The 117,531-nt window shown below is 42.1% G+C and overlaps 5 protein-coding genes and 1 pseudogene across 7 annotated transcripts; 3 read left to right on the top strand and 3 right to left on the bottom strand.

The window, feature by feature from the left end:
• Positions 1-8,447: 8,447 nt before the first annotated feature.
• On the bottom strand, positions 8,448-12,059 carry LOC139448787 (myosin-9-like). The gene is made up of 3 exons (XM_071230321.1): positions 12,047-12,059; positions 11,316-11,352; positions 8,448-9,872 (listed from the first exon to the last, which is right to left on the bottom strand). The coding sequence occupies exons 1-3, from the start codon at positions 12,057-12,059 to the stop codon at positions 8,522-8,524; spliced, it is 1,401 nt and encodes a 466-aa protein (XP_071086422.1). The 3' UTR covers positions 8,448-8,521.
• A 643-nt stretch (positions 12,060-12,702) lies between these two features.
• LOC139447292 (uncharacterized) lies at positions 12,703-24,455 on the top strand. Its single transcript, XM_071228582.1, has 8 exons — positions 12,703-12,763; positions 16,101-16,219; positions 17,559-17,613; positions 18,279-18,343; positions 19,402-19,507; positions 20,175-20,293; positions 21,193-21,332; positions 21,870-24,455. The coding sequence occupies exons 1-8, from the start codon at positions 12,703-12,705 to the stop codon at positions 21,970-21,972; spliced, it is 768 nt and encodes a 255-aa protein (XP_071084683.1). The 3' UTR covers positions 21,973-24,455.
• Positions 24,456-28,877: 4,422 nt separating this feature from the next.
• On the bottom strand, positions 28,878-61,432 carry LOC139447677 (elongation factor G, mitochondrial-like). Its single transcript, XM_071229106.1, has 20 exons — positions 61,326-61,432; positions 58,824-58,859; positions 58,303-58,425; positions 57,592-57,724; positions 55,922-56,126; positions 53,916-54,032; positions 53,264-53,337; positions 50,298-50,374; positions 48,140-48,297; positions 45,176-45,257; positions 43,651-43,788; positions 43,073-43,174; positions 40,554-40,748; positions 38,298-38,380; positions 37,820-37,889; positions 36,443-36,535; positions 35,874-35,949; positions 33,845-33,913; positions 32,447-32,607; positions 28,878-31,639 (listed from the first exon to the last, which is right to left on the bottom strand). Exons 1-20 carry the CDS (start codon positions 61,383-61,385, stop codon positions 31,457-31,459), a joined length of 2,235 nt encoding a protein of 744 aa, XP_071085207.1. The 5' UTR covers positions 61,386-61,432; the 3' UTR covers positions 28,878-31,456.
• Positions 61,433-61,481: 49 nt separating this feature from the next.
• On the top strand, positions 61,482-73,563 carry LOC139447477 (serine/threonine-protein phosphatase 6 regulatory ankyrin repeat subunit A-like). Of its 3 annotated transcripts, XM_071228871.1 has the most exons (4): positions 61,482-61,529; positions 62,647-62,899; positions 63,635-63,686; positions 71,518-73,563. In XM_071228871.1, exon 4 carries the CDS (start codon positions 71,524-71,526, stop codon positions 72,682-72,684), a length of 1,161 nt encoding a protein of 386 aa, XP_071084972.1. In that variant the 5' UTR covers positions 61,482-61,529; positions 62,647-62,899; positions 63,635-63,686; positions 71,518-71,523; the 3' UTR covers positions 72,685-73,563. The 3 variants fall into 3 exon arrangements, with proteins under 3 accessions (XP_071084972.1, XP_071084971.1, XP_071084970.1); XM_071228870.1 differs by lacking the exons at positions 61,482-61,529; positions 62,647-62,899 and adding an exon at positions 61,658-61,673; XM_071228869.1 differs by lacking the exon at positions 61,482-61,529 and having other exon boundaries at positions 62,446-62,899.
• Positions 73,564-76,860: 3,297 nt separating this feature from the next.
• LOC139448786 (cysteinyl leukotriene receptor 1-like) lies at positions 76,861-89,460 on the top strand. The gene is made up of 5 exons (XM_071230320.1): positions 76,861-77,174; positions 85,854-86,139; positions 87,081-87,194; positions 87,750-88,016; positions 89,275-89,460. The coding sequence occupies exons 1-5, from the start codon at positions 76,861-76,863 to the stop codon at positions 89,458-89,460; spliced, it is 1,167 nt and encodes a 388-aa protein (XP_071086421.1).
• Positions 89,461-93,708: 4,248 nt separating this feature from the next.
• LOC139448785 (uncharacterized) lies at positions 93,709-95,563 on the bottom strand (annotated as a pseudogene).
• Between the last annotated feature and the right edge of the window lie 21,968 nt (positions 95,564-117,531).

The raw sequence follows: 117,531 nt of genomic DNA, 5'->3' as shown, positions 1-117,531 counted from the left end.
GTTTGAGTCCTGCATCACTTTGGGCTTTCCTCCCACATTAAGCTGACAAGCTGCGATATAACTGGAATACTGTTAAAAGCGGGGTTAAACCCAACTCCCTCACTCCATGTGACCCCGGGAGGACAGACTACCCGGGTGGTTTAAGTGATCTATGTCAATTCTGTACCTGTTGTAAAAACCTTCTCCTCGTAGTTGATGAGTAGCAATAAGATGTGGTGCTAATAGATCTGTTTCTGTGAAACTGGTTACCTGTATCATGTGTATAGCTTTGGCATCATGCCGAAAACAATATATAACAAGATATATATATTACCGTATTCGTCGTAATAAGCGCCTTGTTCACCTAGAAAAATGGCTTATTAGAACCATTCACAACAAGTTAAATCTGTTTTTAGTTATCAAATGAGCAGTCGGGTAGCCTAGTGGTTAAAGCGTTTGCTCATCACGCCGAAGACCCGGGTTTGATTCCCGACTTGGGTACAATGTGTGAAGCCCATTTCTGGTGTCCCCTGCCGTGTTATTGCTGGAATATTGCTGGAATATTGCTAAAAGCGGCGTAAAACCATACTCACTCACTAGTGGCTAAAGCCTTTGCTTGTCACACCAAAGTCAACAAGAAAATACAGATTATCATGTAAATTTTCAGTCTCTGTAATAATACTGACTGATTGGGTGCTTATTGGAGCAGGTGCTTAATACAGCGAATACGGTACTACAATTTATGACTTATTATACACTATCTGCTTATCAAGGGTGGATCTGAATGGGATTCCTGGACATCTTATCAAATGAATGGTATCAATATTGCCATGGGAACAGCTTCCCACAATACCATGAGTAGCATCCCAGTTTGGCAACTATATTACCTGTCTCAGGTTCCCTAGCAACAGTAGATGCCTGGGTGGGTTCTTCTCTGGTGCTGTTTTGCAGTTACTGATGCTGTTTTTCAGTGACTGATGCTGTGAGATTTGTACCATACTGTATCCATAAGCGCTCTGCTGTAAACAGCGCCTGCCACATTTTGAAACCAAAATTTCATGTGTTCTTTGGTGAGATAATGTTCTCCAATAATGCTGCTGCATTTAGGGACTCCCTGTCAGAACACTTAAAAGGGTTTGACTGGAGTCATTCAACTGATTGTAGCGCAAAGAGCATGCCATCTTCCCCAGGAAAGAGAGTTAACTGACTGTAAAACTCCAGTTTCCACCCTTGCCGAACTAGGTTGGAATTTCTGGGCTCGATCGTAGCGCCACCAATGGCTATTACGAGTTATGTCCCTTCTCTGTCCCTGCTATTGACCAATCAGATTCCACCTTACAATATCACTTGTATTTGCTTCCAACAAAATGGCGGGACCCGGTCAAAACGATCTTATAGATAATCAAAATCGTCTTATTTCACGAAGTGCATCCAATCACGTGAGCACCTTGATTAAAAACTTGAAAAGATTTAGAAAATATCTGTTGACGTCAAGTTGGAGGTACACATGCTTTGCAAATCCTGCAGTCGACCAAAATCTGCACGGCATTTTACGAACCGGATGTCGATTTCATTACACGATTTGATTGGACTATGCATAGACTCATTAGTCCAGCCCAAACTCAATAATTGCAGCCTAGTTCGTCAAGGGTAGAAACTGGACTTTCATAGTCAGTTAATTCCCTTGCCTCGGGAAGATGAGAGCATACTGGCTGGCATGGAATTTGGCGCAGTAGAAATGTACATTATGATTAAGATTATTTTCATTATTACACCTACTCATGTATTTTATCATCATTATGTGGTTATAAAGTGTAGAGATCAACTTTGTTAAAAGTAAAATAGGTAGCCATTATTGATCTCCCTAAAGTGGCAGTTTTTATGCACCGTTCCTGTTTGTTATACCGAAACAGGTAATACACATGTTGACCTGCTACTCCAACAAGTTATAAGTTCCTTTCATTTCCAGTTTCTGATCTGTTTACAAACATTGTCATAATGATTATTATATTTACTTTATATCCAGTGAGGACTGATTTCCTTTTGTTTATGCACAAATTGGGTGTCATCATAGAAAATCATACATGTTTTGCAACTATTAACTTTATGAAGCTATGACTAGCTAATGTGTAATATGTGAAATAACACTCACTATTTGGGTAATAATTTGAGGAAGGTTGGTAAACTTTTTTTGGTGTCAATTGAAGCTATGACTAGCTAATGTGTAATATGTGAAATAACACTCACTATTTGGGTAATGATTTGAGGAAGGTTGGTAAACATTTTTTTGTGTCAAAATGTCTTTTGAAAATGGACCTGACAATGATCTCTCCATGGTAATGTAAACTTACATGTCCTGATTAATGTGCTTGATGAACATAGGATGTGTTTTTTGTGAGAGAATTATGCAACAGAATTAAATAAATGTAGATACAAATAGATGCTAACTGGAGGGATGACAGTCCAAGCTGTTTAGATGTACAGATTTAACAGAGGACCAGGACCACCTACTTATACCATGTTTTATGAAGGTGGAATTTATTCTGTTTAAAACAGTGTTAATGTTCCTACAACTGTCAGAATACCAGTTCTTCAATTAAACGCCACCCTCAATTAAACGCTGTGGTAAGTGCTACATGAAAATAATGAGGACCAGGTTCTTTTTACATAGCGTGAGTTTCATTACATGTATCATAGTATTTCCACTTTTGTAGGCATACAAATCATTGCCCCCACTAAACAGAAACATTTTATAGACCTTTTAAACAATGCTACCGTAGATGGGTCTGAGCTAACCCTTAGTCATTGAAATTATGAATGCTTGGCTCAAATGCCGAAGGTAAAGAGTGTCTGAAAGAAATATTCATCCAGGCGTTTGGATGAAATACGGTACTCATTTGAGTCACTTAACAATCTTCTGTCTTTGTATCAGTTTATGGATACTCTGTTGCATAATTTGTGTTTAATCATGTTTCTTCCTTACTTATAAAACTGTTCTTAAATTATATTAATAAGATGTTTAGTATCTTAAAAGTCATTGTGCTCATTCAACTGATTGTCCTGACAGTGATTCTGTTGATTATTATGGATAATAGACTAGAATAACACACAGCATAAATAAAATCAGAAGAGCATATCTGAATATAGTTTATTTATTGTGCACTTTGTACATGCATTGTATAATATATATTGTCTGTGTATATGCTCTGTAATTATTGTACAGTGTACAGACATTGTAAATAAATGACATTCTTGAACCATGTAGTGTATTGTCATGTAGTGTATTGTCATGCAGTGTATTGTCATGTAGTGTATTGTCATGTAGTGTATTGTCATGCAGTGTATTGTCATGCAGTGTATTGTCATGCAGTGTATTGTCATGCAGTGTATTGTCATGCAGTGTATTGTCATGCAGTGTATTGTCATGCAGTGTATTGTCATGCAGCGTATTGTCATGCAGTGTATTGTCATGTAGTGTATTGTCATGCAGTGTATTGTCATGTAGTGTATTGTCATGCAGTGTATTGTCATGCAGTGTATTGTCATGTAGTGTATTGTCATGCAGTGTATTGTCATGTAGTGTATTGTCATGCAGTGTATTGTCATGCAGTGTATTGTCATGTAGTGTATTGTCATGCAGTGTATTGTCATGTAGTGTATTGTCATGCAGTGTATTGTCATGCAGTGTATTGTCATGCAGCGTATTGTCATGCAGTGTATTGTCATGCAGTGTATTGTCATGCAGTGTATTGTCCTCTGGGAGGCTGAGGGGGGCACGGGTGGCCCAGTCGTCTAAGGCGCCGCGATTCGCTGTGCAGAGTTGCGTCCCTTGGGCACGCCAGAAACCTATGATTGTGGGTTCGAATTTCGGTTCGCCCCGATTATGTTTCTAGGTTTGTCAGCACCATACCCGTGCTCGTGGGTTTCACCGAAATTGGTAAACGTCTGAGACCTGCATCACCTTGGGCTTTCCTCTCACATAAAACTGATACGCCGTGATATAACTGGAATACTGTTAAAAGCGGTGTTAAACCCCACTCACTCACTCACTCACTCTGGGAGGCTGAGATACTCCCATCTGTCAGTGGCCATCAATCATAAAACACTTTTGTTGAATTCAGTTTGCAGGGATTATTTGAATGTGTTGTATCTGATATAACAGAGGGCATAACTCCAATAGAAAACAGGTTGAAACCAAATAATATAACATTGCATTACATTTGGTCATTCGTCAGATCAATGTTTTATTATAGCAAATTCATTGAAAAAAAGACTTGGTCTTGTGGTAGAGCATCTGCCCAGGGAGCGGGAGGTCCGGGATTCAATCCCTGGCCGTGTCATACCAAAAGATGTTAAAAGATGGTACTTGTTGTTACCCTGTCTGGCGCTCAGAATTAACGAGCTAAACAAGGACTGGTCGGCTCAGAGTCAGTATACTGTGTCTGAGTGGGGTATTCATGTTAAAGTGCGGCATGGTATCTCAGTGGACAGGCACTATAAATCGGCATGAGTCGGGACTAGTACAAGCAGACACACACACACACATACACACACATGCATGCACATCGCTTTATGAGTGCAATAATATGGGACACGACATTAAGCACCAGTTAATCTCAACTCATTGGAAAAAAAACATACCTGGTTACAGGAGATAGAATGACACGCCCAGAAAGAGGGTGGTGTAACAACTCAAGATGTCAATATCGGGTGTCACCACCATTTGCCTTGGTACAGCCAAGGACGCGGTGGCGCATTGAGGACACCAGATGATTGAAAACAGCCTGGGGAATGTTCCAAATGTCAATAAAAGATTGGCCCAATAGAGCAAGCATTACTGGCTGGTTCTGGTCCTGTCGTAGAGGTCGTTTGATCTCATTCTAGTCTATGTTCTATGAGGTTGGTTGGTTTGTTGTTTTACGCCGATCACAGCAATATTCCAGCTATATGACGGCGGTCTGTAAATAATCGAGTCTGGACCAGACAATCCAGTGAATAATATCATGAGCATCGATCAACGCAATTGGGATACGATGACATGCATCAACAAAGTCAGAGAGCCTGACAACCCGATCCCTTTAGTGGCCTTTTACAAGCATAGTCGCCTTTTACGGCAAGCATGGGTTGCTGAAGACCTATTCTAGCCCGGATCTTCACGGGCTTGTTTTATGAGGGAGAGGTTTTCTCTAGACCTGTTCTATGAGGGAGAGGTCTAGAGAAACAGCCGGCCATAACAGTACGGCAATATTACTCTGCCAAATACATGTAAAATCTGTTATAACACGTGCAATATGTGGGCTGCATTATCCTGCTGCAATGCAACGCTATGCCCCTGCATTTTTACAAAGGGAAGAACATGTTCTAGAAAGATGTCGTCCCGATAGCGTTCGCCATTCAAACTGCCATTAACAATGATACGTTGTTCTCCCATGAGTTGTGATGCCACTCCAGACCATTACACTTCCACCCCCAAACTGATGACGTTGTGTCTCCTGGACGCCTCAAGACAGTTACACGGCCATCAGAGCTGTCCAGCTAAAACCTGGACCCATCTGTGAACAGTATACTGCCCCAGTCTTGTCTTCTGAACCTCAGATGCTGTCAACACCAAGCTGTGACGTGGAAGCAAAATTGGGCGTATCGCCCGGTTTCGGAGCCGGATGTTGTGCTTCTTCAAATTGTTGCGTACGGTTCTGAATTGTCCGAGGTGTTAATGTGGCAGTTTGGTATCGATTCCGCGGATGCACCAACCGAGTGTGGTTGTCTTGTTGACGCGACGTCGCACGTGGACGACCGGTCCATGGCGTCATGGGTGTTGCCCTGCAGTAGATACTGTCTCCAAACACATGATGTTGTAATTTGATGAAGATTGAAATATATGGCAACTTCGTTTTGCCCTATTCCTGTTTGCAGCATTATCCACAGCGGGTTGACGTTGACTTTCAGCAATCCACAGCGGGTTGACGTTGACTTTCAGCAATCCACAGCGGGTTGACGTTGACTTTCAGCAATCCACAGCGGGTTGACGTTGACTTTCAGCAATCCACAGCGGGTTGACGTTGACTTTCAGCAATCCACAGCGGGTTGACGTTGACTTTCAGCAATCCACAGCGGGTTGACGTTGACTTTCAGCAATCCACAGCGGGTTGACGTTGACTTTCAGCAATCCTAGGCACTGCGCGTTATTTACGGTTAAACAAAAGTGTTTTTTTATGAGCACCTGATAAACAATTTCAGAATAAATGTATTTTTGTTGAACTTTAGAACTTATTTCAGTTAGTATACATGTCAGCTAGTGAGTGATTGAGTCATGTTTCAGTTATATCACACTGTAAGTTTCATGTCGGAGGAAAGGTCGAAGTAATGTAGGTCTTAGAAGACGTTTAATACTTAGGTGAAAACCAGGAGTATTGAGGTATAGTGCTGACAAACCTAGATTTGAAGTTCAGAGGTGAGGTGAGGTGAAATGGGGTTTAAGGTCACGTCCAAGATTATTGCACATATATAGCGACGTGCATGTGCGTGCGTGCGTGCGGCCGGCTCGTACTAGTCAGGACTGATGCCGATTTATAGTGCTAGCTGTCACTGACATACCGTGCCGCAGTTTAACATGAATACCCCACTCAGACACAGTATACTGACTCAAGGTTGCACTGTCCCAACTGGTTCTGATTTGTTGTGTCCAAAAATGATTATTGCACTTATATAGTGACGTGCATGCACGTGTGTGTGTGTGTGTGTGTGGCTGCTTGTACTAGTCCCGGTCGTCCGGACTGATGCCGATTTATAGTGCTAGCACACTGAGATACCATGCCGCAGTTTAACATGAATACCCCACTCAGACACAGTATACTGACTCCGAGCCGACCAGTCCTTGTTTTAGCCCCTTAATGCCGAGCGCCAGACAGGGTAACAATAAGTACCATCTTATGACGCGGCTGGGGTCAAACCCCGGACCTTCCGCTGTCCGGGCGGACGCTCTACCATTAGACCACGGAGGCGGTCGCAATTATTAATAAAGCTCGAGTCAGTTATAGCGGTCAGACAATGCCCTGTCACAATGCATGATGACTCGTATGACAATCTTGAGGTACCTCGGATGTGGGGGGCACGGGTACCCCAGTCGTCTAAAGCGCTGCGATTCGCTGGCACCCCAGAAACCTATGATTGTGGGTTCGAATCCCGGTTCGCCCCGATGGTTTGTCAGACCTGCATCGCTTCGGGCTTTCCTCACACATTAAGCTTACACGCCGCGATATAACTGGAATACTGTTTGAAGTGGCGTTAAACCCAACTCACTTACCCACTCACCAAGGATGTATTCTATCTCCACGAACACCGACAGAAAGTTGCCTTGGTGATGCAACTCAATGACATAGTATTCTCCCACTCACTTAAATTTCAAGCAATCACAGGATGTTTACAGTTTACCTATTCCATCTTCAAAGAAAGTACACCTACGATGTTGCAGCAAGTTTCATTTACTTCAACTGTTATTCTTACCTTTGGTTAATTTCTGCCACTAGAATTAGGAATAACTGTGCGTGACTTTTGTTTTATATTTTATGTGACCACTCGATTCTTGAAAATCAGGGGGCACAGGTGGCCCAGTCGTCTAAGGCGCCGCAGTTCGCTGTGCAGAGATGCGTGTTTAGGCACGTCAAAAACCTATGATTGTGGGTTCGAATGCCAGTTCACCATAATTATGTTTCTGGGTTTGTCAGCACCGTACCAGTGCCCGTGGGTTTTACCAAAATAGTAAACGGCTCAGACCTATACATCACTCCAGACTTTCCTCCTGCATAAAGCGGCGTTAAACCTAGCCCACTCTTGCGCAGACAAAACATAGCGCGTCCCAAGTCCTAGATTCAGCATATGGCTTGGGAGGTTGAGAAGTGGTTGAGGGGGTTGAGGGAGTTGTAAGTTGTATTATATTTAAATGAATGAAAAATTAAACCATCATAAATACTACGATAGTTTAGCGTGGGATCGATGTCAACTATGTCATGGACTATTACGATGTATCATTTTTGGATTAGTCTTTACCTCTTTCTCATTGTCCAGCTCGAAAGGAGGAATGTCAATAAAAGAGTGATCTAAGGAAGTGAGTTAGTGAGTATGGTTTAACGCCGCTTTTAGCAATATTCCAGCAAATTCACGACGAGGGAATTGAACCCGGGTCTTCGGCGTGACGACTGAACGCTTTAACCACTAGGCTACTCGACCGGCTCGATATAAGGAAGACGCGGACTTGGTGAACGTAATAAACATTTATTTAACACAGAAGTAATGCATCACGAGCGTTGAAGAGTTGTGTGTGATTAAGGACTAAATAAAATCACAAATTAAATGTTCTTGAATTCAGATGGTAATTTGCTTAAACAATAATAGGTTTGTGTAGTTAGATAAGAGCTATGGTCACAATGTTTAAGAATCAGGACAAATGAATGGCGTTAACAAAAGTGTCTAGCATGAAAGTCCAATAAAGAACAAGGTTCTGATTTTACAACAAGGGCTTCGCTGAGAATTAACATGGGATGCTTTAAGAGAAATCACCATAGCCGCTCACAACACAAGATGGACGACGCGCTTTCATTCTGGTAACTTTCAACTTCTCATTATGGTTGTTCTCGAGCTCTTCCAGGTCCACCATCTCTTCCTCGTCCTTGCGCGCAATAGACAGGTTGATCCAGTGGCCAGCAAACTTCTGGAGGATCATCTGCCTCTGAACCCTTGCCACGACTTTCAGCATGTAGTCCCGCTGTGGGTCTTTCTGGCGTAAGAGGCTGTCCTCCTCTTGGATCCGCCGCGCCTTCTCCTTGGCCGACATCTTCTCCGCCCAACGAGCCGCATAGCGGCGTCTCAGTTCCTGAAGAACAGACTCCTTCCTGTCCGACATGAGGCTCTGGAGGTGCGAGCTCTCTGTTATCTCCTGTTGTTTCAGTATATCGAATGCATGGTGGAGATCGCCCATGACGCTATCAAAATGGCTCTTCTGCGCACGTAAGTTTGGATCTTTGCTTTGTTTCTTCAAGTCCGCTAATCTCCGCCTTCGTTCATCCTCTTCCAGTCTCTTGGTGTTATTCTTATTAAACATCTGCTGTAGAGTAATCAAGGATTCATCCATCAACTCCATCATGGCGCCTTTATATTCGCTATCTGCCTCGAGCTCCTCCTCGGTATAACGAGCAAAGGCCTCCATAAGATCTTGCTGGACGATGCTCCTACGGTGATTGGAATCAGCAATTCCACCCAACATGTTCTCTACGCTGCGAGACATGTGAGGGGACTTCATGCAGCCATTAAAAATCTCAACCATGGCGACTTGTCTCTCCCGCTCTATTTCTATTTCCTCATCGAAATGCTTAATGTTTTGTTTCCTCATCAGCTCACAGAGAGTATCGTCCTTTACAACGGCAAGATCGTTCTTCATCTTTTCCAGAATCTCCTGTTCTAATGCCAGGCTCCGAGTAATCCTATCCTGGAATTCGGCGTTTAGTCCATGCAGGACACCGGACGCTGCGTTTTGTCGAGCCTCTTCTGATTTGACTTGCTGAAGTTGTTCTCGAGCGATCTCCCGCTCAATGGCATAAGCAGTTAAGCGGGACGTGGCCCTATGAAGTTTGTTTGAGACAGTGATATCCCAGTGCTTGCCTCCGTAAGCAACAACCTTTGGTGTGATCACAGCATGCTTGCGATCCTTCAGATGGTAGTGTCCGGTCTGACGTTTGATGCCCAGCTTGACATCACTGCATGCCTTAGCCTGCTGGAGGCCCTGCAGAAGGCCTTGGTTGAGGTAGCGGGTTATTTGAACCTCTTCTACGCTGTCGGTGTCCGAATCCTCCAAAGGATCCGGATCTTGCATTTGCTTTGACCAGATCATTGCAAGAGTCCTGGAACAAGAAAGCCATCGATGATAACTAACACGGTTCAATTACTAGTGACTGCAGTCGCTGATTTTTATCAGCCGAAGGTCATTTGCAACTGTTCATAAATTTGCATATGCTGTTTTGTTTGTTGGTTAATATGCTTAAACAATAATAGGTTTGGGTAGTCAATCCAGTGATTGGTATCATGAGTATCGATCTACGCAGTTGGGATGCGATGACATGCATCAACCAAGTCAGCGAGCCTGACCACCCGATCCCGTTAGTCACCTCGCATGGGTGCTGAAGACCAATTTTAACCCGGATCTTCATGGGTATTCACATGTGTAGTTCGTTGACAAATACAGTCAACGTGCGTCAACATAAGTTGTTGGATCTAGTCAAGATGTGTTGTATTAAGTTTAAAATTGCTTCTTGATAATAAGAAGCGAGGAAGAATTCAAGAGACTGGTAGACACTATACTTGACATTCACGAACTAAAAGAGTAGTACTCCAAATAAAATAATTCCAGAAATGACAGTGTATCACGGAAGCCTTTTAGAGACATTTGCTTTTTGTTTTTGTTTTATTCTTGAAATTTCAAGGTACTAAGTTGAAATTTCAAGATACATACTAAGTTGAAATTTCAAGATACATACGAAGTTGAAATTTCAAGATAATCATCTTGAAATTTCAAGATAATAACTTCAAATTTCAACTAAGTATCTTAAAATTTCAAGAAACAAATACATAAACAAATGGCTCTAAAAGGCCTCCGTGGTGTATCCATATTCCACTGAGGTAAGGCTGTTCACCATCCTATCAGACATATAGGCAAGTGGACACGCTTGCTGCGAGAAGATGGTCATCTTCCCGAGGCAAGAGAGTTAACTGACGTTGAAAGTCCAGTTTCCACTGGACTTATATAGTCAGTTAACTCACTTGCCTCGGGAAGATGGAAGATGGTGAACATCGAGCAACACTTTTTGTTGTGTTGTGGTGAGATTATCCCGTGTATGATTGTTATTATTTAGTTGGTTAAAAATATTTGTCTGAAGACGTTTGAGAAGAATTATTGAAGTCAAAACTAGACCTTGATATGGTTTGAGGCCACCCTTGCCTCGTGAAAATGTATTACAAATTGCTTTAAAATATGTATAAAACCCGTTACATGGTTAATTGTTTAGAAACACACACGTCTAGGAAAGTTGTTTACTTTTAACAAATGATATTCTACTGTGATTAGGGAAATTCTTCGAATTCACCGACATTCTGGAATAAACTTCCATTTCATAACTTTGCCTCAACGGAACTAACGTTCATTTCTAAAATGTCAAACTACGTGTTTTTTAAAATAATAATCAATACATTTCATTTTCACTTTCATGCAACTTGTTTTGATTTTTTAGTTGACTATATTTTTTTATTGATTCATCAATCTGAATCGGGATAAAGCACATCATGCTTACATATCATCATCATCATCATCATCATCATCATCATCATCTAAAATAGACAATGCATTTACAAATGTAGCATAAATAAGGAGTAACTATATGAAGAATAAAGTAATTATATCAACAAACTAATGTAATCTTTTGCTTGGACTTTTATTTATGGACTGTTCCAAAAAGAACTTTATTTACCCTTTCTGAAACAAAATTCGATCAATTTTAAAGCATATGCCACTTTTGAGACTTCAGAAATTATTTTAGAACGGAATTTAGTATACCTTGGGCATTCAAGAAAATAATCTAAAAACAGATTTTCTCTTTCTGAACCACAATCGTCTGATTGGGTCACTTAGATCTACACGAAACAGATCCGATTTCAGAAGCTTCATGAATGTCGAAACTAATGTGAAGAATATCTACTTTTCTGTCACCCCGCAAGTAGAATTGCTGCACCTTGACAGGAACTTGGTTTATCATATTTGCACAGAATTTGTAATGAAGTCGTGTCGTTTATTTCAGTAGGAAGAGTGTACTCAAATAACTGCTGTCATAGACGAAAAAGTTCTGGAGGGTATTAGATCCAGCTTTAGAAGTTATTGAATACTATATTAGTTTTATCTCTCAAAATACAAATCATTGTTCATTCCCATAGGGGAATTGAAATAAATACATAAATGTACGTAATCTCACGCTTTCGGCCTCCCGTACTTCATTAGGTACACTCTTTTGGTTTATAACTACATTACTAGAGTTGGTCATCTTCAGATTCAGATAACGTTCTATTTGTAGGAGTAAGTAATGCGATTCAAATGTGCTGGTGAAGCCCAACTTCTGCTTATTAATCATTACATCAACTATGACGATTATATATGTGATCAACCATCAGATGATAACAAATTTCATCGAGATTTCGTGTTTTTATAAATAAATAAAAAGGTTTTAGAAGGCATGAAATACTCACGTTGCTCATGAGGCCCACCCAGGGTACTATGACGTCACAAGCGTAAGTCATTATGACGTCACAACTCTCGTGCGTCAGCTTCAACTTGTTTCAGTGTTGCTTCGCGCAGCAGCCTCGGAGTTTTTTTTCCTCGTCAATGTCAATCGTCACGTCAGTTAATAATTTTACAAATGATAATTTGAAACAAAAAACAGCGGAATGAAACCCACAGACTTTCTCAAATACAACGAACGAAACGAATAAAGTTTTGATATCCTGAAGGACAAAAAATGTTATCATAAAGTGCATTCGATGCAACGCCAACCACGGAATGATATTTTAGATTTCGCTTGTCAGATGTGTGATTGTAGATTATTTTGCTTCAACGAATCGTCATATTTACCACGAGCAGACGACGCGTTGTCGTGAACCGGAAGTGACGTTTCGCATAGGCAGCAAAACATGGCGGCATCCTGTAGTCAACCTCTTGTCACGCCGGTACATTATGACCCGGCTTTTAAAGGTAATGCTATCGAGACACGAAATAACTATTACATGTCAGTCCAGTTTATAGCTGATTGAAACCTTTAGAGCGTACTTGTGCATTTGACAGTAGACGCCGACAAAGGCAGCATGATGCGAACAGACACCACAAACAATAACATGTACAGTCACGGAAATAATAGCTAGGCCTAATTCATTAAAATAAATCTATCATGTTCATAGATAAATTTTGCTTGGATGTAGTATGTATGATTGATAGAAGATTTGAATGTTTGAAAAAAGATTGTCTGACTTTGTTATTATCACTAGGCTCTCAGATGAAGATCAAGATGAGATTTGCCTTTGTTTTCTGATGTTTGTTGGGTTCTTTGGGTCTAGATTTACACTGGATGCTTAAGGGGAACAACACTCTAACTTTGAAAGTATTGACATATGGATCGGTGTTTTCTTCGCGGATTCAAAATTTGCTTATTATGGACTACAATACCGTCAATATCCACATGAAGGACCATCATCCTACTTGTCTTTGTATCAATGTAATATTTTAAAATATAGCCTGCAACCTCGGGGTATCGCGGTACTTGTCATGTACGCTAAACGGAACAAAATGCACTCACTAACCTTTATGTTTATTCGTGTTCTCTGTATCAGATATCATTCATGTTATCAAACAATGCATATTTTACCGATAAAAGTTCATTATTTACATTAGTAGCTCCGAGTAAAAGCCGGGCCTCGCGCTCTGTTTGACAAGGGAGAGAACTCCATCGTATCGCGGTACAGGGAAAAGTTGTGTATGGAGGTCCGAACTGGACAAAAAGAGGACATAATTCTACCAACCACTTGGTATGATCATGCCAGACATCAGTGATTTGTCCAGACAAGTGCAAAGACAGCACAAGTAAAATTCTAAATGTGTTATCAGCAATAGGTATTCAATGCATATTTACCGAAAAGTAAGAGAAAAATATTTTTATAAGTCAACATCAAAATAACAGAAATGATATTTTAAGATTGTTTAAAAAAAATGGATGACAATAATTTGTCATAAAATGGAAAAATTTTAAAAGTCAACAATAAATATATAAAAACTACTCCTAGTATGCCCAAAGTATGTATTTATCTTTTGGATACTAGTGAAGAACGTATTTCTAAGTTTGGCATTATGGCCCTTATGATCTCCCAATAAATTCTGGGCACAGAGCGGGAAAAAATGTTCGGACTACGTAACTTCCGTTACCTTATTAGTCGCCATGAATATGCAGATGATCTGGTTCGGGTCGATAGAGAAAGTTTACTTTTGGAACTACGGGTTATATCGTTGGCCATTGAGAGATGGGGGTGAGGCAATATTACAAAAGATGCCAGAAATATGTATCAACGCATTAATAACTCCTAACTTACAGCAGACGGAACATTCCGAGGAAATTGAAATTGTTTACGAAGTGTGCACTTCCTGGTTACTCATTAGCATTAATAGACAGCTGCCAAGAGGCGTTTCCCGCGTGAACTATCGGAAATCACAAATGCCGCGATACGATGAATGCCGCGGTACCATGGAGTCCGAGTATATATGGCGTTTTGAGACATTATGATCTGTCTTCGTCTCTCAAATGATCATGTAAGTTTGTTTCCCCAGGTCTAGTCTGTCATACAGACCCAGGGGGCACGGGTGGCCCAGTCGTCTTAAGGCGCCGTGATTCGCTGTGCAGAGTTGCGTTCCTTGGGCACGCCAGAAACCTATGATTGTGGGTTTGAATCCCGGTTCGCCCCGATTATGTTTCTAGGTTTGTCAGCATCATACCGTGCTGGTGGGTTTTACCGAAGTGGTAAACGTCTGAGACCTGCATCACTTCAGGCTTTCCTCCCACATTAAGCTGACACGCCGTGATATAACTGGAATACTGTTAAAAGCGGCGTTAAACCCAACTCACTCACTCATACAGACCCTGAATCAAATATATCCAATACCAGGTCTATACAGCAGTAAACATTCCTGTCACGCACATTTTCAGTGGCCTATCAGTGATGGGTGATAGGAATCTGTACATGTTAGGGCTGCAACGAATACACTATGAGGCGAAAACGATTCGTATCACAAATATAGGGTAATGAAAACGAATAATAATTCACAAATACAATAACAAGTCAGCAGTTGATGTATTATTTGTTATATTCAGCGAAACAAAAGCAACATACATTTTTTTACATGGTTTGTTAATTATTATTATATTATACATTCATATACTGCACTTATCCAGGTACTAGTATCTGCTCAAATGCAACAATGACCAGTGACCACATTACTGTCAAATTAAATATAAGACTAATAAGAGTGTTGTCTTTGAAGAAATCTATGCATATGATATGTTCTTATCGATATTCTTGGGTACAAGGTATGTTTACAAATGCACATGATTGCATATTTATAAATATTTGACTCTAGTGGCCACGAATAACGAATATAATTCATGAATGGATATGGTTCAATTCACCGTGTAACTTAGCGAATCGTAACAGTCCAAGTTTATGTGTTGGGAAATTCCAAGTAATTCTATTAACATGATTAACTGCAGATTGGTTTAGTTTCGGTAAATGAGGAAAGTCTCCTGGCTCCTTTTTTTAATATTTTATGACTTTAATTTAACAACTGTTTTTGTCTGTAAAATATGTTCATTCCAGAGGACTAGTTGTTAGACTACCCCAGGTCTTGAGAGTGGACTAAAAATGGGATCACATATTTGCTATGTACTATCTAATGTGTCACCAGTGCTGACTGTGTACATCACTGGTCATGCTATCAACCACAGGTTTGTTGATTTTAGATGTGATTACATACAGGCTTTCATGATAAATGCAGCAGTCGAAACTAACATTTTTACTCCACTAGACCTTACAATGATAACATATAGCAAAACCCTTAAAATGGCAAATTGATGATACAGGACCAGTGCCAATTTTTAATGCTGTAAATCTAACACTCATCTTGCTGATCCTGAATAAACCTCAGTCCGACCTCATGGAGAGAGAGTGAGTGAGTTGGGTTTAAGGCCGCTTTTAACAGTATTCAAGTTATATTCCAGCGTGTCAGCTTAATGTGGGAGGAAAGCCCAAGTGATGCAGGTCTCACTCTCAGACGTTTACCACTTCGGTGAAACCCACGAGCACGGGTATGGTGCTGACAAACCTAGAAACATAATCAGGGTGAACCGGGATTCGAACCCACAATCATAGGTTTCTGGCGTGCCCAAGGGACGCAAGGGAATTGCGGCACCTTAGACGACTGAGACCCATTAGGTGAAGCCGGTTCTTGGTTACAGTAAACAACACGGTGAACTAGCATCTATATGTTCCAGTGACAGTTCGGTTGCATGAGTCCCTGTTGTCTGGGACGGACACACCCACCGACATTGAGATAGAAATGATGTCACTGTGTGGTCAGCTGGATTTACTCTGCAGGAAGGAACTCACCCAGGTAGGAGCACAACTCAGTGAGTGAGACTGTCTGAGTGAGTTAGGTTTATCACCGCTTTGAACAGTTTGTTTGTCTGTCTGTTGTTTAATGCTGCACTCAGCGATTTTCAAGCTATATGACGGCGGTCTGTAAATAATCGAATCTGAACCTAGACAATCCAGTGATTGACATCATGAGCATTAATGCATGCAATTGGATTACGAGGACATGCATCAATCAAGTCAGCGAGCCTGACCTCCTGGTCCTGTTAGTCGTTTCTTATGACAAAACATAGTTGCCTTTTGCGGCAACAATTGGTTGCTGAAGTCCTCTTCTACCCCAGGTCTTGATGGGTCTCTTTGAACAGTATTCTAGTCGGGGTGTTCAACATGACTGGTATTTTCAATGTTGCCATTCTCTAAGCTAGAAGTCCTTCCAGTGGTATGTTAACACAATTTATTTTTGATAATGTTTGAAGAGCCTAGTTTTGGTAGATTGTTGGAAAACACTCTGGGTCCTTTTGATGGCTTTGCATAGAATCTTCTAATCACTGAAATCTATTTGTATTATTTCCTTTATTTTTGTATATTTAAAGGGGGTAGTGCTTATTTCTGGAGCAGATCTAGCAAACCATATAATATTTCTTCACCAAACTTGGCACATAGATTGGTCTAGTGGTCAACTGGTGCCTTTTGATAGTTATTTTTTTAAAAGAAATTGTTTTCGTGTTTCCATGGCAACAACTTTGATTTAGGCTGGAATTGGGGTAGTGTTAGTTTCCAATGCAGAACTTGCAAACCGTGGGTTATTTCTTCATGAAACCTTGTACATGGAAAGGTCTGATGGTGAACTGGCGCCTTTTGATGGTTTGGAATTCTTTACAAAAATGTTTTTCGAGTTTCCATGGCAACAACTTTGACATTGACTGTAAATGGGGGTAGTGGTCATTTCCGTAGCAGATCTTGAAATCATACAATATTTCTTCACCAAAGTTGGAACAGGTATAGGTCAAGCTGTGAACTGGTGCATTTTGATAGTTTGGGATTTTTGACAAAAAGAACTTTTTTGAGTTTCCATGGCAACAGCTTTGTCTTGCACTGAAAATGGGGGTAGTGGTCATTTCCATAGCAGATCTTGAAAATCATGCAATATTTCTTCAGCAAATTGGCACATAGATGGGTTTAGTGGTGTACTGGTTCCTTTCGATAGTTGAGGATTTTAAAAAATAAATAAATATGTGTATTAATTACTAGTTGACATATTCAAGTATTTACAATTGCGGGGTATATCAGTGATTTTGTCCTCTTGTTATCCATGTTATATAACTTTCCATAAAATACAACTTTCTGCTTTGTTTCAGCAACCATCTCACAGAATTGATAATGGGAAGACAAGCAACTCCTTTGTGAACAGAGGTCTGTGATATTCTCTAGAAACCAGCAATTCTGCTGAGTAGTTATTATTGAGGATGCTTATTCTTATGATAATTGCTGATATTATTTAATACAGAGCATACAGTGAGTCACATTTAACAGCTTTAAGAGCTTTGAAACAGAATACAGGTTATCTAAGTCAATTTCAAAGAATAAACCTATATCAGGATGACAGAGTTGATTTAGTATTTAACGTGCAATTAACATGGGAGACTCTTTCTTTTCACAGTTTAATTTTCTCAAGAAATGAAATAAATATTAACATAAGTACTTATACAAAAGGTGGCATGGGTGGCCCAGTCATCTAAGGCGCCGCGATTCGCTGTACAGAGTTGCTTCCTTAAAGTGCGCCAAAAACCTATGATTGTTGGTTCGAATCCCAGTTCTCTCTGATTATGTTTCTTGGTTTGTCATTACCATACCCGTGCTCATGAGTTTCACCAACGTGGTAAACGTCTGAGACCTGCATCACTTCAGGCTTACCTCCCTTGGCGTTAAACCTCACTCACTCACTCACTCACTTAAGTTATACAAAAATGACTAGGCCCATCAGGCAAGCATGCCATTCCCTACTTTATGTGTGGTGCGGGCATGGTGGCACTAGTAACTTCGAGCCCTGTACTATATTGTTGCCATGTGTGTTGCAGCCCGAGTTGTGTATGACCAGATGCATCAGCTGCTGGCGAGATGCAATAGTCCGCTGGACGTCCAGGTAAATACACCACTACCTAAACTGGCATTTGATTATACCCCCGAATATGCAGTTCCTATCTCAGCCCTTCCAATATTGTAAGTATTTCTATTTCAGAAAAAGAACAGTAATTTGCATGTTAGTAAAAGTCTAACTTCGAATGACCGTGCTTGTCACCATATTGAAGATAATCACTGGTTATCCCCCCTGCATATGATGCCTGCTCTGCCTACCAGATATATTCTGTACCATGTTTATTATTCAGCCTTGCTTGACAACAGTATAAGGATCTGTACAGAAATGTCGTCTTAACAGTAAAGGGGCGGTCGGGTAGCCTAGTGGTTAAAGCGTTCGCTCGTCTCGCCGAAGACCCGGGTTCGATTCCGGATATGGGTACAATGTGTGAAGCCCATTTCTGATGTCCCCCGCCATGATATTGCTGGAATATTGTTAAAAGCAGCATAAAATCATACTCACTCACTTTACAGTGCCGCCTCCGTGGTCTTGTGGTAGAGCGTCCGCCCGGAGAGCGGAAGGACCGGGGTTTGATCCCCGGCCGCGTCATACCAATAGACGTTCAAAGATGGTACTTGTTGTTACCCTGTCTGGCACTCGACATTAAGGGGCTGAAACAAGGACTGGTCGGCTCAGAGTCAGTATACTGTGTCTGAGTGGGGTATTCATGTTAAACTGCGGCATGGTATCTCAGTGTGCTAGCACTATAAATCGGCATCAGTCCGGCCTAGTACAAGCAGCCACACAAACACACACGTACATGCACGTCGCTATATAAGTGCAATAATCTTGGACGCGACGTTAAACCCAATTTCACCTCACCTCACCTCACCTCACCTCACTTTACAGTAAAATAAAGAAGTTGCTATCCATAAATTGTGTCTACTTAGTTTCGCATTGCTATTGACGATACTTTGCATTCATTGTTGAACCATTGTGTCTGTGGTTAGTTGCTCCTGTTATCGACCACTGGTTTGTCGTGTCCAGATTTGTTGATCGACATGTGGTCTTGTGGCTGTAACAACGTTCACTCACCAATTGCATGGGGACATATTTCTTTCCAGGCATACCTAGAAAGCAAGTGGCTTGATCGTCTGTTTCCACGTGCGGCAGCTTATGTTGTGAGGCCGGAAGCTTTGTCTATTGCTTTGAAGAAAACAACACTTGATAGTAAGGCAGACTTTTTATGATGAAGAGATATCAATATATGTATTGGAAATATCAAGATATACATCATATATGTATTGAAAATATCAAGACATATGGACTGAAAATATCAAGACATATGGACTGAAAATATCAAGATATATGGACTGAAAATATCAAGATATATGGACTGGAAATATAAAAAATATCAAGATATATGGACTGAAAATATCAAGACATATGTACTGAAAATATCAAGATATATGGACTGAAAATATCAAGATATATGGACAGGAATGTACAAGATATATGGATTGGAATTATCAAGATATGGACTAAAAAAATATCAAGACACGTGGACTAAAAAGTATCGAGATATGTGGACTAAAAAAAATCAAGATTTATGGACAGAAATGATCAAGATATGTTTACTTCGAAATATCAAGATATATGGACTGAAAATATCAGTTATTTGATACGAATATTCTTATGCTGCAATGAGACTGGTAATTGTATGAGATGGAATGTTATGTAAATGTTGCTAGGTATTTTTAGGTAGATTGTTGAGCAGTTAGAGAATGTGGTGAATTTCTTTTGAATTTCTACTAAACCAGACAGATTTCATACTTCTATGTTTGTTCGTTCCTTCATCATAGTACTTACTGTAACATTCCCCCCACATGTCTTCCAGACTACTACACTCAGTTGGCTGGGCTGCATCATCTCGCTACACTGGCTCGCCAGATGAACAACGACCTGTCAACACAACCCAAACCAAAATATATAGCTCATCAGCTGGCCTTGTTGTATGTAAGTATTGTCTCCCCAGTTGCCACTCAGCTTTGTTGTATGTGAGTTTTGTCAACACTCTCCTTACCAAAGTAGATTGTTCATCAATATTGTAGATGGTGAGTGATGTAGGAATAGTAGGGGTCAGTTATTTGCAGGATGAGACCTGTGAAGATCCGGGTAAGAATTGGTCTTCAGCAACCCATGCTTGTTGTAAAAGGCGACTAATCTTGTTGTAAGAGGCGACTAACGGGATCGGGTGGTCAGGCTCGCTGGCTTGTTTGATCCATGTCATCGTATCCTAACTGTGTGGATTGATGCTCATGATGTCAATCACTCAACTGTCTGGTCCAGACTCGATTATTTACAGACCGTCGTCATACAGCTGTAATATTGCTGAGTGCGGCATTAAACAAACAAACAAACAAAAGAAGTTGCAGAATGATGAGGGCAAAGTTCTGAATGCTGATAATAATTTACTACCTATTTCAAAACATTTAATCTCATGGGACTGAGTTCCAGCTTTCTTTCAAGACAGCATATTGCGTGTTGTTGTGGGGTGGTGGAACAGTCTAGTGATTCAAGTGTTCGCTGGTCACGCCAAGGACCAGGTTCGATTCCCCACATAGGTACAATGTGTGAAACCCATTTCTTGTGTCCCCTGCTGTGATATTGATCAGGTTGACAGGCTTGGTTGATTGCTTGTCATCGTCCCCCGAAAGGTGTTGATCGGTGCTCACAATATCAATCACTTGATTGTCTGGTCTTGACTCAATTGTTTACACACCATTGTCAAAATAGCTGGAATATTGCTGAGTGCTGCATTAAACAAAAAACAAACAAATAAATAAATCATGCAAAGGGCAACATTCCCACTGGAGAAAAAATTGAACACATTGAGCATTGTTTTATATTTGTAGCAAAGCATCACGAACCTGGAGGGCAGCTCGTCCGCTCTGGCTGTTCAGAAGAAGAATATAGAGGACAACTTTAAGACGGTGAAAGCTGCATTTGCTGCGGATCAGGGTGAAACATACCTCGCTCCGGAGATCAGAGAATGGTAGGTTGACTGACTGACATACCAGCTCATTGCTGAAGCTCCCCGCATGAATATCCGGGATAGCATTGTTCTTGACCAACCATTGCTTGTCTCCCCCAGATCTGGGTTAGAATTGGTCTTCGTCGACTCATGCTTGTCTCCCCCTGTGAAGATCCGGGTTGGAATTTAGCTATAGCAACCCATGCTTCTTCTAAGAGGCGACTAACAGGTTGATTAGGGTCCATGACTTGGTTGATGGATGTAATCGTATCCCAATTGCACAGATTGATGCTTGTGATGTCAATCACAGGATCGTTTGGTCCAGACTTGATTATTCGCAGGTGATCATATAGCTTGAATTTTGCTGGACGATTAAAGTTGCCTTTTGGCATGTGAATGAAGTGCTTACAAATAGAAATTATATTTTCTTTCGCAGAGATGCAGTCTTTAACAAGAGTATAGTCAAACATAGAATTGATACTGCTGGCGGACCTGTCAGAATGCATGATTTTAAAATGTCACTGTAGAACGATATTTTCTCATCTTGATATGTTCCAGGCTCCTGACACTGACCAACAACCTGGCGACTGTCATGACGTCACTACCTGCCGCACTCACTGAAGACATGCAGCAACCAGCCGCCATACTGGCTCGCGCATGATCAAACACACATCCCAGCCATGCATCACAGCAACCTTGTTTGGATACACTGTAAATCAATCTGGGCATGATCTATGACACTCAACTCTCAAGTGGGTGTATGGTAATTGTGAAGAGGATCTGTGACATGTCTGACATTATGTCATTCAAGGCATACAGTTAATACTAGGACAGACTTTCAACTCTCAATGGATGTATGAGAGTGTGAAAGAGGTTTGCAGTAGGGCTGGGACGGGTAACTTGGGTCCTCGGGTCGGATGGGTCCTGAGTAGGGCCCGGGTACCCACATGACTACCCGGCCCCGTGGTTAGTCAGGTGACATACTGTTTAATGACATAACAATAAAACTCAATTATTACACTACAAGTATAGCTAATGTTCACATTTCTTTCTCACTATGCAAGCATTCGTTCTGACTTTTATATGTTCGAGTAAGGATAAAGCGTCTATCAAGTGCAGATTATACATGATCAGATTGCTTTATACATGTATCTAAATAGTTTTTGCCAGGGCTGCGGTAAAACAATTCCCATTCTGACATTTTGTACCCAACACTTGAGACCTACAGCGGGTATCCGGGTAGGGCCGGGTAATAGGCTGGCGGGTATCCGGGTAGTAAATTTGGACTCGTCCCAGCCCTAGTTTGCAGAGTTGTTTAAACTAGTGTCAGAAATAACTGCCTGCCAGCTGCCCATGGCTGGTAACATTTCTGTCGGGCTGCATAAAACTTTCCTCCACCTGTTTGACTGTCCAGATAATGTTAAGACTACTCACGAATTTAGTTTTATTATAACTCCTTGTAGATTGTCATGTAATTGTTTGCATTATTACAGCTGAATCAAGACAGGATTTGTCTCTTGTTTTATGGTTATGAAACACTTGTGGGTCACGGTCTCCTGCCCAACTGTCTCTTTGGGTTTTGAATTTATTTCTAAACACTGGTTTAGACTGCTGTATATCACTGAGCAGAATTGAATGCCGATCTGATCTTTGTCCTTCTTCACATTCATCTTTAGTTCCCCATTTAAACTCACAAGCTGTGATATTCCATTAAGTATTATACTGTTCAAAACCAACTCACTCACTAGAATCACAATGGAATATTTGTTGAAAAATGTTTTTATTGCATGCAATAGAAATGAAACAACTGGCGTTCTGATGTTTGCAGATACTGATATCCTTGTCATCCCAGGGTTAGTTGCTATAATGCTGATGCGACGTTAAATTTTAACTCACTCACTCATCCCAGGGTAAACAACTTGTTTTCATTGTCAGTATTGCATTGTTGTTGCTCAAAACAAAGGTTGTATTTTTCATGTCATAGTTCATTCACGGATGTATCTATATGACCATAACTGTCTGAACCCTCATTTCACTGATGTATCTATATGACCATAACGGTCTGAACCCTCGTTCACTGTTGTATGTATATGACTGTAATGGTCTGAACCCTCATTCACTGATGTATCTATATGACTATAACGGTCTGAACCCTCATTCTGATGTATCTATATGACTATAACGGTCTGAACCCTCGTTCTGATGTATCTATATGACCATAACGGTCTGAACCCTCATTCACTAATGGGTCTATAGGCCATAACAGTCTGAACCCTCGTTCACTGATGTATCTATAGGCCATAACAGTCTGAACCCTCATTCACTGATGTATCTATAGGCCATAACAGTCTGAACCCTCATTCACTGATGTATCTATAGGCCATAACAGTCTGAACCCTCATTCACTGATGTATCTATAGGCCATAACAGTCTGAACCCTGTACTTACCACAACTTGCTTGTAATGTTTGTGATCGTCATCCATCTTTGAGACTGCTAACAAATCAAGTTCCTGTCAGATGTTTTTTCAATCTCATAGGAGAGTGACCTTAATATGGAAAACACCTTAAATGTGTTCCAGGTTTGAGAAAACATGATAATCTGTGCCAAGTGATGAGTAACATGAAAAAACGAATGACAAATCGTATGTCCAGGCTCGCGTACAAACAAAGGGACAAAGTTCTGGCAGTTCAAACATAACTTTGTCTGCAGACTCATTTGGTATAATGTAACTACTACTGATCCTAATGACAATGTCTCAGTTGAAACAAGGACAAGACTGTGTGCCACAGCCCCTATTAGATTGATGTCTAGTCATTCCCTTGATGGCCGAGACCTGTAATATCGAGATAACATGCATCTCAACAAAGTGTATCATCCCATTCCAATATACAAACCATCATCCCATTCCATATACCTCGTACAAACCATATCATGAAGATGTCTATTTTATTCGAAGAGTGCTTGCTGATTGATGACAATATGGATTGATAATAATGCTGTTTGCTGACAATATTGATACCAATGCTGTTTGCTGACAATATAGATTGATAACAACACAGATTGATGACAATATTATTGATAACAACATTGATGACAATATAGACTGATAACAACATTGATGACAATATAGATTGATAACAATGCTGTTGACAATATAGATTGATAACAATGCTGTTTGATGACAATATTGTTAACAACATTGATGACAATATAGATTGATAACATTGATGACAATATAGATTGATAACAACACTGTTTGATGACAATATTATTGATAACAACATTGATGACAATATATATTGATAACAATGCTGTTTGTTGACAATATGGATTGATAACAAAGCTTTTTGATGACAATATTGATAACAACACTGTCACACTGTCGTCAGACTGTGTGTTATCAATTTTTAATGATGCTGTATTTCATGTTGCCTTGTTGGGATGTACACATATTTTTGTAAACATGGTAACCTATGTTTTGTTTATTGCTGTATTTTGCTTTTGCAGTATTATTTTGGTGCTGTTATTTTTCTTCGATTGAATCTCTTTATTTTGTCGCAAATTGTTTTTTATACATGAGAATATATGTGGAATGGAATATGAGTTTGATTTTCTGAAAATAAATGAATCCTGTGCACTTGAACTTGATCTTAGTGTAGCCTCCAAGGTCCCCAGTACCCATGATTGCCTCTCTGGGGATTCCAGTACAGAATAGGTCCCAAGTACCCTTGATTGTCTCTCTGTGGATTCCATTACAGAATAGGTCCCAAGTACCCCTTGATTGTCTCTCTGGGGATTCCAGTACAGAATAGGTCCCAAGTACCCCTTGATTGTCTCTCTGGGGATTCCAGTACAGAATAGGTCCCAAGTACCCTTGATTGTCTCTCTGGGGATTCCAGTACAGAATAGGTCCCAAGTACCCTTGATTGTCTCTCTGGGGATTCCAGTACAGAATAGGTCCCAAGTACCCTTGATTGTCTCTCTGGGGATTCCAGTACAGAATAGGTCCCAAGTACCCTTGATTGTCTCTCTGGGGATTCCAGTACAGAATAGGTCCCAAGTACCCTTGATTGTCTCTCTGGGGATTCCAGTACAGAATAGGTCCCAAGTACCCTTAATTGCCTGTCTGGGAATTCCAGTGCAGAAAAGACCCTGAGTACCCTTGATTTTCTCTCTGGGGAATACAGTACAGAATAGGTCCCCAGTACCTCTTGATTGCCTGTCTGGGGAATACAGTACAGAATAGGTCCCCAGTACCCTTGATTGCCTGTCTGGGGAATACAGTACAGAATAGGTCCCCAGTACCCTTGATTGCCTGTCTGTGGATTCCAGTACAGAATAGGTCCCCAGTACCCTTGATTGCCTGTCTGTGGATTCCAGTACAGAATAGGTCCCCAGTACCCTTGATTGCCTGTCTGTGGATTCCAGTACAGAATAGGTCCCAAGTACCCTTGATTGCCTGTCTGGGGAATACAAAACAGAATAGGTCCCAAGTACCCTTGATTGTCTCTCTGGGGATTCCATTACAGAATAGGTCCCAAGTACCCTTGATTGCCTGTCTGTGGATTCCAGTACAGAATAGGTCCCCTGGACCCTTGATTGCCTGTCTGTGGATTCCAGTACAGAATAGGTCCCCAGTACCCTTGATTGCCTGTCTGGGGAATACAGTACAGAATAGGTCCCCAGTACCCTTGATTGCCTGTCTGTGGATTCCAGTACAGAATAGGTCCCCAGTACCCTTGATTGCCTGTCTGTGGATTCCAGTACAGAATAGGTCCCCAGTACCCTTGATTGCCTGTCTGTGGATTCCAGTACAGAATAGGTCCCAAGTACCCTTGATTGCCTGTCTGGGGAATACAGTACAGAATAGGTCCCAAGTACCCTTGATTGTCTCTCTGGGGATTCCATTACAGAATAGGTCCCAAGTACCCTTGATTGCCTGTCTGTGGATTCCAGTACAGAATAGGTCCCCAGTACCCTTGATTGCCTGTCTGGGGATTCCAGTACAGAATAGGTCCCAAGTACCCTTGATTGCCTGTCTGTGGATTCCAGTACAGAATAGGTCCCAAGTACCCTTGATTGTCTGTCTGTGGATTCCAGTACAGAATAGGTCCCCAGTACCAATGATTGCCTCTCTGGGGATTCCAGTACAGAATAGGTCCCAAGTACCCTTGATTGCCTCTTTGCCAGTGCAGAATAGGTCCCCAGTACTTCTTGATTGTCTCTCTTTGGATTCCAGTGCAAAACAGGTCCCCAGGTATCCCTGATAGTCTCTTGGGGATTCAGTGCAGAATACATCTTTTAGTGAAACATCTTAGAAGTTGTCAAGCTCACCCTTCGTTATAGGTGGTGGGCCGGTGAGATTGACAGGTCTATTTTTCAAAATAAAAAATTATGAATGATGTCCCTAGTTTGGGAAGTTGCTCATTACAACAATTACTGATGTCTGATCGACTGATATACCGTATTTGTTGTATTAAGCAGCCTGCTCCAACAAGCACCCTCTGACCAACTTGTAAGTAGTCTTTTAAAGTGCCCCTACAAAGACCGAAAATTTACATGACAGATCTTTTGCCTGTCATAAATGTACTTCAAATGTTCAAGTACTAACCTCTTTCAACAGAAGGCTATAGCTGTGCTTAAACATCTGGTAGATGTTTGTCACAGGTAGTGTGTGTCACATTTATTATGTGAAAGACCTAGTAGTGTCAATTATTTTTGTACCACACGAGGCGATTGGTGATGTTCCTTCCTTCTTTGTTAATGTGGATGTACTTAAGTTACCATTTGGTATTGTTTCATTATAACAGAACATTTGTAGCTCACCAACATTTCACTGTATGGAGTACCTACAGGATTACAATGTGTGAAGCCAAGTTATGGTGTACCATGCTTTGACCTAGCTGGGATATTGCGAAGAGTGGCTTCACTCCCCTCTGACTCAACATGATGCATCAGATCCAGGGGCATCGCTGGCCCAGTCTAAATGCACCACAATTCGCTGTGCCAGAATCCGATGATTCTGAATCCCATATTCACTCTCCATGATCCTTGATTTGTCAGCACGATACTCGTGCTTGTGGCTCCATCCTCCCTGTCCACATGGCCTGCATCGTATCAGGCTTTCATCCCAGGGCACTTATGTCTAGTGAATTGTGTGACAGAAATCTCATGTTTTAGTTTGCCTTACGACCTATTTGAATGTATACTTGATTGGTTGTCCTAAAGGACTGGTCATTTATTACAGGGGGGTGGGTCAGAGGGAATCAGAATCGTGGTGTCACCTAAAAATATGGACATTTTATCATAATATACAAAGCATCTTTCCTGGGAGGGTCATTGCAAAAATGTACAAGGACATGGGGAGGGGCATAAAAAAATATGACAAGCATGATTTTAAGTACATCAGTGCATCTAAAACATCTGACCCCCACCCCTGTTATAAATGACCGGTCCCTAATTACCAGAAGATGACTTCATGTCCCACAGTGCCCTAATTACAAGACAATCATCTCATTCCACAGAGTTCACTCATTAACGGGAAATACCTGCTTGTGTCCCACAGGGAACTATTGACATGCCTGTGTCCCACAGGGAACTATTGACATGCTTGTGTACCACAGGGAACAATTGACATGCCTGTGTCCCATAGGGAACTACTGACATGACTGTGTTCCACAGGGAACTACTGACATGGCTGTGTCCCACAGGGAACTATTGACATGCCTGTGTCCCACAGGGAACTGTTGACATGCCTGTGTCCCTCAGGGAACTATTGACATGCCTGTGTCCCACGGGGAACTATTGACATGGTTGTGACAATGTGATACTGTCAGTAAGTCGGTTATCGTCATGGTGCTGTTCTCTGTGAAACCTGTTAAATCCTGGGTACGTGGTTATTGTTAAACAACTGAACTCGCTGCTGTATTTCTATTTGTATTCTGATGGGATATAGTTAGGCGTTGTTCTGCACTGTCAAAAATAAATGATTAAATTCTTTGAGTTTGTTTATTGTTTAGCATTTATATATATGGATATATATGTGAGAGAGAGAGCGAGCTGTAAACATCTGCTTCAACCCATGCTTGTTGTGAAAGGCGACTCTGCTTGTCGTAAGTTGCAACTAACGGGATCGGGTGGTCAGCCTCGCTGACTTGGTTGATGCATGTCATTGTATCCCAATTGCGTGGATTGATGATCATGATACATGTATTAATCACTGGATTGTCTGGTCCAGACTTGATTATTTACAGACCGCCGTCTTATAGCTGGAATATTGCTGAGTGCGGCATCAAACAACAAACCAACCAATCGTTTGTATATGTTTATATTCTCTTAAAACATAAAGCAAAATGTTATTGACACTTATCACAGTGCAGTGACTTGCTAGATTGCGTATCATGATACCACAACGGCATGGATTGTTGCTCACAACATCAATCATTGGATTGTCTGCTCCAGACTCGATTATTTACAGACTACTCTCATACAGCTGGAATACTGCTGAGGGCTGTAAAGGAAAATCACTCAATATTAACAATTTCATGATATTTACATTTCTTTTATTACAGTAAAATTCTGTTGACAGTTAATAAATATTTTATCATAGAACATTTGTAATATTTACAAATATCAACTCATGAAATTGTGATAACACGATGGCAGCGCAATGATGGGCATGGTCTGTCATGAAGACATGGAACATTGTATGGACAACTTTATTGTCTGTCAGTAAGAAGATTCCGGTCCTCACGTTCAACTTGTAAATGAAAAACAAAGACTTGTTTCCATGAATGTCCAGGAGTACTCTATAGTTCTATGATTGCTGTTTTTCAAGAGAGAAAATAATTCTGACGTTTACATACATAAACCATCTTAAACCACAACTGGATTACTGTGCCATGTGTCAAGAGCACGATGGCTGATCCTTTGCAAATGTCTTGTATACGGGGTGATTATTATAAGGGTAATGCTATTTTTCAGGGCATTATCATTTGCAGAAGCCCGAGGTCTTCCATAAGCTGCCTGAAGAAGGAGGGCAGTTTAAGAGACCGAGGGCTTCTGCAAATGATAATGCCCTGAAAAATAGCATTACCGTTATTATAGCTAAAATGGATGGAAACATTTACTGCAATCAACACAAATGTCACTGACCCACTTTTACAAATATGGAAACGTCATACAACAAACCAGATGACGTCACTAGTTAACGTGACGTCACCTATGCCTACCCTATGACGTCACCTAACAACGAGCGTGATAATGGCCCGTCGTCAAGCCATATGAGGGCATTATCAAGTTACAGTGGCCCGCTGATTCTTGATAACATGCGGGTGGTTTAATGACAATTCTATCCATTTTAGCTATAATGCTCCTTTGAACTTGCAATGTAAGCATGTACTACTCTACACCCTACTCGCTTCCATCCTTAATCCATGCAGGTCCAAATTAAATTAACCCTTTTTGTATCATCACATAGACAGGCAGCTATGTAATTTGTTCAGCCCAAATTCAGTTCTGACCCTGAAAAAATATTAGGATTAAATACAGAAAATTGCAATGAAAATGTTCCGACCCTGAAGTGAAAAATTCGGGTTTCATAGGAACAAATGTTTGCGTGTGTTTATGAGCGATGTTAATATGAAACATGAAAAACAAGGAAACAAAGACATACAATCACAATACAAATAAACATAACCTAAAAGAAACAAATCTTGAATTGCAGATAGCATCTTCCCGAGGCAAGTGAGTTAACTGACTAAAAATCCAGTTGCCACTCTTGCTGAACTAGGCTGGTATTATTGAGTTACAATTTGGCTGGACTAACGAGTCTATGCATAGTCCAATCACAATCCCGCAACAAAATCAAAATCTGGTTTGTAAACTGTCATGTAGATTTCGGTCGATTGCAAGATTTGCAAAGCATGTGCCCAGCCAACTTGTTGTCAACAGATATTTTCCAAATCTTTTCATGTTTTAAATCAAAGTGCTCACGTGATTTGATACATTTCACGATGTAAGACCCTTTTTATCACAATATAGATCTTGATTATCAATCAGATCGTCTTGACTGGGCGCTGCCATTTTGTTTGAAGCAAATGCATGTGATACGAGAGGTGGAATCTGATTGGTCCATAGGAGAGGCATAGAAAGGACATAACTCACAATAGCCACTGGATGCACTACGATCGAGCCCAGGAATACCAGCCTAGTTCGGCAAGGGTGGAAACTGGACTTTTAAAGTCAGTTAACCCCCTTGCCTCAGGAAGATGCGCAGCTAGATGAGCTTCTCTAGTATCTGAGAACTAAGCATTAGGGCTGGACTGGGTAAGTCAGCCTTAGTTGAAATTAACCTGGAAAGTTAAAGGGTCCTTGTCCAAGCTGAATTCAAAGAGTGAGTGAGTTGGGTTTAACGCCTCTTTTAACAGTATTCCAGTTTTATCACGGCGTGTCATCTTAATGTGGGAGGAATGCCCGAAGTGATGCAGGTCTCAGACGTTTACCACTTCGACGAAACCCAGGAGCACGGGTATGGTGCTGACAAACCTAGAAACATAATTGGGGCGAACCTGGATTCGAACCCACAATCATAGGTTTCTGGTGGCCCAAGGGACGCAACTCTGCACAGCAAATCGCGGCGCCTTAGATGACTGGGCCACCCATGCCCCCCTAATTCAAAGAATTCGAACGACCAGTTTAGACCAACATGAAGACAAGACCCCGGACAGACTCTTGTCCCAGTGTTCCCATCCGAAGTCATTGTCCATGTACTTCATTCACATCATGCCATGAACATAAATCACTTTACACCAGATGTATTGATCACAAGTGATCTGGGTTGATTCTGGAAGGAAGAAATGATCTCCGAATGCCTGACATGGCATCATCTGTTCTCTATATCCAGGATTCTCCACACAGAACAGCATAGATGTGTAACAGGTGAACTTCTGTCTGTCACCAGTACAGCTGTCTCAGTGAGCTCTTCACACACAACACTTTCAACAATACTGTGAACCATCGCCAACACACATCTGGTCTGGCCAACCATTGTGTAAAGTCTGTGATCTCAGTCTCTGCACTATCATACCACTCACACACTCACATATATATATATGTATATACACATTTCCTACGGCCACGTCCTCAGTTCCGTTTCTTCTTCTTGTCCCCGTGACCCCCCTGGGCTTGCTCGTACTCCATCAGAAGCTCCTCCTGGGTCTCGGGGAGGGCGGGGCAGTAGCGGCTGTACTCCATGGTGAACTCCCCCTTGCCCTGGGTCAACGACCTCAGCTCCGTCGCATAGCCGAACATTTCATTCAGAGGAACCTGAAAGATGAAACTGATTGTCTACAGAACAGAAACAGCAGGAAATTTGACAAGTATAGGCAGTGCTGAGTGAGTGAGTTAGCTTAAAAAAGTTGGTTCTCAGGCAATGACTTTTGACAATATATTGTGGGTGGGTATTGCTTTTTTTTGTTGGCTTGTTCAAACTAGTATGTAACCAAACAAACAGTTGTGTACCATCAACCTGGGAAAGGGCCACCCTACATAAAGAAGCATACAAACTCCTATTGCTGCCATGACCATAACACAAGATGCATAGTAAAGCAGTGCGCATGTGAAGGGAAGTGACTGCACGTTGTATTGGATGGCATTGTGTTTAGCATTAGTATTTTTTAATTTATTTATCAGCAGACCTTCTGATGATGTGTGCTGTGCCTGAGAACCAAGGCTAGTATTTTTTAATAATGCTTGAAGTGATGCAGGTCTTGGATGAAACCTAAGGATGGTGCTGGCAAACCTAAAAATGAGGGCGTTTGATGGATTTAACCCCATGGTCTTCAACTACACGTGCTTGTCGAAAGAGGTGACTTGATGGGTCGGGTGGTCAGACCTGGTTTATACATGGCATCACATCCCAATTACATAGAACTATTCTCATGTCAATCACTGGATTGTCTGGTCCATACTGGACTATTGCTAACAAAGAAAACAAACAAGGTCATAGGATTATGATTACACAAACCAATACAATCAGTAGCTCCTGGCTCCACTGAGGGAAGCAACTCTGAACAGCAATTAATGAGCCACCATATTGTCCATGTCCAAGATGACCAATAATTTCCCCCTTACCTCACAATACAGCGTAAAGTACCCCTCTATAGCATCAGTCCCTGTGATGAGGGCGTGGCGCTTGCTGAGGGATGCCATGACTGACCCTTGGAACTCCCCGGGGGCGTTGACCTCCACCATCATGACCGGCTCCAGAATAATCCAGTTCCCGTCCGCAAACACTAGAAGTGGCATCATACAAGAGTGAGTGAGTGAGTTGGGTTTAACGCCGCTTTTATCGCTGTGTGTCAGTTTAATGTGGAAGAAAAGCCGGAAGTGATGCATGTCTCAGATGTTTACCACTTCGGTGAAACTCACGAGGACAGGTATGGTGCTGAAAAACCTAGAAACATAATCCGAGCGAACCGGGATTCGAACCCAGAATCATAGGTTTCTGGCGTGCCCAAGGGACACAACTCTGCACAGCGAATTGCGGCGCCTTAGATGACCGATGACTGGGCGCCCCCATGCCCCCAATCACACAAGAAGTAACTTCATCTGGCTTAATTTAGACAAACTTGCACATGCATATGTTGCTTCACCTAATGTGAGTTAGGAAGGACAAAATCTCTTGGTTCACCTATTTTATCAAGTGTGGATCTTTTTACAACATGTTCAACCTCATAAAAAAAATATCGCTGGCAAACACAAAGTCATGAAATTGTCCAAAATCATCAAATCATCAAATTTCAATTTGTTTTATCAACTACAGTCCCGGGACACTTTCAACTCCTACAAAATCAGGACTACAATGTCCAACCTAAATTGAATTATCACACCTCCATGTCAGAATGATGAGTGAGTGAGTATGGTTTTACGCCGCTTTTAGCAATATTCCAGCAATATCACGGCGGGGGGACACCAGAAATGGGCTTCACACATTGTACCCATGTCGGGAATCGAACCCGGGTCTTCGGCGTGACGAGCGAACGCTTTAACCACTAGGCTACCCGACCGCCCCGTCAGAATGATGAGATCTGATTGGTCAACGGGATCTTGATAAAATATCCCGGCTTAAAGCAGTCTGGTTACCTGGGTATGCTGTGCTGGCAAACCTAAGGAACCAGACTGGCCATGTAAGGGACATTTTTTTTTTCTGAGCGGGGTAGTAAATCTCTTGTACCCCGCCATGAGCAAGTCAGGCTGCACGTGGATTTATGAGAGGGTGGACAAATCAATGGTATAAAACATAACACCAGGACGCATAAAATCCCATGTACCCCTCCTGATCCTGCTAATACTACTCAGCGACTTGGATGATCACGTAATCAACATCACCCGACAACATAGATCGATGCTCAGAGTATCAATCACAAGATTGTTTGGTCAAAACTCATTTATAAACTGGATGCCATCAAATTGCTGTAATATTGGTTTAATAATATTCTGCTATGATATTTTACTCATACTTATACTCACTCTGTTTCACGGCCATTTCCGCTGCCGTCGTGAAGGCAAGTTCACTGGAATCTACTGCATGGTGGGCACCTGTAGCAAACAGTGAGTGAGTGAGTTGGGATTAACGCCGCTTCTAACAGTTTACCAGTTATATCATGGCGTGTCAGCTTAATGTGGGAGGAAAGCCGGAAGTGATGCAGGTCTCAGATGTTTACCACTTCGGTGAAACCCATGAGTACGGGTATGGTGTTGACAAACCTAGAACCATAATCGGGGCGAACCGGGATTCAAACCCACTATCATAGGTTTCTGGCGTGCCCAAGAGACGCAACTCTGCACAGTGAATCACGGCACCTTAGACGACTGGGACAGCCTTGCCCCCTGTAGAAAACAGTGATCTATTGAACAGTGGGCTTAAACAACTTTTTGCAGAAATTCAGATATGTTATTTACAGATGGTGGAATATTGTCCGGTGTGAATGTCACCTTGCAATAGTGATTATGTTTTAACACATCTTCCTGAGGCAAGGGCATTAACTGACTATAAAAATCCAGTTTCCACCCTTGCTGGAATTCCAGAGTTACATTTTGGCTGGACTAACAAGTTTATGCATAGTCCAATCAAAATCGTGTAACGAACTAGACATCCAGTTCGTAATTAAACAACATGGATTCAATGCAAATTTCGGTCGACTGAAGGATTTGCATAGCATGTGTACAGAGCCAGCTGGCCTTCGACAGATATTTTGCAAACCTTTTCATGTTTTTAATCAAGGTATTCAAGTGATCTCATGCACTTCATGAGGTAAGGCCTGTTATATCACAATATAGATCTTCATTATCGATCAGATCGTCTTGACTGTGCGCCACCATTTTGTATGCAGCAATTGCAAGTGATATGAGAGGTGGAATCGAATTGGTCAATAGGAGGGACAAAAAAGGGACATAACTTGTAATAGCCGCTGGTGGCGCTACGATTGAGCCTGGAAATTTCCACCTTGTTTGACAAAGGTGGAAAATAGCGCCCTTGCCTCAGTAAGATGGTTCTAACACTGCTTTAAACAGTATTTCAGTGACATCACTGTGAGAGGAAAGGAGGACCCAAAGTAATGCAGGACTTATCACTTATGTGACACCCACATTCACAAGTATGGTGCTGACAAACCTAGAAATTTAAAGGGGCAGTGGGGTAGCCTAGTGGTTAAAGTGTTCACTCGTCATGCCAAAGACCAAGGTTTGATTCCTCACATGGGTTCCATGTATGAAGCTCATTTCTGGTTTCCCCCGCCATGATATTGCTGGAATATTGCTAAAAGCGGCATAAAACCAAACTCAGTCACTAGAAACTTAAAATCATTTTGATGACTGACATGCTACAATTGTTGCAGTTGACACTGAGCCAGGAATTCACTGAGCAAATTTCTGAGTCAAACTGACGCAATTATAGGACATTATGCACAATTATAGAGACATTGTGCACAATTATAGAGATGTTACATATGAACCATAACATGGTTTAGGGCAGGAAAATCACTCGAATCTGCTGATTTCGGAAGAATCAACTCACCGCTCAAGGACTCAAAGTTCTTCGGGAATCTCAGATTCTCAGTATTTCTACATGATCAGGGTGTCATCTAGCAAGGCAACAGCAGAGAGTCGGAGAATGACATGTATATACAGCTGCATTACTCAGATCAACCCTGGGTCTCAGTCCATGAAGCAATCGCAGCGTTTGACTTTTGTAACTCCTACAATCTAACATTTAGAGAGTCATGGCAGTATGGCTGCTTTGTGTAACTCCCACTATCTTGTGAGTGAGAAAAGTCTTACACCGCTCTTATCAATATTCCAGCAATATCACAGCAGGGGACACAAGAAATGGGCTTTAAACATTGTACCCATGGTGGGAACCGAACCCGGGTCTTCAGTGTGACAAGGGAACGTTTTTAACCACAAGGTTACCCAGTCGCCCCCACACAATCTAACATTTAGAAAGTCATGGCGCTATAGTTGTTTGGGGCATAAGGTTTCGGACAATTTCAACATTTACCATCTTTAAGTCTGAAGACGACACCAGCAACTTTATGTCCAGTTAGTCCACCCTTTTCACACGCCTTCCGGAAACCCTGCAACAACCAATCAGCTCCCAGCATACTTTCAACCTTCTACTATGATACTAACGGACTAAAACTGGCATATTGGCGCGACAATGTTTCAGTAATAAAATATTTAACTTAAATAATATTTTTGTGGAAAAATTATTTTGGCCAGCTTGACTAGGAAAATCATAGAAATATGTGAGGTCATGCCTGAAAATGGTTCTCTTCAAATACTACCCGTGAAGATCCGGGGTAGAATAGGACTTTAGCAACCCATGCTTGCTGTAAAAGTCGATTATGCTTGTCGTTAGAAGCGTCTAACGGGATTGGGTGGTCAGGCTCGCTGACTTGGTTGATGCATGTCATAGTATCCCAATTGTGTGGATTGATGTTCATGATGTCAATCACTGGATTGTCTGATCCAGACTTGATTATTTACAGACCGCTGTTATATAGCTTCAATACTGCTGAGTGCGGCATTAAACAACAAACAAACAAAACATACACGGGATATGCTTACCTTTTCAATGGCAGGAATATATTGCTTGGGTATATTGGTCCCTGTCGTCTCATCTTCAAACTCTAACTTGGTGTTTTCCTCTGGGGGTAGAGGCTGTAGTACAAAGGTCACATGTTGGAATGTCTCAAATTGTTCCGAGTCAATGAGTGAGTAGCTTGTATTCAGTGGACTGACCCAGGACTGATCCAGGACTAACCCAGGGCTGACCCAGGGCTGACCCAGGACTGACCCAGGACTGACCCAGGACTGATCCAGGACTGACCCAGGACTGATCCAGGACTGATCCAGGACTGACCCAGGACCGATCCAGGACTGACCCAGGACCGATCCAGGACTGACCCAGGACCGATCCAGGGCTGACCCAGGACTGACGCAGGGCTGATCCAGGGCAGACCCAGGACTGACCCAGGACTGACCCAGGACTGATCCAGGACTGACCCAACAGCTGGCAAGCGAGTCAGTATCTAAGGTGCTGATGAATAAAGAATCATAACCAAGGTAATGCAATCCAAAATACACTGGATCCTTTCATAGTAAAGGGAAGCAACTCTGCATATGGCACTGTGATGCCTTAAACCGAAATGGGGTTTAACGTCGCGTTCAAGATTATTGCACTTGTATAGTGATGTACATGCATGTGTGAGTGTGTGAGGCTGCTTGTACTATTCCGGACTGATGCTGGTTGTGTAATGCTAGCCCGCTGAAATACCATGCCGCAGTTTAACAGGAATACCAGACTTTAACACTGTATACCGACTCTGAACCGACCTGTCCTTGCTTTATCCCCTTAATGCTGAGCGTCAGGCAGGGTAGCATCAAGAACCTACTTTTTAACATCGTCTGATATGACGTGGCTGGTGCACGAACGTCCCTCTCTCTATCCGCAAGACCACAGAGGTGAGGTGAGGTGAGGTGAGGTGAGGTGAGGTGAGGTGAGGTGAGGTGAGGTGAGGTGAAATTGGGTTTAACATCGCGTCCAAGATTATTGCACTTATATAGCAACGTGCATGCACGTTTGTGTGTGTGTGGCTGCTTGTACTAGTCCGGACTGATGCCGATTTATAGTGCTAGCTCACTGAGATACCATGCTGCAGTTTAACATGAATACCCTACTCAGACACAGTATACTGACTCCGAGCCGACCAGTCCTTGTTTTATCCCCTTAATGCCGAGCGCCAGACAGGGTAACAACAAGTACCATCTTTTAACGTCTTTTGGTATGACACGGACAGGGATCGAACCTCGGACCTTCCGCTCTCCGGGCGAACGCTCTACCACAAGACCACAGAGGCGGTCTAGACCACGGAGGCAGTCCTTAGACCATAAAGCCATGTAATGGCACAATCTGAGACTTGCTGAAACTTAAAATCCACTCACCTCCATGACCCCTATGACCCGACCATATTGACCTTGACCTCCACTTTGCTTTCGATGAAAATAGTCAAAACTGAAAAACGTACATCGGAACCATTGTCAAATGGCAGCAAGAGTATCACGCTGTTCAACAACTGGGGAAAACACACACAAACAGGGATCCATGCAACCTATTATTGTAAAATGACACCTAATATTTATGTCCATATGCTCCAAGTGCAGGAGAAAATCTGAAAATTTGTGTCTGGCTAACCCTTATGATGCATGTCATCGATCCCAATTGCATGGATTGATGCTCGAAATAACGATCATTGGATTGTCTGGTTCCAGACATGATTATTTATAGGTCTCTGTCTGAGTTAAGCAACAAACAAATAAATAAGTCAATGACACATGCAAAAGGCTAACTTCCCATTGGATAAAAAAAAAAGAGACATAAAATAACAAAAACAAAACTTCCACAGGTGATTTGAGTACTCACTCCGCTTGACCCAGCAATGATTCCCTGAAGGCAACTTTAGGCTTCCCAAGCTGACACTTTGCATTGTATTCTCTCTCCAGCCTCTGAAGTGAAACAAACAGTTGATAGAACTGGGTTCAAGGTTTGGTCTCCTTTTACGGCAAGCATGGGTTGCTGAAGACCTATTCTACCCTGGATCTTCATGGGTTTAGGGAAAACAAAAGCAGAACTTTCAAACAAACAGAAAGTGCTCAGTCCAGACAGACATGGCTGCTGACAAGCATTAACACATTGGCATCTGAACAAACTTACCTCAACTGAGAATAGACTTAAACAGAGCCACTTTGAGGCAACATCGCCTGAGCATACACATCTGAGCATACTCCCTTCACCTGAGCATACACATCTGAGCATACTCCCTTCACCTGAGCATACACATCTGAGCATACTCCCTTCACCTGAGCATACACATCTGAGCATACTCCCTTCACCCGAGCATACACATCTGAGCATACTCCCTTCACCCGAGCATACACATCTGAGCATACTCCCTTCACCTGAGCATACACATCTGAGCATACTCCCTTCACCTGAGCATACACATCTGAGCATACTCCCTTCACCCGAGCATACACATCTGAGCATACTCCCTTCACCTGAGCATACACATCTGAGCATACACCCTTCACCCGAGCATACACATCTGAGCATACTCCCTTCACCCGAGCATACACATCTGAGCATACACCCTTCACCTGAGCATACACATCTGAGCATACTCCCTTCACCCGAGCATACACATCTGAGCATACACCTTTCACCCGAGCATACACATCTGAGCATACTCCCTTCACCCGAGCATACACATCTGAGCATACTCCCTTCACCTGAGCATACACATCTGGAATACATACCTAAAATGAGCATACACATTGTCACAAGTATATTTCATATTGGGAAAAGCATGTTATAATTAATTTTTAGTGGTTTGAAATGAAAAGATGTTTAGAATTATCTGCCCTTGGTGGAGGTTGGAGAAATACAATGGTGGTAAGGAAGCAACGGCTGTGCTTGTGTATGGTTTCAAGAACAATTATAGAAGACAGGTCCCAAAATGCAACAGTTGCCTTACCTGAGCACAGACACCTGGACATAGTTGCCTTACCTGAGCACAGACACCTGGACATAGCTGCCTTACCTGAGCACAGACACCTGGACATAGTTGCCTTACCTGAGAAGACACCTGGACATAGTTGCCTCACCTGAGCACAGACACCTGGACATAGCTGCCTTACCTGAGCACAGACACCTGGACATAGTTGCCTTACCTGAGCACAGACACCTGGACATAGTTCCCTTACCTGAGCACAGACACCTGGACATAGTTGCCTTACCTGAGCACAGACACCTGGACATAGTTGCCTCACCTGAGCACAGACAGATGGAGACAGTTGCCTTATCTGAGCACAGACACCTGGACATAGCAGCCTTACCTGAGCACAGACACCTGGACATAGTTCCCTTACCTGAGCACAGACCCCTGGACATAGTTGCTTTACCTGAGCACAGACACCTGGACATAGCTGCCTTACCTGAGCACAGACACCTGGACATAGTTGCCTTACCTGAGCAGACACCTGGACATCGTTGCCTCACCTGAGCACAGACACCTGGACACCGTTGCCTTACCTGAGCACAGACACCTGGACATAGTTGCCTTACCTGAGCACAGACACCTGGACATCGTTGCCTCACCTGAGCACAGACACCTGGACATCGTTGCCTTACTTGAGCACAGACACCTGGACATAGTTGCCTTACTTGAGCACAGACACCTGGACATAGTTGCCTTACCTGAGCACAGACACCTGGACATAGCTGCCTTACCTGAGCACAGACACCTAGACATAGTTGCCTTACCTGAGCAGACACCTGGACATCGTTGCCTCACCTGAGCACAGACACCTGGACACCGTTGCCTTACCTGAGCACAGACACCTGGACATCGTTGCCTTACCTGAGCAGACACCTGGACAAAGTTGCCTTACCTGAGCACAGACACCTGGACATCGTTGCCTCACCTGAGCACAGACACCTGGACACCGTTGCCTTACCTGAGCACAGACACCTGGACATCGTTGCCTTACCTGAGCAGACACCTGGACAAAGTTGCCTTACCTGAGCACAGACACCTGGACATAGTTGCCTCATCTGAGCACAGACACCTGGACATAGTTGCCTTACCTGGGCATACACACCTGGACATAGTTGCCTTACCTGAGCATAGACATCGAGGTGTAGTTCTCCCATGCCCGAGGCGATGGTCTCCTTGACGTCATTGTCCCACTGTACACGGAAGGTGGGGTCCTCCTTCGTGAAGCGTGCAATGCCCTTGGAGAAGTTGTCCACATCCTGCTGCTTGAGGGGTTTGATGGACATGGAGATGACCGGTTCCGCCACAAACATGGACTCCTGCAGTCAAACAACAGGCAGTGAATACCAGACCACATACATGGATTCCTACAGTCAAACAACAGGCAGTGAATACTGCACCACATGCATGGATTCCTACAGTCAAACAACAGGCAGTGAATACTGGACCACATACATGGACTCCTGCAGTCAAACAACAGGCAGTGAATACTGCACCACATGCATGGACTCCTGCTGTCAAACAACAGGCAGTGAATACTGGACCACATGCATGGACTCCTGCAGTCAAACAACAGGCAGTGAATACTGGACCAAATACATGGACTCCTGCAGTCAAACAACAGGCAGTGAATACTGGGCCTCATACATGGACTCCTGCAGTCAAACAACAGGCAGTGAATACTGGACCAAATACATGGACTCCTGCAGTCAAACAACAGGCAGTGAATACTGCACCACATGCATGGACTCCTGCAGTCATACAACAGGCAGTGAATACTGGGCCTCATACATGGACTCCTGCAGTCAAACAACAGGCAGTGAATACTGGATCACATACATGGAATCCTGCAGTCAAACAACAGGCAGTGAATACTGGGCTACATACATGGACTCCTGCAGTCAAACAACAGGCAGTGAATACTGGATCACATACATGGAATCCTGCAGTCAAACAACAGGCAGTGAATACTGGGCTACGTACATGGACTCCTGCAGTCAAACAACAGGCAGTGAATACTGGATCACATACATGGACTCCTGCAGTCAAACAACAGGCAGTGAATACTGGACTAAATACATGGACTCCTGCAGTCAAACAACATGCAGTGAATACTGCACCACATGCATGGACTCCTGCAGTCATACAACAGGCAGTGAATACTGGGCCTCATACATGGACTCCTGCAGTCAAACAACAGGCAGTGAATACTGGATCACATACATGGAATCCTGCAGTCAAACAACAGGCAGTGAATACTGGGCTACATACATGGACTCCTGCAGTCAAACAACAGGCAGTGAATACTGGATCACATACATGGAATCCTGCAGTCAAACAACAGGCAGTGAATACTGGGCTACATACATGGACTCCTGCAGTCAAACAACAGGCAGTGAATACTGGATCACATACATGGAATCCTGCAGTCAAACAACAGGCAGTGAATACTGGGCCACAAACATGGACTCCTGCAGTCATACAACAGGCAGTGAATACTGGGCCTCATACATGGACTCCTGCAGTCAAACAACAGGCAGTGAATACTGGACCACATGCATGGACTCCTGCAGTCAAACAACAGGCAGTGAATACTGGACCACATGCATAGCCGAAATAATATTTTGATACATCGACTCCAAACTTTCAAGATATATATATAAAATGATAATAAAATTAATTATTCTAAATATGTATGGACAAAACCTCTGACCTGCAATTAATCAACTAAATGCTAAATATGAACTAGTCTTATCCATTAAATGCCTAAAACTGAATTTTCCGCCTTCATTGTCAGTCTTTACAAGTGTAATAATTAAAATGGAAACACTGAATGGCAGTGAATTATTAAATTAGTATAAATATTTATAAATTTGTATGAACACACAGTATATATAACGATGCATCAATACCATCGGTACAACACCACTCCAAGAGATTTTGTCAGGACTTTATAAATGAGGGTGAGATTCCCCTTTCAGTTCCAGAAAGGGGGATTTCCATTCAACCAGTCGGGGAGTGTATGAAAGACGTATTGAGGTAAAATCATAGACATATATTTTCATATGGTTTGTCTGCATGAAATCTCAAACTAAGAGACGTCAATTCTTGTCATGTGCAGACTGATCCTTCTGAACATATCATACAGATTTACAGGAATTACTTCCCTTTCATCTATGTTTCAAATTTTGTTTGTTTGTTTGTTGTTAAATGCCGCACTCAGCAATATTCCAGCTATATGACGGCGGTCTGTAAATACTCGTGTCTGGGCCAGACAATCTAGTGATTGACATCATGAACATCTATCCACACAATTGGGATCAATAACATGCATCAACCTAGTCAGCAAGTCTGACCACCTGATCATGTTATTCGCCTCTTACGACAAGCCAAGTCGCCTTTTACGGCAAGCATGGGTTGCTGAAGATCTATTCTACCCCGGATCTTCAGGGTTCATACTTTGCTTTGCTCACATCAAGCTAGACTTCACAATTTCTAATGACAGACTATTTTGTGATATATCTGTAAGTTATTATAGTTAAAAAAATAGAAATATTGTGCACTGTGAAATTTCAAATGCAGGAGTGATTATTCTGCGAGATGATAAAATGCATGATTATTATAGCAAATCTCTGCTACTCACCATAGAGAGATGTGTGTTGCCCTTGGTTACGAAGGTATCACCACTGGCACAGTCAATACCAAACAAGGCACAGATGTCTCCGGCATAAGCTTCTGATATATCCTGAAGGAAAGTGAAGTCAACAATGTTTATTTGTCTGTTTGTTTGTTTGTTGTTTAACGCCGAACCCAGCAATATTCAAGCTATATGACGGCGGTCTTTAGAAAATCGCATCTGGACCAGACAATCAAGTAACTGATATCATGAGCATCAATCTATGCAATTGGGACACGATGACATGCGTCAACCAAGTCAGCGAGCCTGACCATCCGATCCTGTTAGTCACCTCTTACGACAAGCATAGTCGCCTTTTACAGGAAGCATGGGTTGCTGAAGACCTATTCTACCCCGGATCTTCATGGGTCCAACGCAATTGGGATCGATGACATGCATCAACCTAGTCAGCGAGCAGTACCACCCGATCCCATAAGTCGCCTCTTACGACAAGCATGGGTATGGGAGCTCTGGATCCAATTGCATAAAGTTATCTTAGCACTATGGTGATCGGAAATTCATTACTTTAACATAGACTGACTTACCTCCATCTCATCGGCATTCATGCGGACAAGCCGCGATACTTTGGTCTTCTTCTGTGTCCGTGTGTTGACAATGGTGTCCCCCTTCTTAATGCCGCCCTGGTAGACTCGGACGTACGTCAACTGACCGAATCGGCCGGCCTAGAAATAAAAGATCGTTGAAATTTGATAACTGATGTAATAATACACTATAATCTATTATAAATAGAAGAAATGCCATCGTGTATAAAGGACTGGTCATTGATTATAGCTGGGAGGGGGCAGGTTGGATTGCTCTTAGGATTGTATCATAGTTTACGGTCCCTCACCCCATCTCTAAAATATCTGAAAATCTTTTACAGGGCTCCCACGTTCGCCATAATAAATGACCTTCCCCTAAATTATGTTCAAATTTATCGTTTTTATTTTTAATTTTTTATATCCCCCCCCCCCTACCCTCCCTATATAGCAGTGAATAATTTTGGCGACCTCCCCTCCTCTTTCACTGTACTTTTCCATGACCCCCCTCCCACAAAGTCCCTGCGTGTTTCCTAAGAAATCTCATCTTTGAGGTACTGAATCCCAACTGTGAGGTACTGAATCCCAACTGTGACATACTGAATCCCATCTGTGAGGTACTGAATCCCATCTGTGACATACTGAATCCCATCTGTGAGGTACTGAATCCCATCTGTGACATACTGAATCCCATCTGTGAGGTACTGAATCCCAACTGTGACATACTGAATCCCATCTGTGACATACTGAATCCCATCTGTGAGGTACTGAATCCCATCTGTGAGGTACTGAATCCCATCTGTGACATACTGAATCCCATCTGTGAGGTACTGAATCCCATCTGTGAGGTACTGAATCCCATCTGTGAGGTACTGAATCCCATCTGTGAGGTACTGAATCCCATCTGTGACATACTGAATCCCATCTGTGAGGTACTGAATCCCAACTGTGAGGTACTGAATCCCAACTGTGACATACTGAATCCCATCTGTGACATACTGAATCCCATCTGTGAGGTACTGAATCCCATCTGTGAGGTACTGAATCCCATCTGTGACATACTGAATCCCATCTGTGAGGTACTGAATCCCATCTGTGAGGTACTGAATCCCATCTGTGAGGTACTGAATCCCATCTGTGACATACTGAATCCCATCTGTGACATACTGAATCCCAATTGTGAGGTACTGAATCCCAACTGTGACATACTGAATCCCATCTGTGACATACTGAATCCCATCTGTGAGGTACTGAATCCCATCTGTGAGGTACTGAATCCCATCTGTGACATACTGAATCCCATCTGTGAGGTACTGAATCCCATCTGTGAGGTACTGAATCCCATCTGTGACATACTGAATCCCATCTGTGAGGTACTGAATCCCATCTGTGAGGTACTGAATCCCATCTGTGAGGTACTGAATCCCATCTGTGACATACTGAATCCCATCTGTGTACTGAATCCCTTTCTTTTCGGGAGGAGTACACAATTTCTGGAGACAAAATCTAAGATTGGGAAAGGTGACAATACCTCCAGTTTAAATGCCAGTCCAATGAAGGGATTGTTGTGAGTTCTGTCCGAGTCCATCAGCAGCTTCTGGGCTTTCTCTATCCTGTCAAAACAGAAACAGGGGATGTTAGAATGAAAGACAACACTGAATATAGATCAAAAGGTGTGATAGTGAGTGAGTGAGTGAGCATGTTTTTACGCTGCTTTTAGCAATATTCCAGCAATATCACGGTGGGGGACACCAGAAATGGGCTTCACACATTGTACTTATGTCGTGAATCGAACCCGGGACTTTGGCTTGACGAGTGAACAATTTAAGCACTAGCCTACCCAACCGCCCCAAAAAGTGCGATAGAAAACAGAGTGACAGAACATGCTGAAGGACAAAAACAAAACAAAACAGGGAATGAAAGAAAGCATGGAATGTAAGCAAATTTGTCTCATTTGATAACATTCTAATATTTCAATTATGGAAAATCCTATTTATGATATACTTTTCATGCATGTTTTCCCCAAAATAAATGATTTAATTACAAATGTAAATCCTTGAAACATAAATTCACTCTATCTAACACACAGAAATGGTTCACCACCCCTTGTATTTGTGGTAGTTTTGTGTTTGCAAAATCTTAAAAAATGTAAACAAAAGTATCAAAAAAGATTTAGGGTCAAGAAAATTCTTTCGATATGATTTTATAGAAAATCAACTTTAACTAAATATATTCTTGAAAACTAGAAGCAATTCTTGAACTTGGAAGCAAAAGAATACACGCTGGTCAAGTAACAAAAATGATGCTTTGCGAAACGAACAATCTCGAGCTAAATGAGAAATTAACAGTTCATAACAAAGCATTTTCGAGAGAATGTCAAACGGCAAACGGGGATATTAACTCCATAAATGATCATCCGTCATTATTTTGCCTTGTGAATGTGGAACTAACGTAAAAAGGATGTCAACAGTTTGTGTACAGCTTGACACTCACGATAAAGGGAGACAATTTAAGGGGAGTGCGTGAGTGAGTTTGATTTTAAGACGGTTTTAGCAGTATTCCAGCAATATCACGGCGAGGAACACCAGAAATATGATTCACACATTTGTACCCATGTCGGAAACCGAACCTGGGTCTTCAGCTCGACGGGGCTACCCGACCGCCCCCCAATTGAAGAGGAGGTAACTCATGTATGACAATAGTTCCGTCAAAGTGTTATGTTCATTGAGTGAAATATCAAGTGTTATGTTCATTGAGTGAGATATCAAGTGTTATATTCATTGAGTGAGATATCAAGTGTTATGTTCATTGAGTGAAATATCAAGTGTTATGTTCATTGAGTGAAATATCAAGTGTTATGTTCATTGAGTGAGATATCAAGTGTTATGTTCACTGCAGTGAGATATCAGGTGTTATGTTCACTGCATTGAGATATCAGGTGTTATGTTCACTGCAGTGAGATATCAAGTGTTATGTTCACTGCATTGAGATATCAGGTGTTATGTTCACTGCAGTGAGATATCAAGTGTTATGTTCATTGAGTGAAATATCAAGTGTTATGTTCATTGAGTGAAATATCAAGTGTTATGTTCATTGAGTGAAATATCAAGTGTTATGTTCATTGAGTGAGATATCAAGTGTTATGTTCATTGAGTGAAATATCAAGTGTTATGTTCATTGAGTGAAATATCAAGTGTTATGTTCATTGAGTGAAATATCAAGTGTTATGTTCATTGAGTGAGATATCAAGTGTTATGTTCACTGCAGTGAGATATCAGGTGTTATGTTCACTGCATTGAGATATCAGGTGTTATGTTCACTGCAGTGAGATATCAAGTGTTATGTTCATTGAGTGAAATATCAAGTGTTATGTTCATTGAGTGAAATATCAAGTGTTATGTTCATTGAGTGAGATATCAAGTGTTATGTTCATTGAGTGAAATATCAAGTGTTATGTTCATTGAGTGAAATATCAAGTGTTATGTTCATTGAGTGAAATATCAAGTGTTATGTTCATTGAGTGAGATATCAAGTGTTATGTTCACTGCAGTGAGATATCAGGTGTTATGTTCACTGCAGTGAGATATCAGGTGTTATGTTCACTGCAGTGAGATATCAAGTGTTATGTTCACTGCAGTGAGATATCAAGTGTTATGTTCACTGCAGTGAGATATCAAGTGTTATGTTCACAGCAGTGAGATTTCAAGGTGAGGTGAGGTGTAATGGGGTTTAACGTCTCATCCAAGATTATTGCACTTATATAGCGACGTGCATGTACGTGTGTGTGTTTGTGTGGCTGTTTGTACTAGTTCGGACTGATGCCGATTTATAGTGCTAGCTCACTGAGATACCATGCCGCAGTTTAACATGAATACCCCACTCAGACACAGTATACTGACTCCGAGCCGACCAGGCCTTGTTTTAGCCCCTAAATGCCGAGCGCCAGACAGGGTAACAACAAGTACCATCTTTTAACGTCTTTTGGTATGACGCATTCAGGGATCGAACCACGGAGCTTCTGCTCTCTGGGCGGATGCTCTACCAATAGACCACGGAGGCGGTCGAGATTTCAAGTGTCACGTTCAATGCAGTGAAAATATCACTTTTCATAACTTCTTTCACACTGAAGTATAAAATAAAGTTTCTCTATCTTAAAGAGTGCAACAGGATTCTGATTCATGAGTGAGTGAGTATCGTTTTACTCTGCTTTTAGCAATATTCCAGCAACATCACAGCAGGGGTCATCATAAAATGGGCTTCACATGTGGGGAATCGAAACCCAGGTCTTCGGCTTGACGAGCAAATGCTTTAACCACTAGGCTACCCGACCGCCCAGATTCTGAATCAAGATGTCTACGTCATTTTGAGTTGTATATTGTGCAAGTTGTTACCATAAAAAACACACAAGGGGAACGAGGGGGCTCTCTTTGGTCTTATCATACCTTGAAGCAGATACATTCATAAACAATAAACAAGAGCCTGGTGTGTGCCTTACCCCTGGGAGTTGTCGAGGCAATGGTTGTTGACCTGGGAGGGGTTGGGGAGGTACTGCAGGACAGCATCCAGCAAGGGCTGCACCCCCTTGTTCTTCAGGGCTGTCCCCACAAGCACCGGCGTGAAAGTCCGCGCAATGCAGGTCCGTCTGATAGCTGCCTGAAATACACACATTACAAGTGGGGATCTGGGTTAGAATAGGTCCCCAGCACTCCGTTGCTTATTCCACTATTGAGACCGGGTTACAATAGGTCCCCAGCACCCAAGGGCTTATTCCACTATTGAGACTGGGTACAATAGGTCCCCAGGACCCCAGGGCTTATTCCACTATTGAGACTGGGTTACAATAGGTCCCCAGCACCCCATGACTTATTCCACTATTGTGACCGGGTTACAATATGTCCCCAGCACTCCATGGCTTATTCCACTATTGAGACCGGGTTACAATAGGTCCCCAGCACCCAAGGGCTTATTCCACTATTGAGACTGGGTACAATAGGTCCCCAGGACCCCAGGGCTTATTCCACTATTGAGACTGGGTTACAATAGGTCCCCAGCACCCCATGGCTTATTCCACTATTGTGACCGGGTTACAATATGTCCCCAGCACCCCATGGCTTATTCCACTATTGAGACCGGGTTACAATAGGTCCCCAGCACCCAAGGGCTTATTCCACTATTGTGACTAGGTTACAATAGGTCCCTAACACCCCATGGCTTATTCCACTATTGAGACCGGGTTACAATAGGTCCCGAGGACCCCAGGGCTTATTCCACTATTGAGACTGGGTTACAATAGGTCCCCATGACCCCACTATTATTCCACTAATGAGATCAGGTTACAATAGGTCCCCAGCACCCAAGGGCTTATTTCACTATCGAGACTGGGTTACAATAGGTCCCCAGCACCCAAGGGCTTATTTCACTATCGAGACAGGGTTACAATAGGTCCCCAGCACTCCATGGCTTTTTCCAATATTGAGACTGGGTTACAATAGGTCCCCAGCACCCCGTGGCTTATTCCACTATCGAGACTGGGTTACAATAGATTCCCAGCACCCAAGGGCTTATTCCACTATCGAGACTGGGTTACAATAGGTCCCCAGCACTCCATGGCTTATTCCACTATTGAGACTGGGTTACAATAGGTCCCCAGCACCCCATGGCTTATTCCACTATCGAGACTGGGTTACAATAGGTCCCCAGCACTCCATGGCTTATTCCACTATTGAGACTGGGTTACAATATGTCCCCAGCACCCCATGGCTTATTCCACTATTGAGACCGGGTTACAATAGGTCCCCAGCACCCAAGGGCTTATTCCACTATTGAGACTGGGTTTCAATAGGTCCCCAGCACTCCATGGCTTATTCCACTATTGGGACCGGGTTACAATAGGTCCCCAGGATCCCACTATTATTCCACTAATGAGATCGGGTTACAATAGGTCCCCAGCACCCCGTGGCTTATTCCACTATCGAGACTGGGTTACAATAGATTCCCAGCACCCAAGGGCTTATTCCACTATCGAGACTGGGTTACAATAGGTCCCCAGCACCCAAGGGCTTATTCCACTATTGAGACCGGGTTACAATAGATCCCCAGCACCGCATGACTTATTCCACTATTGAGACTGGGTTACAATAGGTCCCCAGCACCCCATGGCTTATTCCACTATCGAGACCGGGTTACAATAGGTCCCCAGCACCCCATGGCTTATTCCACTATTGAGACCGGGTTACAATAGCTTATTCCACTATTGAGTGAGTGAGTGAGTTGGGTTTAACTCCGCTTTTAACAGTATTCCAGTCATACCGCGGCGTGTCAGCTTAATGTGAGAGGTAAGCCTGAAGTGATGCAGGGTAACAACAAGTACCATCTTTGAGCGCCTTTAGGTAGGGCATGTGCATGGATCAAACCATTCCCCCGAGTCGACACTCTATCCATCAGACCTTGGAGCCGGTCTCCCCCTCTATGGGGTATTATGATACAAAATCTGTCACACACTGCAACTGCCTAATCCTCATTGGCTCCTGTGAAAAGCTCTGGGACATGGGGACGTATTCTACCCCGGCATAGGTCAACACAGGAGTGTCTACTGGTGGTATTTAAACAGTGTGAGAGAAGAAATGGTTTAAATCCTAGAAACATGCTCTCACCTGTATCTCAACTTCCGTAGGTGTCTTCTCCTGCAGAAACATCTCACCCAGATTCTCGTCCACGTTAGCTATGTGTTCTGCAGTAGGCAAGAGAGTGAGTGAGTTGGTGTTGACACTACTTACACCAAGGATCCTAACTGAGTCAAATCTACACCTTTTCACCATAAATTTTGAAATTAATGCGTCTCCAAATTAAAACGACTTCTGACCCCAAGCCAAAAATGTCACTCAATGTTAATGCGACCCCTTCCACCCCATCCCCAGTGGAATGATACATTACCGTAATCCAATCAAACAGTAAATACACGGCTAATTAGCGCTGAGTAGAGCACCTCTGTTAAAACAATAAACAGTGTTTTCCTAAAAACAACACACAGTTTATATATTTACTCTGTTGACTGGCATTAAGGAAGTTCAAAGGCAATAAAATAATTGAACCTATAACAGTTCACTGATTGGTATGGGGAGTATGTATCAACAAGCTTGACACAAGTGGGTAAAATTCTTGACCCCAGCATTGATGACTCCTATTCTTTGAATGACATTGTTATGGACTTGTTACAACTGCTGCTCAATAAACCGTGTTTGCGTTTATAATCATGTTCGTATTTCTGCTATCCAAAGTGTGCAGTGAGGTCGTCTTATTGTTGATAGTCATTTGGAAACAAAAAGTTCATTAATGAGAGCAAAGACCACTTGCATTTTTCGCATTTAACTCATGCTCGCGTCAATTTCAAGATTTACAGTATTTGAGTGAGTGAGTTTGATTAAATGCTGTTTTGAACAGTATTTCGGTCATATCACCGTGGGTCAGTTTTGGGAATGTCCGAAGTGATGCAGGTCTTTTACCATTTTGGAGTGTGGTCCCCTAGAAAACATGGTCATCTTATTCATATTTGACATGGTCACATGTAGGATCATTATGCCAAAATGCCAGTTGCATAAGCCATCTTCAGAAGAGATGTCACAGTGTTCTACACAGGCATACATGAAAGTCAAGGTCATAACAAGGTCAAACAAGAATTTCAGACACAACTTTCACCTATGTGTTTGCACAAAATACATGTATACTATTTTGTAAATTATTTGCATTTCCAATGTGCCATAATTGGCATCACTTAAAATTAGGAGTTGATTTCAATGTGAAACTTTTCATTGGCACTGTATAAGTTTGTGCTTCATAAGTTCTACAGTTTCAGAAGAGAGAAATGTCTGATGTGTGGAAATTACAAGAGCTCCAGATAACTTTTTGAGCAATTGAGTTTTACTCTGGGGTTTCTATTTAAATTGGGTTATTACATTTTACATTTGGTAGCCAATATTTTTTCACTCATCCATTCATCACTCTATTGATTATTTCCCAAAATTAGTGAACATTTTAAAATTAAAAAAAAAAGGAAATAATGTTTTAGATCTATATAACTATTCTAAATATTTAGGCTTGACTCAGAAAGTAAATTAGCTCGTAATTGTGTTTTGGAAATAAGCTCCTTTGAACGCATGCTGAACAATCTTCATTGGGGTATTTACTTGTGCTGTTTTTAAACATTTGATTTTTTCATTTCAGTGTTTACCTAAATACATTGCTTATCTGTAGCCAGGTTTGGTCCAAGTGAGCTAACATGGTACTTCAAAGTGTGATGTGGTTCAGGTGAGCTAACATGGTACTTGACAGTGTGATGTGGTCCAGGTGAGCTAACATTGTACTTCAAAGTGTGATGTGGTCCAGGTGAGCTAACATTGTACTTCAAAGTGTGATGTGGTCCAGGTTAGCTAACATGGGACTTCAAAGTGTGATGTAGTCCAGGTTAGCTAACATGGAACTTCAAAGTGTGATGTAGTCCAGGTGACCTTACATTGTTCTTCAAAGTGTGAAGTGGTCCAAGGTGCTATTGTGGCAAACAATCTTAGCACTATTGTCGTCAGTCTATGTTAAGGTGTGAGAGTTACGATGACTTAACATGGTACTTCAAAGTGTGATGTGGTTCAGGTGAGCTAACATGGTACTTGACAGTGTGATGTGGTCCAGGTGAGCTAACATTGTACTTCAAAGTGTGATGTGGTCCAGGTGAGCTAACATGGTACTTCAAAGTGTGATGTGGTCCAGGTGAGCTAACATGGTACTTGACAGTGTGATGTGGTCCAGGTGAGCTAACATTGTACTTCAAAGTGTGATGTGGTCCAGGTGAGCTAACATTGTACTTCAATGTGTGATGTGGTCCAGGTGAGCTAACATTGTACTTCAAAGTGTGATGTGGTCCAGGTTAGCTAACATGGGACTTCAAAGTGTGATGTAGTCCAGGTTAGCTAACATGGAACTTCAAAGTGTGATGAGATCCAGGTGACCTTACATTGTTCTTCAAAGTGTGAAGTGGTCCAAGGTGCTATTGTGGCAAACAATCTTAGCACTATTGTCGTCAGTCTATGTTAATGTGTGAGAGTTACGATGACTTAAGCGCTAAGATCACTTTGTACAACAGCACCCAGGTGAGCTAACATGGTACTTCAAAGCTTTATGTGGTCCAGGTGAGTTAATATGGTCCTACCAGGTGAGTTAATATGGTACTTCAAAGTGTGATGAGGTCCAGGTGAGGTAACGTACTTCAACACGTGATGAGATTCAGGTGAGCTAACATGGTACTTCAACGTGTAATGTAGTCCAGATGAGCTAAAGTTGTACTTCAAAGTGTGATGTGGTCCAGGTGAGCTAATATTGTACTTCAATGTGTGATGTGGTCCAAAGTGCCATTGTACAAAACAACCTTAGCTCAACAACTGTTGTAAGTCCATGTGAAGGTATGGGAGTTTACGATCACCTTAGCGCTAACATCACTTTGTTCAACGGCACCCAGGAGAGCTAACATGTTACTTTAAAGCATGATGTGGTGCAGGTGAGCTAACACAGCATTTGAAAGTGTGATTTGAGACAATACAAGTTATGCATTGGAAATCCATGTACAACTGACCGATCATCTCCTGTCTGCGGTCTGCTGATTCCGACCTCATCTCCGCTGGAATCTCATCTTCATAGACATTGATTCTGAAACACAGCATATACGAGTGAGTGAGTGAGTGAGGTTTAACGCTGCTTGTAACAGTATTCCAGTTATATCACAGTGTGTCAGCTTAATGTGAGAGGAAAGGCCGAAGTCATGCTGGTCTCAGTTGTTACCACTTTGGTGAAACCCACAAGCCCAGGTATCCTAGATGAGAATCCTAGAAACATAATCGGGGCGAACCGAGCCTCGAACCAAATCATAGGTTTTTGGCGTGCCCAAGGGACGCAACTCTTAGACGACTTGGCGACCCCCAAACACCTTTTGAGCTATTCTTAACTAGAAACTATATTTCAAAACATAATTAACAAGAAACAAAAATCATTTATCATGGTTAAAACATTACAACATTTAATACGTACATATTGTGTGGAAATACCAAAGTTCTAGAAAATATCATTACTTTGAAAAATAATTCAAACAGCATTAATGAGCAAATCAGTATCTTTTGAAACTGTCTTGTTTAATTTCATTTAGGGATGAATTTGAGAAGTAGATGGATGGATGGATGGATGGATGGATGGAGTCCTTTCTAATCTGAATGTTTACATAATTCACCTACCCATGAGGATCCCCAAAGTATATAGCTTTCTGGTGTATGAGATCAACGACTCCCTTCTGGTTGGCCTCGAGTCCGATTGGCAGCTGGATGAATGCTGCATTGTGGTTCAACTTTGACCTGTAACCATGGTAACAATGACAATCATCCATTCTGATCGGTGCTTCAATGAAGTTGATTTGTATTTAATTTAAAATATTTTGAGGAGTGAATGAATATTTATCCTGCAGTCCGGAATATTTCAACAACTTATCATTAACTGACGTCAACTGACAACCATGATTTATGGGAGATTATTGTTACTCTATCCAGATCTCGTACCCAGGAGGAGCCGATTGTTGCAAGTGGTGTTCAGAAGGTCTAAACATCGTTCGATGGATTTGTTTGTATGTTTGTTGTTTAACGCCACACTCAGCAATATTCCAGCTATATGACGGCCATCTGTAAATAATCGAGTATGGACAATCCAGTGATTGACATCATGAGCATCGATCCACGCAATTGGGACACGATGACATACATCAACCAGGTCAGCGAGACTGACCACCTGATTCTGTTAGTCGCCTCTTACGACAAGCACAGTCACCTTTTACGGCAAGCATGGGTTGCTGAAGACCTTTTCTTCCCCTGGTTTTCACAGGTCCTTTGCAATGGTATGCAATTTTCCATAATCAAACAAAAACGATTTTGACCCTTTACTCAATTTCTCAAAAGTTCTATTCTTTCATTTTTTGTTGTAAAACTCCACACACCCCATCACAAGAGAATTGCATAGCAGATGAACAAAAAGGTGTCCCGAGTTCCGAAGCGATAATGGTGTACGAGCTGCCAGTTCCCTGTAGAATGCGTGACATGACAGGTGCAATATGTGATGCATGTAAATAAGTCCGAAATGACAAAATCGTCAAATCTCTGTTGATCGCACTAGTAAAAATGCAGTGCACGATCTAGTCTATCTTCAGTCCCTTGATAATGTCTTTCTTTATAAGGGTAAAATAACCAATCTTGATCGTTAATAATTTGACAATCTTCTTGAGCATCGATTGAATTAAGTCAGTTGATTCCGTGCAGTAGGAAAGGGAGGGCCAATCTAGACTGTCATAATGTCTCCAAACCGAAAGTTAATCCGATCAAGGCAAAGCGTAGGTGAATGAGTGAGAGAGTGAACCAGTGTGATCATATATCCCTTGTAGCAATAGTCCAAGGTCATGTTGAATCTTAAATAAACCATACAGTATGGTGGGTGTTCAAAGTGGGATGACTGTAGAACGTGAATGTGTATCCTCGCGCAAACAGGCCATGGTCGCTGTAAAGGTGGGAAATTTCAGCTCTGGAAATAAGAGAATGAAATGCATCTTCCGTTGATAGTTTAGTGATGGTCACTATTGTCGTCTTGAAAAAAGACAAGGGAGGTAAGGCAACAATGGAGTACCTGTTAATCTAGGATTCTTGGCTGATAACAGTACAGAATTCTTGAACAAAGCCTTGAAATGCTGATCCACAGAATGTTTGACAAAGATCATGCCATGGCATGATTGTTACTGCGGTATGTTCCGAATCGGGAAAATATTAGAAAAACAGCCTATAGCTCTGTCTGGTGAGGTGAGGTGAAATGGGGTTTAACGTCGCGTCCAAGATTATTGCACTTATATATAGCGGCGTGCATGTACGTGTATGTGTTTGTGTGGCTGCTTGTACTAGTTCGGACTGATGCCGATTTATAGTGCTAGCTCACTGAGATACCCCACTCAGACACAGTATACTGGCTCCGAGCTGACCAGGCCTTGTTTTAACCCCTTAATGCCGAGCGCCAGACAGGGTAAGAACAAGTACCATCTTTTAACGTCTTTTTGTATGATGTGGTTGGGGATTGAACCCCGGACCATCCGCTCTCTGGGTGGACGCTCTACCACTAGACCACGGAGGCGGTCAGCTCTGTCTGCCAACAAGTAAAAACAATAATATATTTACAGAGAGCAGCACAGTTGCTGCAGCTGTTTCACACTGACCTCAACTGTGTGAGGACTCGGTGTGGGTTGGCCCCCATCCTGTCCAGCTTGTTGATAAATGCCAGACAGGGAACATTGTAGCGCTTCATCTGCCTATTGACGGTGTACGTCTGACTCTGGACCCCCCCGACACCACACAACACCAGCACAGCGCCATCCAGGACACGCAGTGCTCGCTCCACCTCTACTGTGAAGTCCACATGACCTGCAACACAATCACGTCTATAAGAGTCTGCGAGTCTGTAAATATAGAAAGTATTATATGAGCATGTGTGCCATACTGATTTTACGAAACAAGTGTCAGAATTCTTGTATTACATGAATTCTTACATGAGTAAAATCAGTATGACACACACGCTCGTATAATAATTTCTATATTGTAATACTTTCTTTATTACTCATTACTTCTTAATCTTTTTGAGCTCCCCTTTAGAAAAATGGACTGAAAACCACAACAGGTCAAATTCCGTCAACAATTTTCAGCCATGATGGCGTGACTAGTGTGGAGTAATTCCATCCATACGTCACAATGAAATCCGGATGACAGACACAATGCACTGGTGCACATAAGATGTTAAGATCTGGGTAATAAATAGAGATTACTACATGAGTTCCTGTCAAATACCATATTGAGTTATAAGATAAATGGTATATGACAGGCATCAGTGCAGTAATCTACTTCTTACAGTTACACACCCAAATATTGTAACATTTCTGTATTGAATCGATGAATACTTTGTCTATTCTCAGGATCGCAGTGGCTCAATCATGTCAGTAACACATAAGACCCGTGAAGATCGGGGGTAGAATAGGTCTTCAGCATCCCAGGCTTGCTGTTAAAAGCGACTCTACTTGTCGTAAGAGGCGACTAACGGGATGAATCCTTTTACCCATCGTCTATCCGATTGTGGAACTCTATTCCGTTATCAGATCGAAATTCTACGATTTCTTGTTTTAAAAATTCGCTACAAAAGCACCACCCCACGTCACCTGCGTACTTCGCTTATGGAAAAAGAAAATATAATATCTTACACACAAAACTGAGATACATGTGCAGTCAATTGAATTATGATTTATATAGAATTGGTATAAAAGATCACCCGAACTGTACATGTTCGAATACATGTGAAAATGCATATCATTATCTCATGGAATGTCCATTCTTTAGTCATCAGCGTGAAATTATGTTAAACAGCCTTAAACATATTGTTCATAACATACCTATTGATGTACACTTACTGTTACACGGCAATGCAGATCACGTTGTTACAGAAAATGAAGCTATATTTAAGGCAGTACAACATTATATATGTACAACTAAAAGATTTGTGTAAAGAACTGTTCATTCAACAATGTCTGTCTGTCTGTCTGTCTGTCTGTCTGTCTGTCTCTCTCTCTCTCTCTCTCTCTCTCTCTCTCTCTCTCTCTCTCATCTATAGTGTTTTATGTTTTATGCATATATATTGAATTTGAAATTGTGAATATTTTGTAAATACCAGGGAGAGGGCATTCTAAGTTGGAAGAACTTGTCCCCCAATCCCGTTCACTCCTTGTGAATAAATATGTTTAAATCAAAATCAACGGGATCGGGAGGTCAGGCTCGTTGACTTGGCTGATGCATGTCATCGATCCCGATCCCTAAATCCAGGAAGAACAAGTTGCTGTATCACCTGGAGTGTCAATGATGTTGACGTTGTGGTCTCTCCACATGATGTAAGTGGCCGCGGACTGGATTGTGATGCCTCTCTGACGCTCAAGCTCCATGAAGTCCATCTTGGCGCCCACCTCATCCTTCCCCCTCACCTGAAAAGGTCAAGGTCAACAAAAGGTTATGGCGTTAAACCTAGAAGGGGCATGGCACAACTCATCAACTACAGTCATAACGAACTCAAAGTGGGAACTAATTTTAGTTCGGTAAAACAGTTGTTCATTATAAGGATATATACTTCAAATACACAGCGAAAGGCCGGGACAAAAATCAGTTCGTATATCTGTCAGTTCATTTGAAGCGTGTTTGTTATAAACGTAGTTTACTATATGTTGAATGAGACAATTATCTTGAATGAGGCAAACATGTTGAATGAGATATTTATGTTGAATGAGGCAAACATATTGAATGAGACATTTATGTTGAATGAGGCAAACATGTTGAATGAGGCAAACATATTGAAGGAGATAATTATGTTGAATGAGACAAACATGTTGAATGAGGCAAACACGTAGAATGAGACAATTATGTTGACTGAGATGATTATGTTGAATGAGGCAAACGTGTTAAATGAGACATTCATGTTGAATGAGACAAACACTTTGAATGAGACAAACACGTTGAATGAGACAATTATGTTGAATGAGACAAACATGTTGAACGTGACAATTACCTCATGCATTTCTGCTAGTCTGCCTGTGTAAAACAGAAGGCGTTCTGTGAGAGTTGTCTTTCCCGAATCGATGTGAGCCGAGATTCCAATGTTTCTGATCATCCTCACATCTTCTTGCACTTCCTACATTTACACAAACAATGTAACCATGGTAACAAATACAGCCATCGGAATCATTAGAAACATCATTTTCAGTATCCTTTCTATTCGACAACCAACAATGTGACAAATAACGACACATAGCACATAAATTATAGTTGTCAAAATAAGACCTTTCTTGCAAGGTCAGGACAAAATTAAACTGTTTAAAAGCAAAGCTCAATGACAAAATTTCGAGTTCTGTTTCTTCACATTAATAAAGTACCTTATTCACTGTTTCTGTGTTAAACATCAACCTTAAACTGTTTACATATAACAGAAACAATAATTTTTATATGTAACTGTGAATGTACTTCACTTGCTTATCACTTGGATTTATTCCCCTTTTATCAGGATTTAATTAAATTAAAGGCGTCACTTACTCCAAGTTTTCTTGTGGAGTAGGATACTGCTTGGAACTGAAAAAGCAAACAAAAAATGTAACCAACTGTCTATCTCATCCCAACTGAACATGTAACCAATTGTTCATCTCATCCCAACTGAACATGTAACCAACTGTTCATCTCATCCCAACTGAACATGCAACCAATTGTCCATCTCATCCCAACTGAACATGCAACCAATTGTCCATCTCATCCCAACTGAACATGCAACCAATTGTCCATCTCATCCCAACTGAACATGCAACCAATTGTCCATCTCATCCAAACTGAACATGCAACCAATTGTCCATCTCATCCCAACTGAACATGCAACCAATTGTCCATCTCATCCCAACTGAACATGCAACCAATTGTCCATCTCATCCCAACTGAACATGCAACCAATTGTCCATCTCATCCAAACTGAACATGGCAGGGTCATATAATTATTATCATGATCAACAAATTGTTGAGAAAACCAATGTGCATGAATTGACGACAGATAAGTGTTTAACATGCTTAAGAAAAAAGTAAATTCACTTTCTTGAAAAATGCACAAATATTAACATGGTTAAGTTGCTGTTGATATATATGTACACTGGAGAAAATCACAGCTGAAAATAATTAACTTTCATACCTTTTTATCCAGATTTGACAAATATATCACAAATATTTTAGTGTTATTTTGTAAATTGTGTAATCATCAATACCTATGCTTAATGGTGTTACCGGTACATACAGAGCTCCAGATAACCCGTTTCACATTCATGTGTTTGTCGGTTCTGCCAAAGGGACAGTACGTCGACGGTACTGTGTGTTTTAAATTTCCGAGTGTGATGTTACATGTCCAATTCAATTCTCAAACCAAACCAATAGAACTCTACACTGTGAAGTCGACAACACAAGTTCTGAGCAGAGTAAGTTGGCTTAAGTCTTGCTTTTCAAAAAGAATTGAAGAGAAAGTTTGTGTTTTTCTTACGGCTGAATTACAAAATACTTATTGCCAGCTTGATTAGATTAGAAGCCAGTGTTTGTCAAAGCCTAAACTACAACATAAATATGCCTAAGTATGAAGTCAATCACTTTCCTACCAGAGATCCTTGCGGCCAGCCGAGTCACCTCTGTCACATCTTAATCAGTCCATTCATGTTTATTTATCTGCTTCATTTTGGACGAGTGTGTTTAACTTTCATTGAGAAAATATCCTAAAATGTGAAAAACTATTACCATTTGCATATTTATCCTCCAGGTTGTTGGTTGGTTGGTTTGTTTGTTGTTTAACGCCGCACTCAGCAATATTCCAGCTATATGACGGCGATCTGTAAATAATCGAGTCTGGACCAGACAATCCAGTGATTAATATCAATTGGGATCGATGACAAGCATCAACCAAGTCAGCGAGCCTGACCACCTGATCCCGTTAGTCGCCTTTTACGACAAGCATAGTCGCCTTTTACGGCAAGCATGGGCAAAGCTCTATGGAGAGCTCAAGACATATATGTTCACTTTGAGGTGTAAAGCACCTGCCATGCACCTCACTGTCGCAATTGTGGTGGATGTATATCTACAGAATTATGCAAAACAATATGTAAAGCACACTGAAAGGCTCCCATTAGGCCCGCCTGTTCATATTTCAGAAATGGTATGTTTGTTTACAAACAAGTGAAAATTCCGGTCACATGATAAATCAACAACGGCGGTGGTCACTGGAGCAGAAATGGAGCCGAGCAAGCTCAGGGGCTACTTGCTACTGTTTAAAAACAATGCTTCAGGACTGTCGATGTTTTGTCCCCTAACAATGAAATGAGCACATATATTTGCTTCACTTGAAAGAAAACCAACTTGGGATCCAGTCAGAACTATAAAAATATACAGGGAAGTGGAAAATCCGAACCCATGGAGAAACGAAACTTGCACATTGTTGGACTCGTACACAAAGTTTGACAACCCCTATCCAATCAGGTGAGGTGAAATTGGTTTTAACGTAGCGTCCCAGATTATTGCACTTATATAGCGACGTGTATGCACGTGTATGTAAGTGTGTGGCTGCTTGTACTAGTCCGGACTGTTGCCAATTTATAGTGCTAGCTCACTGAGATACCATGCCGCAGTTTAACATGGATACCCCACTCAGACAAAGTATACTGACTCCGAGCGCCAGACAGGGTTACAACAAGTACCATCTTTTAACGTCTTTTTGTATCATGTTGTATGACTAGGCCGGGGATCGAACCCCGGATCTTCCGCTCTCCGGGCGGACGCTCAACCACGGAGGCGGTCGCATGCACGTGTGTGTGTATGTGTGCGCCTGCTTGTACTAGTCCGGACCGATGCCGATTTATAGTGCTATCTCAGTAAGATACCATTCCGCAGTTTAACATGAATACCCCACTCACCAGCTGATGAAGCACCTGTATAAGAGCCGGGGTCAAACCCATAAGATTTTACGCTGTTAACCCACAGATTACGTGTCTTTCTTATATTTTTATATTCTTCTTTTACCTGTTTCAGTTGCTTTACACATCCTTGGCGCAGGACGGAGCTTAATTTAAGCAAACGCATCTTATCGAATGGCGAGCCAATGTCAAAGTTACAAAACACTCATTCGCCCTCCATGCACATGTACCGGAAGTAAACAACACGCTTGCGCAATGTTTTCACTTATGGATGTCGTTAAAGTTCTTGTCGCTCCAACGATTCTTATATGTGATGATTTCTCATACTTTCTGCATCTAGTTTCATAGATATATAACTGGTTGATTATCATAACACGATACGTTCTTTCAGTGTCACATTTGCAACATGCCATAAAAGGCACCATTAATCCTTTTCTTGTGGTAGACCGAGCAGGTTTGTTTGTCGAGTCCATTTAATATGTTCTTTTTGTGCTCATTATCATCATAGAATAGCACCAGGCAGGTTCTGTGGATTGATGTTTAGGTGTAAGCGCAGTTGTCAGTTTCCTGATGTGTCTCCCAGTGGACCTATGTAGACTGCTGAACTTGGAATCACTCATTCAGTCATTGACATTTGGAATGTCACTTATTGGGCAGTACTGAATTCGACGTAATAAGCGCCCAGGGCGCTCTAAAAATTAGAAATAGGGTGCTCTTGTTAGAATATAATTTGGGTGAAAGAGTTTCAAAGATCGTAAATTTCGTGGTTTATGCTGACAGCCTGAAATGATAAAAAGAAAAGTCTGTGCATATTATACACGACAGATATATTATTCCAGAATTTAATTGCTTGTAATTAAGGGTGCATATGACACATGAGTGCGTATTATACACGAATAAATAAGTCTTGTGTGCATTGATCAATTGGAAGGCTGCTTATTGGGATTGTTTACTAGCCAATATATTAGCAAATATCGCCGTGGGCGCTTATTAGAGTGGGGCGCTTATTACGTCGAATAAAGTAATTAAAATATGTATACCTCTTTTACAGGGTTAGAAATTGGCGCTAGTCCTATAGTCCTTGCCAAACTGCCCAATGGTAAAGGTATCATAAGGACTAGTAGAAAATTGCCATTATTAAGGGTTTTGCTATATGTTATCATTATGAGGACTAGGGGACGAAAACTGTTAGTTTCTAACGCTGTAATATAGTGTGTATATATGTAACTATATGTCATTGTCAACATGTTAACACTTCTTATTCATTTGCATAAAGACAGACCTAGTAAATGTTATTTCCGCCACATAAGACCAATTTTCATGTGAATCACAGGACCATGTAACTAATAATAATAATGTACAAATTCAAAACAAATCCGCAAAAGATCGTACAGGAGGCTTGCAAGTTTGTTTGTTATTATTGTTAGGTCAAAAGAGGCTACATATGTGATCGGTTGGTCAGACTTGGTGACTTGGATTTTTGTGTGCCATCGTACCCTGATGCTGTGGATTCTTGCTCATGCTATCAAGGGTGCCACCATGGACATAAAGGTGGAATATTGCTGAGTGTGCCCCAGCAGCAACAACCCCAAAAGCCTTACTGTACATTCAAAGTCACAAACGGCCCATGAAGATTCTGGGGTAGAATAGGTCTCCAGCAACCCATGCTTGACGTAAAAGGTGACTATGCTTGTCGTAAAAGGCAACTAACGGGATCAGGTGGTCTGGCCCGCTGACTTGGTTGATGCATGTCATCGATCCCAATTGCGTGGATCAATGCTCATGATATCAATCACTGGATTGTCTTGTCCAGACTCGATTAATGACAGACCGCCGTCATATAGCTGGAATATTACTGAGTGCGGCGTTAAACAACAAACAAACCAACCAACCAAAGTCACAAACACATGAATACTTAAATATACATGAAATGTATGTAAATAATCTGTCCACAAAATTGACCAGATCAGACACCCATCATTTTTTTATTCCTAAATAATCCTTAATTTTAATTTGCAAACAATATACAATGTACATTCATACTTGTTAGCATGCAAGAATCAATCCGGTAGTGGTTCCTCTAACTCCTAAGTCGGTTTCGACCTGAAAAACGGGTTGTTTTGACCATATAGGCTGGTCTGTTTTGGAACTGGTCGGTTTTGACTGGCACTCATTATATAGCACTATGCATCCCATGAATCATTTAGTAAAAGTAAATATTTCTCAAGTCTCTCACTCACCTATTCAGGGTTAGAAACTAACAGTTTTTGTCTACTAGTCCTTACAATGATAACATATAGCAAAACCCTTAAAATTGGCCAATTTCTACTAGTCCTTAGGATACCTTTACCATTGGGCAGTTTGGTAAGGAGTACATGACTAGTGCCAATTTCTAACTCTGCATTACCATTTCAGATACCATGACGTTAGCTAAATCAGAGATTTGGGGCGGCATAATTCTGATCAGGTCAGTAACCCTTTCACACCAATTACAATAGCAACTTCAGATGTGGGGTAGCCTGGTGGTTAAAGCGATTCCCCAGATGGGTACAATGTGTGAAGCCCATTTCTGGGGTCCCATGATATTACTGTGATATTGCTAAAAGCGGCGTAAAACTATACTCACTCACTCACTCAGACATCAAGCTACTTCAGGTCACTTATAGGCCCAGTCATCTAAGGTGCTGCAATACTCTGTGCAGAGTTACCTCCCTTGGGCGCAACAAAAACCTATGTGCAAATACCAGTTTACCCCAGTTATGTTTCTAGGTTTTTTTTGCATCATACCGCAGCTTGTGGTTTTTATCAAAGTGGTAAACGTGTGAGACCTGCATCACTTAAGGCTTTGCTCCCAGATCAAGCTGACACACCTGTGATATGACTGAAATACTGTTCAAAGCAGTATGACCCTATAGATCACTATACCTTTGTTCAGGTCCATTTTTGGAAATTCTGTTATTAAATTTAGCTAATTCTGCACACAATTCTGCAAACTTTTATGCTTAGTTTTCCTGAATTTTGTAGTTTTCCACCTGTTTTGACATGTTAATGATAAGCTTATCCATGCCTAGAGGAGCTTATTGAAGTCAATCTGGAGATGACTAGTGTAAAACATAGAGACCTGGGCCCCGTTCCACAAAGCGATCTTAGCACTAAGGTGATCGTAAGTCCCATACTCTAACATAGGTTTACGATCATCGCTTTGAGGAACGGGGCCCTGCACTTTTAGTAAGCAATAATACAAAAGTCAACATCACTTCAAAATGAAATATATGTCCGTTTACATATTTGTTGACCCCTGAAGATTCCGGGGTAGAATAGGTCTTCAGCAACCCATACTTGCCATAAAAGGTGACTATGCTTGTCCAAAAAAGGTGACTAACGGGATCGGGTGGTCACGCTCGCTGACTTTTTGATGCATGTCATCGATCCCAATTACGTTGATCAATGCTCATGATATAAATCAATGGATTATCTTGTCAAGACTCGATTCTTTACAGACCGTCGTCATATAGCTGGAATATTGCTGAATGCGGCGTTATATAACCAACCAACCAACCAACATATTTGTTACCAGCTTTTGACTCACCTGTTAAAGATTTGCAGTGTATTTGATGAATTCTGCAGCAGATAAATGCCAAATTCTGCACAAGGTCTGCACAAAATGTGATTTTTCTGCAAGAAGATACATTTCTGCACCGCGTGGGCATTTCTGCAAAATATTTGCAGAATACAGCAGGAACTGCTTGGTATGAGAGACTGTTGTCAGTCAAAGTCTGATTTAAGTTGAAAGCTATGCATCATTTTTAAGTGCATGTTGTCTGTACTGTCTTCTAAAATGTGGTTTAGGTTCTAGCAGTCATCAGTTTGCGGGGAGGTCGGGTAGCCTAGTGGTTAAAGTGTTCGCTCGTCACGCCGAAGATCTGGGTTCGATTCCCGACATGGGTACAATGTGTGAAGCCCATTTCTGGTGTCCCCCGCCGTGATATTGCTGGAATATTGCTTAAAGTGGAGTAAAATCAAACTCACTCACTCACTCATCAGTTTACCGATCCAACACAGTAAGGCCCAGTCCTGTAAAATATTAGACAAAATTGAAATTCCAGATTCCAAGTTTATTACTCCTGTGCATATGTCTACGTCAGTGAGCCTGTACACGCCAGTGTGCAGGGATGTATACTCACTGCCAAAAGAAACGCAAACCATAGAAACATATAGAGAAATAAGTACATTAAGAAGAGATGTTGCCAATGTGTACCACTTAATGACAAAACTAACAATCAGTCACGTGTTACCACAGAGTGTCTTATTCTTAAAGATATGCTGCACCTGATTTCCAAACGTTACTTGCTAATCCTTCACGAGGCAAATGGTGCATCTCGAGTCATGGATCTATGACATCACATGTGTAAATACCCAATGAAGCTTTTTTAGCATGCATATAACGGAGCTAATTTCCGAAACATAATTGTGAGCTAATTCACTTTCTGAGCCTATGTATTTAGAACAGTTATAAGAACAATATTTCATTTTTTTTAAATCTTAAAATGTTCACTAATTTTGGGAAAAAAACAATAGAGTAATGAATAGATGAGTGAAATAATATTGGTTACCCAATGAAAAATGTTATAACCCAATTAAAATAGAACCCTAGAATAAAAACTCAATTGCTCAAAAAGTTATCTGGAGCTCTGGTCGAACAATGTTTTAAAGTAGCACTTCCGGTGGATGCACATGATTGCAAACCACTAAATAAAATATTACTGTTCGTAATGCTTGTAACATTGTCATTATCTTTCATTAACATCTTATTCAACTTATTAATAGTTAGTGTCTGTTTGACTTCTATTAAACAATTATTACAATAAAATGTGTGTATTTGTATTGTTCTAAACTCGTCACACAAGGTACATGCTCAAAGCGCTAACATTATTACCATTATTATCAATGGATTCTCAGCTCCCTGGGGAGTGGACAACCCGAGCTGCCTGTGAGTCACTAGAAGCTTAACAGCCACATTACGATCTTTTTCATGTGTAAACCAGAGAACATTTTTAGATTATCATAAAATACCATAGTTATCATCAAGGTATGGTTGAATTAAACTTGACTTTTGGAAATGTTGCCACTTGAAATAAAAATGATACACAACAACCTTGAGAAACAAATATACCTGGACTGTGGTCTTTCAATAACATCTCGTCATGGATGTTCTGTGGCTTAAAGTGTTTGCTCAATTTTGAGCTTGGTTTTCTAAACTAACATTTAACTTATGGTCCACAAGAGGAGACTAAATACATCTCCAGCAACCAATTCTGGTCGCAAGATGCCATTACATATCTGTTTGTTTGTTGTTTAACGCTGCACTCAGCAATATTACAGCTATATTGCGGAGGTCTGTAAATAATCGAGTCCGGCCGAGACAATCCAGTTATTGACATCATGCGCATCGAGCCACGTAATCGGGATTTAATGACATGCATCAACCAAGTCAGCGGGCCTGACCACCTGATCCTGTTAGTCACCTCTTACCACAAGCATAGTTGCCTTTTACGGCACCGTGCGTTGCTGAAGACCTATTCTAACCCGGATCTTAATGAGTTACATGTCCGTAAAATCCTGTTAGTCACCTCTTACAAATGGTCGTTAGAGGCCACTAAATACTTTCCAGCAACCTATGCTGGCAATAGGAGATGTCTAAATGTTCATAAGAGGCGACTAAATACGTCCCTAGCAGCCAATCTCTCCGCCATAGTCTCCCCCCATAACCAGTCCCTAAGTTTACCATAACTGGCAACTTGCATGGGCGTGAGATTACATCACAACGTAAATAACACCATCAGAGGGAGAGCGCCAGTTGTGGAAGCACGTTCTGTTTGCGTGACAACTACCGCATGTGGATGTGTGTATGTCATCACGTGCCACGGCGACAGTGAACATGACCCACAGGTGCACCTAAAACAGGCCACTGATCTTCTCACTGTGACGTCACATTGTAGCTAGGTCACGCCACCGCTGTTAGATAACTGGTACACTGTCCCCAAACACATGGACAATTCTGTTGGCGGATGCTGCGCTACAATGCAGGTCAGTCATACATTGTCCGCTACTAGAATATATGTATACACTCACACACTTACCTGTACAGAATCTCGCCTGGCGATTTGTTCATGTGGGTTGAAGTGGTCTTATTGACCCTTTCCTGATAAACGAACATGAAACCCATTTGTCATTCGCTCATTTATCCTACCTCCTCTTGTTATGCGAACACTGTACTAACCAATCTAAATGTCGTTCTACTAGACCCGTGAAGATCCGGGGTAGAATAAGTCTTCAGGAACCCATGCTTGTTGTAAAAGGCGACTATGCTTGTCGTAAGAGGCGAGTAACGGGATCGGTGGTCATGCTCGCTGATTTGGTTAGTATGTCATCGTATCCCAATTGCGTGGATCGATGTTCATGATGTCAATCACTGGATTGTCTGGTTCAGACTCGATTATTATTTACAGACCGCCGTTTTGCTGAGTGCGGGGTTAAACAACAAACAAACAAACAGAAAATGTCGTTCTTAACTTTTTTCAGTTTAAAAAAAATAGAAAACATGCCCATGTAATATATCTTGTTTTATACTTCATCGAGTTGTCTCTCCAGTGTTGTCCTATATCACGAAGATGAACCATGGGTTGATACAATGTTCGTTGGTTTAACTAAACTGGTTAAAACCAACTGTCTCCCGTGACGATCCGGTTAGAATTGGTCTTCAGCAACCCATGCTTATCGTAAGAGGCGACTAACGGGATCGGGCGGTCAGACTCGCTGACTTGGTTGATGCATGTCATCGTATGTTCCGAGTGAGATGTTAAACAACAGACTAAAGTACTGTCGGAAATGCTAGAAAACTGCTTTTTGTCTGTTAAAAAGGGATATAAATTTTCACAGACTGTTGTTATTGAAATCTCGAATAACTGCCAATCGTCCTACCTGTGGTTTGAAGTATTTCGGTCACGAGGAGTCCTATCGAAAAGTTTACAGGAGACAAATTCGAACGAAAACATGGAAGTTCACATTTATTTTAAGTCCAATGATGGCAGTCTGAAACGGACTATAGAAATATTCGCACGTGACTCCGTTACAATGATAATAATGTAGTCTTCATAAAACATCTTCTCCACACACAAAAATCCTTTTGAGAAAATTCTAGATGTGCATCTTCTAAAATGACAAAATGACGCTGCGTTTTATTTCTTAACATTGCTCACATGATGCATGTTACATTACACTTGCATGGTAAATGATATGGAGTCTGTACTGGGAAATGCATACAAGTTCTTTACACTTAAGAGAGATAGAGGGAAACCATTTATTAATTGAGATAGGGTGAATTACCGAACTGCCCAAGCTATGGTGTTTTCAATTCATACCTTCAAGTCTTCGGTATGATAAGAAAACAAAACAGGTATAGGGGTGGTCTCAAAAACAAAACTGGGGCGTAAAAGGATTTAGACAGCTTTGATACAGGGTGATTAGGCGTATAGTGTACAAGCTTTATGAGCAGAAGGTAACCTGACTTGTAGTAGAATTTGGGAGGATTTAAAGATGCAATTAATGTTTCCTGGACTGCACTATTGCTCTCCAAGAGATAGGATTTCGATACACTGCGCGTGGCGATGACTGAGCACTTTTCAGGGGAAAATATTCCATCCTGTCTATGAGGTCACATTATCTCCGAACCATTCATAACTATCACAGTAAGGGTGTCCAGATAATTTACCTTGATGAATCCTTCCACTGACTACATGTGGCTATCGGCAGATGGACAAAAAACACCCATAGACCATCAGGTAAAGGTAATCGTGTCATTGTTTTGCACGCTGCAACCCATGATATGGGGCTTATTGATGGATGTTTTCGAGGCGAAAAAGAAAACTGGTGATTTTCATAAGGAAAGTATAGGAGGTGATGTGTTCATAGACTGGTTGGAACTTCAGCTGTTGCCCATAGAACAACGCCAGTGTCATTGTCATAGATAACGCCAGTTAATATAACGTCCGGGAATCAGATACTGTCGCCCAAACCATGAGTATTCTGAAGGCGACCATACAGGAATATATGACATTGGTCGACTTCAGACCATATGAAACGAAAGTTCAACTCATGGAGAAAATTCGGCTGAATAAGAAACAAGTAAAGTACAAGACATATGTGCTGGCGGCACAACAAGGTTTTGTCTTACGTACGCCAGTCAGACATTGTGAGCTCAACCCTGTTGTGTCCATCATGGCTAAATGTACAGGGCTCGTGGCAAGACATTACACAAGATTCAAAAGAACAGATTCATATACGTCATCAGCGGAGATAAATGCTACCTCAAGAAACAATCTGTAGAACAACATTTTTGGATTCCAACCCGCAACCTTCTAATACTCATCCCGTTTCATAGCTCTTAACTAGTCCATCATGTTTCCAAGCAAATATAATGCAGTACATATCCTAATTGCTACCTTATCAACGCATGTCAATTAAGTACAATAACAGCAATATTTTGAGACCGCCCCCAACTCGGTGACATTTGCACCTGGGAGAATGCACGGGGCTCTGAGGTCATCACCTCAGGTTATAGGCCATTTCATACATGCATGATCATGACAACACACGAATATTCTCTAAGTATACCATCATTTTACCTGTAAAGGTACATTTTAAGGGTAATCACATTGTCAGTTAGGACAGGCTAGATTAGGGCAATTCGCGTTATTTTGATGTATGCACTTTTTATAGTCCTATGACTCGTATTTATTAAATGACGCCAGAAAAGCAGTTTTTTAGCATTTCCGACTACTTTAACAGAGGTCAACATATAGGGTGCATCTAGTTATTGCCTTGCCACGTTAACTCCAACAATTTAAAAGATAAGAGGCGACTAAGTTTTCTTTTGGAGTGAAGCGATATATATGTAGTGTCAAAAACTAGACCTTTACAGGATGCTTAGACACAACATGACAACTTTATCATGGCGTGATGGCTCTTGTAGATTCTTATAAATACAGCTCTTCTCAAGTCAGTCAGTAGCTAAATATGACAGTGTGTCCAATCACTCCAAAAGATTCACAACAAAATGTTTCGATGAAAGCCGGCTATTAAACAGAACAAGCTCTGTGACCGACTGACTCTATTGCTAATTAAATATATCAACTTAATCAAGAATTGTCTTCCGCAACCCATGCTTGTCGAAGGAGGCGACTAACGGGATTGGGTGATCAGGCTCGCTGACTTGGTTGATACATGTCATCGTGTCCCACTGGCCAACGGTGGCAATCACTGGATTGTCTGGTCCGGACTCGAATATTCACAGACGCTGTCATATTGCTGAATATGCGGCGTTTATCAACACGCAAACACCTATTCTAACGCGGAGTCCGTACGTTTATCCAGCTTCATATACGATTAAACGCTCATGACAACAATGTCTGAACTGTCAGATTTTGTAATTGTACCCGACGACGTGCATAGTTGCTCATGCTGTCAACCACTGGCTTGCCTGCTACAGATTCGATGTTTGTTTGTTTGTCTGATGTTTAACGCCGTACTCAACAATATTCAAGCTATATGACAGCGGTCTGTAAAATAATCGAGTCTGGACCAGACAATCCAGTGATTGACATCATGAGCATCGACCCACGCAATTGGGATCGATGACATGTATCGACCAAGTCAGCGAGCCTGACCATCCGGTCCCGTTAGTCGCCTTTTACGACAAGCACAGTCGCCTTTTACGGCAAGTATGGGTTGCTGAAGACCTATTCTACCCCGGAATCTTCACGGGTCTCTACAGATTCGAATGTTTAGAGTGAGCGAATATTGTTTTACGCCGCTTTTTTTTCTTTCAACATTCCACCAATTTCACAGGGGTGCGTGTTTAGAGACCGCTGTCATATTGCCGAGTGCGACATTAAACAACTCACAAAACAAAATATTGCCATATTGCTGGAATATATGCTGAGATCGGGCTTAAACAAAATGCACTTGATAGGGATCAGGAACTGCGTAAGATTCTAGTATAGAGATAAATGTTAGCATTCTTCCAAATTCCGTTGTCTAACTACAGTAAACTACGGTTATAACGAACTCAAAGGGACTACTAGTTTTAGTTCGTTATAACCGCAGTTCGTTATAAGTACATATACAGCATGACTACAGCAAGTAGTCGGGACCAAAAGGTAAGTTCGTTATATCCGTCAGTTCGTTATAAGCGTGTTCGTTATAACCGTAGTTTACTGTACACCTATTGTCTGTTTCAGGCGTACATGTGGCACTCCCCCCGCCCCCATCTCTCTATGATGGGCAACGTGCAGGATACGAGCCACACCTACACCCAAAGGAGATTCTGGTGGGGAGGCCGAGTTAAAGTTCCAAGCCAACCCCACCCCGCTTTCGTGCGGGAGGCGCTTAAGGCCGCCGAAACGGGCGACATCGGCAAACTCCGGAAAATTTACTCATGCGTTCGAGGGGGTATAACCAAATTACGCTGCGAGACCACCCTGACCACGCCCCTACACGCAGCTGCCACCAACTCGCACGGCTACATTGTTAAATATCTCCTCGGCAATGGAGCTGATCCCAATCTTCAAGACAGCTCCGCCGAAACTCCACTGCACACGGCGGCAAAAGCAGGGGCTACCGAGTGTCTTCTGCTGTTGTTGCAAGCCAAGGCTTTAGTTGAAATAGAGGACGCGTGGGGTAGAACCCCCTTGTTGAAGGCCGTGGTCTACAATCGACCGAAGTGTGTGTATTGGTTGTTGGACGCTGGCGCTAAGACTAACGTCCTGGACCACGATGGCCTATCCCCCGTTCATGTTGCGGCCAGCTATGGGCAAGTGTCGCTTCTGAGAAAGCTGGTCAAACATGGCGCGAGGTTGGACGTTGTTAATCGTAAAGGAAAGCTGCCCATATCTAAGGCCATCAACGCCGGTCAGGTCACAATGGTGCAAGAACTCATCAAGTACGGCGCGAGGACGTACCACGAGGAACACTGTGTCGTGAAAGACGCCATTTCCAAACTTGCTCAATCCCACCCTGCCGCGAAGGAGAATGACATTGCGAACTACAAGATAATTGAAACTGTGATATCCGCCCATGGCTACACGCTAGACGAGGAGAACTTAGAACTCTTTCTGTCCATATTTCGATCACTTGACCCGAAATTATTCCTACCAATTTTGATGAGGTTGGCGTTGGTGTCGGGGAAGCCAAAGTCAAGCACCCCTCACCAATTAGCATTACACCATGTAGAGCAGCTGCAGAAATTTCTTCCTGACGACTTCAAACTATTTTCTCTTGAAAACTTGGCCAAAAGAAAGATTCGTGCTTGTCTGATGGATTCAGGGCGGAACGTGGCTTGGGCCAGTGCCAAACTTGATGTGGCACCAATGCTGATCAAAATTATTTTATTACAAGATGTATTTTGACAACATATAATGGACATATTCTGATAACAATGGCATGTGCTTGCCTTAAAAAAGGGTCACACTTCTAAATTATCATTTTTTTTATAGCTTGTTATCAGCTCGCTTCGGCAAGCGCATCTCCTTACTGATCCCCATGGGCTGATCCAGAGTGGGGGTGGGTGCGCCCCCTTTTGAAAACCAAATATAGTATGTTGTAAGGCAGTAAAAGTCGAGCGAGAAAGGATTTTGACATTTTATAAATGCTGGATCCGCCCTCCCGATGAACGATTTCGGTATTGACTTGTCGCCAGATAGAGCTACCGGCCGCCCCTGCGTTTTCCTTAAAGATCCCCTATCCATATCTGCATCGCACTGTATCTGTTTTACATGTGTCGTGATCTTACACGTGCAACATGATTCACTTCCTGAGACACTCGCATTCAAATGCGTGTAATTCTATTTTAGACGGGGCACGGGTGGCCCAGTCGTCTAAGGCGCCGCAATTCGCTGTGCAGAGTTTCGTCCCTTGGGCACACCAGAAACCTATGATCGTGGGTTCGAATCCCGGTTCGCCCCGATTATGTTCCTAGGTTTGTCAGCACCATACCCGTGTTCGTGGGTTTCACCGAAGTGGTAAACGTCTGAGACCTGCATCACTTCGGGTTTTCCTCCCACATTAAGCTGACACGCCGTGATATAACTGTAATACTGTTAAAAGCGGCGTTTATCCCAACTCACTCACTCACTCATTGTCAGCCTATGAAGACTGTACATAATGCCAGGAAGGCGTACAAGAAATACGTGCTTAAAATGTATAACTGCAGGATTATTTTTATTGGTCCTTTTGAGCTGGAGGTCACGAGATATAGCTTTCATATTCGCCGTATTTTTTACGGTAAAATTAAAATGATGATTAAAAAACGAAACATTCCTGTGTTGTTTTTTTATCTTAAATGTGAAAAATGGCACCGCAATTCGCTGTGCAGGTCGGTGTGTAGGTCTGTGATTCGATCCTCTGATAATACTACTTGTTGTTAACGTGCCAGGCGCTCGGCATTAACGGGATGAAGCCAGGATTGGTCACCTCTGAGTCAGAATGTGTCTGAGTGGGCGTCCATGGTAACCTGCGGGATAGTGTCTCTGGCACTATAAGATATGCACAAGTTCGGATTAGTACAAGCCACCACACACATATGCATGCCCGTAGCTCCAAATAAATGTCTCTTGAACGCAACGTTGAACCCCATTTCACCTCCCTGACAAGCGTCACTGCAGGGTGGTGCTTTCTTGAATATCATATCACTTCCAATCACTAAATGTCCAACATGTTACTGGCTGCTGATACACCTATAGTCGTCAGTTGGTCATTCTGTCCGTCCGTCTGTAATCATATATTTTCTGGGGCATATCTCAAACACTATACAATCCAGTTTCAAGAAACTCCATACACTTATTGATCACATTGAGCATTGGTGCCTGTTTGCTATTTAAAGATTTTCCAAAGTTGTATTTTGGACATTTCCATGGAAACATGATGAACTTTGAAAACAGCGATTGTGTCATTTCCGGAGCATGTATACAACCCAGCATAACACATGTATAAACCTGTCAGACATTTTACAGATAAATAATTATACAGCAATCAATAGATGTCTAACTAGTGTTATAACTAGTGTACGGGGGCTGGTCAAAAAGTTCTAAGCCTAACAAACAAAACCAATAATTGTGAAAGTGCTTTTAATTATATTTTCCAACATAGTCTCCCTACTTTCCAACACACTTCTCATATCGATAGTGAAGCTTTTCAATTCCAGTCAAGGAGACCAAGGAGAAGTTTCCTGAAGCCAGCCTGGAAAACCAATGTCACATCTTTCAGGTCATCGTTGTCGTCATAGCGCTTTCCAAGAAGATGTTCTTTCAGTTTAGGAAACAGGTGGAAATCACCTGGTGCCAGGTCTGGCGAGTATTGAGGGTGAGGAAGCTCTTCGAACCCACATTGTCTCACATCAGCTTTAAGTCGAGAGGTGTGAGAAGAGGCATTGTCATGAAGTAGTAGAACTCCAGCTGTCAGCATTCCTCGCCGCATTTCATTGATAGAATCTCTCAGGCGATGATGCAGATCAGCATAGTAGGCACCGGTAATCGTCTTTTTGACTTTCTAATACCCCGTTCACATGCGCCTCTATACATATATGTGTATACGGGTGTAGAAATACATCCGTGAGTATACTTGTCACGTGAACGCGTTTACACGTGTGTATATTTACACTAGGAGCAAATTTGCATCATGTCTGGAGCAGGTGCAAATGTAAATGTAAATTTGCACTGTATGTATATGTTGCAATGTGAACGTTTATGTCAAGGTAAGTGGATGGTCTAATTAATATCTGTTCTTTTGCCAACACCAAACAAATTGTCAACAGTTGCCAACTTGTATGCATACATACAGAGTTGAGCAGACAGTGTTTTCTTTTGGTTTCAAGTCAAAACTTTGTGTACAAATTATATCAAACAAATGTTGCTTCACGCGAAAATTTTCGGTGAAGTAACTCTCTTCTCATTCAACTTTGATTGGAAAACAACCTGTTTTGTGTTGAAAGTCGTGAACAGACGAACATGTGTCCCTTTCACAATTTACATACTTTCTTTACACACCTAAGATGCTTCTCATGTGAACGCGAATTAGGCGAAATCCTCCTCAATTAGCTCTAAATGTTCTCTGGCAATGTCAGTTCTATTTTCCTTAAGATGAGAATTTAGAAACCTTGGCACCCAATGAGCAGATATTTTATTCATCAGTAAATGTTCATGAATAATAGTTTCAATGGATCCATGGCTTAGACCTGTGTCTCCCCCAAGTTCAGCAATGGTAATACGTTAATCTGACAGCATACGTTTTTCTATCTTCTTAATTGAATCTTCACTGATGGAAGTTGAGGGACGTCTGGACCTAGGGTCAGCATCAAGGCTTGTTCTCCCAGCCCTAAACACAGCTGCCCAACATTTAACAGTGGAATAGCTAGGGCACTTATCCCCATACACTTGTGACATGCGGTCATGAATTTCTTGGGAAGAACTTTTCTCTAAAGTCAAGAACTTGATGACTGCTCAGTACTCGTTCTTTTCTATTTCTGTGTCCATTTTGACCCCTGTCGCGTTCAACTGACTGTCACTAATATACAAACGGCCTCAACAGACCAAATACACTTGCAATGAACTACTCAAACAATGTACTACATTTATACGTAAATATTATTCCCTACCTTTTTTGTATGGTGGTCTATCCATTTATTAACGATATCAATTATTATTATTATACCCACCTACCCGTCGACGAAGTGAATTGACTCTGTAAGTCGGTAAGACAACCAAATGATGATCAAGATGATCTCACTTCACTTTTGCTTGACAACGGTATAAGGATCAACTCAGAAACATGACATAAATAACGAGTGGGGGTGATTTGGGTTTAACGCCGCTTTTAACAGTATTCCAGTTATATCGCGGTGTGTCAGCTTAATGTGGGAGGAAAGCCCGAAGTGGTGCAGGTATCAGACGTTTACCACTTCGGTGAAACCCATGAGCACGGGTATGGTGCTGACAAACCTAGAGACATTATCGGGGCGAACCGGGATTTGAACCCAAAGTCATAGGTTTCTGGCGAGCCCAAGGGACGCAACTCTGCACAGCGAATCGCATAAATAAAGAAGTATCACATTAGTTAGACATTCATTTTCACATGCGCGTTACTCAATAAATATTTCTCGGATTATACCCAGGAGAATCATGCAAGCACATAATCGGGGCGAACCGGGATTCGAACCCACAATCATAGGTTTCTGGCGTGCCAAAGGGACGCAACTCTGTAAAGCGAATGGCGCAGCCTTAGACGACTGGGGCACCAGTGCCCCCGATGTACCGGTGAAAGTCGATCAATTAATAACATACCTTTGTGTGGTTTCACACGTCAAATCGTGTATTACATTCATTACGCATCACCGCCGGTTTCTTCAGTGTCAGGTTAAAACTAAAGTCTATCATTTTCTCCAGCAATATAATTTCACCGCGGTTATTATTCATAAATTAAAAAATCTCGGCTCCTGGCCATAGCTGATTGTTGCTATGGTTTTGTTTGACCAGCTATGTGCTTTCCGAGCTGAACATTATTTCTAAAGCTCCGTTCAGAGGTGATCCAACATGACGTCCATTTTCGACCAGTCGGTGTCGTCGGTCGAATTTCTCGTCATCGCCATTGCCTCCATTGGCAACGTCGCTCTGATTGCCGTCATGCTGAAGAAGAAGATAGTCCAGAGACGGCCGTTTGAGACATGTCTTTTCTCCATGGCCTTTTCAGACTTGATGTTTGTTCTCACGACAGCTTTGCCCTTCTCTCTATACAAGTTGCTGGGAACATGGAGCCTCGGTGTCCATATTTGTCAGGTGCACCTTGTAGGAAGGGCTGTTTTTGAGAAGATATCACTCTACACCATAGGATTTATTGGTATTGAGAGGTAAGATTACTATCTAGCTTCTGTCCTGTGTCGTGGTGCCTTCTCTATCGAGGGGGCACGGATGGCCCAGTCGTCTAAGGCGCCGCGATTCGCTGTACAGAGTTGCGTCCCTTGGGCACGCCAGAAACCTATGGTTATGGGTTCGAATCCCGGTTCGCCCCGATTATGTTTCTAGGTTTGCCAGCACCATACCCGTGCTCGTGGGTTTCACCGAAGTGGTAAACGTCTAAGACCTGCATCACTTCGGGCTTTCCTCCCACATTAAGCTGACACGCCGTGATATAACTGGAATACTTTTAAAAGCGACCTTAAACCCAACTCACTCACTCATTTCTTTATCGAAGGTACGGAACTCCTCTTATTACCGTATACCGGACATACTAGCAAATGTCAGTTAAATATGCCAATGCAAGCGTAAGACCGAGTGGATGCTGATTTACGCCGCAGACAACTCCATAACAACGGTCTGTAAATATTCGAGAGACCGGAGCTGGCAAACCTCGAGGGTCAAAGAATGAGTTTAGCAGTACACTCTCTAAAACCACACCGTCAAGGCGAAATTGGAGCATTTGTGTTTGATAAGTAACAGGACGAGTGGAATGACACATCATGTATTAAGGTAACAGTTCCATATTGGGTACTCCGAGTTTTTATCAAAAATTGTGTTTGTGAAAGTATCAAGTTATTTTGCCTGTAAACGTCTCGTCTCCCGATATTGATTGTAGGATGAATAATATATACTGAACCAAATTAAAAACTTCACAATCCTAATATTTTAACATTTTGACAAATTATCATTGTGGGCCCTTATTGTGTATTTAAACAGTAATGGCCACGTATTGTCTTCAGATAACACCCAGTTTTTGTGCAGGTGAATCGATCAAAATCATGTGCACAGCACTACAGTGGCAAAAGTGGTTTTTCACGTGCCACGTGGCCATAATTCCGCACGTGTTTTCAGCCATACATGTTAGTAGTCATTCACAAAAAAAGAAAAACACAAGAAAGCAAAAGTCTTTACGGCCATTTGTCATGCCACGCCTTTCAAATGTGCAACGTACACGTGCCATCGGCATGTTGCAGACGGGAACGTCCGTAGCTGAAGTCGCAAGGACGATGGGTTGTAGTCGACGGACTGTTTATGATTTACAGACGCGTCTACAGCAAACGGGTCGACCACGTGTGACGTCACATGCAGAGGGTCGTCAGATTGTCTTACGTCACCTCCGTAACCGATTTTTGACGGCTACATCAACCAAAAATGAACTGTTAAGGGGTAGACTGAGTGCGCAAACTGTTCGAAACCGTCTGAGAACTGCTCACCTTCAAGCACGACGGCCATACTGCGGGCCGATTCTGACTCAATTACACAGACGTCAACGTCAATTGTGGGCACAGCGACACTTACGATGGACTCAGAGGAATTGGAATCAAGTCGTCTTCAGTGATGAATCCCGATTTAATCTTCGATTTGCTGATGGTAGGGCGAGGGTGTGGAGGCGCCGTCATGAACGTTACGCCCAGTGTTGTGTACAGGAAGTTGACAGATTTACCGCGACCAGGTACTGACACCAGAACTTCTGCCTTTTATGGCAGCACATGGACCCGGTTTGATCTTCCAACACGACAATGCCAGACCCCACACAGCAATTTTGATAAGGAATTTCCTGTTTAACGCTGCACTCAGCAATATTCCAGCTATATGACGGCGGTCTGTAAATAATCGAGTCTGGACCAGACAATCCAGTGATTAATATCATGAGCATCGATCCACGCAATTGGGATCGATGACATGCGTGCGTGCGTGTGTGCGTCCCGAAATCGTTTCCGGAGCATAACTCAGAAACCGTTAAATATTTCTCTACGAAACTTTGCATGTCTATCAGACTCATGCTGAACTGGTGCCTTTTGCTATTTAGGAATTTTATAAATTTTTATTTTTCACGTTTCCTTGGCAACAAGTTGGACTTAGGTTCTATAAGGGTGCAGTTCGTTTCCGGAGCGTAACTCAAAAACCATTAAATACTTTCTTACAAAACTTTTCATGTCTACTAGGCACATACTGAACTGGTGCCTTTTGCTATTTAGGAATTTTATAAATTTTTGTATTTTACGTTTCCATTGCAACAAGTTGGACTTAGGTTCTATAAGGGTGCTGTTCGTTTCCGGAGCGTAACTCAAAAACCGTTTAAATGATTTCTTATAAAACTTTGCATGTCTACCAGTCACATACTGAACTGGTGCCTTTTGATATATAGCACTTTTAGAAATTTTTATTGTTTATGTTTCCATGACATTAAGTTGGATTTAAGTTTTAATATAGGATTGGTTGACTTAAGTAGTATAACAAATAAACTGTTAAATATTTCCTTGCCAAACATTGCATGTCTATATATAAAGCGCATACTGAACTAGTGCCATTTGATATTAAGGAGTTTTAGAAATGTTTATTTTAGAATTTCCATTGTAGCTATTTTGACATGGGCTTAGAGAAATGGTGGGTCAGTTACCTGGTTTGGGACCATAACGTGTTAAAATGGCGGGGGATATAGATGACTTTGTCAACTATACGCTTGTTCTAGATGCAACTGAACTGAACTCTTGGAAGTTGACAACGCATTGTTTTAACTGTTATTAACCAGGAGCAAAACAACCATTGTAGCAGAAAAGCAATGATTATTGCTTACACCTAAGAAAAAAGCATATTTTTTTCACACCTAAAAAAACCCATAATTTCTTTTATAAATAAACCTCAATTTACCATCTATGCAGTGAATTATTAATTCAAAATATACGCGGTTGAACATGTTATTTAATGTCTAATGTAATTACTAGAAAATCGGAATCTTTACTCATTTTAGGATGTTATTTGTAGATGGTTTTTGACGGATGCAAACTGCGCTCTCACAATTATCTTCATTAAAATGATAGATCGGCTCACGTTAAAATATGAAAATATTAATAACTAGCACATACCACGAATGAACATGTAAAAACACTTTAAAGTAATATTATCGATTCGTTTTTATGTTCAAAATTCATTTGTCATCATAGATGCTTTTTTGAATGAATGTCGTAAATGTGTTGGTGAAACACTTGCATATAAACTGAACGGCAAAAGAAGCTTTGCACCAGATTGAAGTGAATGTAATTAATAAACTAAAATAACAAAAGTTAAAGTATAGTTAATAAACCAACAATGTTTTTTGGTTACATATTGTACACCAGACAAACACAATCAGCTGGAGTTGAAAATTCAGTTGTCCAGATTTTCAATGCAGTTCATTCAAACACAGAAAGTGGTCACAGACACAAAATGTGTCGATTTAATACCGAAAGTGGCCACCCCGTGCCTCCATACATGCAAAGACTCTACCTGGGACGGAAATCGTCAAACGTCTGATGAGGTCACGTGGCAAGCGGTTCCATTCATCTTGTAGAGCTTATATCAACTCTTGTCTGTTGGCATTAGGGGATGGTCGGACTGTAACTCGCCTGTCCAAGACGTCCCAGAGGTGTTCTATTGGCGATAAGTCAGGAGAACATGCCGGCCACGGTAAGACGTTGACGTTGTTGGCGAGGAAGTCCACTACGATACGAGATGTGTGGGGGATGGCGTTGTCGTGTTGGTCCAGACGACATCGTGGTTGATGCTGGAGGTAGGGCAGCACTACAGGACTGAGGCTGTCATCTCTATAGCGTTGGGGTTTGAGGTTTCCATTGATGACGACGATTGGCGTTGTCTGGTCTCCACAAATTCCACCCCACACCATAACGCCACCTCCACCGTGAGGAACGACTTCTTGAATGCAGCAAGCATCTGTCCGTTCACCTTTGCCACGGTAAACACGCTGTCTGCCATCAACCCAACAAACAGAACCTGCTTTCGTCCGTTAAGACCACGTAAATCCCGCCGCAGCCACCGCCGCACTGTATTAGCACCGCCTCCGGGGTCTAGTGGTAGAGCGTCTGCCCGGAGAGCGGAAGGTCCGGGCTTCGATCCCCGGCCGCGTCAAACCAAAAGACGTTAAAAGATGGTACTTGTTGTAACCCTGTCTGGCGCTCGGCATTAAAGGGCTAAAACAAGGACTGGTCGGCTCGGAGTCAGTATACTGTGTCTGAGTGGGGTATTCATGTTAAATTGCGGCATGGTATCTCAGTGAGCTAGCACTATAAATCGGCATCAGGGCTAGTACAAGCAGCCACACACACGTACATGCACGTCGCTATATAAGTGCAATAATCTTGGACGCGACGTTAAACCCAATTTCACCTCACCTTCACCTCACTGTATTAGCCAATCGTATTCGTCTGCGTCGATGTTCAGCGGTCAACATCTGTCCTTTGAATGGTCGGTAGGCCCTGATACCAGCTGCCCGAAGTCTTCTGGTCACTGTGTGTGTGCTCACCCGCCGACCCAAGACATTCACTGACGATGAGGGGCGGTCGGGTAGCCAAGTGATTGAAGCGTTCGCTCGCCACGCCGAAGCCCCGGGTTCGATTCCCGAAATGGGTACAATATGTGAAGCCCATTTCTGGTGTCCCCCGCCGTGATATTGCTGGAATATTGCTAAAAGCGGCGTAAAACCATACTCACTCACTCACTGCCGATGACGTCGCTGTGAGGAAGCGGTTGCCGAGATGCAACAGTTCGCAGATGCCGGTCTTCAGTTCGCAGATACCGGTCTTCCTGTTGCGTTGTGAACCTAGGTCTCCCCGTCCGACGCCCTTCCAGTCTGTCTGAAACGCTGCAACAAGTTGAACACGGGAACAAGCAAAGGTTCTTGCAACGCGGGTTTGCGTGGTCTCCATCTGGACCATCCCAAAGGTTCTGATGCTAGTTTTGGCATTGCAAATACTTTTTTTTTTACAATGTGTATGTTTGACATTGTTGCTGTGCAGTTTTGATACCCCAATAGCACGTGCATTTTTACCAGCAATGACATCGAGTGATTTTACAAAAAAACGTGCGCATTGCCGGTAAAAATTACAGGTACAGCAACGATGCGTTTGGGCAATGTTGTTGTGTTTATTTGGGTTTCAACTAGTACAACTAATTCAAAATCACATTATTTTTCAAATGTGCAAAGTTTCTGTTGCAGTTCAGTTAATTAATACTACTAATAAAATATAGAATAAATGAATTACTCATATTTGTTACAAGTAAAAACTGACACTGAAAACGCTTCCAAAATGCAGGAAATAGCGTATTTATTTTCTAAATATTTCTGGGGACATGCCGCCAAAACCGTCCGTTTCTCGCCCTTGTAACATTGGTTTACCCTTTAGGTTAGCCTAGTTGCACCCCTGTTATCTGTGTGATCCCTCAATAATGAAGCTGCGTACACTGTAGAAATGTGATTAGAATGTAAACATTTACGTAGATGATACTTTAATCTTTGTAGAAGATTCTTTTATCTACATATGTGATATTATAATTGTACGTATCGCTACTCTGACAGTGGTATTGTTTTGCAAAGTTGAGACCCTAGTTTATACAAACCTTTTTTATGTTGGTTGTTTAACGCCGCACTCAGCAATATTCCAGTTATATGACGGTGGTCTGCAAATAATCGAGTGATTGACATCATGAGCATCGAGTCACACAATTGGGATACGATGACATGCATCAACCAAGTCAGCGCGCCTGACCACCCGATCCCGTTAGTCGCCTCGTACGACAAGAAAAGACGCCTTTTATGGTAAGCATGGGTTGCTGAAGACCTATTCTACCCCGGATCTTTAAAATGAAGGTGATAAGTAACACTTAATTACTGTTAATTTAATTAAATGTTTGGGGGCATGTTTTTGTTTTTTTTATAAGTAAATTTTATTCCATTTCCAAGTACATGTTAACAAATATATAGAGTGGGCAAGTACATTTACGATCAAGGTAGAAGACATTATAATTTTTTTTTTATTCACGTAAGGCCTGCATACAACGTTTAAAGTAGACAGTGATGAGACTTTTACATGGAAAAAGATATTTTATGAACGCTTCACTGGTTATCTTGATCGTAAAGTCAGTTACTTCCATTTCTTGTGCTTACAATGGCTTCCGTTGTTTTTGTTTGCAATATATATTTTTCCATTCGACAAGTATCACTCAATCTTTTAATGAATACATCAAAGGACGGTTTTTGTTTTTAAATACTTGATAAAGAATGAATCTCTTTGCTGAGAGCAGATTATTGTTAACTATGTGGTTGTATGTACAAAATACAAACAGTACATTTCTTTCTTTCTGTAGATTGACTTTAAATAAATCTGAATTGAAATTCCATAAGTTTACAGTCCTTGGTACATTTTCTGTAGTATGAAAAAAACAGGGAAGGTGATAGGAAGGTGGTAAATACCATTCCGGTATTCTAATACTTGAAGGGTTGTATCAATCTTGATTATTTTGTCATAGTGAGTGAGTGAGTTGGGTTAACGCCGCTTTTAACAATATTCCAGTTATATCGCGGCGTGTCAGCTTAATGTGGGAGGAAAGCTGAAGGAATGCAGGTCTCAGACGTTTACCACTTCGGTGAAACCCACGAGCACGGGTATGGTGCTGACAAACCTAGAAACATAATCGGGGCGAACCGGGATTCGAACCCACAATCATAGGTTTCTGGCGTGCCAAAGGGACGCGACTCTGCACAGCGAATCGCGGCGCCTTAGACGACTGGGCCACCCGTGCCCATATTTTGTCATAAAAAAATGTCAGAAAAAACATTGTTGATGTTTAGTTGACGTGATGATCTGTTTGTAACACATTTTCTAAGCTTTAGAGGGGCGGTCGGATAGCCTGGTGGTTAAAGCGTTCGCTCGTCACGCCGAAAACCCGGGTTCGATTCCCGACATGGGTACAATGTGTGAAGCCCAATTCTGGTGTCCCCCGCCGCAATATTGCTGGAATATTGCCAAAACTATACTCACTCACTCACTCACTCTAAGCTTTAGAAATATTCGTAACAGCTTTTGATAGTCAAAAATTGTTTCTTTTATTTTGTATCTGCTATCAAAATCAAAATTTAGAATACCATTTTCATTACTAATATCTCTTATAAAATGAACCCCATGATGAAACCAATGCTTTATAATATATGAAGATTCAAAAGCATTATGATGATTTCACCAGAGTGGCTGAGCCGTGATTTGTTCAATATATTCATTATCGAACTCATGTCTTCCATAAAATATGACCCACATATCTCCCATAAGGATTGTCCACATGACATAAGCAGTCGCTAATATTAGAACCGAAAGATTTTATTGCTACTTGTGTTCTTTTTTAAATAGTGTTTAAAGGTGGGGGGGGGGGGGGGGGGGGGGGGGGGGGGGGCGGGGAGTTTAAGAGCATTTATACAAGTTTCAATATTATTCCTTCCACGACCACCATCAGTATATGTTCGAGTAATATTTTGACAGCCAAAGTTTTTACAATTGATATTCCCTAATATTATTTCTTCTATGCCAATTGGCAAGTATTCTGTTTAGAACAGCTGATCGTTTCTTTGTATTGATCACCCAGAGGTCTTAGTCTAATTTCAAAATCCCCTTTAAGCCAGACCAGCTTTAAATCATTGCCTAAAGTCATATAACTTCCCCACATTGTTCCAGATTGCTTTAGTCTTATCTACATTGATTATAAGGCCACACATTTTATAGAAATTATTTAGTATTACTATGGCAGCATTTAGGCTATTTTCAGATCCATCTAGAGTGAGTGAGTGAGTTTGGTTTTACGCCGCTTTTAGCAATATTCCAGCAATATCACGGCGGGGGACACCAGAAATGGGCTTCACACATTGTATCCATGTCGGGATTCGAACCCGGGTCTTCGGCTTGACGAGCGAACGCTTTAACCACTAGGCTACCCGACCGCCCCAGATCCACCTAGAATGAACCGAGTGTCGTCAGCACATTGTGCTCTAAGTTATTTAATGTAATGCCCTTTATGTTAGAATTAACCCTGATCATTATAGCTAATATTTCAACTACAAATAAGAATAGGTAGGGAGGTATCGGGTCTCCCTGTCTACGTCTCCGTTCTAACATAAAAACAGATGAGAGATGCCCATTTTGCATAACAGATGCTGATGTATTATCAGTTAAAAAATCTTTATCCATTTAATATTTGGTCCAAATCCAATTTTTGCTGATACTTGTTCAATAAATCGTTCCGAGATGGTGTCTAAAGGCTTTTCAAAATCAATGATTAACAACAGGTCTGTCTTGTTTAACCTTCTATTTTCAAAGATAATATCATATATTGTTAGCTACGAGGGCAAACATAACGGGGTTAATAAAATTAGCATTTTAGGGGGCTCGAACGCACTAATTTTAGCTGAGTTTAGTTTCATCGACGTTTGAACTATTAAATGGGTTTTACGCCGCTTTTAGCAATATTCCAGCAACACCACGGCGAGGGACTTCACAGAAATGGGCTTCACACATTGTACGTATGTGGGGAATCGAAACAAGGGCTTCGTCATGACGAGTTATTACCGTAACCACTAGGCCACCCCAAAGTCCCTTATATTATGTTGTGTTGCGATGGTGAACTCGCGAAACTGGATGGTCCTGTACTAATGTGTATTCCTCTCCAAGCTGACCGGGTGACGAATAATATTATGATTGAGCCGATTGGGACGGACCAATGCTGAACTAACGTTGTTGTTACTTGTTCAGTTTTCGAGCTCTTGGAAATGTTAACGGGCAGGCGTTCAGCATGGGTACAACTCGAGCCTTCATCGTCTGTGTGTGGGGCTTCACGCTGGCCTCGGGCTGCCCTTACGCTGCCTGGTACGTCTTGTCAGACAACCCAGACGGATCTAAAAAATGTCATGTCATCTTCTTCAACTCCGTCACACTTGCCTACACAGTCGTCATGAGGACATTGTTCGTCATCCCTGTCATCATCGTGATCATCTGCTACACTGGAGTCATATGTCGTACAGTCAAGTCCCACAGAAGGGTATGTTGGCAAGTGTTGTTATATCGTACACACAAGTGAAACAGGAGGGTATGTTTGCAGGTGTAGCTATATCGTACAGACAAGTCCAACAAGAGGGTATGTTTGCATGTGTTGCTATCTGGTGCAGTGAAGTCCACCAAGAGGGTATGTTTGCAGGTGTAGCTATATCGTACAGACAAGTCCAACAAGACGGTATGTTTGCATGTGTTGCTATCTGGTGCAGTGAAGTCCAACAGGAGGGTATTTTTGCAGGTGTAGCTATATCGTACAGACAAGTCCACCAAGAGGGTATGTTTGCATGTGTTGCTATCTGGTGCAGTGAAGTCCAACAGGAGGGTATGTTTGCAAGTGTAGCTATCTGGTGCAGTGAAGTCCAACAAGAGGGTATGTTTGCAGGTGTAGCTATATCGTCCAGACAAGTCCACCAAGAGGGTATGTTTGCAGGTGTAGCTATATCGTCCAGACAAGTCCAACAAGAGGGTATGTTTGCATGTGTTGCTATCTGGTGCAGTGAAGTCCAACAAGAGGGTATGTTTGCAGGTGTAGCTATATCGTCCAGACAAGTCCACCAAGAGGGTATGTTTGCAGGTGTAGCTATATCGACCAGACAAGTCCAACAAGAGGGTATGTTTGCAAGTGTTGCTGTCTGGTGCAATGAAGTCCAACAGGAGGGTATGTTTGCAAGTGTTGCTGTATTGTAAAAACAAGTCCAACAGGAGGGTATGTTTGCAAGTGTAACTGTCTGGTGCAGTGAAGTCGAACAAGAGGGTATGTTTGTAGGTGTAGCTATATCGTAAATACATGTCCAACAGGAGGGTATGTTTGCAAGTGTTGCTGTCTGGTGCAGTGAAGTCCAACAGGAGGGTATGTTTGCAAGTGTTACTGTCTGGTGCAGTGAAGTTCAACAAGAGGGTATGTTTGCACGTGTTGCTATCTGGTAGGTGAAGTCCAACAGGAGGGTATGTTTGCAAGTGTTACTGTCTGGTGCAGTGAAGTCCAACAAGAGGGTATGTTTGCATGTGTTGCTATCTGGTGCAGTGAAGTCCAACAGGAGGGTATGTTTGCAAGTGTTACTGTCTGGTGCAATGAAGTCAAACAGGAAGGTATGTTTGCAAGTGTTGCTGTCTGGTGCAGTGAAGTCCAACAAGAGGGTATGTTTGCAAGTGTTGCTGTCTGGTGCAATGAAGTCCAACAGGAGGGTATGTTTGCAAGTGTTGCTGTATTGTAAAAACAAGTCCAACAGGAGGGTATGTTTGCAAGTGTAACTGTCTGGTGCAGTGAAGTCGAACAAGAGGGTATGTTTGTAGGTGTAGCTATATCGTAAATACATGTCCAACAGGAGGGTATGTTTGCAAGTGTTGCTGTCTGGTGCAGTGAAGTCCAACAGGAGGGTATGTTTGCAAGTGTTACTGTCTGGTGCAGTGAAGTCCAACAGGAGGGTATGTTTGCAAGTGTTGCTGTCTGGTGCAGTGAAGTCCAACAGGAGGGTATGTTTGCAAGTGTTGCTGTCTGGTGCAGTGAAGTCCAACAAGAGGGTATGTTTGCAAGTGTTACTGTCTGGTGCAGTGAAGTCCCGGTTTCTTCATCCAGTTGTCCAATCGTATATTCAGGTTGCAGATATGTCCTCAAAGGCATCGTCAAGATCAGCAGCCGAGCGGCAACGTCTGGATAATCTGCTCAAAGTGGCTCGCTCCTGCATTCAAATCACTGCACTGTACGTGGTTTGCAAGATACCCTTTACCGTGTTGGTGTTACGCGCAAGTGTATCCCCTGAGACTGCCGACCAGATGCTGGCAGAGCTCCTGTGGCTACTCAGTACTGCAAACGCCGCAACTTCACCCTTTGCATACGGCATGTTGAAGATGTCAAAACTGAAGGTAGCTCTCGTTTTCCACTACGATAACTGACACTAGGCTTCAGTCCATACAAATATTCTCAATTGTCCCAAAGTAACAATATTTAGGTCTCAAGCCTAAAGTCTTTAGGGCCCTATTGTAATCGTTAGATTTTATATTATTTATTATTTTTGTACAAGTGTGATCGCAAAATAACTCGATGGCTCGATTATGTTAAAATAGTGTGTGTGCATGCAATCTGTTGAGTTCGAGATACCACAAAAGTTCCAATGTCGTAGACCAAATGACCAAGGGTAGATAACTAAAAACAAAGCTACTTTTGAAGATATATTTCGCCCTGTTGTCCGAATACTTTCACCCATTGCAGGTGTCGCTGCTTTAGGTGCTTGACATTTTTTCTTCTTGACAAATTCTTATTCAAGGTTTTCACAGTCTTTTGGGGTACATCCCTTCAAATCCTTACAACTCTGAACCTACTGAATTAAATGTTTCCAAACTTTCTGAGATTTGTCTCCACACATAACACATTTGCCATTTTGGGATATCTTTTTAGTCGCGGCCATATTTGATTTTGATTATAATCAATTTTTTTACTCAGAAATGTCTCAAGCAAACCATTTGAAAATTCGAATATGGTCGAGGTCGGCAAAATGCTTCCTGGGATTCCCCGGCATACGCCTGTCTGAACACAAACCGAGTCAGCACGCCAGTCTTTTGCATGCGTGTCTATAGATAGTTCCACAAAAATTCCAAGTCCGCGAATGCGTTTGTGCGTTGGTCGCTGGTTCGAACCTGGTTCAGATTATGGCCCTTACTTTTCCTGCCCATAAGACGTGACGACACTGAACTATTAACACCACTACTAATGCTTCTACCGCCTCCGTTGTCTAGTGGTAGAGCGTCCGCCCGGAGAGCGGAAGGTCCGGGGTTCGATCCCCGGCCGCGTCATACCACAAGACGTTAAAATATGGTACTTGTTGTTACCCTGTTTGGCGCTCGGCATTAAAGGGCTAAAACAAAGACTGGTCGGCTCGGAGTCAGTATACTGTGTCTGAGTGGGGTATTCGTGTTAAACTGTGGCATGGTACATGTATCTCAGTGAGCTAGCACTATAAATCGGCATCAGTCCGGACTAGTACAAGCGCACACACACACACACACACACACACACACACACACACACATGCATGTACGTCGCTATATAAGTGCAATAATCATGGACGCGACGTTAAACCCCAGTTCACCTCACCTACTACTACTACTACTACTACTATTGCAGTGTTGCAAGTCCACGGGGAGACCAGCTCCTGCTGTTCCCGTCCCAGCACCATCAGCGAGACTAGCCCCGCCGGACCCTGACCGCCGAGATTCACCCATCAACGTCACGGGAACACGCGGCATCGACACACTGATCCACGTCAGGCCAGATGAAGCGCAGCGTGTCACCTCCATGGCGTCGGATTGACGTGGGACAGGACCGGCTCTTCAGTAATGGCAGCTGACACAGTTTCCCCGTGCGACCACAGGGGTATAATACACTGTAAGAGCCGACCCTTATCGCCCTGGTAATAATCAAAAAGGAAAAGTTTCAAGTGCATTGTCGAGTTATTCTAAAGCCTGAACGTCTGTTATAGAATCACCAATAGAAACAAAGTTTTCAAATTTCTCAAGTTATTATATGATATGATATGATGATATGATGATATGATATATGATATGATATGATGTGATATGATATGATATGACATGACATGATATGATATGATATGATATGATATGAATCAGACAGCAACATATTAATTATACTAGTTATAAACTCAAGATCAATTTGTAATTCAATTGTGTTCGATCAATGGTATTTGGGTGGGAAATGTTAATGAGAAAGTGGACACAATTTATGGATAACATCTTCTTTAATACGTTGTTATCCATAAATTGTGTCCACTTTGTCATTCGTCACCTTCTAAGTAATGCATATCAAACAATTATTGTTATTAATCAGGTGTTAATTAACTGTTATACAACAGGTCCAGAATGACAAACCTTAACATGTTCCTGAACAAAAAATATAATTCGATACAACATTGACAGTTTCTGTTATTTTTCTTCTCGAGGTCGAAATGCAAAGTTTAAGGGTGTATCACATCAGGTATTGTCGCCGGGCACACATTGTCGCCAATCGTCACACATTATCGCAGGCACCGATATATGCCGGGTAGGCGGGGTGGGGTGGTGGTGGGGTAGGGGGTTGTTTGAAAGTCCATAGATGTGATATATTTTCAGATGACTCAGGATACTGTAGTAGATTGTTGGAGTAGTTCATTGCAAGTGTATTTGGTCTGTTGATGCCGTTTGTATATTAGTGACAGCCAGGTGACAGCCAGTTGCCAGTTGACGTGACACGGGCCCAAATTGACAAAGAAATGGAAAAGAACAAGTACCGAGCAATCATCAAGTTTTTTTACTTAAGAAAAAAGTCCCAAGAAATTCATGACCGCATGTCACAAGTGTATCGGGATAAGTGCCCAAGCTCTTTCACTGTTTAAGGTTGGGCAGCTCAGTTTAAGGCTGGGAGAACAAGCCTTGATGATGACCCTAGGTCTGGACGCCCCTCAACTTCCATCAATGAAGGTTCAATCAAAGAGATGGAAAAACTTCTACTGTAAGATAGACGTATTGCAATTGCCGAACTTGAGGAGGACAAAGGTCTAAGCCCTGCATCCATTGAAACTATTATTCAGGAACATTTACAGATGAATAAGATATCTGCTCGTTGGGTGCCAAAGTTTCTAAATTCTGATCTTAAGGAAAATATAACTGACATTGCCAGACAAAATTTAAAACTAACTTAGGAGGATTTCATCAAATTAAAAAAAATAATAATAAAATAAATATATGCCCGGTCACAATACATGCCCGGTCACAATATATGCCCGGTCACTATATATGCCCGGTCACAATATATGCCCGGTCACAATATATGCCCGGTCACAATTTATGCCGTAATAGGATGTGAGTTGATAGCAATTTTCCAGAACCATTGATTGTTTAAGTTCTTGTGTTGAAGTCAGTTGCCAGACGCTTTGCCGCTTTGAACAGTATTCCAGTTATATCACGGCGTGTCAGCTTAATGTGGGAGGAAAGCCCGAAGTGATGCAGGTCTCAGACGTTCACCACTTCGGTGAAACCAACGAGCACGGGTATGGTGCTGACAAACCTAGACGCAAATGAGAAATTCGGATCTGTGTCCTGGGCTTCATGGCGACTTTAGGAAGGAAACGTGGTTGGTGATGGTGGTGATGTTAAAAAAAGTGACGTGAGCCAACAGAAATGAGTGAATAAGTATGGTTGTACGCTTTCAGCAATGTGCCAGCAATGTACTTCCATGTGGGGACTCGCACTCAGGTCTTCGACGTGACGAGCGAACGCTTTAACCACGAGGTTACCCCACGAGGTTACGCCGACAGCCATGTTGACTTGATATGATGAACAACTAAGAATCAAACTGTAAAAACAAAAAATGACAGTGTTCAGGCAACAGAAAGCAACCGTCAGAATATTTGTGATCAATTTGATCTGGGAGATGTTTAACTAAACGGTGAAAAGAAATATATTAAAGCAATATTTCAATCCTTGACCAAGACACTGTCATTCCTGAACGGGGCGGTCGGGCAGCCTAGTGGTTAAAGCGTTCTCTCATCACGAAGAAGACCCGGGTTAGATTCCCGACATGGGTACAATCTGTGAAATCCATTTCTGGTGCCCCCGCCGTGATATTGCTGGTATATTGCTAAAAGCGGCGTAAAACCATACCCACATACTCACTGAGTTCCTGAACCATGACATATCCGCTCAATAAAAAACCCATAAAAAATAAACATGTCGAGATAATGTTAAAATGATTTAAAATGAGAGAACTTAATATTTTAATGCCATAAGAGAACCTGTTTAAATTACGTAATAAATTCTAATGCTGCCCACTGCACCGAACCATGCATGACGTTAGGCTCCACGTATAATCAACTTCAAGTATAGCACCACATGTATTCTGTTATTATGCCAAGAAAAACGAATTATTCCAATAACGATATTCCAGCAACATCAGGCGCAGTGTGAAACTAGTGTCGTATGGTATGCTATATTGCCAAGGTAGGGTACATGTACATTTCTGTAGTACCTGTGCCGACAACGACCCCAACAGCACAAATCACTGTGTCCAGGGTATCGCGGGGTCCCACAGTTTGAATAATGTCCGTCACTGGCCACCAAGGAACCGTGAGAAACAGTCTTCCTTATTTAAGTTAAACTTCTATCGTTCACTTTCCTAAACTGTAAGGGAGACAACTCTCCCAGACTTGTTGACGTTCACTCCGGCTGTGAGGTTAGACAAAACCAAATGTTTTCCCATAGACATCTATAGTAACGTAATATTTTGTTAAAACGACTAGGCATTCAGCAGATATAACATGCACAATCAGGCCTTTAAGCTGCATCAAATTCACAAATGTTGCCTAGCTCAGCCAGTTCCTTTTTGTCAACGTACAGGAATATCAGATATTTCTGACGTGACCCGTAATGGGATGTCTTCAGATCTTTGTTAAGCGGTAGCGAGAACTAAGATATGATTCAATGAGATTGGACATTAAAAATGTATAATAATAATAATAATAATAATAATAATAATAATAATAATAATAATAATGTTAAAAATGTTAGAATACGATGGTAACACCTACCTTCATGGCAGTTGATGCATGGTCTCGCCATCTTGTAATAAACAGTGAGTGAGTTGTGTTTAACAGTATTACAGTTATATCACGGCGTGCCAGCTTAATGTGGGAGGAAAGCGCGAACTGATGCAGGTCTCGGACGAAACCCACGAGCACGGGTATGGTGCTGACAAACCTAGAAACATAATCGAGTCGAACCGGGATTCGAACCCACAATCATAGGTTTCCGGCGTGCCCAAGGGACGCAACTCTGCACAGCGAATCGCTGCGCCTTAGACGATTGGGCCACCCGTGCCCCCTGTAATAAACAGGATCTCCTAATGTTAGAATGAGTTATCACGTAATTAGATGTCGTCAAGGTTGTCTCATCAAAGTACCACATTTGACAACGACTCACTGTTTTCGCAACTCTAGAAGGCTTATTATTGATATTATTTTTCCACATTCTCCTAACCAGGCGAGTACAGTTACCACGAATGCATATGAGATCATCCATTGTATAAAGACGTCATCGTATTCAATAACATTCGTTTAAGGATTGATTGTGTATTTTTTTTCGGTTCATTGAGGTATGAATAGAAAAATCGATGTGCAAACTGTATGAATCCTTCGGCCTCAAAGGGCAGTTTGGACTATGAATATGCATGAATTTCACTAAAAACTACTATAAGCAAATTGTATGTTTAGATTTCCTTATTTGTTAAAAGCTGGTGTACATGTCTCAGACGTTCACCACTTCGGTGAAACCCACGAGCACGGGTATGGTGCTGACAAACCTTGAAACATAATCGGGGTGAACGTGCCCAAGGGACGCAACTCTGCACAGCGAATCGCGGCGTCTTTGGCGACTGGGCCAACGATATAATGGCCCCTTTATTTGGTGTATCTAAAGGTGTGAAGCAGAGCTGTTTGATGTCACCCACGTTTTTTTGCTCTCTACATTAATGAACTAGCCACTGATATCAACGACCTGAGGGAGGGCGTCAGTATGGACGACCTGCACATTCTAGTACTACTTTACGGAGACGATGAGGTCCTTCTAGCCCCGACAGAAGCAATACACGATTCGGTGATTTCTTTTGGTGAGTCGAGCATTCCCTGTTATATCTTCGAATGGACGCTTCATTTCGGTGACTCGACATATACATGATCTGTCTGGCTTCAAAGCCTGCATTATTCATAGCCTGAATCGGTGTCGCTCTCAGACAGTGTGGGCTGTGTACCGTTTTGAACACTTTGAATATTTGGAAACATCAGCCATGAAACCTTTGAAACTAGTTTTACCTAATGATTTACAAGTATACCATTTTTCGTGACTCAACGGTTGCGAAATGGCATCCTTAACACGCTGGTTAAATAGAGAGGTAGCTTGAGTGTCGGTTCTACTGATAAAGGTTTTCAGCATTTGGACTGGACAGTTTGGCTGACCAGTCGAGTACATTCTTTTGACAGCCATTGCCTCTTCATTATTTAGCCTCCCCCCCTCCCCCCAATTTTTTTGTTGTCGCTGTGTTTCGTGTGTTAAGCAAGCATATTCAACACCGTTTTCGCCACTTTTAAATTCAAATGATGACATTGGTAGCTGGTGGTGGAACTCTAAACCCCTAGATACAAAATGAATAGCAATATTGTACCAAACAGCTTGGCGGAGTTTGATAGGTGAACTTTCGGCATCACTGAAATAAACGGCAATTTTATGTAGCCTCAATAACTTCTTTGTGTTGAGTTGGTCGCGAGACACCACTCTGCATCCTGTGCTTCAGCAAACCATCTAAGGTCTGATTTGCTTTTTGGAACAACTTATCATGAGCAATGTCTATCTGTCTACCAATATCAGATATATGACGATTGCTGGCAGCACGAATGTATTTCAGTGTGTTTTTATGATATTCTTCAGATTGTGACGACCTTTTCTCGGAACCTTAGGGTTTAGCCTCACAATAAAACTTGGCCATCTTCTCAGCAAGTGCTTCCGGGTGTATAGCGCCCATGTTGAGCACCTCGTTTAAAGGTTTCCAGGTCCCAATCTGAAATAAATGTAATATTTTCATGTTTCGTTGTGTCTGATACTTCCATTTCATAAATCGAGCTGTAAATGTAATGCACACCAAGAATTTGATAAACTTAGATTAGTTTGATTTAGGCTCATTTAGGAAAACAATATATATTCTCAAAAAAATATTCTCATACCTTGAAGAATTCTCAGTCCCCACTTTGTGTTTTTCTTCGTTGATTCAGACTGATGTAATGACTCGTATTGCATTAACTCATCCTCAGTAGCTCACTTTGAAACGCTTCGGAACTTTGACTGAGACGGAATTTCTGGGCGTGATAAACCTTTGAAGTCAGAAAGTGATAATTCATCTTCAATTTCTCGTTTTGATATTTCCGATGGTGCCGAGATAGTTTTGTTAAATGATTGTGCAATAACACCAGGAACGCCCATATCAAAATCGCAAAAAAATACATCAATTCATCAAAATCCACGTCCTAACCAGCGTTCGCCATGGTTCTGGTATCGGTGATGTCACTGGCTATGCAGTGGGGTTCGCTCAAAGCACGCGCCGCGTTCGATACTAGCAAACGGATATTTGTGACAACAATTATATTATCGAAAGATCAAAATTCATTCTTTGTTTGAAAACTTAGTTTTGGTTCATGGTGCATATTCTAAAAGAAATTGTCATATAATTATACCGTCCCTATTTGACGTTATTTTTAGACACTGAGGAATTCCCCTAAAGTAGTTCTATATGTCTCCGCGCGATTGACAACGTATTCACGTGACATACTGACGTTCATCGGGAAATGAACGACAGTCAGCTTGGTAGTGCTCATCTTGGCGAGGTCACCCGCTACTGTCAATATTTCCACATACACTCATCACTGTGTACAGTCAAATTGTGCCCCCCGTCTTCCTTGAGATGTCATGTGCGCGTCACCTGTTGTGAGATACTCATTGCTACACTGTATGTAATATCGCCCATGATTCACTTATCAGCTTCACCTCCATCGAAAATTCATTTCAGCCACCATCAAACATAGGTGTTTGCTGTCTTTTGCCCGGCAGTTTTGAATAAGTAGCCAAACACATGCAACGTCACTATATAAGCGAAATATGTGGAAAGTCATTTCACCTCACCTCATACAGGGCAGGACCCGCGAGGATCCGAGTTAGAACACGCACGCACGCACGCACACGCACACGCGCACACACACACGAATACGAACACGAACAAGAACACGCAAGCGATCCGCGAAGAGGGGTAGAATAGATCTTCAGCAACCCATGCTTGTCGTAAAAGGTGACTATGCTTGCCGTAAGAGGCGATTAACGGGATCGGGGGGTCATCGTATCCCAATTGCGTGGATCGATGCTCATGATGTCAATCACTGGATTGTCCGGTCCAGACTCGATTATTTACAGACCGCTGTCATATGGCTGGAATATTGCTGAGTGCGGCGTAAAACAACAAACAAACAAACAAAGCATACAGGGCAGAACCTCAACATTCAGCAAAGAAAATAATCTTTAAACAAGGTGCATTATCATAGCCCCCCCCCCCTTTAATTCGGGATTATAAAATGCATCCTTCATTTTCTCTCACATTAGCGTTCACTAACAACGCATTTGTTCCGGGTTTCACCTGGTTCATGTCATCCATATTGTTGTATCAGCTGATTACGTTCCCGATAACGCGTCAAGGACGGGCCATACCGCTCGAACGGTATCATGATAGGCCAGTCAAGGGACACTGATCTCAGTAGGAAATTATTTCGCACTTATCGATTAGTGCAGCCTAACGAAACAGGAAATGGTGCCGCGGCTTCTTTGTGTGGTCTTGTATGGGAGGAGATTGGGACAGTGGCGAGGAGATAACAAGTATGCATGACCTGGAGATGACTTTAAGAAATACACCGCGACAATAGCTGACCCCGAACCAGGTAGTAGCTGCTGGTCGAAGCCATAAACGACGTATAACCTCTAGACTCTCAGTCTGTAATTAAAAACAAAATAATTTTGTCATACGAAATCTCAAAAACTCGCTAAAACGTGTGTCACCTCAATGGACAGAGTGATACCTACTCGTTCTGTCACCTTTAAGGGGCGGTGGGGTAGCCTAGTGGTTAAAGCGTTCGCTCGTCACGCCAAAGACCCGGGTTCGATTCCTGACATGGGTACACTGTGTGAAGCCCATTTCTGGTGTCCCCCGCCGTGATATTGCTGGAATATTGCGAAAAGCGGCGTAAAACCATACTCACTCACTCACCCATGACTCATGAGCATGTGTTTATGAATCACAAACAAATAGTGATGATATCAGTTGTTCGCGAAAGGGTGAGCGTTTCCTGTTCCACCGTTGGCATCCGTCATAAACACATGCAAAGGCAAGTCAAATGTTCACCTGAACAAACACGGGAACATATGGTACAAGTAAAAGTAGTGGCGTGCATCGGACATTATTGTTATCACTGATGCGTCAAATTTGGATACGTCCTCCACATGTCTACCATAAAACATTGTGACAGCTTTGCTGAAGCCTTAAACCTTGACCCAACAACCTTTTAGCAAGAGTCGTTTAACGCTCTTTGTTATCTTTGAAATTTTTGTAGAAAGGAAGGGCGACGTAACAGGACTGCAGCGTCGTAGCTTCTTGTTGCTGTTTTGGTTGGTCTCGAAAGGCCGTAGCCGGTTCAATGGTACTTTCCAGTTTCTACATCTCATTAAGATTTAACGAGAGATCTGTTCTTTTGGGGCAAAGCAATCTAAAACATTATTAGAATCTAAATTATTCTCAGCACGTTGAGGAAAAAACAATATTATCCAAAGGGCATTCAAAGCACGTGTACGATGTAAAATAGATTTAGCGGAGATTCAATGATACAAAAGTGTTAAAAACGTGTGTTTTTTTAAAAGAATAATCAGTATTAAACTATTAATTTAACAATAGACTAGTTTTTGATACGCTGTTCATTAGCTATCTCCCGCAGCCATAACCTCCTCTGACTATGCGAGCTGCATTTCGAAGGGTAACCTTAAGTTTGATCTCATTAAGTACTGGAGAGATCCAAAGACTTGTGTACATTGTCACATAGGGCCGGATGTTTCAGGAAAGCCTCGTAGCACCTCGACCTCGTTGTCTGTACGACCTTGTTTGGGATGTCAGATGTAGAAAGGATTCTTGGATGACTTCCGTCAGCCCAGAGCAATGAGTGCCATCAAATCACAGGTCTTGCCTTGTTAAACACAACGTTGCTGTTTAAAGATGGAGTGATCTCCTTGGTGGTGTAGGTCAGGTCTGGCCTTTTTAAACACAACGTTGCTGTTTAAAGATGAAGTGATCTCCTTGGTGGCGTAGGTCAGGTCTTGCCTTGTTAAACACAACGTTGCTGTTTAAAGATGAAGCGGTCTCCTTGGTGGCGTAGGTCAGGTCTTGCCTTGTTAAACACAACGTTGCTGTTTAAAGATGAAGTGATCTCCTTGGTGGCGTAGGTCAGGTCTTGCCTTGTTAAACACAACGTTGCTGTTTAAAGATGAAGTGATCTCCTTGGTGGCGTAGGTCAGGTCTGTCCTTTTTAAACACAACGTTGCTGTTTAAAGATGAAGTGATCTCCTTGGTGGCGTAGGTCCATCACCCGCATCACTTCACCCTTCGCATCACTGTCATCTCACATGAAGCGGACAAACTGTGTCATAACGGAGTCGGAGCGGGCAAGAAGCCAAAAGCACACGGATCTCAAACGCCAGGTGCTGAGATCGTATCACGCTAATCACCGGGTTGTTATTCAGCCTTGGGACCAACACTATTTACAGGTTTTTACAGTGTTGTCACTACCCCTAGTGTACAGTACATACACCCTGTGCACTCAAAAGAACCCACTCGTCTGATAGTAGATGACCAGATGGTGGAAAAAGGAATACGTAATAATACTACATTCACCCGAAACACAAGTGTCAAAACGTCAGGTGTCACCCTGGGTAAGTGTCTCAGTTCAAATGTGCCTCTGTTCACCCAGCAGGGAATGAGCACCCGATATGTGAGGTAGATGTAAAAACCTTTTAGCGCCCCTAGCTGAGAATGGAAAGCAAACGGTGCACTGGTCGGGGAACAAATAAAATTTGAGCAGAATGGTACTAGTACCTGGATACCTGCGGCACAACCTCAGACGTATCCAGGCCAACAAACCTAATTTTGTCCTTTTTGATAAATCTAATGAAATCATTTATATCATTGAATTTTCTGTCCCTTTTGACGCTAATGTGATTGACAGGATTTAGAAAAATACATGGCAAATATGGGGACCTCGCTTTCGAAATGTCACGCTTGCATTCCAAGTACCAAGTTCTCCGACTTACCATTGTTCTCGGTGCCTTAGGTTTGGCACCTCCCAATCTGTTGACTGACATTGGGAGAGTTTCTGGGTTTTATACCAGTAATACAGCCCTACTACGAGTGAGTGAGTTGGATTAGACGTGTTTAGTAAAATAATTTACAGTTGGGAATGTTTTAAAAAACATTTTCATAATTTTTTATGAAGTTCGTGTGTACTTTATACATGTGCGAGATAAAGATAGGATTTCTTTTAAAAGTTTGTTTACATCTTTCCAACTATTACACATACCACTAATTTCTCAAACCCAAAACAAATAAAGCATTTAATTTATGTTAATGAAGGACAACAGCGACGATTAGCCCAGTTTCGACGTTGTGTAAACCTCTGACGTCTGTTGGCAATATGACGATTTATAAGGGGTGGAGTGAGTGAGTATACTTTTACGCCGCTTTTAGCACTATTCCAGCAATATCACGGCGGGGGACACCAGAAATGGGCTTCACACATTGTACCCATGTCGGGAATCGAACCCGGGTCTTCGGGGTGGCGAGCGAACGCTTTAACCACTAGGCTACCCGACCGCCCCTGTAAGGGGTTGAACGACACGTGACCGTCGAGCATGGAGATGAGCTGCATGTAGACGATTTTAAATCGTCTGACCCGTAACTCGTACTCCAGGAGCCTGATGAAAGTTTGCAGCAATTTGATTCGTCTTATGAGCTTAATATCGTAGAGCCTGAGTTCGAGTCTATTGATCCTGTACTCTCGCCGTTGACCTGGGACGCCCTGGGACGCCCTGTCGATCGTTAACATTTTGGGTTTGTTGGTACCTGTGCCATAGTCCGCTAAATCACAAACTGTGAAACATTGAGTGAGTGAGTGAGTGAGTGAGTGAGTGAGTTGGGTTTAACGCCGCTTTTAACAGTATTCTAGTAATATCTCGGGGTGTCAGCTTAATGTCAGCTTAATATGGGAGGAAAGCCCGAAGTGATGCAGGTCTCAGACGTTTACCACTTCGGTGAAACCCACGAGCACGGGTATGGTGCTGACAAACCTAGAAACATAATCGGGGCGAACCGGGATTCGAACCCACAATCATAGGTTTCTGGTGTGCCCAAGGGACGCAACTCTGCACAGCGAATCGCGGCGCCTTAGACGACTGGGCCACCCGTGCCCCCTGTGAAACATTGAACATATTGGCCACTGCACACTGGATTCTTCCAGTTTCCAGCATGCCAATACCGCGTAGACGCGCCTCGCCGCACCGCGTCGCGCCTTGCAGACGCCGCATCGCTAGTTTAAATACAAACAATGAATGAAAATTTAATGACGTAAATCTCAGAGTGATAAGCGGAATCAATATGATTGACAGAAATAATGACTCACAGAGATTGATCGACCTTCCTTGAAAGTGTCAAAATCAGGAATGACACCACAAGCACGTGTGTGGCACTAATGCGTGAGGTCCGTGCAAACTATAAGATGTGTGTTGGTGTTAAGTTTGGCAGACATAAACGTTCTTACAAACTTTAGGATGTTTGTCGTCAACACCTATCTTTGTTCTATTACTTGGTATTAACATTACTATTTCATGATCCCCTACAATTTTAAGGGTATATTATTTTAACTAATGACAAATACAGGCAGACAGCAGTCACCACCCAAAACATAAACAGAAAAAAGATTGAATCGCACATAAAATATTTGACATAATTAGATTTAAAGAAAATATTTTCTAAATTTATTTACACATTTTAAGACAAGGTTTTTCATAAATTCATATTTCTGTTATATTCAGAAAGGGTAATTAATGTATTACGAATACTGCACTTGCATTCCATATCAAAGCATATACTATATCATCGATTGTCGTGAAACGAGGATGTATGTCGTAAAACTTCATCTTTCTCATTTTTGACAGAAGGTGTTTAATTAACCAAAGAATCGCCATTCTAACATTAGCTTCCCAAACTATGAAATATAAAGTTTAAAGTTAGCAGCAAATTCAAGCTCTTGATGTTTCTATTTCCTAAACATGTTTACGGAAGTGAGAAGTGAGACGCGAAGTAGAACTTGCCAGTTTTCCATCATTCCGAAACGGTGTGACAGTTTAGAGGTAGAGCGTCTGCCTTGAGAGCGGAAGGTGCGGGGTTCGAACCCCGACTGCATCACACCTACATACGTTAAAAGATGGTACTTGTTGTTACCCTGTCTGGGGCTCGGCATTGAGGGGCTAAAACAAGGACTGGTCGACTCGGAGTCAGTACACTGTGTCTGAGTGGGGTATTCATGTTGAACTGCAGCATGGTATCTCAGAGGGTTAGCACTATAAAATCGGCATCAGTCCGGACTAGTACAAGCACACACAAACACACGCACGCACGCACGCACGCACGCACGCACGCACGCACGCACGCACGCACATACACACACGTGCAAGCTATATAAGTGTAATCTTGAACGCCACGTCAAACCCCACCTCACCTTACCTCACCTCACCTCATCTTGAATAAGAATGTGTGTCGTATCTGAAGCTGTTGCTATACACAACAATAAGCTTGATTTCAGCGTCAACAATATTCACGGGTCTTCAAGTTGACTGAAGGGTACGGGTGACACAGGTGTCTTAAAGTTGACTGTGGGGTACGGGTGACTCAGGGGTGTTCAAGTTGACCGCGGGGTACGGGTGACACAGGTGTCTTCAAGTTGACGGCGGGGTACGGGTGACACAGGTGTCTTCAAGTTGACTGAAGGGTACGGGTGACACAGGGGTGTTCAAGTTGACTGTGGGGTACCGGTGACACAGGTGTCTTCAAGTTGACTGTGGGGTACGGGTGACACATGTGTCTTCAAGTTGACCGCGGGGTACGGGTGACACATGTGTCTTCAAGTTGACCGCGGGGTACGGGTGACACATGTGTCTTCAAGTTGACCGTGGGGTACGGGTGACACATGTGTCTTCAGGTTGACCGTGGGGTACGGGTGACACAGGTGTCTTCAAGTTGACCGTGGGGTACGGGTGACACAGGGGTGTTCAAGTTGACTGTGGGGTACGGGTGACACAGGTGTCTTCATGTTGACTGTGGGGTACGGGTGACACAGGTGTCTTCAAGTTGACCGTGGGGTAAGGTTGACACAGGTGTCTTCAAGTTGACTGAGGGGTACGGGTGACACAGGTGTCTTCAAGTTGACTGTGGGGTACAGGTGACACAGGTGTCTTCAAGTTGACTGTGGGGTACGGGTGACACAGGTGTCTTCATGTAGACTGTGGGGTAAGGGTGACACAGTAGTGTTCATGTTGACCGTGGGGTACAGGTGACACAGGTGTCTTCAAGTTGACCGTGGGGTAGGGGTGACACAGGTGTCTTCAAGTTGACTGTGGGGTCCCGGATTTGCTTGTCGTGATTATGATATCTGTTTCTTCCTGTATCCTATGTCATCTCACTCCACAAACACAAATCTCGTAATCCAACTGTGGTGCTTTCCAAAAGACTGACACCAAACACCACACCTCTAACTGAACTGTTCAAATCAAGCTATGGCAGTCCTGCTCAGAATGGGATATTGGTCATCTATTTCAGATGCACTTTCTGCTGGCACTGTGGCGGAAACAATGGTCTGCAGTTTTGATTCATTTAATTCCCCTGAGTGTATGGACAGATTTGATTCCTGTAATTGCCAAATTGAATACCCTCATCTGCTGATCCCTGGCCATGCCAGCCAATTATGTTTCATTTTAGTACCAAATCAGTGCCCTGCCTTCGGCTTCAGTGGGTTGCTGTGAATGTACGGCGCTTGAAGCACAATTCTAGCAATATCACCTGCGTGACACACGCGGGGGCTGCTCACATCTTAAATTGTCAAATGCTAGAAGTTGTATGACAACTGCTTCTGTTACCACTGCTGCAACTACTACCACTACTACTGCTACTACTGCTACTTCTGCTGCAGCAGTAGGAACGGAGGAACGGTATCCATGTTAAACTGTAGCATGGTGTCTCAGTGGCCTAGAACTATAAAACCTGTATTAATCCAGACTAGTTCAAGCAGCAAGACACACACACAGAGACACACACACAGACACACACACACAGACACACACACAGAGACACACACACACACACACACACACACACACACACACACACACACACACACACACACACACACACACACACACACACACACACACACACGGAGACACACACACACACGGAGACACACACACACATACTTACACACACAGACTTACACACACAGACACACACACACGGAGACACACACGGAGACACACACACACACACACGGACACACACAGACTTACACACACACACACACACACACACACACAGAGACACACAGCGGTACACCCCATTCACTTATGCTGCTACTACATCTACTTCTACTACCATTGACGTGCAGGGTTATATCTTAAATACCGCTCATTCTGCACTGGCATAAACCGATAAAATACATTAGGCGACGACCACTAACGTGCTTCCTATCGTGACAACTATTTCCTGTCCTGGATCTTGTTTTGCATTATCTTTTCTGAACGATGTAATTTTGAAACAGGTGTGACTAATATACTGTAATACCATATAGATGTCATTGTGTTGTACATGTTAGTTATCTTCGAAGACTTTAATGCAAAAAGTCAATTAGTTATTTGTGATATTGTATTTTGTTAGATGTGAAACTTTCAAAATAGGTTCATTTCCTTGTGAACTTGCCCTTTCAGCAAACATAGCTTTTGTGAATGTTCTCGTAAGAGGGGGCGGTCGGGTAGCCTAGTGGTTAAAACATTTGCTTGTCACGCCGAAGAGTTCGATTCGATTCCCGACATGGGTACAATGTGTGAAGCCCATTTCTGGTTTCCCCCGCCGTGATATTACCGGAATATTGCTAAATAGCGGCGTAAAACCATACTCACTCTCTCACTCGTGCAAGAGAAAGAATGTGACTTAAATATGCAGCGCACCAAACCTCTCAATACTGTAACATTATCTGTTTCATGGATCTAATGGCCTTTCCTACTGGAATACAATCCTTGATTCCCTTTAGTAATAATACATCCGTACGTGTCAATGAATGTAGACATATATTTTATGCTTGTAATGTCGTTTCCCATCTTTGACTGGACGAGTAACGTTTAAATTTAGTCCGACTGTCAGGCAGGAATTAATTTTAAACATTTGACTTCATATACACTTTCTGCAATGATAAATGATAACGTCAAAGTGTATCCTTTCAGTGCGAGTGTATTGGGACCATCCGAGCTCGTTAAATGAGCACCAGGAAAATCATAGGATGACTGTTTCTCTTCTAAATGTCAAGTATACGGATGCCATTTGAAGTACATCTCTCGCAATACGGCTTAATATCCAATCCAAAGGGATTATGCGCTGTAAACTGCTTTCTATAGGAGTGAACCGTACCAGAAGGGTGACGTGTTCAAAGTACCATCATCTGTAAATACCACTTATTGGATCAGGATCTGCCACACGGTGAGGTGTGGCTCTTCAAGTGTTTACTTAGCCAAGGCAATAAAGGACCTTAAGGTCCTTGGCGTATTCTCTTGCGCCTACACTCGACTCGTTTCTCGATGGAACATCTGATAATTGCAACTGATCAGCATCCTCAAAAGGCAAATACAGGGCAGTGATGTATTGCCACGGTGAATCTTGACAAGGAGTTTGGTATAGTCGAGCAAACAAATGATTGAGAAAAGACAAAGCATAAATGCTCCCATCGCTATCCCTCTATTGAAGTATGACTTAAGACACAGATTCTATCAACCCCGTGATCTTCTGAACATCTAGTAGAGGGAATATGACATTAATGAGTCCATATGACAATCACCACGACCCGTTCCACGTCGACAACGTATCCATCCTTGCCAGTTGCAGGCGACAGAGATGCAACGATACATCGCTGTTGCTTGAAGGGGCGGTCGGGTAGCTTAGTGGTTAAAGCGTTCGCACGCCACGCCGAAGCCCCGGGTTCGATTCCCGACATGGGTACAATGTGTGAAGCCCATTTCTGGTGTCCCCCGCCATGATATTGCTGGAATATGGCTAAAAACGGCATAAAAACATACTCACTCACTCACTCACTACGTTGCTTGATTGACAATGTCAATCAAGAAAGGGAGGAGCTTGATGATATCGTTCTCTCCCAGTAAATTCTGATATCAACTAACGACGTTATTTCGACGGAAAACGATGGTTTGAAAAGTCAAAAAACGTCGTTTTCCCGTTCAATGACCATATACGAAAAAACCCGACGTTTTCGTGTTTGCAGTGATAGTTTCACACTACTGATAGCTAAATTATCGAAATAATCTCTTCAATTTATCGTAATTCTATTTTTGTACTAAACGCAAAATGTACAGATCAGCAAGGATAGAAGACGCGTAGATAGAAAACGGACAGATATGATTCTTCCGTTGTTGATGCTTGCAAAACTGTCGTTAAGGCGTGCTTGAAAAAATAAATTATTACCTTGTTTATGCGTCTGAATTTAGCACTGACACAACAAATTTGAAGTAGATGTCCGCAACAGTAATCAAGACAAATTGATGGGGAGTTAATTACAATATTGATTATTGTTCTATATACACGAAGCGATGTTGACCAGCCTTAACAAAACATAATAATACACAGTCAACCAAATATGGCAGTACGTGTCCTTCGACAGTATGTTACTACGAGTAAAGCTAAAAGAATCTTACCTGCGCGAGATAGCCAAGTGGTTAAAGCGTTCGCTTGTCACACCTAAGACCCGGGTTCCATTCCCCACACGGGAACAATGTGTGAAGCCACTTTCTGGTGTTCCCTGTTGGATATTGCTGGAATATTGCGAAAAGTGGCGTAATGTCATTCTCACTCATTCACTCAGGGTTACAACATTAAAGGCGTCAGTAAAATTTGCATTTTAATATTTAAGTGATAGAAATGTGGACAAATCCAAAGAGGTGCAAAGCTAGTGCAAAATATTATTTTCACTTACCATACGTTTGTTTAGATGGATACTTGAGTTGCCATTGCATGTGTTTGTGATGGGTGCTACCGGTGGAGCAGGGTGCCCAAACGTCTTCATGAGCACTTGTTATCGCGAGTTGTTGGTAATTGATTCAAAACACAGGCTTATCATATTATCGGAATCGTACAATGATTTTTAGCAGATTGTTGATCAAAATACGGTTTAGAGCACAAAAATAAGCATATTGTTTAATGGTTGATATGATCGAGGAAACAATACGAGTGAATATGGGGATTAACAAATCATAAACATTGTAAACACAATCATTATTAAACTCTCAAGTCGACTCAGGCGCTGTTATTCACTGCCCACAATATTTGTATTGTGGCTTCGAATCCCGGTTCGCCTCGATTATGTTTCTAGGTTTGTCAGCACCATACCCGTGCTCGTGGGTTTCACCGAAGTGGTAAACGTCTGAGACTTGCATCACTTCGGGCTTTCCTCCCACATTCAGCTGACACGCCGTGATATAACTGGAATACGGTTAAAAGCGGCGTTAAATCAACTCACTCACTCACTCACTTTAACACCAATACAGTTAATCTGTCATGGCATATTTCATAATTGCTGACTGCTGACGAGGCGACGTGATATAACTGGAATATTGTTCCCAGTGACGTTAAACCCAACTCACTCACTCACTCACTCACTCCATAAAACTCTCTTTCTATGTATTCTCAATCAACTGTGAGACAATTATGATGGCAGTAAGGATTATGATATAGGCGACATTATTTTTAGTAATTATCACCGAGTGTCTAATTGTTGTATCACAATTGATTTTTTGCGAGGTCTTCAAAAACGTTACGTCATAAGAATGCATTGCCGGTAGTAAACTATCATACGTTGTTAATGATTTGTTTGTTTGTATGTTTATTTAGTTTAACGCCGCACTCAGCAATATTCCAGCTATATGACGGCGGTCTGTAAATAATCGAGTCTGGACCAGACAATCCAGTGTTTCACATCATGAGCATCGATCCACGCAATGGGGATACGAGGACATGGATCAACCAAGTCACCGAGCCTGACCACCCATCCCGTTAGTCGCTTCTTACGACAGGCATAGTCACATTTAACGACGACAAGCATGGGTTGCTGAAGACCAATTCTAACCCGAGTCTTCAAGGGTCCATTGTTAATGACGTCACAAGGGATTTGGTGTGACCTAGTTTCGACTTATTAGTCTGATTAAGATGATGGTTCCACTTGATATCCAGAAATCGACATTTTCTACATTTTATCAGAGAAAAGAGTCAATATCGAGATTATCTGTCACTGAAGCAATGCTCCTCACCGGATAAATAATTATATGGTGAGTGCCAGTTAATGGAATATTGGCAAGATTTGTGTAACAATATAATAAATTATCTATTTATTGCTATGCTTTCATATTTTCATACTACACTGCAAAGCGGCAGAAATTTACCTCCATTTGGGAGGTGAGTTTGGGTCTTCCATAACTACCAATGTTCAATGACACAATTTAGAGCCAATCGTTGGTAAAAAAAGGGAAACATCTTTAAAACCAAAAAAACGTTACATCAAAGATGCAACTTCTTCCCTAGAGATGCACAAATCGATCGAAAGTAATACAAAAAGCAAGACGTTTATGAATACACAGTAGTACGTCCCTGGTTTATGAACGTTTAGCAATGTATGTAATAGCCTCTTGGAATTGGATGTAGTACACTGACCCACTGAAAGCCCACCAGAGCATGATGAATCATTAAGACATACTCCCAGAGAGAGATGTGTCCCCATGCTAGCTCCCAATGGGCTAAATCTTTGATGTGGTAGAGATAGGCTCGCAATAGGGGAATTGCCAACCACAAATGCCACGCTTACCATCCGAGACGTTATTTGCAGTATAATCTTCGGGTTTAGTGCTGAGGTTATTTAGTGCGAGTGTGATAGATGCGTGTTGTTATGGGGATATATTTGAATATTGGGCTTATAAGGACATACACTTGTGTTTTATGTTGTCAGAGCTTCGATTGTCATGATGGTAAGATAGACGCAGTGTTGGGCAGTCGGATTTTAGAGGATGTTGATCCACATGAAAATGTACTTCTCGATAATATCATGTATTATGCGTTGACCATCTCCACTCTCGTCTTCTTCTCCATACTTGTTCCAGAACGAGTTCCAGATGCTTTTGCGTTTTGTTTGTTTGTTTGTTGTTTAATACCGCACTCAGCAATATTCCAGCTATATGACAGCGCCTGTAAATAATCGAGTCTGGACCAGACAATCCAGTGATCAAGACATCATGAGCATCGATCTGCACAATGGGGATACGATGACATGCATCAAATCAAATCAGCGAGCCTGACCATCCGTAGTCGCCTCTTACGACAAGCATAGTCGCCTTTTACGGCAAGCATGGGTTGCTGAAAACCTATTCTACCCCGGATCTTCACCGATCGCTGGCGTGCTTGTTCGTGTTCGTGCGTGTGTGTGTGAGTGAGTGCGTGTGTGCGTGCGCGCGTGCGCGTGTGCGTGTGTGTGTATCTGTGTGTAGATATCAGAATACAGTCAGCCCATAATATAACGAAGTCAGATATAGCTAACACCTGACTGTTACGAACACATTTCTAAGATGTGAGAATTATTCACTATTTGAATAAAGAGTGTCGGTAATAACAAACAAATTGTGAATGAGTTCGTTCTGTTTTGACTGTGTACTGGAGTCGCTATATGGCTGGAAAGAAATGCCCATGCAACGTTCAATTTTTACTCACTCTCTCACTCTGTGAACCAGCAACTGAGTTGACTGGGTTGTCTGATTGTCTGTGACAGTGGGAAGGTCTTCCGGATACATCAACATCTCTTTACGACGATGCATAATGTGAGGTGAGGTGAGGTGAGGTGAGGTGAGGTGAGGTGAGGTGGAGTTTAACGTCGCGTTCAAGATTATTGCACTTATATAGCGACGTGCATGCACGAATGTGTCTGTGTGTGTGTGTGGCTGCTTGTACTAGTCCGGACTGATGCCGATTTATAGTGCTAGCACACTGAGATACCATGCCGCAGTTTAACATGAATACCCCACTCAGACACAGTATACTGACTCCGAGCCGACCAGACCTTGTTTTAGTCCCTCCCTTAATGCCGAGCGCCAGGCAGGGTAACAACAAGTACAATCTTTTAACGTCTTTTTGTATGACGCGTCCGGGGATCGAACCTCGAACCTTCCGCTATCCGGGCGGACGCTCTACCACTAGACCACGGAGGCGGTCGGGGAGGAGTGAACGAGTACTGACAAACAAGGGGTCGTCATCAGGAAATCAGAAAGGAAAGGGTCAATCACCTGGAGATGAAATGACCTTTTTAGTACGATAAATGTCCCGATAGAGGGCGCCTGTTTACCGCGGAAGCAAGCGAAAAGACAAGCATTCTGAATACCGACCACAACCTGACCTAATTCATTGTTCTGGTCAGTTTCTGGGAATGACATTAGGTCGAGTCCTCAGCACACACGGGATATTCGGCGGACGTCATCACCAATATGTATGCAGATAAGCATACACAAAGGGAAGAAGACAAGACGTCGCCCGTTTTCCTGATTAAAGCCCCGTGGATTGTCTGTACTCATTCACTCTCTTCCATTACGCATTCAACATTCCCTTCACAAATGCTGAAGTTGTTTTTGCTGGTAGAATGGTTAAATGTGTTTAAAGGTATTTGGCTTTAGAAGTGCCTGTTGAATGGTAATTGGGGGTAAAGCTAGAAAAGGTTACTTTTCGGTTGCATTTATTTAATTGAATAATGATGGAGTTACTTGAGTTAGAATAGAATTAATTGTATCAACTTGATACACGTGTTTAGTTGTGTCTTGAATATCCTGGTGCATGACAGTGATTTACACAACATGGGTGGTCAGGCTCGCTGGTTTGGTTGATGCATGTCATCGATCCCAATTGCGTTGATCGATGCTCATGATATAAATCACTGGATTGTCTGGTTCAGACTCGATTATTTACAGATCGCCGTCATATAGCTGGACTATTGCTGAGTGCGGCGTTAAACAACAAACCAAACCAACCAAGCATGTGTAAAACAATCACTTAAACCTACAATAATACATTCGGGAAGATGATTCGTTTTTAGAAAAATGTCCCTCGTTATTTTGATTCTAAACACTTAAGAATGAAAATTGTATATAGAAATAATATCCGAGCACATGTGTCATTGAAATCCCAGGTTCCTGTGTCCGTCGTGTTTCAGTGACAACACATAAACAGCCATTATCTCAATGCTGTGGTGGTGGGAGTTACATCACTCTGGTTTTCATGCGATGACAGACATGGTATTATCGCTATTTGGTAGTGATTCATAAACACGTGCTAATGATAAAGTCGGAAACGTACAATCAACTCTGCTTTTGGGTGGATATTTTTCATGGATAAGGAAAGAGATCTGTCGCTTTTTTAATATAAAATTTGTCTGAACAAATGATTGTGTTGATGGGATAAAAATAGACAAGTGTTTCTATGCAACTCCATAGGCAAGGGAGTTAACATCTTCCAGAGGCAAGGGAGTTAACATCTTCCCGAGGCACGGAGTTAACATCTTCTCGAGGCACGGAGTTAACATCTTCCCCAGGCAAGGGAGTTAACATCTTCCCAAGGCAAGGGAGTTAACATCTTCCCAAGGCAAGGGAGTTAACATCTTCCCCAGGCAAGGGAGTTAACATCTTCCCAAGGCAAGGGAGTTAACATCTTCCAGAGGCAAGGGAGTTAACATCTTCCCGAGGCACGGAGTTAACATCTTCCCGAGGCACGGAGTTAACATCTTCCCAAGGCAAGGGAGTTAACATCTTCCCAAGGCAAGGGAGTTAACATCTTCCCGAGGCCAGGGAGTTAACATCTTCCCAAGGCAAGGGAGTTAACATCTTCCAGAGGCAAGGGGGTTAACTGACTTTAAAAGTCCAGTGGAAAGGGAGCTAACATCTTCCCAAGGCAAGGGAGTTAACATCTTCCCGAGGCACGGAGTTAACATCTTCCCCAGGCAAGGGAGTTAACATCTTCCCAAGGCAAGGGAGTTAACATCTTCCAGAGGCAAGGGAGTTAACATCTTCCCGAGGCACGGAGTTAACATCTTCCCGAGGCACGGAGTTAACATCTTCCCAAGGCAAGGGAGTTAACATCTTCCCAAGGCAAGGGAGTTAACATCTTCCCGAGGCCAGGGAGTTAACATCTTCCCAAGGCAAGGGAGTTAACATCTTCCAGAGGCAAGGGGGTTAACTGACTTTAAAAGTGCAGTGGAAAGGGAGCTAACATCTTCCCAAGGCAAGGGAGTTAACATCTTCCCCAGGCAAGGGAGTTAACATCTTGTCTCAGGAAGATGCCAGGGATGTCATAATGTATATTATCCCACTTGCTGTCATTTTCCACTTTCCTAATTTTAGATTATTAAAAAATGATAATCTGTTGACTAGAAATTCAGGAAGTTTAGAATTTCTGTCATTTGTTTCAGAAACAGTTTCGAAATATGTAAGATATCTGTACACAAGTTTTGTGTTTCATAAGTATTGTTTTTGTCTCATTACAGTAATTATTACGAGGAATTGTTTCTTGTAAATATTTCTTTTGCATAACATTTCATAGTGTTAACGTCATTGGTTATAAACCCTTAATGTTTCTTCATTCTGCTTTTCTGAACTATTCCTATACCTGCTGTGATCACATTGACGTCATAACTTACAATCATCAGAACAATATGAAACTGCTGTTACTGATGAAATACATAATTAGATAAAACATTAAATGATGACATTGTATAACTAAGTTTCCTATTTCTTCGAGTGACACCTCAAATAAACTACCTCTCATGAGATCGAGACCCTGTTACTTCATGTCTGTGCACTCAATCAACTGAAACCTAATACAGATAAATGCAGTATCATTGTCGCACTCCATGGAGCTCCCTGTCAAAGGATATTCTCTGTAATTTTGAAAGTCCCTAGCCCTCAATTTGATATATATGATACAATGTTATTGCGCAGTGTCTTTTAGCTTTACTGACTGAACCTAAATAAAACCTTTGTCTGGGATTAACAGTTATGTTATGTTACCCTAACCCTAACGTTCATGATTCCCAGAATACTAAGGATGATCATATGCTATGCTATCAAGTCAATGAGGTTTTGCAGTGCTATGATATTTTGAAACAGTAAAACAGTCTGGTATAGTCAAACACATGTGCGACAGACCAGGCGTGTACCAATGGATTGCAATGATCCTACCCAATAATGGATGGTCACCATCACACACAAAAATCGCCTCGTCAGCAGAATGCAGCAATTATGAAATATGCCATGACAGATAAACTGTATTGATATTAAAGTGATTGAGTGAGTTGAGTTTGACGCCGCTTTTAACCGTATTCAAATTATATCACGGCGTGTCAGCTTACTGTGGGAGGAAAACCCGAAGTGATGCAGGTCTCAGACATTTACCTCTTTCGTGAAACCCACAAGCATGGGTATGGTGCTGACAAACCTAGAAACATGATCGGGGCGAACCATGCTTCGAACCCACAATAATAGATTTCTGGCGTGCCCAATGCACACGGCTCTTCACAGCGGATTGCGTCGCCTTAGACGACTTGGCCACCCGTGTCCCTGATATTAAGAACCGAATGCTCATGTATTTAAAACAAAATTCAATGCATACTCCTACCTAATTTTTACTGGCAGAAATTAACCAAAAGTAGAAGTAAAATAATGGAACTCACTGCAGCATCATAGGTCTTTTAGATAGAATAGGTAAACTGTAAATAAATTGCGTGATTGCTTGAAATGTAAGAGCGTGAGTAAATATGTCTTTGCGTTGTATCACCAATGCAACATTCTATCGGCGTTCGTGGAGATAGATTGCGTCCCAGGTACCTCAAGATTGTCCTACGAGTCGACACATGGTTTGGGTAGTCATACTTGGTGACAAGGTATTGGCTGACCACCGAAACTGACTACCAGCTTCATTAATAATAGCGTATCCTATTACATGGGTTGCACCGGTCAAAAACACATGCAAAGCCAAGTCAAATGTTCACCTGACAAGCAGGCAACGTAGAACGCATCGCTGTAGGGAATTACATCCGACATAATTTTGGTCACTGATGCGTCAAATTGAAGAAACGCATTCATAATTGTTGCCTGGAAACAGGCACATGTACACGATACAGATAATTCACATGTATTTCCAATTGGCTATGTTGGTTATACTTCCTAGATACGTAAAAACAAAACTATCTGCTGTGGTAATGATCGTACAGTGTTGCTTGTATTAAAACCGATACTAAGTTCGGAGATATTAGCAATTGTTATTCTGGTAATTCTAACAACAGGTAGTTTGTCTGGTATCTCTCATGATCATTAAAATCAAACTAGCAGTTAATGATGATCCTAATCTTTGGAAATGGAACTCTCTGAAATGATCCTCTTGATTTGCACAATTGGTCATCACAGTACCCAATTTGGTACATCGTCCTCCCTGGGAGAACAAGCAAGCCAAAACATAACGAGTAGCGTGTCGTAATTCCAAGGAAGGAACTGTCTAACTCTCCAAAATTGATTTAACTTGTTGAAATAAACTCAAGTATAAGATAACCACATGTTTAGGTCAACGTGATGGAATGTCTTGTAATTTGGCCAATATTAGCGTCGGCAGATCAGCTAATGCCATAGAAAGAGTAATTACCACGTAGGGACAGACACTCCTATACTCTAAGTAGGTGTAGATCTATCGTCGATGTGAAACTGTCATTGTAAAGAGGTTTTGGTCTAAGATGTGTCACGAGAGGCCCCGTCGCCATATGCACCACATAGTGGTGCATAGTTGCGTCCCTTATGTGTGACAGGATCCTGTGAGCTCGAATCCCGGTTCTGCCTTGATTGGGATTAGGATCCTTTTACCATTATGTGATTCTTATCTGTTTGTACTAGTCCGGACTGATGCCGAATTTAGGGTGCTAGCCCACTGAAATACCATGCCGCAGTTTAACATGAATACCCCACTCAGACACAGTATACTGACTCTGAAATGACTAGTCCTTGTTTTAGCTCCGGGCGCCAGGCAGGGTAACCACAAGTACCATCGTTTCACGTCTGTAGGTATGACGCGACAGGGGATCGAACCCTTGACCTTTCGCTCACTGGGCGGGTGCTCTACCACCAGACCACGGAAGCTGGCCCCAATATTCACAGAAAGAAACACATTGTGCCGACTATTTGCAATACCACACCAAACCTTTTTTGAAAGCTTTATCAAAGCTTCTGTACCTTCTGAAAGAACATCCAGATTACATAGCATCGTTTCTTCCTTCCGAATCGGTAAACACGTGCCTTTAATAATTTCTGTCTCGTTTTCTAAACCGAAGAACGCGAGGGCAAATAGACCAGTGCTCCCCAAATCAATTTTGGCATTGGAGAGTTGTAGCGAGTGTTTAAGTGATCCTACTTTGTTTCACTGTTCGTATTCTGAAGCAAAATGTGGATATGAGGATTTCACGAAAAAATAATCCCACGCGAGAATTGATGAGAATGTTATATTGATGGAGAGGATGCAATCAATGCAAGTTTTACGTCCATTGAGGTAATTCGATAAGCCCACAAGTAACCTTGTCAGGAAAGGGCAATTTAAATTTCTATTTCCGTCCGAAATGAAAGGAAAAAAGTTGTATCAATGTTATGATAGTTAAATGGAGGGCGAGCACGGCAACAAAAGTTCCAGGTCTCCTTTCAAGGCACATTCTCATAAATTTAAAAGTTTCACCAAACATAATACCAGCGACGTCATCATTAATTAAAGCCTATCAACAAATATAACATTTGTCCACATCCAAGGATAGTTCTAAATATTACAACACTAAAGTGTCTGTATTAATTGGATCTTTGTTCCTTTTCTGATCTATTTAATATACATCTTTCCATTAATAAAACGACTCGTGAAGATTCTGGGTTAGAATAGGTCTTCAGCAACCCGTACTTGCCGTAAAAGGTGACTATGCTTGTCGTAAAAGGCGACTAACAGGATCGGGTGGTCAGGCTCGCTGACTTGGTTGATGCATGTCATCGATCACAATTGCGTTGATCGATGCTCATGATATTAATCACTTGATTGTCTGGTTCAGACTCGATTATTTACTGACCGCCGTCATATAGCTGGAATATTGCTGAGTGTGGCGTTAAACAACTAACCAACCAACCAACATTAATAAGAGCAACAAAACCATTTCCATAAGACACACTTTCTTATGGTATGTCCGGAATGGACTAATGTGTGATGACAATAAGGGTTTTGCTGATTTTAAGATTGTTATAAATCATTTAAATGGTGTTTACTTGGTTTAAAGGGGTATATTTTATTTTACTTTTATTCACACTTGGAATTGTCAAATATTATTGTCATTATACAATCATACACTGAACCCGTCAAGTCGTCTATCATCAATGGTTAAAATATTAGGACCCGTCTGGTATGACAGAAGTAATGGGGACAAACATCCTTATATCACCTCTCATGATGACTTAGAATACACTCGGGGCTCAACATTAAATGCAAACATATAATTCATCACGCAATGTGTCAAGTGAAAAGCCCTCACAAGAACGTCTCCTGATATAATAATGAACCCAAATTGTCACGAGTCTTGTTAGAGTTATATCAGTTAGACATGTTCAATAGTCGTTCGTCATAATTATGCTATGATCATGCTGAGATTATACAGGGGTTGTTGTCGTAGTGGTAGCATGTGTGGGCGGGTGTCACTTTGAGGCCATGAGAAATGAATTACCTGATTCTCTCTCATCCCTCGTGTCTAGAAAGCCCAATCGTCAGCACATTTTATTTTGTCTTTGTCATACTCAATTCATCACCGACGATACTGGAACCCGACTTCTTGTTTACGACTTTGACCATTCAAAAATTACATCGTAATGCGTAAGGTGAACTAACATAAGATAACAAACTTGGTCAATGAAAATGTGACAAATTGCGATATAATTCGCCAGACATTACCAGCAGTAATCGTGTTTCATTTCAAGGCGTCAGTAGCGGCAATCTGTTGGTGGTTGCTGTAAACAGTTGGTGGTTGCTGTAAACAGTTGGTGGTTGCTGTTAACAGTTGGTGGTTGCTGTAAACAGTTGGTGGTTGCTGTAAACAGATGGTGGTTGCTGTAAACAGATGGTGGTTGCTGTAAACAGTTGGTGGTTGCTGTAAACAGATGGTGGTTGCTGTAAACAGTTGGTGATTGCTGTAAACAGTTGGTGATTGCTGTAAACAGATGGTGGTTGCTGAAACCAGATGGTGGTTGCTGTAAACAGTTGGTGGTTGCTGTAAACAGATGGTGGTTGCTGTAAACAGATGGTGGTTGCTGTAAACAGATGGTGGTTGCTGTAAACAGATGGTGGTTGCTGTAAACAGTTGGTGGTTGATGTTAACAGTTGGTGGTTGCTGTAGACAGTTGGTGGCTGCTGTAAACAGATGGTGGTTGCTGTAAACAGATGGTTGTTGCTGTAAACAGTTGGTGGTTGCTGTTAACAGTTGGTGGTTGCTGTAAACAGATGGTGGTTGCTGTAAACAGATGGTGGTTGCTGTAAACAGATGGTGGTTGCTGTAAACAGTTGGTGGTTGCTGTAAACACATGGTGGTTGCTGTAAACAGTTGGTGATTGCTGTAAACAGATGGTGGTTGCTGAAACCAGATGGTGGTTGCTGTAAACAGATGGTGGTTGCTGTAAACAGATGGTGGTTGCTGTAAACAGATGGTGGTTGCTGTAAACAGTTGGTGGTTGATGTTAACAGTTGGTGGTTGCTGTAGACAGTTGGTGGCTGCTGTAAACAGATGGTGGTTGCTGTAAACAGTTGGTTGTTGCTGTAAACAGATGGTGGTTGCTGTAAACAGATGGTGGTTGCTGTAAACAGTTGGTGGTTGCTGTAAACAGATGGTGCGCTCCACCGATCAGTTCACACACAATTTTCGCCGAAATTAACGTCAAAATTATTGAACTGAATTTTGAATAGTATTAAAACATAGATTAAATAAGTCCAGGTATATAATGGTCACTTTGTATAACCTGTTGGGACAATAACAGGATTAACTTGCTACTGCAATACGGATTTGTTGGCATGCTATACATTCTTCCGAAAAGCAAGGGAACTGATGAAATGATAAACTAAGTGAAGGTATAATGATAAATGTCTGTATAATCAATTCCGGTCGTGTAGATCAATATGTGGTGTGTCCACTATGTTGGGCGATACATGCACAACACCTTGATGGCATCCTGTTGATAAACTTGGTTGCCCTTGGTATTGCCGGCCATTCCTTCCTGAAGAGCTGCCTAAGCTGGACCCCGTTGGTGGTACTGGGTCTCTGATACACGTTCCACCCGAGGTGGTCTATTGGGGACATGTCAG

Source organism: Haliotis cracherodii, unplaced genomic scaffold (genome assembly GCF_022045235.1).
Source record: "Haliotis cracherodii isolate W230 unplaced genomic scaffold, xgHalCrac1.p SCAF_7, whole genome shotgun sequence".
Classification (NCBI taxonomy): Eukaryota; Metazoa; Mollusca; class Gastropoda; order Lepetellida; family Haliotidae; genus Haliotis; species Haliotis cracherodii.
This window is presented reverse-complemented; position numbering and strand designations above follow the sequence as displayed.

Excerpts from the sequence above, each read along its gene's own strand:
- LOC139447292 (XM_071228582.1), top strand. The coding sequence starts at position 12,703 with ATGGCGGCATCCTGTAGTCAACCTCTTGTCACGCCGGTACATTATGAC. Across the intron at positions 16,220-17,558 it reads GCAGGAAGGAACTCACCCAG|CAACCATCTCACAGAATTGA; the intron begins GTAGGAGCACAA and ends GCTTTGTTTCAG. Across the intron at positions 17,614-18,278 it reads CAACTCCTTTGTGAACAGAG|CCCGAGTTGTGTATGACCAG; the intron begins GTCTGTGATATT and ends TGTGTGTTGCAG.
- LOC139447677 (XM_071229106.1), bottom strand. The coding sequence starts at position 61,385 with ATGCGTTTGCTTAAATTAAGCTCCGTCCTGCGCCAAGGATGTGTAAAG. Across the intron at positions 32,608-33,844 it reads GGAAATGGCCGTGAAACAGA|TGTTTGCGGACGGGAACTGG; the intron begins GTGAGTATAAGT and ends TGCCACTTCTAG. Across the intron at positions 31,640-32,446 it reads ACTTTACGCTGTATTGTGAG|GTTCCTCTGAATGAAATGTT; the intron begins GTAAGGGGGAAA and ends TTCATCTTTCAG.
- LOC139447477 (XM_071228871.1), top strand. The coding sequence starts at position 71,524 with ATGTGGCACTCCCCCCGCCCCCATCTCTCTATGATGGGCAACGTGCAG.
- LOC139448787 (XM_071230321.1), bottom strand. Across the intron at positions 9,873-11,315 it reads GATGATGATGATGATGATAT|GACTCTTGCAATGATCTGGT; the intron begins GTAAGCATGATG and ends TTCTTGTTCCAG.
- LOC139448786 (XM_071230320.1), top strand. The coding sequence starts at position 76,861 with ATGACGTCCATTTTCGACCAGTCGGTGTCGTCGGTCGAATTTCTCGTC. Across the intron at positions 86,140-87,080 it reads CAGTCAAGTCCCACAGAAGG|GTGAAGTCCAACAGGAGGGT; the intron begins GTATGTTGGCAA and ends GCTATCTGGTAG. Across the intron at positions 87,195-87,749 it reads CAGTGAAGTCCAACAGGAGG|GTTGCAGATATGTCCTCAAA; the intron begins GTATGTTTGCAA and ends TCGTATATTCAG.